The 103,279-nt window shown below is 37.7% G+C and overlaps 2 protein-coding genes across 5 annotated transcripts; both read left to right on the top strand.

Annotated features, from left to right (window-relative positions):
• Positions 1-2,182: 2,182 nt before the first annotated feature.
• On the top strand, positions 2,183-85,189 carry dock11 (dedicator of cytokinesis 11). Of its 2 annotated transcripts, XM_053628889.1 has the most exons (54): positions 2,183-2,441; positions 9,781-9,897; positions 10,338-10,427; positions 10,603-10,685; positions 14,987-15,047; positions 17,688-17,783; positions 17,904-18,038; positions 18,266-18,440; positions 25,420-25,499; positions 25,677-25,760; positions 25,856-25,996; positions 27,676-27,903; positions 32,197-32,319; positions 32,633-32,715; positions 33,088-33,210; positions 33,330-33,406; positions 34,701-34,885; positions 35,064-35,129; positions 36,651-36,743; positions 37,358-37,481; positions 37,572-37,693; positions 38,950-39,030; positions 39,159-39,248; positions 39,909-40,030; positions 40,196-40,265; positions 40,509-40,634; positions 41,217-41,288; positions 42,078-42,224; positions 43,854-43,937; positions 50,234-50,345; positions 51,026-51,064; positions 51,948-52,129; positions 54,770-54,880; positions 56,165-56,234; positions 56,373-56,461; positions 58,447-58,561; positions 58,807-58,873; positions 63,371-63,418; positions 63,588-63,730; positions 63,884-63,999; positions 64,090-64,227; positions 64,379-64,561; positions 67,338-67,451; positions 68,232-68,447; positions 72,352-72,409; positions 73,273-73,379; positions 73,890-74,012; positions 76,624-76,737; positions 77,871-78,017; positions 78,424-78,634; positions 79,708-79,898; positions 80,089-80,186; positions 80,560-80,698; positions 83,317-85,189. In XM_053628889.1, the coding sequence occupies exons 1-54, from the start codon at positions 2,340-2,342 to the stop codon at positions 83,404-83,406; spliced, it is 6,201 nt and encodes a 2,066-aa protein (XP_053484864.1). In that variant the 5' UTR covers positions 2,183-2,339; the 3' UTR covers positions 83,407-85,189. The 2 variants fall into 2 exon arrangements, with proteins under 2 accessions (XP_053484864.1, XP_053484865.1); XM_053628890.1 differs by lacking the exon at positions 51,026-51,064.
• Positions 85,190-85,976: 787 nt separating this feature from the next.
• On the top strand, positions 85,977-95,865 carry LOC128609945 (granulocyte-macrophage colony-stimulating factor receptor subunit alpha). Of its 3 annotated transcripts, none has more exons than XM_053628887.1 (10): positions 85,977-86,396; positions 88,022-88,155; positions 88,308-88,482; positions 88,800-88,899; positions 89,075-89,253; positions 89,584-89,714; positions 93,819-93,963; positions 94,218-94,317; positions 94,570-94,657; positions 94,766-95,865. In XM_053628887.1, the coding sequence occupies exons 1-10, from the start codon at positions 86,318-86,320 to the stop codon at positions 94,874-94,876; spliced, it is 1,242 nt and encodes a 413-aa protein (XP_053484862.1). In that variant the 5' UTR covers positions 85,977-86,317; the 3' UTR covers positions 94,877-95,865. The 3 variants fall into 3 exon arrangements, with proteins under 3 accessions (XP_053484862.1, XP_053484860.1, XP_053484861.1); XM_053628885.1 differs by having other exon boundaries at positions 85,978-86,396; positions 89,581-89,714; XM_053628886.1 differs by having other exon boundaries at positions 85,979-86,396; positions 88,311-88,482; positions 89,581-89,714.
• The last annotated feature ends 7,414 nt before the right edge of the window (positions 95,866-103,279 follow it).

Below are 103,279 nucleotides of genomic sequence, written 5' to 3'. Positions count from 1 at the left end.
GTTAGTTTTGCAGACATGGAATCCATGTTTTAACACAAATGCTGGTAAGGGAAACCCTCCTACTTAGCTATATTACTGAAATACACATTTATTTTAACAATAAGGCCCACACAATTATGTTTAATTACGTTTTACTTTTACTTTGAGTAACAAACATTGTAACAAGAAATCATCAAAATGTGCACACAAGGCACAATGCACATTACTGTAAAAAAGAAAAAACTTTGTAAATGTGTAACAGTGAAATTAATTTACAACTTGAAACGTTTAAGAAATAAAACCCGTTTTAAAAATTCAAAACATGAAAGATGGCGACATCGTCAGGACGAGAGGCGAACTACAGATAATATTCACATCGCAACAAATAAAGCGCATTTTAGCGCATTTAGCGCATTTAGCGCATTGTTTATTTATCTCCGAATCCCGAAGCGCATTCGGGATTTCCAGAATCGATATAGTTTCCTTATATTGAAGATCGATTAAATCTGAGAATCGATATTTTATATCGGTTATATCTATATATTTAGCAGCCGGAGTGATCATTGTGTAAAACAAGAATGAAAACTCTTGTATTACAACATACTTACCACAAGATGTCGCATTATGTTCGGGCAACCATCCAGGCTTCCCTGATCTGATCTCCTTCACTCTGCTAAGCTATTCTGCACAAACGTCTAAGAGATGTAGTTCAGTTAGTATGATGTTTGCAATAGTACAATAATAAACAATGGAACTGTATCGGTTCAGGAGGTTGTTTTTTACCAACAACAATCACCATGTACAACAATTCACCACTGTGCATTTGAGCCTATTCCTAGAATCAGCTCATTGGACCTATGTTATTAGGTTGCATTGCAGACCATTCTGCTTACTGCACTGATGCTTCTCATATTGATGCACTGTAGAAGTGTAGAACTGTGGTCGCTCTGTAGATCACACCTACTCTGCTGCACATCCGTGGTTCCATACCTGCTGTTTTGCACCATTTTCACAATACATTACACAAATTATTCCCTGGGGTTAATTCCCTAATATTGCACTGACCCTTTCATATTTACCCAAATACTGTGTATACACTTGAGGTCATAAGTTTACATATGCCTTGCAGAATCTGCTAATAGTAATAAACAATTATATATTATGTAAATAACAACAACAATAATAACAGGGATCATAAAATTAGCATTTTTCTTTTTTTTTTTTTAGCACTGCCCTGAACAGTCCAAGAGACACAATAATAACTGAATTTACACAAATGAGCCAGTTCAAAAGTTTACATACGCTTGATTCTTATTACTGTGTGTTGTTACCTGGATGATCTACTGTTGTTATGTTTTGTGATAGTTCATGAGTGCCTTGTTTGTCCTGAATTCTTCACTGTTTTTCAGAAAATTCCTCCATGTCCGGCACATTCTTTGCTTTTCCAGCATCTTCTGCATATTTGATCTCTTTCCAACAGTGGCTATATGATTTTGCGATCCATCTTTTTACACTGAGGCCAACTGAGAGACTTGTACATGGCTATGACTATTACAAAAGGTGCAAACATTCACTGATGCTCAAGAAGGCAACACGATATATTAAGAGGGGGGTGGGGGTGTACATTTTTGAAGAGGATGCCTGGTATAAATTGTTATTATTTTGTCTTTTGGGAAACATGTAAATATCTTATGCTTCTGAAGGACAGTACTAAATGGAAATAAAAGAAATTTAAACACATCATTTTTTTATGTAAACAAAATAATAACTTACCCCAATCATCCTGTTTAAACAATTATACTCCTTGTATCATGTTGCCTTCTTAAGCATCAGTGAATGTTTGCACCTTTTGTAATAGTAAAAACTTGTGAACTTGTTCATTTGTGTAAATTTAGTTATTATTGTGTCTCGCGTCTTACTGTCCTAATAAAGTGATCTATCTATTTATCTATCTATCTATCTGATAGGCGAACTGCGCTTCAGATGGTTTCAGGTTAGTCTTCTTCCTATATTTGTTAATAAATAAAAAAAATAATCTGTGCAATAAAATGCAATCTAAGGACTATATCTACAAAAGTTGTAGATATTATTTTATTTAATATTAGTTTAATTTAGTTAATTTTTATGTGTTTCTTTTGTGCTCCATTTTAAAAAAGATATATATATTATTTTATTTTATTTTTTAGGAGTTTATACATCAATCTGGCAACCCTTCTGTGGGCGGTGCAGCGTCGCTGAGCAGCTTTACTTCTTGGTCGCGCCACATCTGTCTCTGTCTCAATCACACCTGGATTTAAGGTAATGTCTCGGATTTCACAGGGAAAGTTGATGGAACTGTTAAACGTCTAAAGTCAAAAGCCATGTCCGAAGTGCGGAAATTCACCAAAAGGCTGAGTAAACCCGGGACAGCGGCGGAACTCAGGCAGAGCGTGTCGGAAGCTGTCAGGACGTCTATTGCTGTGGTTAGTAACCTCTAGTTTATATCCACTCTAAAGGAACAGTGTCCTGTTGGTGGTCATACTCTAACTCTCACCTTCATCTCTCATGCGTGCACAAATGCATAACGCTTTTATTTCCACAGGTATAAGCTCATATCTCGTTTCATTCGCGACCCAAATGTAAAGCGGTCTCAGACACTATTTCCCGTTTGCCACCCGGTAGTTGCAGTGAACTGATGCTGCGGTGTAACACACAAGCAAAGGCTCTTACTTACTCACTCATGTGATTTGTGTGTTTCAATGCATTGGTTGAAGATTTTTTGAGGGGTGTTGTTTGAATGTAATGACCCAGTATTCCCCTGATAATGGCTGTCCCACTAGCCTGATGTTCCTGGTGTACAGACCACATGCACATGGACTGTTTGTTGTCTCTCCTTTGTGTTCAGAAAAAGCGGCCCATGTGCTTGTTCAGTCTTATTTTAATTGCTTACTTCATTTTTTCTTCTTCTTCACTATATTATGTTTGCGCTTATGTGTGTCCTTTGGAGACTATTGTTTGAAGAGTGAATGTAAGCTGTGTCCTTGTTCAGAAAGGATGAATGGATTCACATGCTGAAGAAGGGGTTATTAAGATGTTGGCTGATGATGCTGCAGTAAATGATGCAGGAGGGGAAAAAATGGCTGCAGTCTGTATGTCGAACCTGACAAGTTTTCATGGGCCGCACAACGAATTCAGTCTCTCGTTGTGCCCTGACTGGAGAGGATGAACGGTCGCCAGGCAGTGCTGTATGGAGGTCATAGTGATGCTGAGGGAACCCTTCGAGGGTTTCTTTTCAGCTGTGCTTTCTGTACTTTCTTGCTTTTATTCTACATGCTGCTGAAGCCTGTCCTCTTGACCGTCACCTCTTCACCATCTTTGTACTGGGACTTTACTTTGATCCAACAGTAAGCCAGGTTGTCATGGCGTGCCTTGGGATTACAAACACTTGGGTATGTTGTGTCTACGCCTGGTGTCAAATGTCATGGGTTCAAAACTTAACTAACTTTGATCATTTTGTTCAAATGAACATAGTTCATGTTTAAAAATGATATTACCCGGCAAGGTCTTTGTACCTTAACAAAATATGTTCTTCAGTCTGTGTCTGTTCCTGGAACTGAAAATAATTTAGGCCTACAGATTTAAATGAAAACAATTCACACGCATAGCTTAGGTTCAGAAAAGGGCCATGATGGATTCAGGGTATTGTGTTTATACACAGAGTCCACCAGCTGCCTTTTACATTTGTGTTATTCTAAGTGAAAGTTATCTGGAAAAGCAATTAGCCCTTCAGACCTCTGAAAAAGACCTCAGTTAGTCTAGGACACTGTTGTTGTTGAAATTTCTGCAACTGAGATTTTGTCATAAAGATTGGTTGTAAATATTTCAGCGCAGCGTCTTTCTTCGGATACGGAAGTAAGAACTTCACCATAGCTAACCCAAGCGCCAACGCCCTGCAAATACAAAGTGGTCTGCTGCTAGCAAACACTTCCTTTTCCCTCCTGCTTGTGGTTTGACGATCTGTAATTCGTCTATTACACTTTGTGCCTCTTTATATTATACAGTAGCAGTACAGAGTGAAGGGTTTTGCAGTTACGATACCCACTTTGGTTAATCTCAGGCCAGAGTACTGATTTCTTCTATAAGGAGATGGGTGTACTGTTTATTATGAAACAGTTCCTTGTTCAGAGTACAATGATGAAAGTTTGTTTGGGGTAGAACTGAGAGGGTTCAACAGTGCAGGCAGAAGGCAGTAAGACGCTGTAATTCGACCAGTGTTGGAAGCCTGGATTGTGGTTTCAAAATCCTTCATGCACATGCCTTGACGCATGACAGGAAGCTGTTAAGCTTGCGGGTATGCAGATGTTACAAAGTGGATATAAACTTGTGTTGTTACTTTTGAGTGACATGCGGCGTCTTTTTATATTATCGTATGATTAACATAGAAAATCAGCATGCACTGGTATGATATCTATATGAAGTAGTTCCAAGGGATTCTTACGGAATTTCCTTTGAGCACCAAATCCTGTTAACTCGGCTGCAGAAACAATGAGCAGATTGTAAAAGACACTGACTCGAGTTAAAATAGTGCTGAACGTGGTGCTTCTTATCATTTGCGCTAGCTTGTAAACACCGATTGGTCAGCTTTAGGGCTAAAATTCAGAAAACGCAGAACATCACTTACTAACGTCTTACTCCTTACTTTCTCATTTCCTGCAAAATATAAGGCCCTAAAAGCAGTGAGCACATTTACATTCTAGGTATGAGGATTAAGGTTTACATTCTCAGTTCAAACAGGTATGTCAAGTTTTTTTTTTTTTTTTTTTAGTTTTTATTATAAAATTTTCCAGTGATTTCCACAGAAGTACCCAGGTTGATATTAATAGTACTTTCGGTTGCCACACAGCCTCCACTGATAAGTAGATCAAGAGGTCATGACAGTGTCATATTAAGAGGCTTTGTAAGTTCTAAGCAATACATAATTTGCATTGGTACTCTGATACATAATCACATATCCAGAGATGAAAGGAATTTCCCAATATAATTCTGTTCTTTTAAAGGATTTTTAGACCAAATAATGAACACTTTGCTTTAAATATTATTTTAGAACGACAGAAAAAAATTGACATTGTAGTAAATACTTGAGGTAACTTACTTAACTTAATAATACCAGTATGTTAATAGTAGTTAAATTCAATTCAGTTTTACTTGTGTAGTGCTTTTAACAATGGACATTGTCTTGAAGCAGCATTGCAGAAACATATAAACACAGGATACAGATTTTAAGTGTGTGAATTTATCCCAAATGAGCAAGCCAGAGGACATGATGGCAAGGAAAAACTCCCTAAGATGATATGAGGAAGAAACCTTGAGAGGAACCAGACTCAGAAGGGAACCCATTCTCATCTGGGTAACAACGGACAGTGTGAAAGGAAAAGAAAGTTCATTATGGTTTTTATACGAATTCTGTTTGTTGAACTAGTCCACTGTTCACTAAAAGAGACCTGAGTGCAAAACTGCATGTGGTAATTGCAGTCCTAAGGCCATAGCAGCAACCGTAGTCCCAGCAACCACAGTGAGAATGTCCATGTGGAATTGAGGTCCAAAACCATTTCCATGGTACTTCAAGCGACACCATCCTCAGCAATCTCCAGACTGTAGCCTCCAGTTCATGAGAGCTCCATCCAGAGGTAGGGCATCAGGATGGAATAGGCAGGTCCGGAGAGCAGAAAGGGTCAGGATCACTGGCAGTGTATTCCAACTAATGGTGGTGGGGAAATTGTATAAAATAAAAACTTTCAAAATGGCAGATTGTTGGGATCCATTTGGAGCAGAACATATTATTATAGCCAAACTTTTTCAAAGAAAATTTGTGTGCCATGTAATGAAAAAAAAATTATAGAAAATTGAAAGTAAAACTGCAGTGAAGAATGAGCTGGTCTATCAGGAATTCATAACGCCCAAGGACACATGGTGTTGAGTTGCTCCTCACTGCATTAAGAATTTTTTCCTTTGTGTGATCAGAAATTGTCTGTGGTTGTTTATGTAAAGCATTTTAACAATCCTTTGGACTAAAATGAGATCTACAAGAGTTTACATTTTGCAATAAAAAAAAAAATGTTTGTATCTGTTGTGATTTGGCAGTTTTTGATTACATGTGATTATCTACAGGCCTGAATATAAAAGTTGCAGAACCATAATCAGGTCTGATTAACTGGATTCTGGTCCAGTGTAATTAATAATGTCACAAACATATGGATAATTCTGTGTGACATTATGATTATGATTAGAGGATGTAGTGCATGTTTAAAATGATTACATGATGTACATGTTTTAAAGTGCTAAAAATTGGTTCTTTATGCAGCATTCTTAGATATTTTCATAGCACGTTGTTTGAAGGCTTCATGACACTTCCACCGCAAAAATTGACCTCTTAACAAGTGGAAATATCTTGAATGTAGTCAAATCTATCTAGTATTTCCTATTATAAGATTACAATAAACTAAATATCCATCCATATCGCTTATCCTAGACAGGGTTGCGGGGAGCCTGGAGCCTATCCCAGGGGACTCAGGGTACAAGGTCAGGGACACCCTGGATGGGGTGCCAACCCATCACAGGGCACAGTTGCACACGCAGTCTCACACCCATTCACACACTTCTGACAATTTGGAAATGCCATTCAGCCTACAGCACATGTCTTTTTGGACTGGGGGAGTAAACCAAGGTACCTGAAGCACAGGGCAAACATACCATGCACTCCATTCCACACACACAGGGTGGAGGCGGGAATCAAACCCCACAGCCTCGGAGGTACAAGACAAACGTGCTAACCACTAAGCCACCGTGCCCCCCAATAAACCAAATAAAAGATTATTAAACCTATTTCAAGCCATTTGTACTCATTTCAAGCTTGAAATAATCTTGTTCTATTGGCAGATAATTTTGCTCATTTTATTCACGCATTTATTTCTAGAAAGAAGCAGAATTATCTGCCAATAGAATAAGAAAACTACAAGCGTATACTTAGAAATACTAGATAAATTTGACTATATTCAAGATATTTTCACTTGCTTAGATGACATTTTTTGCAGTTTACATAAGTCCTTAATGGCAATTGATGTGAACCTACACAAACAGTGCTTATTTATTCTTTTATCTTTAGCAGAAAAAAAGAGTAGTTTCTTTGTTTATAGTGACACCTGAGAGACAATGTTTTGTGTTGACATAGGTTGTGTTGGTGGCACAGTGCTGTAGAGGGTAGCGTTGCCATCTAACCACTCCAGAGTCCCCTGAGCTCAGGTTAATGTCTGTGTGGAGTTTGGCATGTTCTCTCCATGTCCTCATGAATCTCCTTTGGGTTCTCTGGTTTCCTCCCATCTCCCAAAAGCAAGTCTGTTGGTTTGATTGGCTACCGTTATTCACCATGACCCTGTCCAGGATAAAGCAATTACTGAATGAATGAATAAAGAATAAATGAAAGAATGAATGAACAACTGTAGGTTGTAGCTCAGTGTATGTCTGGTATATCAGAATCATAGCTGTCCAAGTAAGATTACTCATCTAACCATTCAGTGAGCCTTCGTGCACTGTCGATGTTTCATCCTAGGATAAAGGTGATCAGTCAGAATGATTTACAGTGACCCTTCACTCGAAGCGGACAAATGGAGACAATCCACAGTGTCAATATCCCCCTGTCAGCATAAGAAAACTACTGGACCCCCTCACTGTAGCTGTGAAGCATTCAGTCATGTACCGTTTTGGTGTACGCCCACTTGTTTGAGAATATGGTAAAAAGTGAAACAAAGGGTCCATATCACTTTTCTTTTCCCCCACATCTATATTGACCAGTGCCTGAAGTTTCTGAACCAGATTTGCAACTCTCAAATGTGAATTCATATTTGTAATAAGGGGTTTATGTACCGTAACCATACTATAACATCCCTCTCTATGTAGTTTTTGCTGATAGTCTGGGCATGTCCTGCATGGACATTCCCTCGAAGAACAGTTGCTCTTCTGTTTTTCCCTTACTCATCGCACTAATTCATGAGCATCACCACCATTGAATTTCCAGCTCCATTTACTGATGTCTTTCCCTTAAATCTTAAAGCAGTTGCCACTTTAGTCACTGTTCTTATTGAAACACAGCCAGTTAAGCAGTCTTTGTTACTCAAGCGACTGCTCCAATAATAAACCTTCTGTCAACGTTAATTAGGCATTTTTCTTTTGCCATCTTGAGCCAAAATTGAGGCCAACTCGGCCTGCTCAGCTTTTTTAAAAGTACTTGCTGCAGAATTGCATTAATTGTATCGTACCGTACATTTGTCTTTAAGCACTTGTAATTTTATGTTCCTCATTTGTAAGTCGCTTTGGATGAAAGAGTCTGCTAAATGAATAAATGTAAATCTCCACCTCAGGTTTTCCCTTTCATTTGCTACATAGTTCTGTATGTTATGTACATTTTCACTAGGCTTGCTGCGATAGTCGGTGTTCCCGGTGTTACACAGTGTTCGGGCCGCACACCGATTACATCACTCGCCCACCACAGCACCACCCCCACTGTCGTTTTCCTTTTTTTTTAGTAATAAAAATCATTTAGTTTAGATAGAGAACAGATGCTACAATTAAAAACTGAACATGTCTGCTCACTTCAGCATGAGGCGAATGAGTCAGAGTCGCAGCACAGATTTCATTTCATCACATCACATGACGAGAGTGAGGCGAGCTGACTGACAAGATGATGGCGGAAGATTTGGTTTCAAAAGTTCTATGTTTAATATAAGCGAGTTTGTCATTGTACCGTTTTGTTGTTGTTGTTGTTTTTCATTAAGAATAATAATCAACCCACCACTCAAGCAATTGCTGCCCCCGAGTTGCTGCTAAAACGTGCGGGCATTCATAAGCGATTTAAAAGTGAGGGGGAAAAGAGGGAATCTATCTCACGTGACCTGACCACAACCATATGTGCTTTTTGAACATCCCAGTCGTCCACCTCTTTTTTGCTGTTTTAATAACCTCAACCATTCTGGGAAGGCTTTTTACTGCATTTTGGCGCGTGGCTGTCAGGATTTGTTCTCATTCAGCCACTAGAGCATTTGTGAGATCAGACACTGATGTTGGGTGAGGAGGCCTGGTGTGCAGTCAGCGTTCCAGTTCATCCCAGAGGTGTTCAATGGGGTTGAGGTCACGGAGTTCTTCCATATCAACCTTGGTAAACCATGTCTTCATGGAACTTGCTTTGTGCACAGGGGCATTTTCATGCTGGAACATGTTTTGGCCTCTTAGTTCCAGGGAAGGGAAATTTTAATGCTACAGCATACAAAGACATTCTAGACAATTATGTGCTCCAACATTGTTGCAAAAGTTTGAGGAAGAAGTAAATGGGTCTGATGGTCAGGTGTCCACATACTTTTGGGCATCGAGTATAGCTTTTGCAGGTATCCTATGAAAAATATCTTTAAGTAAGTGTTAACATAGGTGTAAAATATAGCGGCAAGGGTGATCAAAACAGAGTTTTGTTGATTTCTATAGACTGAAATCCCTTCACCCAAAGTAGTGTCACATGTTTTTGGAGGTGTTATTGTTGCAACATGCTGTCATACACCTAAAATTAACTATTATGTCAGTATGATGCTGTATATCTGCTGTTTTCTGTTTTCTGCTTTGAACAAGCAGCAGCATTTATGACTTCGAAAGAACTGAACTTTGGTTCAATTTTGGTTGAGTAGAGCAGAGTTATGGTAAGATATCCCATCGTTTGAGTAGTTCAGTCATCTTATTAATATATGTTCTTATTTCTGTTTCTGTGTGTGTGTGTGTGTGCAGGAACAAGCAAAGATCATCGAGCCACTAGACTATGAAAATGTGGTGTTCCAAAGGAAAGCGCAGATCCACAGTGATCCTCAGAGAGACCTGCTGCTGTGGCCAGCTGATGACGTCTCAGTGAGTCCACCAAAATTAACTCTCATTATGATACAGTAGAGCTCAGTGCAGGCGGCTTTAAGAACACACCGCCAGTTTGGAGTATATTTAACCCAACACCATGACGAGTACTTTTAACCCAAGATCTTACTCTAACATAAAGTAAACAAAACAGTAGAAGGTTATGTAGTATCAAATAGAAGGCGCTGACTATCAAATAGATGGCGCGCTGTCAAAAGATATCTATAATTTTATATCTGTATCTTTGCTGTGTGATGGAGAAACGTGCTTACTTTTATTTAAAATAGTACAGATCCATTTTTGGTTTTTCTGTATGTTTGTTGATTAGGATCTGCAACAATACTGGATGTTTCATCGATAAGCTTCTGAATTTGGGTTCAGTCATACAGGATGCTTTTTAAACAGCCAGTTAATGCTTGCTTTAAACTGCTTTTTTTCAGGAGTTACGAATCGAGCGTCAGAGAAGAACGACTGTCTCATCTGTACCTCAGAATGCTGAGCAAGAAGCGAAAAGCCTATTTGCAAAAGAGGTACTTAGCAGAGCATCTGATTCTGATTTAAAAAAGCTTGACTAATACGTATTCCCGGACTAAGCACAATGGTTTTGTCACACTTTCCTACCTTACTCACTTTCCTACCTCACTCATGTTTTTCTGAGCACATCTGGTGCTGTGATGTAGTAACTGGTGAATGTTCTTTTGGCAGTGCATCAAAATGTACAACACTGACTGGCACATGATCAGTTACAATTATGAGGCTTACTCAGGATGTTTCCGCGCTCTTCCCAGGTAGGATGCTCCAGGTTTTTATTATTATTATTATTATTATTATTATTATTATTATAATTATTAATCGATTGTCATGTGTCAGTGTATGAAAAGCTGGGTCTTCAATGTTTGACATATTTGACAGTTATGTAAATAGCTCACTGTTAAATAACTTACTGATTATCTTAAAACTGAAGTGTTACTGTATTTGTTTAGAAACCCTATACCTAAAGCTTTTGTTATAGCACAGTGAATATAAACCCAGTTGTTTCCCCAGCAGTTAAACTTCACTGATCTTATTTAAGAAATTTTAATATTATTAACTTAGTGAAAATACACAGTAGTGCCATATGGTTAGTGGAGATGCACCGATGTATCGGCCGATAAAGGCAAATTTTCACGTTATTGGCTGATAGTTTAAAAACATCTGATGATCAGGGCCGATTATATCCTGTCAATCAAAAGAGGGCGGGAAAACACATCGATTTCGTGGTGTGTCTGTAAAGATGATGTCTCTTGTGTGGAATGTCAACAAAACTGCAGTTTGTAAACTCTATAAGCTCTGCACTGCTAAAATTTTACACCGGACGCTGCAGCAGTGAAACGGGAGTTTCGGCGTCGAGTGTAATTATTTTTTTGCCGCGCTGCTCATCCTGAATTAAAGCACCAGTACACTGTTGAAAGATTTAAATGAAGATGAGTTGACAAAAAACTATATATTGCACAGAAAAATATATTTGTACCGTAGTATATTTCATATCCAGTTAGTGTTAATGTATAAAAAAGTTGATATTATATATTACCAGTTTGATGTTCAGTGATGAAGTAGAAATGCTTTTGTTTGTGGTGAGTGAATGTGAGACTAACAGGAGGTTTTTTAGATTCCAGTCAATGTTAATGTGAATGTATAACATTCAATAAGTTAAGAAATCTTACTTTAATCTTCAAAATTTAGTTTATGTGTTAATGTTAGAGTAATGTTTTCTGTTTATGAGACCAGTTTACTGTGAAACAACTTTTTGTGGAATTGTGGAATTAATTATTATTAATTTAAAAGAAGGCATAAAAGGCAGAACTATTGGTATCGGCCGATAACACTCTGAATAATCGGTTATCGGTATTGGCTGAGAAATTTAGTATTGGTGCATCTCTAATAGTTAGTGAATCCTTTACAGTCATCTGAATTTCAGCATAAATCTTCTCTAAATGGTCTTCTAAGTCATGAAACCAGATCCCAGTATTACAAATAATGCGTAAAATTACACTCATCGGCCACTTTCGGAGGAACATCATACCACTGGGTAGAACCTCCCTTTGCTCTCAGTTTGCTCAATTTGCTCGAGAACCAAAAAAACTTTCTCCACACCATTACACCACCACCAGCCTGAAGTGTTGACACAAGGCAGGTTGGCTCTATGGATTCATGCTATTGGCACCAAATTCTAACCCTACCGTTTGAATGTTGCAGCAAAAACCATGATTCATCAGACGTTTTTCCCATTTTGAACAGTCCAATTTTCCTGAGCCTCTGCCCAGTGTAGCCTCAAATTCCTGCTCTCAGCTGGCTGGAGTGGAACCCGATGTGGTCTTCTGCTGTTGTAGCCCATCCTCCTCAAGGTTTGACATGCTGGTCATTCTGAGCTTTTCTGCTCACCACAAATATCAAGAGTGGTTCTTTTATTTATCGTAGCCTTTCAGTTAGCTCAAATCAGTCTCCCCATTCACCTCTGACCTGTCTAATCAAAAAGACATTTCTGCCAACAGAACTGCTGTCCATTAGATGTTTCAGCAGTTTCGGAAATACTCAAACCAACCTGCAACCAGCAACCTCTCACAACATGTCAAAGTCACTGAGTTTTTTTTTTCTCATTTCGATGTGAACTTTAACGGGGCATCTGAGGCTCTCTTTTATTAACCGTTCTTTTATGCATGACTGGCTGATTAATAATTGCATGACTGTAAAAGATGGTTTGGCTTGCCGGTTTAACATCTGCGAAAAAAATGCTGGATATTTACAAGTAGTTGACACAACTCCGGGACATTATAAAGCTGGAATTATCCACTGCACGGGTGAATTTTGAACAAACTTCTACAATGAAGATTTGGACTGTAGCTGCTGAGATGGTTTTCAAGTGTATTGCACTAAACAGTGATCTGGACTCAGAGTGAATACAGTTGATTTCTACCCCCCTTTTTCCCCCGTGATGTGTACTTCTGACATTTATGTATCATAATACCTGTTTTTTCTGAATAGTATGAGCCCTATTGTAAAGAGACTGTAGGATTAAGTGGGGTGAGAGAGGGAGGGTAGGTGGGGTGTGATGTTGAACTATCAAGTATGTTTATGTTCACATTGTTTTTCAAATTTATAATTATAATAATAGGGGTGCACAGTGGCTTAGTGGTTAGCATGTTCGCCTCACACCTCCAGGGTCAGGGGTTCAATTCCCACCGTGGCCCTGTGTGTGCGGAGTTTGCATGTTTCCTCCCCCAGTCCGAAGATATGCATGGTAGGTGGATTGGCATGTCCAAAAGTGTCCGTAGTGTATGTCCAAAAGCCCTGCGATGGATTGGCACCCTGTCCAGGGTGTACCCTGCCTTGTGCCCGATGCTCCCTGGGATAGGCTCCAGGTTTCCCATGACCCTGAAAAGGATAAAGCGGTATAGAAGATGGATGGATGGACATTACTGTGCAGATGTACAGCTGTTCCTAATGATGTGGCCAGTATTTACTTTCCATTCCTTGTTGCAAAGAATGATCTGAAATCTTTAGGAAAAACCTATGTGAACCTATAATTCCAGTTACAGGTGTGAAAACCTTCATCAGAAAGGACTTTATCCAAACAGCCTACCTGCCACACCACCACACTGACAAAAACCCATTCGGAATTTTGCAGTCAGTATTGTAGTCAGTAAGCAGTATTGCTTTGTAGCTTTTGTAGATATCATCAGAATACGTAGGACTAATCTCTTTGACATGGGAATCTCACTAACACATAGATGGTGGGCATTGTGCATGGCATGACATACATGTTGGGCCATCAGGAGCCACTGGAACAGTTTTGCATAGATTCTGCAAGTCTCTGGATCTGTACTAGAGGGATGAACACCATTCTTTCCACAGATCTTCCCTCAGTCCCTCAGTTTGTCTTAGATGATGGTGGAGGAGAGCACTGTCTAAAACACTCCAACATCACTACAAAAATTCTCCCATATGTGCTCAACTGGGTTGAGATCTGGTGACTGCAAAGGCCTTTGCACATGATTTACATCAGTTTCCTACTCATCAAACTACCCATTGAGCCCACATACTCTGTAGATCATGTGTCACCAACCCTCTTACTTGAGATCTACCTTCCTGCAGGTTTCATCTCCAACCAAAATCTCACACGCCTGTTTTAGTTGATCAAGAACTTCTTAAGGCAGTAATTAGATGGTCAGATGGGCACGATTATGGTTGGAGTTACAGTCTTCAGGAAGGTCAATCTCCAGAAACACGGTTGGTGACCACTGCTGTAGATGGAAGCCATGCTAGTGGACCCAAACCCTGCCGGCAGAATTTCCCTCACAGCGTAACAGATTCACTGTTTTTGCCTTTAATTTGTCCGTATACCAATACTACTAATTTGTCTGTATAAATACACGTACCAGAATTCTGCACAGAATAGTGATCACTAAAACAACAAATTTAAACCTATCCACATGTTACTGTGAATTGAGCAAAGCATTGAATCTGTTCTGTGTGTGGGTTCTCCACATTGTGGGAATTACAGAACCATATTTGGCCATTTTTAAAACTCAAAATTCCTGAAAAAAGAAACATTGAAGACCTGATTTGTGAGTTTAGGCTCTTGGTCTTGCTACGAGACTCAACTTTGGTTAAGCTTTAATTCCTAGATAGATAGCTGATATGTTCCTGTAGAATTTCCTGTTAGGAATCTAGAATTGTGCAAAACTGAGACGCACTGTTTTTGTGCAACTCCTACACAATTAGTCTTAGTACTGGATAAGTGTAGTTGTATCTGAGGTCTGAATACCAATGTGTGCAGGTTTGGTATTAACTCCTCATTATGTGTGGTCAAGTCAACTCTGAAAATATGGCCCTTAATGAATAAAAAAAAAGTACATTATGTGTGATATTTAGTTTTATTGGGTTCTTTTAATCTATTTTTGATCAAATTTGAATTTACTCTAAAATACAGAAATTCTTAAAGGTTCACAAGCTTGCTAGTGCCAATATAAATTCACAATGTTTTCAGTGTAGTCGATTGTTCCAGTGCTCTGCTCACAGTCTAGCTGTACTGCTTTGTTTTCTGTTCCAGTAAAGGGACTAAGACTGAGAAACTCCCATACCACGTGTTTGAAACTGATGAGGGAGAGGAGGTAAGAGGACTTCAGTGTATGTCTGTGATTCTGAATTCCTGATCAGTGTGTTAAATGTGCTCTCAAGCTAGAATCAGTGAAACTGCAGTGTGACTTTTGACCATACGTGTTACAAGACCCATGAGCAGTCATGGTTTGTTGGTTCCAGGTCTACAGAAGCTGCAAAGCTGCTAATCTAATGCATGTTAAAAATGATGGTCTTGTGTTTTTTTTTTTTAGTCATGATGTGTGATTTGATTGCTAAGAGGAAAATCAGTCACATGTCTAGAGTCAGCACAGAGGCCTTTTCAGTGGCCTGAAGCGCTCACACTATAAATAGCCACAAATGAAATGTCTGGTCGATCTGGCTGATACAAGATGGAGAGTATGAGTGACTATTAAAGGAGAAAGTATTGCCTTTCTCTGTGTTTTGTGTGTCTGTAATGCATCAATGCCATTCAGAGGTTGTTCTAATTTTAAACGGCTTCGTATTTTTCTCTGTGGGGTTGCTGAGTGCGTGATATCATGATCATGATCCAGAAGTCTTATAGCCCTGAAGCTAATTTCCAATACTGTTTCCTTGTGTTAGCCAATTCGAGGACATTAGTGTAGCCCTGTACATGCCTGCTGAAATGAATAACTGATGGAAAATAATGGCTTTTAATCCATAGAGCGGTCAGGGGAAGAGAGGAAGCGGGAGAGTGATTGATCCTTTAGTCTCAGAGGAGCAGTGAGCGAGAGAGGGAAAGAGAGACAGCAAGAGAGGGGAGGGAGTGCACTTGGACAATCACATTACAGTAGAGAGCTAGAGAAAAGCGCATTGATATAGGGCGCCAGGCCACTTCAATTACATTAGAGAGATATATGCGCTGACACACACACACACACACACACACACACACACACACACACACACACACTGAGAAATTGTGTTTCTGAAAGCTCACTGCATGAAAAGCTCACTGCATGAATTAGGACTGATTATCATTAGTACCAAAACTATAGAGAACCAGAAATAACAGTTATATGGCTTACAGGTATTTTATTTCCCATGGGAACATGACAGAACACATGTTAAATAACTTCTGTTTTTCATATTAAATTTACTAGGTTACTGTTGCTAAAAGATCATTTGACTGTAGAAACCCTACACAACATGTGATATGTAGAATGGTTGTTTACAAGTCTGTTTACATGACTGTAAGATGAAAAAATAAGAAGTTGTTTTTAACTTATGTGGTAGCAGGGGTTTAAAAATTACTGAGAAAGTACAGTAGATCTATGTGTCAAAATCATATTCTGTTAAAAGTCTTTGTATCCAGGCAGCTGTATTCAAGTGAAAGTAAAAATGTCTTTACCTGAAGCAATTAGGTAATGTCATGTTTTCATGTGAAATGTAGACATTATTACTCATCTAAAACGGCTAGGAGATGGTTTTTGTTTTAAGCAACCATGCTGTTTTGCCTGAAACATCAAGTAAGTTTGCTGGTAATATGCATGAATAATGCTCCATGGTTCTCTAATGAATGAATTGGAAGTAAATAACTAATATTTACCCTTTTAAATGATATTTTATTGGACATATGAGACAGGAATATGCATGTATTAGGCATTAACTTACATTAAATGTCCCCATTTTTAAACAATAATAATCCAGACAAAAGTTAAATAAATAACCCTTAGCTAGAATCTAACTTGTTTCCTAGCCAATTACATTAGCTTCAGGAATCAATGTTAATCTAACCTGGCATTAGCAAAGAAAACAAGAAAATTTAGTTAAATATAGCCAGTTAATGATAGCAAGTTAGCAAAACTTATATCAACATGCTTTTATTGTTGCTCAAGGGGGTCACACCAAATACTGAAAGCAAAGGTTCACATACTTTTGCCACTCACAGATATGTAATACTGGATCATTTTCCTCAATAAATAAATTACCAAGTATAATATTTTTGTCTCATTTGTTTAATTGAGTTCTCTCTCTACTTTTAGGACTTGTGTGAAAATCTGATGATGTTTTAGGTCATATTTAATGCAGATACATAGAAAATTCTTTTAAGCACCACTGTAGTGACACTGGGTTTTGTGAATATACAGTACTATGCAGAAGTCTAAGGCACATGTCAAACTCTGACAAGTGGAGATACATTCAAAAATAATGAAATAAAGAGTCTCTAAATGTCCAACTGTATAAGCAGTAAAATGTAATAAATAAATAAATAAAAGAATAAATAAAGTGTGTCCACCATTTGCCTTTGATTAGGAGGTTGTTTCGAGTACCTTGGAGAACCTCTCACTTGCTTCAGTTTTCTGCAGAAAAAAAATCCCAGACATCCTTGATGATGCAGTGTATTATTACACATATAGTATATGTGTATTATTATATAGTGTATATACAGTGTGTAAAATGTCTTTTAGTGACATTTAAAAAAACATTTAATATTCTTTTTACTTATATACATTCACATAAAATCAGCATCAAAAATACTTTTTCTAAAAAAAAAAACCTAGAGTGCATAAGACTTTTGCATATATATATATATATATATGTTATATATGTTTAACTGTAATTTTAGTTATGGTAACATATGCCATAGTTTGAGTAGTTCAGTCATCTTATTAATATATGTTCTTATTTCTGTTTCTGTGTGTGTGAATCAGGACTCCTTATCGCTGTGCTCTCAGAAAGGAGGTGTGATGAAACAGGGATGGCTCCATAAAGCCAATATCAACAGCAGCCTTTCTGTGTCAATGAAGGTAACTGAAACCTTATTAACCGCATTCATTTGAAATCATATGGTCTGTATTTTGTCTTAACCGTGATTCCTTTGTTTATACGTCAGCCTCATTTACTTAAGCAGGCTTTTCTAATCCTAGGTATTCAAGCGGCGGTATTTCTACTTGTCTCAGCTCCCTGATGGTTCCTACATTCTCAACTCCTACAAAGATGAGAAGAACTTTAAAGAGACCAAAGGCTCCATCTACTTGGACTCTTGTATCGACGTAGTGACGGTACTCGTTATCAGTACACTTAACCAGGGAAAATATTTACAAGTCGTATAGTCAGAACTTTCCTAACTCCTTGGCTCAGGCTTGGGTTTGGGTTAGTGGCCAGGCCTGTGGTAAGACATGGGGTTTATCTGTAGTATTTTTTAAGGATTTGGAGTTCAAAGGCTAAGCACTCAAATGGAAATGCTGACTGAGAAAAAAGGTGTAAATGGTCTCTGCCTGCTCCATAGTGTCCTAAGATGCGTCGGAATGGCTTTGAGCTGAAGATGCAAGAGCGCTACAGTCACTATTTGGCAGCAGAAAGCGAAGCTGAAATGGAGGACTGGGTGAACACACTGAAGCTTGCGCTCCAGAGTTCATCAGATGACAGGAGGAACGGAACTGACTCCTCAGACTGTGCATTAGGTGTGTTTATCTGTCTTTTACTCCCTCTGTCTCTGTCTTAGAACTTGAGATGTTTTCCTGAACCCGATGGGAACTGGATATTCACACTGCTTTTCTGTTTCTCACATATTTGACCAGCTCTGGTATGGTTTAGACCAGTGGTTCCCAAACTTTTCCAGGGCAAGGCCCCCCAAATGGCATTAACATTTGACCGAGGCCCCCCTTTTGCAAGATGTCTTTAAAACACATTAAAAATACAGAATATATCCCCCCCTTTTTTATTAATAACTACATCTTGCATCTTTACATTACATTAGATTAGGAATTGATTGTGTGTGTGTGTGTGTGTGTGTGTGTGTGTGTGTGTGTGTGGTTGTCTGAGAGTGAGAAAGAGAAAATCATGTATTTATTTATTTTTCACACCAAATTGTTGAGGCCCCCCGGGTGCCCCCTGGCGGCCCCCACTTTGAAAACCACTGGTTTAGACTTCACATTTAGGTTCTTCGTAGTCTAGATGACATGGCCAAAAGTATGTGGACACCTGACCTTCTCACACACCCCCATATGTGGGCCTTCTCCAAACTGTTGCCACAAAGTTGGAAACATAAAGGATGTCTTTATGTGCTATAACACTTTAATTTCCCGTCTCTGGAACAGACCTAGCCAAAACCTGTTCCAGTATGACAGTAATGCCCCTGTGCACAAAGTGAATCCATGAAGACATGGATTGACAAGGTTGATGTGGAAGAACTTGAATGGCCTACACAGAGCCTTGACTTCAACCCTACTGAACACCTTTGGGGTGAATTAGAATGCTGACTGTTTGTCCAATCTCAGTGCCTGACATCATTCATGCTTTTGTGGCTAAATGGGCAAATTCCATTTTCCATTTTAAATCATTTCTCTACTTTAGTTTTCATCCCTAATTTTATTCCATTCTTCAGTTATAACATGTGAAGTGTTGCACTGAGCAATGAATGCATTGAACAGTGCATTATTGGGTCGTGTAAAGTGTACTGAAAGTTACATTAGAAGGCACTGACAGATTGGTACATTTGTATTTGACTGCATGTACCTTTTTTTTATTGTCAAGTATTCATTCTGAATTTGTTTAATGCTCTACTGAATGCTGAATACAAGATAACGGCCAGGATTTTGTCTTTTTATTTGGTGGTAAATAGGTTCTGCCAGAATTTTGTCTAGCTATGTCTGGTTCAGATTCTCTGTTGGGGTTGAGACGATCTTAGACTGTATGCTCTTGGGCTGTGGTATGGTCGCGGCTGAAACTTCCGGCTTGTCTACCTCTCTCACATGCACATGTAGTACATACACTGTGTTCTATAATGCAGGCAGTCATTCACACTCATACTCATGCTCAGTTGCTACAAACATTAATGCCACAGATGCACATAGCTCACATGCAATACAGAGCAAGGTCAGACACCACACCTGCTGATGATGTGCTCTTTAGGTATGCGCTTTGCACATTTGTTGTGTATTATTTTTATATTTTTAGGAATAAAACATGATGGGGCAGGTCCTAAAATGTTTTATTCCCTTTGTACCACAGCAGGTTTTTCCAATACAATTTTTTATCTATTTATTAAAGAACAAGATTTTATACTTTTTATCCATTTACAGTTGCATTTACTGTTTTGGAACGTCCATGAAACAAATTCCTGTTATCGTTTACGTTATAGCAGCTATAAACAGCTGTTCCCTCAGCTGCCTCTCCTTTTCTCTCTTTTGAAGTTAATAACACCAAAAATGCAGATTGTCATGTTACTGAGAAGTCAGAAAACTTAATGAAACAGCCTTACCTTTGACTTTTACAAAGACTCATTCCAAAATTGCTAAACTAATATATCATTCTGCATATGAAAGCTTCACCATATCAAAATTGCCCATACAAATCCTTGCACAAGTTGATACTATGAAAACAAGAACATATCTATGCATCAGTACCAACAAGTGCTTTAATATAAACCTGCAGACCATTCTGAATTGAGAATTCAACAGCACTGTGGTATAATTGCATTTGAGACTCAGGGTGTACCTTGGTCTTACTAGTAATTCTACTGGCTCACCCACAATCTGTACAGTAAATACATATAATTAATAACTTGCATAATGCATATTATTAAGAATGTTTAGTAGGTAAAATGAAACTTTGCCAATCTGGTTTCGTTCAGCTTGTTGTTCATCATTGTGTCACCTTTACTTCCCTTTCCTAGTTTCATACTTTATTTTCATTGAGGAAGTTATTTAAGAGCATTTTGCCTTCAGACTTTCCTGTATGTCAGTAAAGCAGAACAACTGTGCAACAAATGCAGCCTGCTTGTGTGTGTGTTTGTGTGTGTGTGTGGATGTACGTTTGAGTCTGGGTGATGCCTTTCATTAGAGCAGAGATCATCCCACTGTCCTGCCCTGTGTGTAAATATTTTTCCATGCGTTGGCAGTCTGCGACTTGGCCGTGACTGGATTCTGCTGTTCTGTGGGAGTTTTGTTGGACAGAGCGCAAACTCATACGGTTGACTGAGATTCGTTAGAAGCTCGGTATATACAGGGAGAAATGAAAAAGTTTCATTTTTACCCAGAAAATTGCTGGTGGTAGGTAGTAGCCAATGATGTACAAAATTTTTATATATATATATATATATAATATACACAAACAGTTGTGTCCAAAAGTTTGCATACCCCTTGCAGAACCTGCTAAATCTTAATTCTGTTAACAAAATAAGAGGGATCATAAAAATCCCATGTTGTTTTTTATTTTTTTTTATTTAGTACTGTCCTGAATAAGCTATTTCACATAACAGATGTTTACATATAGTCCACAAGACAAGATAGTAGCTGAATTTATAAAAAATTACCCTGTTCAAAAGTTTACATACACTTCATTCTTAATACTTTTTGTTGTTACCTGGATGCTCAACGAATGTTTTTTATGTTTTGTGATAGTTGTTCACGAGTCCCTTGTTTGTCCTGAGCAGTTAAACTACCCACTGTTCTTCAAAAAAAATCCTTCAGGTCCTGCAAATTCTTTTCTTTTCCAGCATATTCTGCATATTTGACCCCTTTTCAACAGCAGATAAAGATGCTGTTATATGATGCTGACATCCATCTTTTCACACTGAGGACAACTGAGGGACTTGTACACTATTACACTATTAAATGTAATAGTATTACATAAGGGATGTAAACTATTATATAAGGTGCAAACATTCACTAATGCTAAATAAGGCAACATGATACATTAAGAGCCAGGGGGATGTAAACTTTTGAACAGGATAATCAGTGTAAATTGTTATTATTTTGTTTAAAGATCTCTTTTTTTCATTTAGTACTGCCTTTCAGACGCTAAATAAGATACTTACTTAGATATAAGATAGTTACGTCTCTCAGAAGACAAAATACTAACAGTTTATATTGTTAACAGTATTAAGATTTAGCAGATTCTGTAAGGGGTATGCAAACTTTTGGGCACAACTGTATGTGAACCTTGGCAATCATGATAAATATTATTAAATGACCACAGCATAATCCGCAGCAGTTTCAGCATATCCCACATGTGACTGTTTGTCATCTTTCTGCCCCTGTTCTGTTTCCTTTTCTGGGAGTGTGTGTTACCTGCACTCTATCAGCTGAGGCCACATTTTAGTTTTTGTTGAGCAAATATTTAAAGGCATTTTACATAGGACTAAACAATGCTGACTATATTGCAACTCATTTCTGGGGAGCTTAATACGTCCTTTCATTATCTGCAACACCTGGCTACGGTAACCTCATAACGTGAAAATGACTGCAGCAGTAAAAGTAGTTGTAATTGGCTGTAGTGTGCTTAAGTTATGTTCCAGGTGTTGGATCACATAATTCTCAATGTGATTCCCGGAGAACGTTGAAGTACAGATTAGCAACATGCTGCTTTATGGAAGATGTGGTTTATTTGCAGTAATACGCCAGCCGATGGAGCGATGTTGAAGTGTTAGGTGCACGTCTGGTCTATCACTGCGAACTAATCTAAACGGAAAAGATTATATATTGGGTACAGCTGAAAAGCTTTCGGTGTGAAGTAAGCAGGTTGGTAGGTTTAGTGTTATATGCTGATTCATTTCAGATGGTTGGGGAATGCCTTCGCCGAAAGGATGAATGTCATGGACTATGTTTACATGGACAGCAGTAATCTAATTACTGACCTTATTCAGAATAAGACTATATTGTGATCAAGGTGTTTACATGAGTTGCTTTTAGAATATTAATTTCATGTTCAGGTTTTACATGTTATTGAACATAGATTGATTAACAGCACACGTCATTACGTCCCCACGCCACGCCGTCCGACGTTCCCTCCAGAATTTCACGTATCAACATACATAACATATTCGTTATGGTACCGTATACAGTTTTGGGTGTTTCATTTTGAATGTTAAGAAAGCTTCAAGTTAATTATTTGTCATGCTGTACGTGCAAATAGATGACTGCTTAGCTGGATTTATGTCTTTAGTCAGATTAAGGTAATCAATAATCAGTGTTTACATGGTAATTTCTTAATCAGAGTATTGTCTTAATCGGGTTAATATCGGATTATTGTCGTTCATGTAAACGTACTGATGGTTGTGCTGAATACAGCGCAGGACTACGATTCCCATCAGCCATTTCACCTTACCCAATCACCAGATTCACGTCACATGACTGTTTGCACCTGATTCATGTTCTGGTTTAACGAGCACTAGTATTTAAGTCACATTTGTATAACACTCTTTATCTAGCATCTGTGTGAGTAAAGTCATCGTACTGTATGTTGTTATACAGTGGCAAGAAAAAGTATGTGAACCTTTTTGGAATTTCATGGTTTTCTGCATAAATTTGTTATAAAATGTGATTTGATCTTCATCTAAGTCAAGGGTATTGACAAAAATAAAGTGTCTAAAATAATAACACAAAAAAAATTCTTATCTTTCATGTCTTTATTGAGAACAAACAAAAAAAAACCTCATAGTGATTGTGGAAAAAGTATGTGAATCCTTGAGTTAATGACCTGAAAAAAGCTAATTGGAGTCAGATTTTAGCACACCTGGAGTCTCGTTAAGAAAATGAGTTTGGAGGTGTGGACTACAGCTACTTTGACTGATAAAAACCCCTCAAACTTTTGGAGTTGCTCTGCACAAGTAGCACATGCTTATGTGAGCCATGCCTTGCCAAAAAGAGCTTTCAGAGGATCCACGATCAAGAATTGTTGATTTACATAAAGTTGGCAAGGGTTACAAAGTGATTTCAAAGACTTTAGAAATTCACCAGTCTACAGTTAGGCAAACATTTTACAAATGGAGACACTTTGGGACTGTTGCTACTCTACCATGAAGTGGGCGCTCAGTCAAAGTGATACCAAGAGCACAATGAAGACTCATCAGTGAGGTAAAGAAACAACCCCAAATGACAGCCAAAGATTTGAAGGCATCATTGGAACTGGTTAACATCTCTGTTCATGAGTCTACAATACGTAAAACATTGAACAAGCAGGGTATCTACGCAGGACACCACGAAGGAAGCCACTGCTTACTAAAAAGAACATTGCTGCATGCCTGAAGTTTGCAAAAGAGCACATTGACACTCCACAGCGGTATTGGCAAAATGTTTTGTGGACTGATGAAACTAAGATTGAACTATTTGGAAAAACCACACAGCACTACATCTGGTGTAGAAAGGGCACGGCATATCATCATGAAAACATCATCCCAACCGTAAAGTATGGTGGAGGAAACGTCATGATTTGGGCCTGCTTTGCTGCATCAGGGCCTGGCCAGCTTGCAATCATTGAGGGGAAGATGAATTCCCAAGTATATCAGACAATTCCTCAGGATAATGTGAGAATGTCTGTATGTCAGCTGAAACTGTGTAGAAGTTGGGTGATGCAACAGGACAACGACCCAAAACACCGGAGCAAGTCCACAACAGAATGGCTTCAGAAAAACAAAATCCGCCTTTTGGAGTGGTCAAGTCAGAGCCCAGACCTCAACCCAATAGAGATGCTATGGAATGACTTGAAGAGAGCCATACACATGAGACGTCCAAAGAATATGACAGAGCTAAAGCAGTTCTGCCAGGAGGAATGGGCTAAAATTCCTCCTGAACGATGTGCAGGTCTGATCCACATCTACAGGAAGTGCCTGGTTGAGGTTATTGCTGCCGGGGGTGTCAACCATTTATTAATTCTAAGCGTTCACTTACTTTTTCCACTGCCATTTTGAATGTTGAATGAGGGTGTTCAATAAAGACATGAGGGATCAGAATTTATTTTGTGTTATTATTATAGGCACATTATATTTGTCAATACCCTTGACTTAGATGAAGATCAGATCACATTTTATGACAAATTTATTCAGAAAACCATGAAATTCCAAAAGCTTCACATACTTTTTCTTGCTACTGTATCCGTGCCATGCGCATCTGTATTTCTTGCCTGACAAGTTTGTGTGTGTGTGTTTGTTACATAGTCTTAATCCTTGTTCACGTGTGTTGCACTTTAAAATACTCCGCACTGGCATCCGTCTCCAACCCATCTATGACGGTGAATTGTTTGCCATCAACAAATACAGGTTACACTTAGTCAGATAACATCAACTATTAAAACTCCTGCTTCAAAATGACACTAGGATAAAATGGTGAGTGAATTGACAGGTTACATTTATTAATTTGGTTGTTTTTAATCCAAGTAAGGCCAAACACAGTCTGAGTGTTCTCATGTGTTTTCATGTTTAACCGCCCATTTTTACAGTAGCATATTAGGCTACGATGGGACTGGTGTGAAACCAATAGAAAATCATATATACTCACAATGTGCTTCAGAAATGTAAAGCTTTCTGCTGTGTTCATATTTTGTGTTACATTTGTGTTTTAGATAATTTGTATTGCCCTGAATAGCAGCAGTCCCACAAACTCCATGTTACTCTATCATATATGTGTATATATATGTGTATATATGTATATCTCCTTTACTTAGATGAAGAAACCTGCAGCCAGGGGAAACCAGAGAGCATTACCGATGGCTTTGGACGGAGTCTTCATCCAGAGCTTATGAAGGTATAGCAAATTCTCAATAATAACTCAATCCACTTATCATATTTTGATCTGCTCTAATTTCTTATCAAACTGTCTACTACACATTAAGTTGTTCAGAGAGCTTTTTTCACACTCTCTCTGTCTCTCTGCCCATTTCTCTTTCTCTCTCTATCCCTTATATCCAATATCTATCTCCAGTATGCCAGAGAAACCGACCAGTTCAATAAAATCAACAGGAATGAATGTAGGCAGAAGATCATTTCCCTAGATCCAGAGACTCAGGTTGGTAGTCTTTTACTTTTACTGGTGTGGCTCTTTCTGTCTTAAATGCTTCCTATGTCTATAGTCTAATTTATATGGTGTTATTCTCTTCTCAGAGACTGGATTTCTCAGGCATTGAGCCAGAGGTCAAGCCATTTGAAGAGCGCTTTGGTCGCCGTATTATGGTCAGCTGCCATGACCTGACTTTCAGCCTGCAGGGTTCTGTCAGTGAGAAAAACGATGGTGTTCTGACCAATGTAAGAGAAATTTAACTATCTATCATTCTACATATACAACCCGGTGACAAATGAAAGGAAAAAATCGTCACTAAGCGTCTTAGTGGTGTAATGTAGATATTCCCTTACTTGATGTTTTGATAATGTTGGGGAGTGCTGTCTAACACATTACTCCAAAATCATCCATGTGTTCAGTGACTGCTAAGGTCGCAGCATAAGAGTTATGATTTATACTCGTAGCAAAGTACACCAGCAAAATGCCCACACCACAGAGCCACACTTTTCTCTTTAATTTGTCACTCATCTGTATTTGAAATTTGGGATTATTGGTTAGAATGTGTGTGCTGCATTTGCCAAGTTTGTAGTCAAAATTATTTTCAGCAGCTGTAAGGTAAAAGAACCATTTCAGCTATCAAAACCATCACAATACGCCTAGTGGCATACATGAACCACTCAGTGATCAACACTGAAATAAAACCAGCTGCCAGAATGCACTTTTAGTCTTTATATTCAGACATTTCTGCATAACTCACTCCACTGAAATCAATAAGAAAAGGCACCAGGCAAGTCAGTCTGAATGAGACTTGAATGAGGAAGGCTGTCATTTTGGCATCAGTACTGCTTTTGCACAGACAGGGCTATAAACCACAGTAACGAACATAATCCTCAGCAGAGCACTCTGGATGGCATATGGACAAGAATGCTGACAGACACTAGTGTGGTTGGAAAATCTGTGGCACTCCTCCCAATAGTAAGCACGAGAGTCTTCGAAATATTTATAAGCAATGGCGTAGACTTTCATAAGTCATGCAGGCTGTTTGTGTTTTAATCCCAGGCAGCACCAGATGGAAATAATTTTTTTTGACTGTTCAAAATGCTATGATGTTTTGCATAAAATCTGAAAAAGCACAATTCCTTGATGTGGCTTTGTTGTATGTGCATCAATATGGTTAAACATCTTTAGTAATACTTTATTGGACCTTCATAACACATTCAGAAAGCACTTTATGAAGCAGTGTTTGAGCACTTATTCAAAACTTACATAAGCTGTCAATATGTATACTAGTGCGATTACTTTACCTCAATTATCATCGAGGGTAGACGGTTCAAGATATTCTTTTCTTTAATGTTTTTATAATTAATTTGTGTGTTTTCATATCTTCCATGAAGTATGCATTTTCCCTGTTATTCAGTGGAAATATGGGCTTTTTGAATAAGACAAGCTATAGAATGTTTACACTAGTACATCACAACAGGCTTATAAATACAAAATTGATCACCACTTTTAGTTTAAGGGCATGCAACCATCCATTCAGTTGATGTATGGGCTTCTTGATTAAATGAAGCTGGAAATGGAATGGTGCTTCATAATAGTTTACAGGGCAAATGGACCACCATAAATGTGCTCTTAGTGAAGAAAATTTCTAACTTGCAACAGAGTAATGATAAGTAAAGGTCCAACAGTTATGTGAATTCTCCAGCATTGCAATGTAATATTTAAGAATAGTGTTTTGAAGGCCAATGTAGGCACCCTTCATATAAAGTGTACTATATTGTCTTATTAGAACAGGCCAAACCATATATATAGAGAGAGTATTGACAAATTAGTTTCTTAAACTGTGCTAGGTTTAACAAGTTAATCATTTTTCAGATGTCACTGTTTGCTTCAATTGTATTCATTCTCCTTCTTCTTACTCCAGCTGGAGCCATTCTTCATCAGTTTAGCCTTGTTTGATGTAGCCAAAGGCTGCAAGATCTCCGAAGATTTCCATGTGGATCTCAACCCTGCATGTGTGAGAGAGATGCTTTCTGAGGCCCCTCACACACCCACTGAGACAGAAGGAAAAGAAATGGCAGATGCGGTCAGAGTCAATGGCCTACCTGTTATTCAGAGAGTGTCCGAGTCTCTTCTACGCTTTCCAACTCAGGTAGGCTGCAGGTAGTGCAGGGTTTTTTTTTTTTTTTTTTTTTTTTTTTAAAGATTTTAAGCATGTGTGAATGGCTTTAAGTAGGATAGAGGGGTTCTTTTATCTTTACAAGAGATTTTACAATTTACTTGTAAACTGGCCCCCGTGCTGCAGGAGTTTCCTCCGGGTACTCCAGTTTCCTCCCCCAGTCCAAAGACATGCATGGTAGGCTGATCGGTGTGTCTAAAGTGTCTGTAGTGTATGAATGGGTGTGTGAATGTGTAAGTGATTGTGCCCTGCGATGGACTGGCACCCTGTCCAGGGTGTACCCCGCTTGATGCTCCCTGGGATAGGCTCCAGGTTTTCCCGTGACCCTGAAAAGGATAAAGCGGTATAGAAGATGGATGGATGGCCCAAAGTGTTTCATGAATTTAATACCACAGCAATTTGTAAAATAAAAATGCAGAATGTCATAGGCTGTAAATAAGGCTACAGAGAATACAGCGACTTTACACGTTTCGAAAATACCCGTGTTACTGTGCCTTAATTCATGAGCCCAGATCGTTTAATAATGTATATCATGAAAAGCACAAACTTTATGCACGAGGTGGTTTATAAAAGATTTGTAAAATGGCTTATTACATATCGATGTTGTTGAAATAGCATAGGTGAGCTTGGTTACGTTATGTTGGTGCAGAATGTAGCATACAGTTCATTCAGTGATAGTTTGATACATTGCTATGTACAGACACTACAACATTGACATTTCATTGTGCTGCAAGTAAGTTGCATGCAAACATTTTTTTTCTGTGAGCTTGGGTTGATTTTAACAGCTATAAACAACTAAACCCTGACCAACCTCACTATTTCGCTCTAGTGAAGTTAAGACAAAAAACAAAACCAAACATGCAGTTTGACATGTTACTGAGAAACCTGATAACTCTGTCGTGAGGACTCTCCTATGGTGGAAAACCTGACTGTTGCAAAGAGCTGACAGCCGAGATTCCTTCTATAAATGTTAAATAGACGTCTCCTTACAGAAAGCTTCAACGTATTAATGATTATATTGCATTTCTTCCTTTTGTTAAATAAAAGCTTACATTTTAAGCAGTTCATTGTTTGTGTATCATCGGGGACTAAGAGGCAGAGTGAGGATCCATGTACAGATGTTTTAATAAAAGTTGTAAACACAGCTGTAATAATAATAATAATAGCACAATAAAAAAAAAAAATCCAGGTCAGTATAACAGGCAAAAAGTCAAAACAGATCCAGAGCGTAATCAAAAAAGCAAGGCAGATATCAAACACAGCAAGGCAAACAGAAACTGACACAATATTAAATATCAGCAAGGCTTCGCAATAAATGAATGTCCATGATCTGCTTATTAAGTGGTAACTCGGTAAGTGACCGAGACTTGAGAAATGGCAGAGGTTGCACTACAATTCTCAAGACCATGAGCTCCGCTGGCCGGCGCGGGGGAAATGTCACTTACAAATAATAATGTAAGCCTTGCAGCTGGCATTACTATCAGAGCCGTGTTGTTAGAAATTAACCAACACCTTCTGACCAATCAGATTAGAGTATTCAGTAATGACGTGATACAGTATAAAGTATTTTAACTACATAAACTGTCTGAATGTCACATGATGTAGGTGCAGGACAGAAGCGAGTGCAGGTATGGCAGTTTAATAAAACAATAAGGAGTACAAAGGATAAGGTAGAAAACAAAGTCCAAGGCAGGCTAGGATCCAACAGTCAGGCAGGCAGGCTAAACAAGGCAGAGCAGAGAATCAAGGTCAACAGGGTAAACAAAGTCTATAACCAGAAAAGCAAACTGAGCGTAATACTTAGCAAAGTCATAGTGTTCGAAAAGACTCTTATATAGCATGGTTGTGAGTGCTGTGAATAGGATGTTCGCTCTCCTAGACGAGGAAGCTGCCCTTTACTGGATCTTACCGGATGGATTGCAGGCAAAACAGAAGTGGAGATTTATATGGGTTAGAATACCTCTAGATTTAAAATGCACATAGCTGCTACACAACACGAACATATTTATAGCCTGAATGTTTTTTTATATATATTTTTGGATCATGCTGATAAGTATTTGTACCATATACTTACTGTATATCAGTGTCCATGTAATGGCAATATAAGCCAGGTCAAGTGAAGAATTTATTGTCATTCCTCTCGTTACATACGGATATAGAACAAAATATAGTTCCCTAGAATCACAGTGCTACTCTCGTAAAACTGTGCAAAGTCAGGCAGACATCGTAAAATCAAACATTTCAATAAATACTGACGAGACTAAACAATAAATTATAAATTGTACCATAAACAGTACAGCAAACACTAAAATCTAGTATTATTATGTGTATTGGTATAAACATTATTTGTATTATTAGTGACTGTAGTAGTATTTTGATAATGTAAATGCTCAGTCCCTGCAGGATTTTGTGATTTTGCGATCACAGAAATGAACGAAATATCAAGCAAACTGTGCAATGTTCAGAGGAGCTTGCGATTTTTCAAAATTACCGCAGATTTTTCGCAGATTTGGGCCAAGACGCATCATGTAACACCATCACAACGCATATTCAGTCAAAGCCCTCTTCGATTCACATGTGTTGAACATGAGCACAGCTAAAAGGTCTCATTTACCAGCAAACATCACTGCAAAAGACAATTTCATGCAGTTTGCGATTTTACCAATTCATGTAGTTTTCCACAAAAAAATCTGAAAAAAAACTCTGCAAGTTGCATTGCAAATTTAGAAAAAAAATCAGGCATTGTGGCCGGTGAACTCCTGTACAGACTGAATTTTGTTAATACCCCTGAACAGCAGTATGAACATGTAAAGTGATTTGTGTGTGGATTTGGTAAATACCATATCTCCGTTGTAAAGTGACTAAATGCATGAAATGAAGTGAAATGAAATGATCCGGGTGGAACTGTTGATGAAACTGGTAGATTTGGCCTGGATGCGCAGAAGCTTTCTTGTACACACTATACTGCACCTTAATCATTCAGTTATGCATTAGTAATCAAGCATGTAAGTAAAAAATGCCATTTAGACCAAAGGCCTTCACTTATTTGCTCTCGAAGTTTGGATCAAAAATGTCTATATTGCGTTTGAGACCCTGCTGGGGCATTTTGCATTCTTAACACTCAGTAATACCGTCTCTGATCCATTAGAGCCGTTTCTTCAACTGTGCTAGTGCTGCGTAGTACTGTAAATCATAGCCTGTACCCAGACCGCCCTGTGCTTTCACTGCCAGGGTGGGAACTATGACGTGGCTTACTGGAACTGACACAAACCAGAGGCTAACTCAGCAGACCAGAGAATAACATCTGTGACATGAAAGGGGCTTGACTTGTTGGATCAGATTTTTTGATGGAAGGAGATGGGAGAAGAATCTAATACCAGATCATGAAACATGTACTGTAACTAGATAGGAACATCATAACACTTTATAACCCACTAACGTGTAAGAATTCACAAAACACACATACACACAAACCGCTACAGTCTAAAATGCCTCGAGTCTGAATAAAAATTTGGTTTGTTGGAAACAACAATTTCCTCATAAACAGAGAAACATCCAGGTATAAGTGGAATAGAGTATCCCATGTCTGCAGCCGTTTTTCAATTTCTAGCCGTGTAAAACATCTCTTTAGAATAGATAAGCGACCTTTCAAATATCATCATTGCATCATATTCGACTTTTTTTTCTGATCTGATATATAAGACTGTAGCCTCTTCTGTAGTCTCTTCTGTAGCCTCTTCTGTAGTCTCTTCTTCAGAGGTATCAATAAACTCTTCTCTCTTATGTTTCTCTTTTTTCTGCTTTTGGTCATCACTCTGTTTCTGATCAGATCAGCAGGACTTTCCATTGATGCATTATTAATAATATACATTATTAACCATAAAGTATAGTCATTCATGAGATACTGGTATTTATTTATTATATTATAGATGGCATTCTCATTCACTATGAGAAATATTGGCTTTAAAAAAAAGACCTCGATTAAACATCTTCGATTTCTGTATCTGCAGTCACACATAACTCTAGATTTTATTCACAGTCTAAAATAACCAGCCAAATTCTTTCAGTAATCCTGGTTTCTGTGTCTAGTGAAGTATGTGAGGTGTCTCGTTGTAATTGTGTAAGTTCTACCAGTGCTAATTGCACTCCTCTACAGGCAAAAAAAAAGTGTGCAGGAGCATCTGTTTCCATCTGAACCGTGTAGAGTTTACATACAGTGTGTTTGAAATGTTTTTATAGCACAATAAATGTCTTTGTGTTCTACAGGGCATCTTCTCTGTGACCAACCCCCATGCGGATGTCTTCCTAGTAGCTCGGGTGGAGAAGGTCCTTCAGAATGGGATCACTCACTGCGCTGAACCCTACATTAAGACGTCTGATATGAGCAAGGTGCTAATGCTCCACTTGTAATAAATAAATAAATAAATAAAGATCCACTTAAAGAGGCATACACAACGACGAGGGATAAATGGTTTGCGGTGATGCTGAAACATGTGTTTTCATTTCATTAGAATGGGATTTCTATTATCTGTCCTTTTTGGACATATACTCAGAATACAGACGTATTTGTTTTTATGAGCCGTGTCATAATCTGTAAAATTGTTTAATATATATTTTAAGGCTTTGCTTCATTATGTATAGATGTAGTTTTATTGTTATCTTGCTTTTCTTGCTTTTTTTCTTTTGTGTGCGTGATCCACAGACGGTTCAGAAAGTGCTAAAGACAGCTAAGCAGACGTGCCAGCGGCTCGGCCAATACAAGATGCCCTTTGCCTGGGCTGCCAAGTAAGGCATCTATTAAATAGTAAATAATAAATGAATTAACTGAGGCGGCAGACAACGATTGACGTAAAGAAAAAAAGGAGAAAAGGTTTAATTCCTTCTAAGCAAACTAGTTGTAGGACTTCTATTTTGACATTTAGTAAATACATTTCAGTGTTTGCATCATATATGTTTTAATTAAGGCTCTAATCAAAAATTGTTGAAAGAGTTTCATAACACTGGAAGAATTGTTGTTCCAAAGATTCTCGAGTTGTGTGTTTTATAGCAGTATATAATTAATTACCCGCTTCTTCATTGCTTGCTGTTGTGTTTTTTTTTCTCTTTAAAATCCTCTGCAATTCAATCAAACTACACATTGTTGTCGTGCCATTCCAGGCAGGTATTTAAAGATGCCCAGGGTACTTTGGACACGGGAGGAAAGTTCTCACCCCTGTATCGCCAGGACAGCAGTAAGATCTCTACAGAAGATCTTATCAAACTCCTGATTGACATCAGGAAGTGAGTGTGTATGCAGTATATGTGTTTTTAGGGTTTTTTGTTGTTGTTTTTTTGCACGAGACATGTGTCTCGTGTTTTGTTCAGAAATTTGAACAATCTTTTTTTTTTTTTTGCTGTAGACCAGAAAAAAATAAGCTGCAAATCATCCCAGGACAAATGAATGTCACCATCGAATGTGTGTCTCCGGACTTGCCAAGTAAGTCTCTAGATCACACCTTCAGAAGTTTCATAGGCAATATCTGTCTGTGATTGTCAATGCAAATCCTTGTAGTGATTTAGTTTGCCTGATCTATAAATTAGCAGGCAGACATATATTTTATGATCTTGACTAGATCTGAGCATAAGGCACTTCTCTCAGAGGCAAGTACATTTGTATAAGGCCATAGGCCCACATCAGTTTGTTGGACCTTTGGGTTAAGAGATATTATTTCTTTTTAAAAAAAACATTGAATATATCTGAACTTGTGATTCTATGGCACGTACAGTATTTTAGCTCATATTGTACATTACTGAAGTGACAGAACTGTGATATAATGACTGCTTACAACAATGATAATGACCAAACTCCATCTACAGAACTTTCTCTCTCGCCATGGGTCAGTTACTGTGCTTGACTATTCAGAACCTTTCTGAGCATTTTGTTTTATTGCGTAATTACACCGTCTTCCCAAAGTGACAGCTCTAGGGCTGGCCTGAAAAGCGTTTAATGGGTTTTGGTGTTTCCATAACGAGTACACAAATACTCATTCTCAAAACCATCATTAAAAAACAATAATATTTCTATTAGTGCTGATAGCACAAATGAACTGAAATCAACCATGTTGTTTTTGTGACTATTTTTAAAAATTATTATTCTGTACAAACACAATGTCAGTAACGTATGTATCTAAGTAAATAGTAAGCCAAGATATTGCGTTTAATAGTGCAATATAGTATAATAATATAAGAGTATAATCTCAACCTTAAAAGTTGCCTAATGTGTAAGAGAGGTATCCGTTTGAGTAGCTGTGCATCACTGACAGTAAAATAATGTCAGTGAAAGTAAAATAAGGTAAAAAAAAAAAAAAAAACAAATAAGGGCTGTAGATGTTAACCATGTGAATCTGAATTCAGTCCAAAATGATACCTTTTGTGTTTTCCGTTCTGCCCGTCAATTACTGTTTTAAGTAGTAATGCATCCATACTTGGTATAAAAACACATTTTGTACAACAGATTTTTTTGGTATTGATTATGATTCAAGCATACACATACATAACAGATTCATGTCTGACATTGTCTTTGATCAATAGTTGTCGTTGTAAAGCAGCACGTGATTTATTTCATCTGTCTTCCTGGAAGTTATCTGCATCTGGCTGAATCCCAAATCACTTGCAGTAGTGCACTCCATAGGGTGGAGAAACAGTTAAAGAAACAGTTGTCTACATTGTGTGCTTATAAGGAGTAGAAAAGTAAAGTAAATATTAACATAATACATTTTTTCTTATCTTAGATTCAGTGACCCCCTCCTACATCCCAGTGAAGCCGTTCGATGAGCAGTGTGAGAAAGTCTGTGTGGAACTAGAAGAGTTTGTCTCTGAAGAAGCCAAGTACAATCACCCTTTCACCATCTATAAGAATCACCTCTATATCTATCCCCAGCAGCTCAAATATGAAAGTCAAAAGACCTTTGCGAAGGTAAATAGCTGCAAACGCATTGTGTGACTTTTAGTGACTAGTGACTCCTAAACCCAGAGTTTCCGATGCAGTGACTTGAGGTTGATTTATTGAAAATAAGGGAAAAAGAATTGATGAAACTGCATGAAATTTTGGTGCAAATGTTGTTTTGTGACTGTTTTACGTGTCTGTCCTTCAGGCGAGGAACATTGCGGTGTCCATTCAGTTCAAAGACTCAGATGAAGAGGGGGCAGGCCCACTTAAGGTAATGTCCACATCTGCCTCATTTTGCCTCGCACCTCCTGGGTTGGGGGTTTGAATCCCGCCTCTGCCCTGTGTGAGCAGAGTTTGCGTGTTCTCCCGGTGCTTCGGGGGTTTCCTCTGGGTACTCCGGTTTTCTCCGCCAGTCTAATTACATGCGTTGTAGGTTGATTAGCATTTCCAAATGATCCGTCATGTTTGAATGTGTGTGATTGTGCTCTGTGATGAGTTGGCAGCCCATCCAGGGTGTCCCCTGCTTTGTGCCCGGAGTTCCCTGGGATGGACTCCAGGCTCCCCGTGACCCTCTGTAGGATAAGCTGCATGGAAAATTTATGGATGGATGGATGGATGGATTTGGGTTAGGTGACCTGGTCAATGTAAAAGGGCGCATTTTGACACTCTAATATAACAATAATGACTGAAAAGCACATTTCTTAGTCAGCAAATGACATTCAGTAATAGAGGAGTTATTGACTGTTCTGAGGACTATTCTGAGACATTCAATAAACTAGCTATTTAGTCAATTTGCCTAAATATGCAAACATGTCCTTATGAAGAAAACCAGTTACATATGAAGTCATTAAAAATGCGCGTAGAAGGAAACGGGAACCTACGATTTCATGCGGAATCACGTGCATGCTGCTGGCACAGGAAGTACAAGCCCATTAGGGGGCAGTCATGTTTCATTTGAATAAACACGGCTTCCTAGTAGATACAGTAGTTTTGCCTGGACATATACTATATACACATATATTCTTTTACCAACCAAACGGTGCTGTTTGTTGTACTGAAGCCCATGACCTGCTTGTGCTTGGCCCACGGATCTGTGAACCTCTCTCAGAACCATTTTGCAACAAGCAGCAGAGCACATTTATATTTTACATAATCGTGTACTTAGAAACTTGTTTAAATTAGGTTAATCATAAGTTTTGATGAGAAACGTAATATTTTTATGTGAACAATTCCATTTTTATTGTACTGTGTTCAGGTGCACTATGTTGTTCCATGCGCCACCTGGTGGTTATTATGTGAAGCACAACAAATGAATTTCAATACTTAGTGCCTGCAGGATACTGCGTGATCGCACGGGACAAATCCCGTGATACTGCGTGGAAAAACGTGCATTTTTAAAGTCATCACATAATTGGTAATCTTCTACAGAGAGAATTAAGATTAAAAATCTCAGTGAAGTATTAAACATTCTCGTGTGTGTGTGTGTGTGTGTGTGTGTGTGTGTTACGGGAGCCACTGAAAGCACAAAGAAACACAAATAAGTAGACTATCATTAATGAGACACTGGTGAGAATCATCACAGGTTACCTGCCAGTTCGACCCGCCTCCTCTCCGTCCATAGCTGATGCTTGACCATGCCCCCACCGGCACATCATGATTTATAGTTCTTACCCTAGCAAGGTGAAGAAGAAAAAAGTGAAATCCTGTTTGGGAAATCCTCTATGGCTGGACAGAATAAGGAAAGAGTGAACCATGTAGCATAACGTTAATAGTTATCCAATATCCATTCCAGTGTATCTACGGCAAGCCAGGGGAGCCACTGTTCACAACTAGTGCTTTTGCTGCAGTGCTGCATCACAACCAAAGCCCAGACTTTTACAATGAGGTAATCTTCATTATTTTATAAATATTGTCATAAAAGCATCCATTTTAAAGTGCATTGAAACGTGAAGAATTGTTGCTTTGTGTCTGTGTAGATGATTACTTGTGGAATAGGTGAAATGACGCCAGACTTTTCCTTTTATTCTTCCTTTTTATTAAAACAAGTTCCTCTTAACATTATAAAACAAAGCTGAATTGTGAACTTAACACGAACTCGTATTAAGGAAATAGAGAAGCATCGAGGCATTTTATCAGCGTGTAAAATCAAATGTATTCAAATTTCATGCACAGTGAATAAAATACAAAGGTCATTTTTGTTTATTCTGGTTACAAGTCACAAGACTTCCATTCTGAAAAAAGGCATGCCTTTTAGAAACAGAGCTACTACATTATTGATGATATCAGGAAGTGAGAGTTATTCTCTATTAGGCAGCAGAATAGGATTTTACCCATTGGTGTTATAGGACAATGATAGCTTGTTGTAGTTAGCACTATAATATGGCTTACACTGTATAATAAATGAAAGAGAATGGTTTATAAGAATATTTATTCTTTTCCTGGTTGCAGTGGTAATCAGGTAAATCTCTTCATAAATGACCTTCATTTCTTTTTGTGTAGATTAAAATTGAGCTGCCAATCCATGTTCATGAGAAGCATCACATTCTCTTCACCTTCTACCACATCAGTTGTGAGCTCAGTAACAAAGCCAGCTCCAAGAAGAGAGAGGGAGTAGAGACACTGGGTAAGAGTGGGTGTATGCACATGTTTGTATGTGCACGTATCAACCTTCATTATTAAAGCAGTCCATCAATCACCTAATATTGCATTGCAGTGGGATATGCCTGGGCACCATTGCTAAAGGACGGGAGGATACAGTCTTCAGAACTACAGCTTCCTGTTTCTGCTAATTTACCATCTGGTTACCTTTGTGATAAGAACCAGGACTCTAAGAAGGTAGGTTCATCTCCTCTAACTAAGGATTTTTTTTTACTGATCCTGTGCTACCAGAACTAAAAATTACAAATTCCTCTTTAAATCAATATTTAATGGCTTTCTTGTTCTAACTAGACCTTCACTGTACTGTGGGAAATCACGAACGCCCCCTTGTCCCCGACAAATTAGTCAGTGGACTCTTGGTACATCTGTCTTTCGGATGAGACGTTAAACCGAGATCCTGACTCTCTGTGGTCATTAAAAATGGCGAAATTACCCCATTGGCCCTTCTCTATCATGGTCCCGTAATAATCTCCATCCCTGAATTGGCTACATCACTCTCCTTTCCTCTCCACTAATAGCCATCCATCATCCAGGTGGATGCTACGCACTGATGGTTATTGAGGAGATTTTCCCCCTATATAATGTAAAGGGCTTTGAGTGCCTAGAAAAGCACTTTATAAATATAAGGAATTGTTAATTATTCAGTAGACTGTTAGTGTGTTTATGCACCAGTTCATTCAGTCAGCATCTCGTTCTGACATGTCCATCAATACTTTTATCATCAATACTACCTCCTAAACTGAAAAACAGCTTATATAAACTGATTTTAATTATACAGATCGGTGTTTGGATCAATGCTGCCATATTTTTCATTTTAAAACTGATTTATAGTGAGTTATGAGTTAAATTAGTGATGAGTTGGAATGTTCGAAAGACCAATTATTAGAGGATGACCTAATACCTGGAAACTTTTTAACCACAAAGCCTGAATGCTAAAATGGCTAGCTAGCGAACTAATTAAGCCAATGGATATCTAAATTAGCCTGTGAGCCTGTTTACTAGCAGTTTGCTAGCTGGCTAGGTATTACAGCTAGCAGGAGGACATGAAGTTGTTTGTCCATTGTATATTCATAGATCCTGTCATTTGTGAAGATGTAGAGATGCCAGTTCAGATTATTTTTGGTTTCAAATTCCATATTTAGTGTTGCTTTAAAAAATAGTGGGAGAAATAATGGAATCACTTTATATGAAAACAGTGGTCACCTTTTATGAAAAAGAATGATCATGCGTTTATAGAATAATTTAAACTAACTTAATCTGTTGAATATATACTAATGAGGCATAATCAGACATCATGAATAAGGCTTTTAGAAACAAACGCTTATTGCGGAATGTTTTATAAACCTGACCATGCATCTCCTTAATTAGTATCCAAATGAATTCTGCTTGAATTTGGTGAGTTGTTAATCCGTTCTTTTCATTTCTGCCACAAGTCACCAGACATCAAATGGGTGGAGAATGCCAAGCCCCTGTTTAAAGTGAAGACCTATGCAGCATCAACAATTTATACTCAGGTGAGCTTTATTCACTGTAGTAAGTGAAAAACATCAGTTTCATTCCTGCCTGTTAAAAAATAAAAAGGTATAAATACTGACTGTTAAAAAAAACACACGCACACACATTTGTCTTTGGCCCCATCTAGGATTTGCACCTCCACAATTTCTTCCAATATTGTCAGCTGAGGTGGTCTACATCAGAAGTTAACCTGACAGAGCTCATCAAATATTTAAAGGTGAGAGCATTCACTGTAGGGATATATTTGGATATTTGGATTAAACAGATAATGTGTTCTAAATGGATGTAAATGCAGGTTCAAATATGAGATAAGCTCAATTAAAGAAAATGTTTATTAACATGAATGTGCAGTGGTCCTTAGTAACTGCTCAGGGCTACTCGTTTGTTTATTTTGGAGGGGAAATAGAATCAGCTAAATCCATTAGGAAATATTGCAGGTATTGCAAGTGCAATTGAAAATAATAACTGCTATGTAGGATTAAAATCAGTCCTGCGCACATTCCTCAGTGATATAGCTGAGGCAGATGAGCTGTCAGAGCCTGAATTCACAAACCATACCTACCATATGGTATACATTCTTATACATTTTTTTTCTTTGGTAACAAATAATTCATACAGACTTGGTAAGGCTCACTTATATCACAAGGGAGGTTACAAGGTGCAATTATTACTCTGATAATGAACTTCTGTGAGACACAGTACCTTAAATATTTCATTATTTTAAATGAAATGTCTTTGTCTGTAGGGTGTACAAATTTTTGCCTCAAGTGTACATTTGCATAAATGAAGCAAGTGATATAGCCATGAGGTTGTGACCAACGTCTAAAAGAAATATTGATTTTAAAAAGAAATCTTACTCGTTCTCGTCCTGTGGCAGTGCCTGCACGCTGTGGAGACTCAGGTCATCATAAAGTTCTTGCCCACCGTGCTTGTGCAGCTCTTCCAGGTCCTAGTTGCGACAAAGAAAGAGCTTCAAGAGATTGCCGTCAACGCCACACGGTAAATTGGGTGCTCTTTGGGTTGGGCTGCAACAGATCTATTAAATGTGCATTAAAGCTGCCATTTCCCTAAAATGGACAGCCATTCTTTAATTCAGATGTTTCATTTATACATGGTGTATAGACTGAGGACAGGAGTAGTAATAGATAGTAATGTTCCCCACAGTGTGATCATTCACATTGTGTCCCAGTGTCATGAAGAAGGGTTGGAGCACTACCTGCGCTCTTTCCTTAAGGTAGATATATATATATTTTATTGTCTATGATTCCTTGTCTTATATACTCATGTTGTTCCAGTTTTTTCTTCAGTTTGAGGACTATTATGCCGGTTATTGCTATTTGTAACATGAAAGGGTTCATGTGTTTAATAGGTTTTATATATTTAATTGGCTATATATTTGGTGTAACGATAAATAGCTTTTGAATCTGAATCGTTTTATATGAATAGGTTTTAACTAAAATGTCTCTTCTGTCCATAGTATGTATTTCTCACAAACAGTGCAGCATCGGGGAACTCGGTGACCACACATGAAGTTTTAGCCACAACTGTGACTGCAATTCTCAAGCAGACTGCCGACTTCAACACCTGCAACAAGCTACTGAAGGTATTATTGTTGTTGTTGTTGTTGTTATTATTACTCATGTTTTTGGTCCTCCCACCTCACAAAAACATGTCAGTAAATGGCCTGGTGACTGTAAATAGTCTCTTGGCGTGTGTGTGTATGTATGTGTATGTATGTGTGTGTATGTGTGTGTATGTGTGTGTATGTGTGTGTATGTGTGTATGTGCATGTATGTGCGTGTATGTGTATGGTGCCCTGTGCCCTTCAAAGTACTGGAGTGCCATTCAAGGTGTGTCCCTGCCTTGCACCCAGTGTTCCCAGGATATACTCCAGATCCATCAACTCTTAGACATGCAATACTTTCTCTGAGCAGCAGGGAGCACTGTGGGGGTTTCCCCCTACAGCATTTCCGTTTTCTTCACAAGCCAGCCAGCCGCGAACCTGAATTTTATGTCAAGGTTTTATTTAGCTCTGACTAGCACCAAACAAGCAGGGATGGCATCAGTCACAGCTTCTTTTGAAGAATTCAGCTCATTCACTTAATCCTTTGAACCTAAAGATTAATTTGCTTTCTTTACTAAAAGTAGTGAACATGTCTCATGCCTTATTTGTCTCATATTGCAGTACTCATGGTTCTTCTTTGACGCAATGGCCAAGTCAATGGCACATTACCTCTTAGAAGGCAACAGAATGAAGGTTGGTGTGTTTCACCTCATTTACAGCCCTCTGTTATAAACCTGTTAGAATTTGAACAGCAAGAGGAAAGATACAAATGTAATGTGTCTTTATTTTAAAAAGTTACTGATCATGGTATGTAGTAACTCATCTTTAACACTAGACCTTATAAGACTTCATATATATTAGTCTCTGCCTCAAATGCTACATTTGTACTATCATTTGTACACTTTTTTTTCAGCACACACTCCATAATCATTAAGGTTGCAATCTGACTCTTTTCCACACTTCTGTGTTTTTCAGCATGAAAACAAACTTCTGAGCACTATCTGCTTTTTGGTGCAATGTATACAGCATTTACTGTATTTAAAGAAGTTAATGTAATACTGTATTTAAAATGAATTACAATGTTTTGTTTATAGCTGTTCATTATGAGCAATTGAGATCATTCAGAAGGCTATTAGAAATGACAGGAAAACATGGTTTCCAAATAGCATATTTAAAGGTCCTGGCATTTTTAACTAGGCATAGAGATGTTCCTCAGCATAGTTGGTATTTTATTTGGCTACAAAAAGAACAAAGTTAACAGTTTACTATTTTCTTCATCGGTTATACTGTATGAATGGCTAAACATGACCTATTGGCATGTCTTTGCTCTTATTTTCTATATCATGACTTCATGATCTCCCACTAAAGTTGGGAATTAAAGGGCTTAGTAATGGAGTAATGAGAAAATGCAAAAAGCCGCTCAGAACATTTCTCAAAGTACAAGTAAGAAATCCAACCGAAAGCTTTATTTGCCTCTCATAGATGCCTAGAGCGCAGAGGTTCCCAGATTCATTCCAGCAGGTGCTGCAGTCTCTGCTGCTCTCCATCATGCCTCACATCACCATACGCTATGTAGAGATCCCTGAAGAGGCTCGCTGCGTCAACATCAGCCTGGCCAACTTCATTAAGGTATGTGTATCTACTTACTCAGGCATGTAACCCACATGCACACAGAGAGGGTGTTATCAGTAGATATCATATAAAGCACTCTCATGTTAGAAGAAAAAAAAAATCAAAAGCATATTGTGTTTCAGAACACATCCTGTTTGCAAAAGTTTTATCCACTTGAACCTAATCAATAATAGAAATCAATGCAGAAATTACTGTAGGACATTTATATCTTGAGTTTATATCTTGAGCTAGATGCATACATAACTATAATTAAATAAATATTTGTGAACTTAGTATTGTAAGATTCTATCTGGGGGAAGAAGCAAAGTTTGAGATATGGAGCATTAAACTTTAGCCATTCCACCAATTATAAACTTAATCAATATTAAAAGCTTAACTACAGTTACACTTTAATCTTAATTCAAATTTACATTTTCAAAATTCTGAGATAGCTAGAAGGTGGCTTTCTCAACACCGGCCAAACACCGCTAAAAAAAAAACCCAAAATGAGTCTGTTTCTTAATAAGCAGTCCATCAAACCTAATAGGTGACAAATACAAAAAAAAGTGTAACCTTTAAGCCTGTTAACACTAGATATTAGATATGCTTTCCAGTAGGGGTGTAAACCTCAGGCTTCCACATGATATGATACAATTCTTAAGGCAACAATGTGATCATTTTAATACTACTGAATCTACTACAATACAATATGATATGATTTTGATTTAGGTATCGTTATGTGACCAACTTTCAGAATCTGGGGTAATACTACCATTAATTTTGAATGATGATGACTTATAGAAGGACAATTAAAAGTATCAGAGTTACAGGCAAACAATGCTATTTATTATTAATGATTTATTATCAGTGCCTTGATTTATTTAAATCATTGCTTTAGTACTTGCATCAATCCAAATCGTCCGATTATTCCAACCCCTTCCTTCCAGTCATATCTTTAGACCTAAAATTACTTTTGAAAATTTGACATTGTAAACAAAATATTTTTACTTTAAAATTGTATTTAAGTTGTTTATTTGTATGTTATTTTATAACAATGTCGTTATATTATAATACATTACAAAAACCACACACACGCGTGCATACACACACACACCCACAGATACACACACCAAATCTGATAGCTGACATTAAGTCCTGGTGACACTGTAAAGTTCTGTTTATTAACCATGTAGGTTTTGAGTATGCTGTTTTTCGTCAGCACATATACAATATCGATTGAACACGGCATCTGTTGTGCGTTTATCCTGGATAATGATTGGCTAGTAGAATTTCATAAACCTAAGTTTATCTGTGTGTTTGGAGATATAACTTATTACTTGAATTATCACACCAAAAACTTTTCGAAATGAAACAATAACACCAGAGGAGAATAAAGTATTCCCCAATGATGAAGTTTATGCGGTTATTTTCTATTATTTACTCATTTTTAACCACAATGCCAGACAGAACCTTATATTACTGACTTCATGTGTTTTCTAGTAGCTCTCAGCTTTGCAGCGTTATATACCTTGTACTGTACAGTGTACAGTTTAGTTGTGCTTCAAAATAACAAAATATTTACTTGCTTTGAACTGTCCTTATAGTGTTTTAGTTAAAATATGAAAATGCTTCTACTTCTCCTTACAGCGCTGCCTGACCTTCATGAACAGAGGATTTGCATTTAGTCTTGTGAATGACTACATGTGTGGATTCAGCCAGAAAGATCCCAAGGTAAGAAGTACAATATGTATTGGGTTTAAGGTACTGTAAAAGCAGTACTTTCCAGGAAAAGTTGGTGATAGGTCATTTTAGGGTTATTTGTTATAGCACTGCTAAAACAATTTTCACAAATACCTATGGCAGGGATCATCAACTAGCGGATCACAATCCAGATGCAGACCCAGCAAAGTATTTCAGAGGATCGAACCGAGTACTAGAAAAAATACTGTAGCAGAGCCGATCGATGTATGGCTCCAATTTTCTAAACAATAACCATATTGATTTCTGTAGAAGATCCTCGATCTGACATTTATGTATTTTGTTATCTGAAGGCAGCTCAATGAGTAAGGAAAGAGTTTTCACAGATTATTCATTTTATTCACCATGTTCTGTTTAATTAGGGGAGTGGCAATGGCTTCAGGGAAAAAACCGACAGTGAAAACAGGAAATTTAAAAGTGACTGACACAGAAGTATGTGTTTATTCTCTGCTTCAGAATCTGTGGGATTAGTCAAAAGTCTTAACGTGAAGCACCATTATGAAGCAAAACATAACCACATCAAATTGTCCTGTCTTTTTATTATTGGGCCAAAGTGTGCTTCTTTTTTTTCTTTCTGTGATTACACAGTGTCTACTGGAAATTTTGATGTATAAAGCATCACAGTTTTGCTAAATTTACAACCTGCATGTTTAATTTGCTTGGTGCCAATCCGTAAAGTTGAAGCATATTTTCTACAAATTTGCATTATTTCATAGTCTACATTCACACTTGAGTATACTAATGCACCAATACCTCTCTCAAATGTTTAGGTACATGTATAAATGTCAGTTTGAATGAATAAAATGAATATAAATAAATAAATAAATAAATATATATATATATATATATATATATATATATATATATATATATATATATTTAAATTCACAATTCTATACATTTATGGATCGTGACCAAAAACTGCAGGATATTTTGCAGAGAACTTTTAACATAAAGTCCATAATGGTGTTGTCTTTTGCAAAAATGCGTTTAAAAAGTAGTGCCAAGGTGTGGGAATGAAAATCACTTTCTAGCCACTTTTTCCTTGTTCACCTTGTGGCCTATATATAGGCATGAACTAATCATCAATGGTTAAGCTTTCAAAAGTAGTCATGTTAGTTGCTTATCCAGACTTTTGTAAACAAGGAATTATATGTAGCTGGACCTTCACTTTTTTCTTTGAATACCCCTGACCTATGGTATATAAATATTGTATTTAATATTATTATATAATTATATAGTTATTAGTATATAAGTATTATTGATTTCAGGTATTTGAAATGTACTGTATACCTCTTAACTTGTTAGTCACAATTCACATCTAAGTTCTCTTAATAAGCCCAAATAAATAATAAGCCCAAAGCACTTTTGCACACAGTCTCCATTAATATCAAACAACCATGGACAGATTAATACTGTGTGAAAGAAATCTGCCCATATGTTGATGCTTATGAGAGAGTGTATAGTTACCATAAATATGTATTTACAGCTTATCTTAAGATCAAAAATGTAGTTATAACAGTTCAAGAGACACCTTGCCCTTGAGCAAGTATCACATTGGATTTGCAGAATTAGAGTATCTGGCACTGTTACGCCACGGCCAGCAGAGGGCACTGGCTCGGCTCCTGACGAGTCACGTGACATTGTTTTCGTTCACTCGCTTCCCGATTGAGCATTTTGTGTTAAGTGACTTTAATTTGCCCCAGGTGTCCATGCTTTGAGTTAACGATGTTCTTTATTTAAATGCAGGGGTGACTGAGCACTTCGCTCAGTATTATACCGTGTCTTTGGTTGATCCTTGTTAGTATTGTTTGGATCAGTAGTTGCGTTTGTTTTCTATGCCTCTTATGTTCTCGTTTCCCGGTGAAGACCGCGTTTACTTTAATCCTGAATTTTGTGTCTAATAAAGACTGTGACCTGCACCTGCATCCGCCTCCAGTCTACGTTTCGTAACAGGCATAGCCAAGTGGTAAAACGCAAGATTCTTATCATAGTTAAAACTGTTGAAATTTAACTCTGTAAGGAACTTCGTTAAGTCTTAGTGTCCTCAAAGGCCTAATTACCCAAGCTATTATATAACTAACTACCTTTTCCAGTAGTAGGATGGTAGTGTCACTACTTTTTAAACTCGGACAAATAATTCTTTTTTTAAACTCAGCTAGATAATTAAGTATAGTAAACTATAATGCACCAATTTTTATACAAAGTCACTATGAGGTACCAAAATTAGCTTAAAACTAATACTTCTGTTTCAAGCCTTTAATCAGTTCACAGTGCCTTAAGGTATAGTTCATTATTGAATACAGATGGAAGAGTAACTGTGCTTGATGTTATCTGAAAATATTTGACTTGCAAACATAATTACATCCTCATTCCATTGTGGTTTCTGACAAACAATACGGTGGATATAAAAAATTCCGCTGTTAAACTGGCAGGTTTGTGTGGTGTCAAATGTTTAATATTTTTGAGTAAGCGTCTATCAGCATGGCACATCTTGACTCGCAATATTTTCCCACTTTGTCTTGCAAAAACATTCTAGAGCCATCAGATCGTGAGAGCATCTCCAGGGTGCAGCCCTCTTTAGGTCACCCCACAGATTTTAGTTAGATTCAAGTATAGACTCTAGTTTATGGCTGGTCATTCAAAACTTCTTTGAGTTAAGCTGTTCCTTTGTTGATTTGGATTTATGCTTTGGGTCATGGTCTTGCTGAAAGGTGAAATTCCATTCCATCGTAAGCTTACTAGTAGACGCCTGAATGTTTTGTACTAAAATTGAGTACTGATATTTGTAGCTATTCATGATTGCCTCCACCTTGATAAAAACCCACAGTTCTGGCTGAAGAAAAGCAGCTGTAAAGTGTGATGTTGCCACCACCATGCTTCACCGTGGGTGTGGTGTTCTTGTGGTGGTGTTTTTTTGCACCAAACATACCTTTTGGAATTATAAAATAAATTGGTCTCATAAGACTATAACACATTTTGCCACATGGTTTGGGGTGATTTAGTTGGGCTTGGATGAAAGGGTTTCTGTCTATTCACCCTACCCCATAGCCCAGTCATGTGAAGAATATGAGAGATTGTTGTCACATGCAGAGAGTAATAAGTCCTAGTCAGATATTCCTGCAGCTCCTTTAATGATGCTGTACAGTAGGTCTCCTGGCAGCCTACCAGGTAAATATAGGGTTTGTCCTTTTATAAATTTGGGAGGGACACCCTGTTCCTGGTGATGTCACTATGGTACCCCATTTTCTCCACCTGTTGTCGATGGTCTTCAGTGTTCCATGGTACATCTAATGTTTTGGAAATTCTTTTAATACTCCTCTCCTGATTGATAACTTTCAACTAGTGAGATACTGTACATGCTTTGTAAACTCTTTGTAGACTGTGTCTTTAGCAGTCAGATGAAACCAAGAAAAGAGCATGAAAATCCCACAGACACAGCTGGTCTTTATTTGGGGTTAATCAAAACAATTTCATTGTTGTTAGCTGTATGATGATTACTTTTGAACATGAGATGTTAATTTTGAACACAGCCAAATCCCTAAATAGCCAGGCTATTGTAACTTTTTTCCTAAAATGTTTCTGATTTGTTTTTACATTTTTATATGTTGTATCTTGGTTTAATTTTTTTCTGCATTACAAAAATATGCCCTTTTAATCGGGGTGTGTAGACTTTTTATATAAATTGTACATACACTCATCTTAACAGACATACCTGATAACTTGCTACTTGTGCCAGCAGCTTAGAGAGCTCAGCTCATTTCAGAGGCTTCGTTTTGTTGCGTTCTGGTGATTTTGAGAAAAAAAAGAGATCTTTTTTTTTTTAAAAAAGCCATCAGTATATGTATTTTAATACTTGAAATAATTTTTTATGGGGTCCTAAATGTCTTTAGCAGGATGTGTCCTGTTGTACTAAAACAAAATTTTCTTAAAATTGGAATATTTTATTAAAGCTGAGGTTTAATATTACCAGAAAAAAACTGCACTAGAGTCAGGGTTTCTCTAATAATGGATATTATTGATTTTGTATTATCTCAATCATTTAGAGATTTAAAATTTTCATGCAGGAATCACTACACCTGAAACTATATTACAAACCTAATTACCCAGGCCAAAACCCCTTATTAATCTCAACTATATTTATATTGTTTCATTGACAAAACACTATTTTAATTTACCTGACAGAGAAGAGGGGTATGTACACTATCATCCAACCTTTTGGACACAGCTGCATATAGTAGTGTAGAAATATAGAAGTTTTCTAAATTTTTAATATGATTTTAGAATACTAATTACGTTAACAGACATTAAAGCTATGAAATAACAGATATGCAATTATGCAGCATTCAAGTGAAAAGTGTTAAATCAAAACTTTCATATTGCATTCTTAACAATACTCCTGATGAATCTCATGAAGTCTTCTCAACCAGCTTTTCTTCCAAAATAATCTCAGCTCCTGATCAGTCTGTACAGGATTTTGCGTTGTTTTTGCGTGATTGTTTCGGCGAAAAATACTTGATTTTGCCACAGATTTTTATTTTTTTTTAAATTTGCAATACAACTTGCAGAGTTTTTTGTGCTTTTTTGCATAAAACTACTTGAAATTGCAATTGCACTTTCAATTGTCTTTTTTTTTTTGCAATTGTGCAATTGTCTTTCGTGGTGATGTTTGTTAGTAAATGAGACCTTTTAGCTGTACTCGTTCGACGCACGTGAATTGAAAAGGGCTTCGGCTGAATGCGCGTTTTGATGATGTCACATTGGCCCAAATCTGCAGAAAATCTGCAGTAATCTAGAAAAACTCCTCAGAATATTGCCGAGTTTGCGTGATTTTGCGTTCATTTCTGCGGCCGCAGAATCTCAAAATCCTGGAGGGACCGCCTGATCTGCTTAGTGCTACAATCTAAAACAAAACAACTTGTTTAGGGAACCAGTTGAATTTTAAGTAAGGACTATTTCTTTTATTAAAAGTAAATTCTGATGCTGATATAAATGGGCATACATGGGCATTAACCTCACTAGTTCTCAAATAGAAACGAAGGAAGCAATGAAAAATACAAATTAAAGCAATGAAAACTACAAATTCATCTGTCCAAACATTTGACTGGTAGTGTATGTAAAAAGAAAGAAAGAAAATAAATAAAGGAGTTGCTGAAATCTGACAGAAATAATATAAAATGAGATTTTGATAATGTTTTCCTAAAAAATAATTATTTACCACAACAAAGATTTGTTTATTTGTTTAATTGTCCAAGTCCAATGTTATAACATACCCATCCAAAGATTGGATTTAACTCATGTGTCCATTTTGTTGTAATTAAATTTTTTGGGGTAAAGTATGTCCTCATATTGCACAGGATATAACAAATGTGCTCATGATTATGTCCGATTAATGTGGTTGTTTCAGCTGAGAAAATATGCTCTGAGTCAGAGTCCTCTATTGAGTCATAAAGGATATGACTTTTCAATAAATCTGTTGTGCAGGTTGTAATAAAAAAACACATATTGAGCAATTTAATAGTCGTTTGCATTCCCATGAATTGTGTCTTTATCTAGAAACCCACACTGTAACACAATTATCAGATATATTTTGGTCGCCATCAAGATAAAAAAAAAAAGCCTACACACAGACGCATGCGCACACAAACACACACACACCTCTTAATCTGACATAAAAATAAATAAATATATATATATATATATATATATATATATATATATATTATAAATATAATAATTTATTTATTATAAATAATTTAATATAAATAATATAAAATATAAAATTTAGAATACTAATGTATTTATAAAATATAAATAATTTAATAATTTATAATTTATATATTATAAATATAATATAAATATTATATATATATATATATATATATATATATATATATATATATATATATATATATATATATATATATATTTAGAAAGAGACGTCTGTGATGTTTTGTATGAGCCCTGGCTGAACATTAAACTTGTACAGTAATCATTTTGATTCATAGCTATAAAAGCAATTCAGCTTATATACAAATGTAAAAAAGGTTTTTTGTTTTTTTAAACACCTTATTTAAAAGTAAACCATCTTTCATAGCATTAGCCAACATTAATCTTGTCTGGCTATTAACATGTTAACCCTATGCATTATACATTTATAAATATATTCAGACGTATTTATTTGTTTAGTAAGCTCAATATGTATGGTTTATACATTAGAGAGGAGCTGATACGTAACATAGCTCTCACATGACTTTCTGCATTTACAGGTTTTGACAGAAATGAAGTTCTACTTCCTCATGGCAGTGTGCAATCATGAGCACTACATTCCACTGAACCTGCCGATGGCATTTGGCCGTACCAGATTACAGAGAGTCCAGGGTATGTTTAGCAATGTTCTTACGTGTATTGTTACCATACTTCACTCCTCCATCCCTCCCTTCCTCTCCCTCCGCTCCCATCTCCTCCCCTCTCCTATTCTTACACATTGATATCACTGTAACTACAAGCACTGACCTTCACAGCTTTATACCCATATGTAAATATTGACATATCTAACTGTAATATTTGTGTAGATTTTGCATAACATCTGTTACATTTTAACTTTATTTTCGTACATTGATATTATGTCCCTTTTCATTGTGGTCATGGTAATAATATCTATATTCATGGCCTTAAAGTGTAGCCCTGAAAAAAATAAATAAAAATTTTCACTTTTAATAGCACCACTTTTACTACAATTCCTGCACTTCACAACGGAGACATTTAAAAAACAAATACAGGCATTGGATTGTCTGTCAGACGTTTCCAAGATGAATAGATACATTTGAACATATTTTCATAGATGTACAGGTGTAGATAGCAGAGCAAGTGACATTCTCTGCACTACCTAGGATGATTTTATCAACCAATGTTTTTATATAACCAAGCTGAATTCGCATTCCCAGCCAGTGAAGCACTAAATTAATGTTGCTTTTGACCACTTTGAACACAAACACCTCCCTCCCTGCACGATTTTTCATTCTGTTTTTTCTGTTTGTTTTTTTTTTGCTCATGATCAGATTTTATTTCATACGCGGCGGAGTGTTTTGGCGTCATAGGTAGGTGGTGCCGGCGAATGTCAATGCAAAACAATTCCGGGCTGCCATTTTAACCACACTAACTAGCTAGCCATTATCATGCTTGAACACATAACTGTCATCGCATTTGACATTTCAGGCCTGGGCCTGTGCTTTTTCTGTCTGCTTTATTAAGCTGAAATCCAATAGTGCATTATGGCTTTCTTTTTGTTTGTTTTTTTTTGTTTGTTTTTTTTGAATGAACAATTTTTAAATGGATGTTTTGAAGTGCTTTTGAATATGTTATTGCCACAAATAAATGTACTTCCTCACAGGTATTTCGTCACACTCCTATCTCCATCATGCCCTCTGCAGCATATGACTAAGTTTCAGTGCCCAGAAGGATCTTGTGTGAATCAATGGTTTCTCTTAGTGGTGTGCTGGAGAAAGTAAATATAGCGCTAACTGAGGAATTTTAGAATACAAAAAAAAAAACCAGCACAGAGATGCTCCCAGAAAGACTGCTGTGTGCTCGGGGAGATCCTGCTGCCTAAAACACAAGTTCTTTCTCAAACTCATGGTTTCACCAGTATGGTGAACAGTTGGACCATCTTCCAAAGAGACACAAATCAATTGTGTTTGTTTGAAACTGTGTTATTGTATCAGAAACACCATGTTTTCATAAGATGCATCTCACAATCACACTCAGACGCTCTGTGTCTTGATGGCTGAGGGAAGATCTATTGTACTTCTCATTTGTACATATTTGAGCCATGTAGACAGACAAAGCTTGAAATTGAATTGCTTGTCCAACAGCTTGAAGGGTGCTACTGTACAGTATTAATTTTTTTAGTAAGACATGAACTTGGTTGTTAATACTGTCTGTAACAGTGATAATACATATAAAACTAATAACACTTTGCAGACCAGAGTCTGGAGTACAGCCTTACTGAGGACTACTGCAGGAACCATTTCCTGGTGGGTCTGCTACTGCGAGAGGTAGCCGAGGGCTTGCAGGGAAATCCAGACATCAGGCAACTGGCTGTAGCTGTTCTGAAGAACTTGATCATTAAACATGCCATGGATGACAGATACACATCTTACAAGGCAAGTAATAGCTGTTAGTGTTGGCTGTTTCCTTGTGGAAATAAAGACTGCTGGGGCTGTATTCAGAGTTGGTGACTTAATCCAGCAATTTAAGTACAAATGGTTTGTCAATATTTACAAGAGAGAAATTTCAGATTATGTAGTTCACACCTTCAAGATTAATAAACTGTCTTTTACTAAGATGCAGTCTCTCCTGATGTCCTCTTGTTAAAAAAAAACAGCTTTTTGTGGACAACATCACTGATTAACTAGTGTTGTATTTGTTATTCTTTTAAATATTATCCTCAAATGTCAATGTTTTTGTGTGTATTTACAGCCCAAAATATGACTTTTAGCTTGACATGTAGTACAATACATCAAACTGTCAACACTAAACTTAACACTGCTCCTTGCTTGAGCCAATATCATACGAATTGGGCTTACGTCTGAACATTTTCAGTATTAATTTCAGTATTAATGCCTCACTGCGCATGCTTATCTCAACTCTGAATAAAGCCCTTGGCGTATTTTTGTTTTTTACGTGTGAAGCGGTAACAGACATCTGTCGCCAGTATTCTGCATTCAGAAAGCCATCTCATTGCTGTCGCCTTTCATATTTGCATATATACCTCATTGTAGCGTGCAGTTGTTGGAGAGATCTACAAGGCGCAAGGGCGTAGTCTGAAAACGTTTATTAGGGTAAATCCAATAATCTAATTCAAGGTCTATGGAGTCAAAAACAGGCAGATGGAAACAGAACATTTAAATAAACAAAAAGAAAAACAGACTGAACAATGTTAACAATCAGAGGACTACCATGATAATGGGCAAAGGAACCTTAGATCATACCATATAAGGCCAAAGGACTGCCAGAAAGAACAAAGCAGGACAGAATGCAAAAAATAAATACTGGAATATAAACAGGGACAGACACAGGGCTGATATGACCCTCACATGCTGCCTTATTTGACAGAATTTTGACGTTTGCAAAATGAGTAATGAATATTAAGAATTAAACCAGGCTTTACTTTTCATAAAGTGCCCAGTCCTTTTATGACATGTTTTTGGCTTATTTTCTCCCCCTTAAATGCTACTGACATGATGTCAACATATTTTCCTTTACTGCATCCAATCTGGACAGCATAAAGACACATTTATGATGGTAGAACTACAGGAGCACAAGGTCTCTTGTGCTCCTGTAGCTGTAACATACTGTAACATACTGAAGCAGAGCATGATCAGTATGCAGTATTCCAGCATGATAACGACCCCAAACACACCTCCAAGATGACCACTGCCTTGCTAAAGAAGCTGAGGGTGAAGGTGATGGACTGGCCAAGCATGTCTCCAGACCTAAACCCTATTGAGCATCTGTGGGGCATCCTCAAACAGAAGGTGGAGGAGCACAAGGTCTCTAACATCCACCAACTGATGTCGTCATGGAGGAGTGGAACAGGACTCCAGTGGCAACCTGTGTAGCTCTGGTGAACTCCATGCCCAAGAGAGTTAAGGCAGTGCTGGAAAATAATGGTGGCCACACAAAATATTGACACTTTGGGCCCAATTTGGACATTTTCACTTAGGGGTGTACTCACTTTTGTTGCCAGCGGTGTAGACATTAATGGCTGTGTGTTGAGTTATTTTGAGGGGACAGCAAATTTACACTGTTACACAAGCTGTACACTCACTACTTTACATTGTAGCAAAGTGTCATTTCTTTAGTGTTGTCACATGAAAAGATATAATCAAATATTGACAAAAATGTGAGGGGTGTACTCACTTTTGTGAGATACTGTATATACCTATAAGCAAGGCTAATCATAAAATCAAATCAAAAAGAAAAAAAAGAGAGAATGGATATTAATAGGACAGGGAACTTTCAAAAAAAAAAAAAGTCGAAGAACAATATTTCATTATATGTATTTGCAACATCAATATTTTAGATTTTGATACCTAATGCTTAACTTTTAGATCGTGAAATTGTGACCAATAATGCAGTTTTTACTGCTTTTCAAACTAAGGATTTCAAATGTATATCTCTAAAGGGTGTGTAATATTATACCACAGACAAAGAAACCTCAAACTCTGCTTATGCCGTTGTGCAGATGACAGTCGAGCAAAATCGTAACCAGGACACTGATAAGCAACTGTCTGTTATGCAAATATTTCATGCAGTCTATTGTACATAAACTTCTAAAGCTCTGGAACTGGAGACAGAGCTGATCAGATGATCCGAACAGTGTGCTTAATTCACCTGTTGTAGATGTCCGCTTTAAATTAGACCGCGCAAAAGTAAACTGCCTGTTATGAACATCTAAATTACATATCACAGAACGTAAAAAGCTTTCATAGTCATAGCCAGATGGTCTTCGACAATAAAATTTAATTCCATCATTGAGTCTGCATTTGTTAGTCTCCTAAGATATTGAATTGACCCACTGTCAGTTACAGCTCAAGGATCTAGAGTTCCTCATGTTATCCACACATCTGTGGTCTGTGTGGGTTTCCTCTGTGTTCTCTAGTCTCTCTAAGGACTTCATGATTAGGCTGTCAAATGTTCTGCATTTTATCATCAGCGGTTTCTTCTTATTGTGTTTTTCTGATTCTTTAAAAATGTTTTTTTTTAAATCTATTTATTTATTTCGGTTCAACCCTAAACAGCATCACCAGGCCCGTATTTGTGTGCTCTACCTGCCACTCTTCGAGCTGCTGTACCAAAACCTGAATCGGCTGAATGCCAAGCAACCTTCAAGATCTGGCTTTGGTATCATGGTAAGCTTCTTCTGTTCATCCAAGGATATATATAGTCATGGAAAATGTCAAACAAACAATGCACAGTAGACATTTAGTGCTGAAATATCTAGTAGAACGTCATGGTTGTTGCCATAGTAGAGGGTTTGCTCTGACAGACATGTGAGGAATCACTTAGACTTGACTAGAACTGTTCCAGATTGACACAAGAGGTTTTTGAAAGTAATGTGCACCTGGTGTTTTTACATTAAAAACAAACAAGCGAACATGATTCCCAATTAACTGTAAAGAATGCATCAGTATATACACTCACAGCTCTTTCGGATTATAGACATTTCCTGTGAGCAGGTCACACTTGTTTTTCTTGTGTAGTGTTTTTAGGGCACAAGTCAAGGCCACACCATTAAAAAAATATAAAAAAAATTTAAATAAAGGTGTGCCTTTTAAAACGAAAATGAAAACTAACGAGGCAGTTTGTATATAATAGAGATTTGCTTTCAATTTCAATACATTATAGCACACACACTGTCGCGTCCATCAATATTTGGACACTGGCAAAGTTCATGTTATTTTTGCTGTCGATTACAATATATTGAAGTTGAAAATATATAATGAATAGTGCAGGCTTTCGGTTTTAATACGTCTAAATCAGGTGAACATTGTAGGAATTTCAAGCAATTTTGTCTGTGTCCCCCACCAAAATTTTGTCTTATTTAGCATTTTCCTGCTCTCCTCCGTTGGCCGTATTTTTGTGGGCATTTATATTTCCTATAAAATGTGTTTTGGCTACATGAAATTGTCAGACAGTTGTGCCCATCCGAGTCGATATTGTGCAAGAGAAAAACACTGTCTGAATATTAGATAACAGGTACCTGGAATGTCAGGAGAATTCTACCCTCTACCCATCTTAGGATATGAGGTCTGAATATAGATGTGCACAATTTCTTTATTGACTCTTCAATATGTGCATGTAAAGGAATAATACTGAGTAATACCCAATACGATTATGGCAACTAGAGGTATTAATTAAGCAGAGAACGTGAGAAATCGGCGAGGAATAATAACAGTCTCAGCCGTAGTCAATCATTAAAGTATTGTTTTCGGAGGTGTTTCCTCACTGTTTGAATCAGTGTGTGCATTTAAATGGAACTTCATGTTTTGCGTGACTTCACATACTGTTGGTGTGTTACTTCACCTGGAAAAGTTACATGTTTGCTGTTTTGCATGCTTAGAGCAGATTTTAATCTGCACATTTTATTTACTCAAATGAAAAGGATTTTTTTTGTCTCTGAAATGCCACCTCAGTGCAGAGATGATGTATCAATGACTAGCTTAGACCCTCGGCGTGCCAGTACTGTCATCGAAAAGGAACCAAGTGAGTAGAACTACAAGTTAAAAAACAGAACGAGAGATTTTTTAAAAAAATTTATTATTTATATTTTTATTTAATTTATATAGCATATTTCTAAAAAGCATTGAAAACATAATGTGATGTGATGTGTTTGTCTCATAGCTGGGCTGGCCACAATGAACGGACATTTAAGGAAAGAAGACTCGCGAAGCTCCATGTACGGAGACCCTGGAACACCAGATATTAATGAGGTTAGAGGGAGTCTTTTAAAGTTCTGGAGTGGCATAGGATGGGTTGCCATGGCAATGCAAAAAGAAGTACAATAAGAGGGGGAAAACAGTGGGACTCCTGAACAACACAACTGTCTAAGATTTTTGCCTATCATCAAGGGAGTTCAAGAGAGCCTAATTGTTCCAGAAAGACAACCTATTAAGCAATTAACTTAAACCTAGCACCAACAGCACAATAGCAATGGTGAATTATATTGATATACTGTATAGAGATCAACCACAGTCATGCTGATTAAATTCAGCACCGTAATGTAGTCAGTGGAGCAGAACACAACAGAAACGTTTCATTAAATACCATTCAAGAAGGCTAAAATCTAAGTTGAAAGTTCACTTCAGAAATCAATCTTCATTTCTTTAAAGCCTTGAAGCACCATTCTCAAGCTCCTGCCCATTGGAGCACATCAGAACTGTCAAACTCCAGTGTAACTACTCTACAGTTTCTGATTATCCACAGTACCATATTTAAGATGTTTATAAATAAAATTAGTTAAAAATGTTTTCACATTCAGTTGTCACAGTGACTTGGTGGTTAGCATGTTTGCTTCACACCTCTAGGGTTGGGGTTTGAATCCTTGCTCCACCCTGTGTGCATGGAGTTTGTATATTCTCCCTGTGCATCGGGGGTTTCCTCCAGGTACTCTGGTTTCCTCCCCCAGTTTAAGGACACGCATTGTAGGCTGATTAGCATTTCCAAAATTGACCGTAGTGTGTGAATGGGTGTGTGATTGTGCCCTGTGTTGGGTTGGCATGCTGTCCAGGGTCGCCGTCTACATTCCTGTCATGGTTAATGTTACAGTGTTATGCAGTGGGCCCTCTGTGGGGTGTGGCCCTGGAATATAACCCTGGAGCCCTTTGGCTTAACTCGGAGGCAATAGGTAGGAAATGTACAGTATATGACTAAATTAGGGGAGAAATCCAAAAAGTGTGTCCTACCAAACATATTGGCTATGTTTACAATCAGAATGAATTCGAGTCAAATATTCATTTATATGTGTGTTATATGTATTCCGAACAAACCTTCTGCACAAGCGCACAGCATCTGTCATCATGCCAACCATACAATATTGGAGAACAAAAGCCATGGATGTGACACCAAATGATTTAATAAGCTTTTTTTGTGCTTTGTTGACACATATAAACACAAATCTTACTCACTTTACTCGACCAACGAAGAAAACTGCAAGCAGTGTTACAACATCCTGTTTGACTTCACCGCAATGCACTTATGCCTGTTCCATCTCTGATAACCCGCCAATTCTGGATGAAATTACAAAGTCAAGATTGGTGGGAGAGATTTGTTCTTAAGGAGTTTACAGATGTGGAATGGAAACAGAATTTTCGAATTACGTGACATTCTTTTTTTTTATGTAGTGTTATGTAAGAACACATAAGCCCTGCAGAATGTACAGTGCGTGCCCCTGTTCCCTTAATAATGTGTGTTGCCATAAATTAGGTTCTTGCACTGAGTATCGAATGATTGGCAATTTGGAGTTCACAAAAGCACTGTTAAAAAGTCTGTGTATCTGTTCTGCAAGGGAATGGTCAAATCGGCAATAAAAAAATCTCATTAAAGTACGTAAGATGTGAACATAGGTATTTTTGAATCTGATTGAGAAAATAATAGGATTCAAGCCTGTACATGGACAATATTTTTCCTCTCCATCGGATTAGAAAAGGAATAAACCACCCCTTCCAATCCAATCCAAATTTCATTCAGCTCGAGCTCAGTCGGATTGATAAAGGTGTTTACATGAAGGCTTTTCATTCTGATTGAGCCGTCAATCGGATTACTATTGGATTATTTGGTTGCGTATAAACGTAGCCATTGTAGCTTATTCAGATTTAATAAATCGTCAATCCTTTACAGATCCAAGCAAGCACAAGCAAATCATGAATTATCTCAAACCTGTTTTCACTCCATGTGTAACACAGTGTTTTTGTTACAGTTACAGAGACGTGGCTCCAGAATGAGCACCCTTTCGTCCATAGGACGCCTTGGACATTACGAGGTCAGAGGACTGCTGCTGTGTTTCCTGCACATTGCAAAGAATTTATCAGAGGGTCAGTACCAGCTATTCTATTTGTGTGCATAATGCCAAATATTCGTCATGCACTTCTGCAGTATTTTTTATACAATCTATGTTTATTAAGCATGATTTCTTTAACTGTATTTTGTATGTACTAAGCCTATTTATGAAAACAGGGACAAGCATAGTTGGTTCTGAGAATCAATTGAACAGACGTGAACAAACCATTAAACTTTAACTCAACCTTTAACTTCTTATGCATTCGTTCTTTTCTCCCAGATACCCTGCTGGCCTATTGGAACAAAGTTAATCCACAGGACATCATGAACTTCCTCAGTCTCCTAGAGTGAGTTGCTTAAACAGTAAAAGTATTTTTAAATTGCTCAGTCAGGGGGGGGGGGTTAGAGGGGGTGAATTTACACAATATTCTGTTTCACACTTTCATTTTTGGTATGATATGATAATCCTAGATGCTTGAATGGCAATAAAAGGAGGTGCTTTCTGTGGAAATGAGAGTTTTGGCGTATAAGCAGAGTTTATTCTTGAGGAATAATTAATATTCCCTAAGTCTTGCCTCAAGCACAAAAGCCTTTTAAGCATATTGAAATGTTTTGTTTAACATGGGCAGGGTTCATCTCATTCTACCCTAACAATAACTCTTTTTTACTATGTACACTTGTGGTGAAAACTAATTGAGCCCTGTGGAACTGTCTGGATTTCCACTGTAAAGGATATTATATTGCAACCTGGTCTTCAATAGGTCTTAATAGACATTCAGTAGTATTTCTTACTAGTACAAATAACAGGAAATATGTAGAACATGATAAAAACATAGTTTAAGCCATGGCCTTAGAGAAAGTGTATTATGTGGCTGCTGAGTGTATTACGTGGCTCGTAAGTGGTCATAATTGCCTCATTGTTTGTGTTTACATGGGGCTCTTTAGGTAGACACGCCCTCAGCACCGCTTCTTTCTGCCCCCATATCAGTATGTTCGGAAAGAAGAACTAAAACGGGTAGCTATACCCAGTGCAGCCATATATGTTTACAGTGTGCAAAAATATATGCCTTGAAAATAACAATAGCAAGAAACCTATTAAAACTAGATTCAATTTGGTAGTACTTTTCCTTGGTGGGAGTCATTTATTGCTGGTGAAGCAGATAAAGCAGTATGCAGAATTAGTGACTTTGCTCCCAGACAAATTTGTAAACACAATCTGTATAAAGCGTTCAATTGTCTGAGTGGCAGCTTCATATGATGAATCAAATAGATACATGTACATCACTTCGAGAGCCATATTAGACAATGCTTTGGATAAACCAACTTCATAGAAATCTTTGTAATGCTAGCTAAGTCTGGTGCAGCTAACGATGCTAAGGACGCTAACACCCGCCTGTGTAACAAGAAGAGTACTTGTGTAATTTGGTTTGATCGGGCACTCTGGATAAGAGAAATTTAATGTGAAATGTAATGTCAACTTGTGAAATTGTTATTTTAGCTATTAAAGAGGACTGCGTATGTCGACTCCACTAAAAAAAAAAAAGAAGACAATTACTGCAACATGATCAGGCATTTGTTTGTTTGTTTTGGTTTCTTATCAAGCAATGTTAGCATCATGTTAACTAGGTATTTATCTACTTGTGAGGAAATATCTTCCCTAATGAGGTACAACAAACGTTATGTACTTTTATCACCTATCTAAATGACAAAGTAAGGAAATGCTCTTTATTTATTAATCATTTTAAAACTGTAATATTAATAAATAGACAGCCTGCCTCATCACATGAAAGTGATGTCGTGACAGTCTTTGCTAATGTTAGTTAGCATACTAACTGTATTTGAACTCTACGAGGTACAGAGATCCCGGGACGGAGCTTTGTGTTCATGGGCGGAAATGAGGGGCGGGCTCAAGGTGTAAAAAAAAAAATAAAAATCTGAACTTGTTGAACTCCACCTGCTTAACTGCTAGAGACATAATCTTCACTAATCTTGCCTTTGTGTTACTTTAAACAAATAACGTGCTGAACAGTTTTATCAAAATATCTTTTGAGTCCTTGTGTAGAATAAAAACTGCTTGACGAGAAAGTAATATTAAACCAGGTATTACAATGAATGCAGTACTGGTTTTGACCTGCTGTTCACAACAGTACGCTGTTGCGTTATGTGCAATATGGTGGAGTATAGTCTGATAACAGGCCTGTCTAGGGGGCAAAGTCCTGTTATATCTTGTGACTGATTTTTGTGTGATTCATCATTAGTTCATACTGTGATTTAATAAAGGTCTACTGTGAGACGATGGCTTATAACTAAGGTATGGCTGTGTAACATTAAACCATGTTATACAAATGATATAATTTGTACTTTGAAACAATGCAACAGGCTTTACTGGTATACCGTCAGCTCTGGAGTTATTGGAAAATGGGTAAAAAAAAAAAAAAAAAACGTTTTTGAGGAGTTTTCCCATTTGCTCATTTCCTTGCTTAATACTAATAGCAAAGTCCTTGCTTTGGGTCTGTGACCTCATGTGTGCTGTTTATAATAGTCATAGAACCACCGTAATTTTCAAGTCTACTTCCTTTTGTTCCATTCAGAACTAGAGGAGGCCATAACGTCTTGATGGGGCACTTTGTCACAGAATAACAGAAAACACTCGTACATAGTGTAGATACCAGTGGTGGCTCATCCATACGGGCAGGTGAAGCAGAGCCTCACTGTTTCATGACGATCCTCAATCACAACTCCATACATTAAAAATTCCATTGAAATACTAATCACCTCTTTTGCTTGACCAATGATAAATGTGTGTGTGTGTGTGTGTGTGTGTGTATATATATATATATATATATATATATATATATATATATATATATATATATATATATATATATATATATGAAAACAAAGGTTGCTATAAGCAATGAAGCAGTATGCATACTGTCCCACTTCCATAGAGTTATTATTTCACCAAAAAATGGGAACTGCAGCTAATGGAGGCACATTGGGGCTGGAATCCCACTGCCCCATGCTCAGTGGAGGAGCAGAGGACTGGACAGTTAATGACAGGGTTGCCAAGATCTAGTTTAGTAAGCAATAGATATTGACAGTGTGTCTATAATATACATAGGCATAGGAAAGGAAAACGGGGATTATGGGTTAGTGAGGTGGATAAGGTCCGTACATTAGAAATGCATCTGATGTGTGCATAATGTTGACCTTGTTTCCCATGCTAAGGCTAAGAAAAATAATAATAATATCTTCTCTGATGTATGTTTTTTTGGGGGGGGTTAGTTTCAGGATTTTTGTGTGGTTTTAGAGATGTAATTGTGCTGGAAATTTCACTCGAACCTGGCAACCCTGGTAATTATAGCTCTTTTGAGTACACCGGACTTTCCATTAGTTGAGATGTCAAGTTGCACTAGCTGCTTAGTAACAATTTTAGATCCCACTGTGGGATCACTGTATTGCATGAGCGTCGGATATATTCTGCACGTTCAAGAAAAGGCTTGATTACTTTATCTGTCCTTTGTGCACAGTCAATGCGGCCACATATACGTATAGAGTAGGCCCAAAAAGAAACACTTCTAGTCAACTCTGCAGAAATTCTAAAACATGACGCAACCATGGTTTCTCTTTTCACATATATGTGGGGAAAAAAAACTTTCCACTAGCTTTCATACAACCTGACATCTTATCGTCTCATGTGGCTAGTGTGTTGTTTTATGTAGCACCATGGTCCTGGAGGAATGTTGTTTCGTTTCATTGTGTACTATACCAGCTGTATATGGTTGAAATGACAATAAAAGCCACTTGGTGTGACTTGACTTAACTCAAACAGTGGTTGCAATATGTTGCAGTCTCATCCCTAACACTGACAGTGACATTGACATGACATAGTCATATGGCAACCGGTTTGGTCAGTTGTGTGCCAACGCATACTGTTTCTGTCTCTGCCCTTTCTGTGAACTCTTGTCTGTTTGCAAACAGATCAACACACTTTGCCGTAGGTGTTCCAACTTATGTGGAATTGCCAATCTCCAGTTATAGGCTTGCTGTGAGACACATCTGCTGTCTGGTTGTATCAGGGTGTCTCTGATGATCTGCCCACTTCCAGAGTTTGTTCGTCCACTTCAGCATTGCTTGCGTTTTTGTGTCTTCCAGTTGATGCAAAGTACCACTGCAGAGGTGTTGGTCCAAACTAGTACTAGTTTTATGGTGTCATAAAAATGCTGCAGTTATCAGTCGTACAGCTTTTGAGGACGTTGATATTCTGACCCCAAACCTTGTTTCTCTAAAAAGTAGTGTGTTGGCTGCAAGGTGAGCTTGTATTTCTACATGCTTCATTTCTGTGGAGTACTTCGTCTATGCAGGTATCATATGTCTTGTCTCATACTGTACTGTACATGATGTTAAATCCTTGAGCTTCCACGTGTTAGATCAAGAAATGTCTGGTTGTCACTTGTTTTTGGCTATCCACACAGCATCTAGGTGTCCAGATAGTGGAGTACATAAAGACCCTGCTTGCTGGAGCTTAGGGTACTGGGTGCTAAAGTTAACCCAATAGGAACGACCCTGAACAGATATGTCACTCCACCGATAAGTCACTCTGCAGATATGTTACTCCAGCAATTAGAATGTATAAATATATCATTCTATGTTTACAGATCAGTTTTCTTAGAATAAAAATATACTTCAGTTTATTGCAGTGCTAATTAACCACAAATAATGTTTTTAATAACCTCTTTTATCTCTACCAAAATGCAGAAAGTTCCTCAGTTTGCTACAATTCTGATTCATAACTTTCTATTGTTAAAATTCTGATGACGTGCATGTTATGTTTTGGGCAGGATTTCTCTGGTTCAGTTTCATTATGCTGGTAAGAGGAACATAAATAGGTAAGAACAATAATGTACTGTTGGATTTTGTCACTTAATAATGTATGATAAATGATTTTCAAAAATACAAGCTATACCATCCCATGTTATGTAATAGAATCACAGTTTGTGTGTATGTGTGTGTGTATGTGTGTGTGTGTGTGTGTGTGCACATTTGATGTCTGTGTAGGTGTCAGGAATCGTGGCTGTCAAGGGCCTTCTCTTCAGACAGGAAGTCTCAGACGATGCCTGTGATGCGTGGCCGCTCCAGCCTCATGCAGACCAGCCTGCAGCAGTTTAACACCCTGGAGGCCTCTCATACACTCAACACAGGTACTGAGCATCTGTACAGTATAAAGCTCTGTACAGTATAAGTCACATGTATAATGTAGCTCTTATCAAAATTATATTCTAGGCAACATTCTTTCTTTTTCATCCATCTTTTCCTTTTGTTACTTTTTAAAAAATAAACTGCATGATTTTTAGGTGGCAACTCCACAGAGGCAGACATGAACCATCAGGCCCTGTTAGAAGGTAACATCTCTACAGAGACTTGCCTCATTGTGCTGGACACACTCTCTCTCTTCATTCAGAGCTTTAAGGTAACGACAACTTGCTAGTTTCTCAGGATTTGTTTTTGCTGATTATTGGGCAGTGTGTGTAATTGTTTATTTTTTAATTGGTGCCCACAGAACCAGCTTCTAGAGAGTGATGGCCACAACACTCTGATGAAGAAAGTGTTCGATATTTATCTAACCTTCCTAAAAGTTGGGCAGTCAGAAGTGGGATTCAGACATGTCTTTGCATCTCTAAGAGCCTTTATTTCCAAGGTACACACAATGATGTCTCTTGGGTATATGTAGAAATTACACATATATCTTTCTATTTTTTACTCTGCATTTTGTCACAAAAGTAATGATTATGGGATTCCTTATTAAAATGGAGAATTAATATTTTGTTTGGATGGTTTACCTGCCTCAGTTTCAGGTGACTCTCTTTAAGGGCCGTGTGACTGTGTGTGGCTTGTTGTGTTACGAGGTGCTAAAGTGCTGCATGTCCAAACTGGCGAGTGTACGTGGGGAAGCAGCAGGCCTGCTCTACCTTCTCATGAAGAACAACTTTGAGTACACCAAGAGGAAGACCTTTTTGCGCATGCACTTACAGGTACATTTACATTACATTTATGGCATTTTGGCAGACGCCCTTATCCAGAGCGACTTACATTTGTCTCATTTATACAACTGAACAATTGAGGGTTAAGGGCCTCACCCAAGGGCCCAACAGTGGTAGCTTGGCAGTGCTGGGGCTTGAACTCCTGACCTTCTGATCAGTAACCCAGAGCCTTTAACCGCTGAGCCACCACTGCCCCCAGGTACAGTAGGAAGTGGGTTTTTTTTGTTGTTGTTGTTTTTTGTTTGTTTTTTTTTGTGTGTGTGTGTTTGTGTGTGTGTGTGTCTGTAAAGTATCTCCACAATCCCAACAACAAGGTACTTTTTAGGTTATCAGTTCTAAGTGAGTAATTCTACATGCAGTTTTCATTATTTAAGGCAAGTAATTAGCATTTGTTTACCAGATCACTCTTTTGAAGGCAAAGTCTTCAGCAGGTCATCACAGTATTTAGTTTTTATGTCAGCCTTCTCTTTTTAAAAAAAATATATCTTAGTGCTGTATCTGATAGGAAAATAGCATAGTGCTAGGTGGACATATGTGGGCAGTGGTGACTTGGTGGTTAAGGCTCTGGGTTACTAATTGGTAGGTCAGGGGTTCAAGCCCCAGCATTGCCAAGCTGCCACTGTTGGGCCCTTGAGCAAGGCCCTTAACCCTCTCTGCTTCAGGGGCGCTATATCATGGCTGACCCTGCACTCTGACCCCAACTTCCTGACATGCTGTGGTATGTGAAGAAAAGAATTTCACTGTGCTGTAATGTATATGTGATCAATAAAGATATGACCCTCACAGCCATATATATGCCCCAAACTGTTAAGATGGAAGCACAAAATTGTCTAGAATGTCTTTGTATGCTGTAGCATTATGATGGTTTCCCAAGGTTGGTGTGGAAGAACTTGTCTCAACTGCAATGAACACATTTGGGATGAATTGGAATAACAGCTGCTCCTTGCCAAACATCAAGGCCCAGCCTCTTGCACAATCCTCACAGCATCATTCTAAAATATAGTGGAAAGCCTTGTTAGAAAAGTATAGTTTGTTAGAGCATCAAAGGGGGAACAACTCAATATTAATGCCCATGGTTTTGGAGTGGGGTGTGCAAAAATCAGGGTATCCACATACTGTACTTATCACCATATAGTTTGTTATATTGAAAATATAGTTACATGAAAACACAAAAACATTTTGAAAACGCAATATTGGCACACCAGCCAGTTAGGTGACAATAGTATTTCATCAAAGGATACAAAAAAAGTCCAAGCATATCCTGCCTGGATACGGGTTATTGAAACCCAGCCCTGCAGCCAGGCCTGGGGGTGGTTTCCATAGGCAAGGGTGTGTTGGCCGGGCCACCCTTGTAACACTGTCAGGTTCAGCCCGAAATGGCAACATGAAATCATCTTGTGGGTTCACTGCCTGCAAGATGAAGGGTGGGGGTCAGCAGCGGTGAGGAAAGTTGAAGAAGTAGGCCTTCTGAGTAATGCTCATGGAGGTCTCTCCTGGTTCAGCCTCAGGAGGGGAAGTCAAGACCATGCATAAGCTCTGCTAAGCAAGTTTGGGGGATTGTTGACCTCTACTGGAGATATTGTTGAGCACTTGGAGGCACTCTCTCTTCCCTACCCTTTCTTCAGGAGGCAGTGCTAGACACCTCTCTGTACCTGAGGTTATTATGGTGGTTAGAAACCTTCATAGTGGCAAGGATGCATGGGTAGATGAGATTCGGACAGAGATGTTGAAGACACTGGACATGGTTGAGGATGTGTGGTTAGGATGCTGCATGGAAATCTGGGGCAGTGCTTTGGATAGACAAAATGGGATGGTGGTCACTATTTAAAATAAAAGTGTTCTAATAAAGGGAATCACACTCTTGAGCCTTCCAGGAAAGGTCTCTGCCAGGGTTCTGGAAGGAGATTCCATTTGCTTGTTTAACCTAGATTTCAGGAGAACCATTGTGGGTTCCACCCAGGACAGGGAAGATTGTATTTGGAATAGTTAGGTCTGTGAGCATTTGTGAACTTTGTTGTGGAAGGGGCTGCAGGAGTATGTGGTATCTGGGCTGCTACTTTGTGTGATCCAGTCTCTGTATGAGCATAATCAGAATTGTTTGCTTTCTTGTTCAAACCATTTAAGGTGGGTGTTGGACTTTGTCAAGGGTGTGTCACCACTCCTGTTTGTGGATTTCATGGATAGGATATTAAAACAGCCAAGGTTGAAGAGGCATCCAGTATGCAAGACTTAAAGTAACATCCATGTTATTTACAAATGATGTTCTTTTGCCACCATCCAACCAGACCCCGACATGGAAATGAATGTTTCCTGCTCTCACACTGCTCAGTGTGAAGGTGCTTGGAAGCCTCCAAGTCCGATATTACAGACTACAAACTAACAGCCTGGAGAGAAGCCATGATAAACAGAGTCCTAGCACATTTATACCAGATACAGAACTGCAATAGGCATGCAAAGGCTGAAGCTTTGACATCAGCATTTCCAAAAACATACGTTTTTTCTCATCCACGTGAAAACAGCAGAAATGTTTTAACATTTCTCCAGCTTGAAGGGTGTTTCCAAAATGTTTTGTTTTCAGTGACTCAGCAATTTTTTCTGTGGTGGGGGGAAGGGGGAGGTTAAGGGGTCAAAACTCAGAAGGAAAAAACTGTGTTTTCAGAAATGTCCATAATTGGTTAGAGAGGGCCTTAATTGGTTAATTATGTAAGTATATTTATATTTATATTCATATTTGTTTTTGTTTATTTTGGTGGTTCTTCCTGTGAAGATTATCATTGCTGTGAGTCAGCTAATTGCAGACGTGGCCTTGACAGGAAGTTCACGCTTCCAGGAGTCATTATCCATTATCAACAACTTTGCCAACAGTGACAAGGCCATGAAGGTATATCAGAACTATAATATGGTTTTATAGTAACCACTTATTTACAGGGTGTTGTATGGCAGACAAATCAAAATGTATATTAGTTGATATGGTTACGTTTTCTGTAAGGGGATGTTTATTTAACATTTATGGAAGGAGGATCCAGTGTCAGCACTTTCTAACAGTCAGCAAGTTTTCTGCTATGGAAGAGATATCAGGAAAAAGGACTTTCCGGTTTCTCTGAAAAGCTGTGCTTTTTTTAGCCTTATTAATTTGAACCATAATTTGAAGAGAGTGATAAGTAGACTGTTTAGTGAATGAGTATTAATAGCTTACATTAGCTAACATTAAATGTAACTAGAAATTGTTTAAAAATATAAATGTATGGCGTATGATAATCAATATTTTCATATATATATATATATATATATATATATATATATATATATATATATATATATTTCTAATTTATTTTTTCATATATATTCATATGCATATTTTAATATGCATATATATTTATATGCATATATATTTATATTTATATGCATGTATATGTATATATATATATATATATGTATATGTATATATATATATATATGTATATATATATATATATGTATATGTATATATATATATATATATATATATATATATATATATATATATATAATATTTTAATATGCATATATACATATGTACATATCCTTCTTTAATGTGACCCTACAATTATGTACATGAGAGTGTACTTGTGCATGTTTTCATATCTAACAATCTTTTTGAAATCTGCTTGTGTTTGTTTAGTCTACATCATTTCCAACAGAAGTGAAGGGCCTTACAAAGCGCATCCGTACCGTGCTGATGGCCACAGCTCAAATGCGTGAGCATGAGAAGGACCCAGAAATGCTGCTGGATCTGCAGTACAGTCTGGCCCGCTCGTACGCCAGCACACCCGAACTCAGACGCACCTGGTTGGACAGTATGGCACGAGCTCACCTCAAAAACGGAGACAACTCAGAGGTGTGTACATACAGTGCCCTGCACTAATATTGGCACCCTTGGTAAATATGAGCAAAGAAGGCTGCGAAAAAGTGTCTTTATTGTTTAAACTTTTGATCTTTTATTAAAAAAAATTCACAAAAATATCCTGCTGTCATGGATATCAAACTATTTCAAACACAACACAGGTTTATCAAAAAAAAAAAAAAAACTTTTATTTTTTTATTTAGATTAAATTTTTATTTATTTATTTATTTATTTTATAAAGGAACACAAGTGTGAAAACAAGCGTAGTTTCCAGAGAAACTTCATATTCAAACAAAAGTCAGTCAGCTATGCAAGCCAATGTTAGATTGATATAATGGTTGTTTCTCTGGAAACTGTGTATACTACACTGCAAATCTTTTTAACTTACATAGAAACTTTATACACAGTATTGTGCAAAGATCAGAGAACACCTTTTTGTTTTCAATCAAATGGCGATTCAGTATTGTTAATTATTTGGTGACAAACAATAATGATGGGAAAATGTACAGTTCCATATTTTCATTTTCAGCCAAACAGCCATGAAGAACTTGTTCAATTATTTGTAATACAGAACTTGTATATTGATCTGCATTGAATAAAGTACTGCATGGCTTTTTGACTGAAATGGAATTAATGTGCAATATTTTCAATATTAAATATTTATTGTTTGCCAACAAATAATTACCAATAAGGACTGAGTGGCCATTTAATTAAAATAAAAAAAAAAACTTAAAAAGAGTCTCTAATTTTTGCACAATACCGTATATAATGCACATGTACTGTGGCGTGATTTGAAATTTGTCTTGTACACAACTGTAATATTTCTATGCATTCCAGTCATTGCACAAAGAGCATGCCCAAACTAGTTTCATATGTTAACTGAAGAAAAAACAACATTCTTTCTGTTCTACCCCTCTAGGTTTTTTTTTAATCTCATTTGTGTTTTGTGTTATTAAAAATATGTTGTAATGTGTATATATTTTTTATATTTATATATGCACACATAGTCATTTGAAAAAATAAGTACTCCCCATGGAAATTTTTGGCTTTTTTTTTTTTTTGACATATTTGGACAAGCAAACATTTGATCATCTTGTGGTTTTGTTCATGTATATCAACTGTATTAATAGGCACTCTATTAATAAAGTTGATATACTTGAACAAAACCACAAGGAAAATTAGCTTCTTTTTTTTTAGCAATTCTTTATTCAACAGAAATATCAATAGATGTGATATTTTTCTGTGGAAAAAGTAAGTACACCCTTGGCCTCAGAAGCTAGTATTGAACCCTTTAGCAGAAATAACTTCTTGTAGGTGTTTTGCATAATTGTCCACCAGGCTTGCTGGAATTTTTGGCCACTCTTCCATGCAATATTGTTTCAGTTGCAAGATATTTGAGGGTTTTCTTGCATGTACTGCCCGTTTCAAACACCTCTCACAATATTTCAATGGGATTTAAATCCGGGCTTTGACTATGCCATTCCATAACCCTCCATTTCTTCTTCTTCAGCTATTCCGGGATCATTATCCCATTGAAAGGTCCACTTTTGGTTCAACTTTAACTTGCAGACAGATGGCCTCACATTATCTACAAGCGCTCTTTGATATGATGCAGAATTCATAGTTGAATCAATGAATGTAAGCTGTCCAGTCCCTGAGGCAGCAAAGCAACCCCAAACCATAACATTTCCACCACCATGATTCGTGTTCCTCCTGAAAAGATGTCTTTGGTCAGTGCCAAACATGTCTGCTGTTACTGTGGCCAAACAACTCTATCTTTAATTCGTCTGTCCAGAGCACATTATTCCAGAAGGCCTGGTCTTTGCCTATATGCAAGCCTCCCATGCAGGTCAAATTAGGGCAATCTCTTTCTGATAATAGAAGCATGCACAATGACACCAACAGTTGCAAGACTTACTAGCAGATCCTGTGATGAAATTTTGCAGTTTTTGGAAACTTCTTTTTGCATCATACGGTCTGCTCTTGGGGTGAATTTTTTGTGACGGCCAGTCCTGGAAAACTGTTAGTCGTTTGTAATCTGCATCACTTGTACATTATTTTCCTTACAGTGGAATGATGTGTTTCAAATAATTTGGAGATCTTTTTAAATCCCTTGCCAAAAAGAAAGTACACCCTGCTTCAATTTTATGTTTTTATTTTTCTGGGACTAAATAACGATTGTGTGGTCCTCAACGTCTATAAACAAACAAATAACCTAAGGTGACAAAAAAAACAACAGATTTCAATATGTAGTAATTTTTTGCTCAAAACATAAACCAACGATCAGAAACCAGGTGGAAAAAAATAAATATACACTATAATTCAGTAACATGTATAATTACCTTTAGCAAAAATAACTTGAAGTAAATGTTTTCTGTAACTCTCACAATTTGGTGAAATTTTGGCTCCCTCGTCTTTATCACAGTGCTTCAGTTCAATGATGTTTGAGGGCATTTGTTTATGTACAGCTCTCTTAGGATCCCGCCACAACATGTCAACAGGATTGAGGTCTCGACTTTGTCTTGGCCATCCCAGCACCTTCATTTTTTTTTTCTTCTTTAGCTATTTAGATGTCGATTTGCTGGTGTGTTTGGGATCATTGTTCTGATACATGACCTAATTTTGGCCCAGCTGAAGCTGCTGGACAGAAGGCCTCATATTTGTATGTGGTGATATGTTATGCTTGTTTTTTGTCAAACATGGTGCTGTGCATGATGACCAAACCTCTCCACTTTGGTCTCATCAGTCCAAAGGATATTGTTCAAGAACTTTTGTGGTCTGTTCATATGCCATTTTGCAAACCTAAGCCATGCTGCTGTATTCTTTTTGGAGAGAAGAGTCTTTTTCCTAGCCAGGCTTTAATGAAAGCCATAATTGTTCAGTCTTTTTCTGATTGTGCTTTCATGAACATAAACATTTAATGTGCTTACAGGGGCCTGTAGATCACATGATGGCTCTGAGTAATGATGTAGTAGCTCTTGGGTTTTTCTTTGTGTCTGAGCATTCAACAGTCTGACCTTGGACCGAATTTGCTGGGACACCCACTCCTAGGAGGATAGGCAACCGTCTTGAAGGCTTTCCATTCGTAAATAATCCTTCTGACTGTAGAAAGTTTCAGATTGTTTGGAGATGGCCTTATAACCCTTCCCAGATTGATCAGCAGCAACAATTGCTTCTCTGAGGTCATGGTGGAAGTCCTTTCTTCTTGGCACATTGAAGACACACACCAGCATGCTTCAGAACACCAAACTGCCAAAAGTCCTGCTTTTATAGTGGTAGTCACACTACTTGATGATGAACTAATCCTGTGCATCTGGTTGCTGATTACTCTCTTAATGACTGTGGCTGTATGAAAGGTGTACTTATTTTTTCCCCATCAGCTTTCTGAATGTTGGTTTACTTGTTGAGAAAAAATGACTACTAAATGTTGTGGGGGAATTTTTGTTGTTACCTGAGGTTATTTGTTTGTTTATAGAAGTTGGTGGGGACCACATCATATGCTGAGCTTATTTTGTTGAGTAAAAGTTTATCTGTGTAACACAAAAGAGCATTTACTTTAGAAAAAAATAAAGTTAAGTTTTGTTTGCACCTATAGCTTTTAAAGTTGCACAAAAGTCATGCTAGGCATGAAAGGCATGCTATTTCAGTTAATACCGTTAGTTTGGAGTGTAAACCAAACATTAATAAACGAACACAACAACCAGTTGAGATTAATCATTTTTGGCAAGTCTTCTTGTCTTTCATTGCTAACACACACACATACACGCTTGTGTAGGAGTTCATATAGTCATTCTAAGACATTAATTATATTTTGCACAGAATAAACCTCAAATGGTTGCTTTGTAACAGACACCATCCTTTTGATTAACTCTAGTTGTGTAATCTTTTGTGTCCACAGGCAGCTATGTGTTATGTCCACATTGCAGCTTTAGTTGCAGAGTATTTGTTCAGGAAAAGTAAGTTCTCTTTTCTTCCATTCATTAAAAGTAATTAATTTTTTAATTGAGCGTACGGCAAGTACGCACAAATATTTACATATAACTGTTGGAATTTAGGGGTTGACAGTTAAATATCATTGCACAATCTTTATAATTAATATATACATAATTATATATTTATAATTATTATATATTATTGCACAAAAATACTCAAAATTTGCTATATTAACATGTCCCTACACATTGGTGTGTCCACCAGCATAATTAATGTATATCCTTTCATCAACACACTGTACAGTAGTTAATTGGATTTGCAATTTGGTGATGGAGCACACAAAAAGTGAACAAGACATTCAGATCAATTGGTTAACACCATTTCCTGCAAGCAAGTTTGCATGTCCTTTCCAAACTGGAAGTACAAATGCAAATTCTTACACAAAGGCTTGCAACACTCGACATTTGTTGTGAAACAAAATGCTATACATAGTCATCTGGCTAAATTCTTTTTTTTTTCTTCTTCTTTTTTTTTTTAAATATGTAAAATGTAATAATGTAATTATCTGTAGTGTGGTTTATAAGTACAGTATATATGCTATTCTATGGGATATTTTGTTTTGCAGTGCAAAAATTATATACTCACTGCCACAGGTTTTGCAGAGCTAGAAAGCAGATTGAGTTCACATAGCAGAATACAAAAGGCCTTTTGTATTATACATGATACAACATATATAGGAAACTAGACCAGCTGTATTTTTACCTGGAGACATTTTTATTCAAACATACACACTGCACTACTCAGGCTATGTACAAATGTACAAAACTCAGCTGTCTGTTTTTTTTGTACAATTGTTTACTATAAGCACGTTGTTGTCTGGTTTTAGAACTGTTCCCGAGTGGACTGGCAGCTTTTAAGAAGATCACTTTTAACATAGAGGAGGAGGCTGCCATGAAAGAAGACTCAGGCATGCAAGATGTATACTACAGTGAGGTAAAGCATATTGAATGTTAATAGAAAACCATAGTGATGCACTGAAATGGAACCAGATTATATACGGATATGCTTCTGATGAAGGAGAAAGTTAAAGTAGAACAAGTTGGACAAGTTGATTTTTTCATTCATTGTTCTGGAGATATTTAGAAAAGATAAAAGCACAATTAATCTGGGGTGTGTGTGTGTGTGTGTGTGCATGTGTGTGTGTGCATGTGTGTGTGTGCATGTGTGTGTGTGCGCATGTGTGTGTGCGCATGTGTGTGTGCGCATGTGTGTGTGCGCATGTGTGTGTGCGCATGTGTGTGTGCGCATGTGTGTGTGCGCATGTGTGTGTGCATGTGTGTGTGCATGTGTGTGTGCATGTGTGTGTGCATGTGTGTGTGTGCATGTGTGTGTGTGCATGTGTGTGTGTGCATGTGTGTGTGTGCATGTGTGTGTGTGCATGTGTGCATGTGTGTGTGCGTGTGTGTGTGTGTGTGTGTGTGTGTGTGTGTGTGTGTAAAACAGGATGTTTTGGTAGAGCAGCTGGAGGTATGTGTGGAAGGCCTCTGGAAAGCTGAACGATTTGAGCTTATCACGTACATTGCCCGGCTCATTATTCCAGTCTATGAAAAGCGGCATGAGTTCGAGGTAAGAGAAAGTACAAGTAGTTTACTTCTAGTGTAAATGTATTTACAACTTACACCTTCACATGCTAGTGTCTAAAAGAGAATATTATTACTGCTTTGTCCCTTAGGTTTATTTGAATATAGCTGTAACACACCGTTAGTGCAGAACAGGGTTATGTCAGCAAGTCATAAAATAATTTCTAGACGGTAAGGCGCCTAAAAGAGCTATAGTCATCATTCTATAAGAGGTTTTGTTCTTTAAACACACTGGAGGAACATTTGGAAGAATTTGTAGCTTTATCTCTCTAGTTTTATGAGAAGCTTTCTGTACGCACACTTTTTAACGTGAGCCGTAGTTTCACCTGAGCTAACTGCATATGCAGTTTTTTGCAGCTGCATAAACACATTTCTCAGAATTATACAACCGTATTGCAAAATTGTTAACATCATTGCCATTACAACATACTGTTTCTGCAAAATGTTACACACAGGAAAATGAGTGAGAAGCTCTATGTGTTTCCTCAAAAACAAAGACTGATTCATTTTGCACACTTTTTTTCTTTTATAGATTTAGTTGTATGAAAAATGTAATTTATTACATTTACTTGTTGTCTATTAATCTACACAGTAATCAATAATCAGTTCTGACAAAGTAACAATTATGCAGGACCTTGGCTAAGGTACTTGAAATTGAGCTCAGGTACATCCTGTTTGCTATAATTATCCTGACTGGGGTCCACCTGTGGCAAATTCAGTTCATTGGACATGATTTAGAAAGGCACAAGTGAAAGTGAAAAAAAAAAATGTGAAAAAAAAAACCAACAACAACAAAAAAAGAGAAAGGCACAGAGAACTGTGTTTATAATTGTACATTGTCTATGGTTTATCTAAAATGCTATACCACGTTTTAAATTTGTCCACATATTTTAAAAATCTTTTTATATAAACACTGATACAATTGAGAACACAGCTGTCACACAGAGTGTATGCTTATTTTATGGCTGTATAGGTTACTCAGCCTAACATTTTATATGGCTGTATTCAGGGTGAAGGGTTACATTCAGGTTACATCAGTAGTTACACCAGGAAAGTTATTCATATTTAGATGACGGTTAAACAGCTGTTTAAGTCGAATTTCTGAGCTACCCATTCCGATTATTCAAATCACATGCATGTAGTTCCAGACTTGATCTAAATTTAGGTCCAAAACAAGTTTTCTATAGCATCAGAGGCCTTGCCTGCCTTTAATTTTTGTGTTTCTCAATCCCTGCATATCCTTGTTTACCATTGGCAGTGGTCTCCTTTGATTAGCCACCATGTGGAAAACTCTACCTCTCTATGGATTAGAGTTCCTTCATGTCCTGTTTTAAAGCACAACTGTTTTGCATTGGTCCAGGGATAACAGCATTTAAATCATAAATAGACCTAGACTAACCTGATATAATAATAATAATAATAATAATAATAATAATAATAATAATAATAATTAATAAAACTCCTAATTTGTGGTTGTGTGGATATAAATGTCAAAGAAGTTCCAAGTAGAATATTTTGCGTTGACCTTTCAGAAACTTGTTAGCCGATTCTTTAAAAAAAATATATAACTCTGACCCTGTTAGCATTTTCAGTTAAGTGTCAGTCACAAAAAAAAAACCAAAAAGTAACACACATTTTCTCATGATTAATCCTGGACATGTAACCAGCACTGCCTCTTAACATGTTTATAAAAAGCGGTCGTAAACAAGGCCTGGGTTTCCATATATGGATGCTTTCTACGGTGTCATAAATATAGTTGTGTCACGTTTATGTCAACTTGACCTGTGTCCTCTTAATCCATTTTATTTCACTCACTGTAGTAGATTATACTTAATGCTTCGGCTAAATTAAATAAAGCATGTGAAAAAATGCTTTCAAGCTGACACTGTTGTAAGTGTAATATTTATCTGGTGAACAAAAGGAACAAAATATCGTTAGGTCGTAATCAACTATAAATACAGACAGAGGAAGCTTGCCCTGGACATTACACAACAATTTTTGGGGAAAAAGATATTTTCAGGGCATAATCATTGCGACTCATTCATATTCACTAAGCAATTTATGGTGCTGGATCCAGAGCCTCTCCTGGGAACACCAGCCAAGGAATACACCCTGAATGACCATGCACGTAACCGTTGTCACATAGGGGTGATTTAGTGCAGGCAGTTGACTTACTGACTAGTTTTTGGAAGGTGAGAGGAAACAGGAAAACCTAGAGGAAACTCAGACTGACACGGAAGAACATGCAAAACTCTGCCCAGACAGTAACTTGAACTCACGATTAAAAGCAGGGAGCTGTGAGGCAGCAACAGTAATCACTGTGGCACCGTGCACTGTGTCCAAACCAACTAAAACTGAGGCTGTAAAGACAGGAACAGGGGATGATAACAATGTGACCACCAGTACCATGCCTAAGGCTTAAAGAGGCTATTACAATTGGAAGGGACTGAGATAAAACTCTATTAGGTTTGAAGTGTATATAGATTTGAATTGCAAACAATTACTTGTTGGAGCAATTGCTAATAAGTCATTTCTTTTTTGTATACACTTGCAGACACTCATTATATTATTATTTCACTGTATTTTCTGTTTTGTAGAAGCTGAGACGGTTGTATGACACCCTACAGAGAGCATATTCTAAGATCTTAGAGGTTATGCAGACGGGTCGCCGCCTGCTGGGTACATACTTTAGAGTGGCCTTCTATGGGCAGGTGGGTCAAGTGGACATATGAAGAGTGAATATTCCCACTCTATATGTTTATATAGGAAACAAATCTGTATTATCTTCCATTCAATCCTCCTTTCCACAGTTATCCACAATTCTAACAGCAAAACTAGTTCATAGTAGCTACATATACAAAGCCACCAAGTTCAAATGAACACACAATGACTTTGTACACTGTAGATGACTTGTAGAGCCACAGCATTAGAACAAGCATGCTTTCTGCACCTATCTTTACATTATATCGTAGAAGGTTTCATATTACAACGTCTATTTCTGCAGCTTTGCTATTGAATCTCTGAGGAACTAAATGCACTTTGTTCTCCAGTTGCAAGTTTGGTTAATACTCAAGTATAAAATTCTGTTTAAAAAAAAGTTGTCACTGGCACAGTGTGTATTACACACCATTTTTGGTTTGTGCTCATGTAGGAGACAGACACTGTATTTCCATACTGTACATGCAGTCTTGTTTTATTGTGAATATTCAAAACTGCATTTACTTATCGTTTAGGGTTATCATGTGGTCAAACAATTCAGTTACGATGAATCATACAGTGGATGTTTATTTGTCTCATACCATGGATGCTTTCTTCCCTAGCTTTCTTCCCTTCCCCCCACCCCACCCACACACACACTTTTGCATGCCACTGCAGTCATCTGTCTGTACATGCCTTTTTTTTTTCCGCATGCAGTACCAAACAGGACTGTGATGCATAATATGCACCAATGACACATAGAGTCAGTGGCAATTTTATTAGGTACACCTAATCAGCCAATCATGTGGCAGCAGCACAGTGCATAAATGATTATAAGTGAGCAGGTGTACAGGTAGTCCTAATAAAGTGGCTGGTGAGTGTATGTTATTAATAAAAAATGTCCATTTCTAAACTGTTAATTTCTGTTCTTTGTGGAAGGATATCCGTAATATAATTAGTCCCAGTATGTGTCACTTTTGCACGACATTTCCAATTCTCTCTTGCCCATAAATATGTAATGGACTACCCCTTTGACTATATTAATTGCCAGTGATATATGCCATTGTCATGTACCATTAAATATGTAGGACGGTGTTCTATAATATGGTTTCAGTTATATTTGACACGCAGTTGTTGTTTTCATTAGGGCTTCTTTGAAGAGGAGGATGGAAAAGAATACATATACAAAGAGCCAAAGCTCACAGGCCTATCAGAAATTTCTCAGCGGTTGCTCAGCCTGTATGCAGACAAGTTTGGAACAGAGAATGTCAAGATCATCCAGGACTCCAATAAGGTACTCTTAGGCATGAGAAGGCCAATGCAGGAAACTGGTGCATGTTGAACCATGTTACTGGGCAAAACCTTGAAAGACCATTGAAGCATTTTATTTTGTAATACTCTCAATGCTTCTATTGTAACATTTCACCAAGACTAGAATAAATTATTCCCCATGAAGCCTTTTTATATTTTATTAACCCCTAAATACCTAGAACCTCTAAACTAGAACCTTACACACTCTCATAACTACATACATTTCTTTCTTATTATTTTCACTGTAATTACTGATCCATTGTAGTTACTGAATAATATGCGTTGGATAAGCTGGAAAACAATACTAATTGAAGAATTTAAATGGACCAATTTTCAACGTTTATATTGTACATTTTATATAATTGATTCTCTTTGCCTTTACTCAACAGGTAAATCAGAAAGACTTGGACCCGAAGTTCGCTTACATACAGGTCACATTTGTCAAGCCTTACTTTGATGAGAAAGAGCTGGCTGAGAGAACAACAGACTTTGAGAAGTGTCACAACATGAACCGCTTTGTTTTCGAAACGCCCTACACACTTACTGGGAAGAAACATGGAGGTGTTGAAGAGCAGTGCAAAAGACGAACAATTCTTACGAGTGAGTACAGCAGCTCTACCAGATCTGTCGCTGGGATATCCCAGAATGAGGGTTTATGTGGGAAAGAACACATTATTCACGTAATCCATGCCAGAGACTGTAAACAAAATCTTTCAGAAACCAAATATCAGCTCAGGAAGACGATATTGTGGTTAAATAGATAAAAAATAAAAATGACATTTTCCTTGTGATATTCTTTGCTTTTATGTAATATAACTGCATAATGTAGCACTAATCCTAATGTTAGCTATGTCTGTGGCAGTATAAAAATGTCAACTTTGGCCAGTTAATTTCTAAATGCGTTCAAATATTAAACATATGTAATTACAATTCCAATGTAATTTTACAGGACACTGAGTCCTATGTATAGTGGGGGTTTTTTTGTTATCAGAAATATTCTCTAATATTGACATTTTTCTGATTACATAACCATTCATGTATTTGTAAGCCTGTGTAGAAGTCTGATTATGATATTGTACATCTTTTTATCTTTCAATGTATCAAAAATTCTTTGTTTTACCATCGCTAGTATTTGTTTACTTTACTTTTTATGCTATACCATATAATCTATGAGTCCTAGTCATCTATAATGTTATAAAATACTACATATAGATGATTGTACTGTTATATTAATTAATAATATTTATTTATGTTTTTAGTGACTCCTAAACACTCTTAGACTCAATATGTCACGGTTATATTCCTTTTTCATGCCATTTATTTACAGTGACAAGTCATTTAGAACGTAGCTTTTGTTCGTATCTTTCAGTTAAGGCTGAGTGGCATTGTCTCAACTGTAATTAAAAGAACAGGTGTGCAGCATGCTTTGATAAATAGAAGAAATGAACTTTTTATAACTGACTCCTCTGTGTTAATGTGTTGTTTGGGCTGTGTTTGCCTGCTGTCTGTCAGGTTTACTCCTGTACGCTAATTAGATGACAAAGTAGAGGATTTATTATGGTGTTATAAGCTCAACTTGGGGCGTAACATTGTTTTGTTTTTAGTTTTGTTTTTTAAAATTCCCACAAATAGCCTGTGTCTAACTTGTATCGATTGTGTGCACCCATCCACAGCGACAAACACTTTCCCCTATGTAAAGAAGAGGATAGAGGTGGTTGGGGAGAAGCACTTGGAGCTGAAACCCATTGATGTGGCCATAGATGAGATGCGGGATCGCAGCACTGAGCTCAACAAGCTCTGCTCCAACCAGGAAGTGGACATGATCCAGCTGCAGCTCAAACTCCAGGGCTGCGTCAGTGTGCAGGTCCTGACTCCCAACACTTAAATATTGTGTAATTTATCATCATTGAAGAATCATAACGAGTAAACTTTTAGCCATCTACTGTTTGGCAAGAACTTGAGTGATGATGAGGTGGACTACAGCTACCTGAAAGTCGTATAGGCATTACAGTATAGCACAAATAGATTTATGGTTGTTGTTGTTTTTTATGTAGGTCAATGCTGGTCCCATGGCATATGCTAGAGCTTTCCTGGATGATTCCAAGTCTGGCCAGTCCAATAAGAAAGTCAAAGAGCTCAAAGAAATATTCAGGTGTGTAATCTGTTGATTAAACAAGCTGCTTTTTTTGTTATTGTGTCTTGTAGTGCTACAAATGCCGTTTCACCTATAATAAATTAGTTTTTCATTAACGAGAAGAAACAGAGGTGGACTCTTGCCTGTTAAATGCAGCTCTATCTATTAGCATTACAAATTCATTATTATGCATTAATAACATAATTTCATGATCTCACACAAGACTGATTTTGTTCTGTGGCTGGATTTTTTTGCATCAAATGACATTTTGGTTTTCACATACTGTAAGACCGCCTTGTAATTATAGACGAACTATATTTGCCAGATACTCCTCAATCTTATTGTGTTTGTTACTTGTTAATACTTGTCATGATTGCTGTGCTTCTTACAGGAGCTTTGTTCAGGCATGCAGTATGGCTTTAGATATTAATGAGCGGCTTATTAAAGAGGACCAGTATGAATATCACGAGGGACTGAAGGCCAACTTTAAAAGCATGGTCAAGGAGCTGTCTGATATTATTCATGAACAGGTAGGACACATAGACAAAATCATTTATTATATGTAGTATTAGATTTATTATAACCATATTATATTATATTTATTAATATCAAGAATATAAAACATCGTGCACATTTTAAATTAGCTTGTAGTTATTTAGCTACTGGCAAATCTCCAAACAATTGAAAACAAAACTTATAGAATGATTTGTTCTGTCTGTGATTGGGCTCAGCTTGTTGGCTTAAAGACCATTGAATCCTAATGGTCTCTTGTTTGTCTGAGTGGACTGATGAAAGTTATAACATCCTACATCATTAGGTTCAAGAGTATTTTATATTTGTAATATAATGTGCATCAAAAACAACTTGGAATATTAAGAATTGCACACGGCATTTTCTGTAAAAGAAGGAAAAGCATTCCTTGAAGAAAACATACCTTTTTTGCATGGCCATTCAAGAGTGCACAACCTAATTTATAGCACTGTAATAATAAATAAACGAGTGTTTCTAAATCTAGTCCACAGGGACACCAAACTTCTCTGAGACTCCCCAGAGACAGATTTGCTCTCTAGTTTCCAACACTTCTGAATCTAGCACCCAAGAACACCTAGTACAGTTGTGCTAGAATCTAGCGAAGAGCAGAGCTGTAAACTTTCTTAGGAATGTATGGGAAATGGCCTGGGGAAACATTGGGATAAACATCAGTTACTGATAATGATCTTTGCTGCTCGTGTTTTTTCATATCTTGTTATTCATTCTTGATTTATTCTTGATTGCATCATCATGTAGGTTTAATAAAAAAAGAAGTCATTGTCTAATGTTCAGGCTTTGTCAGTGAGTATTAATTTAACGATCTGTATTATGCCTGTGAATTAAGGAGGGGCTTGTTCAGACTTACAATCTAAAGTATGCAGTTTGTTGGCACTGAAGTTGATATGTTTTGTCTGGAATTTGAAAGTTAATAGTGATCATTTTCATTTAGAAGGTCCTAGAAAAAAACTGTAGCCTTTTAAAATAACATAGGCATCTACAAATGTGTTTGGGCATCTAATACAGGCGGGCATTAATAAACTGGATGTTCATTAAGAAGTTGGATGTGCATATTGTATTTAAGAAAGCAGAGAAGTCACTCATCACATACACAGCCATTTGAGAATGGTTCAAATGGGTTCACAAACATGCAAATGCTACATTATGCATCCGGAATCCACATTATACCTTTTAGAAGTGCAGTATCATGTCTGACCTTTTCTCTCTTCCTGTTGTTTTTAACATTTTTTATGTTATCTGTTGTGAAACTCATTGGTGATTCAGAAACCTGGCAGTTAGTTTTCTCGAGAATTAAGACATCACCTGACATTAGAGGAGATATCAAGTATAGACATGTCGCCATTTATCAGTAAAGATAGAACAAAATAATGAGGCAGCACTAATGCCATGTGTGAAAATGCTCTGGGTTGTGTTTTCAGGCAGGCAATACCAACCACGATGAACCACAATCGAGCTGCTCTGCACATCTGAGTCCTGATATTTATGCAAATTCTTCTTGGCCAAATCGATTAAGCTCTGTCAGATTGGATTGAGACCATAAATTCTCAGTCGGATTGAAGTTTGGGCTGACTGGGTCATTCTAACAGATTCAGGTTCTTGGTTCTGACTTTACCTTTGTGTAGAGGTGATGATTGATACTTTTGCAGAACATTGTCCCAGACTTGTTCTCATAGCACACTTTGTCTCTGTAATGCTATTTAGGTATGAGCTCTAACAAAATCTGTGGCCTTCCAGGAATATGTGGATTTTACTTGAGATCATGTGATCCTTTAATTGCACACGTGCATGTGGTCTCCATATAACTCTAATATGTGACTTCTGATGGCAACTGGTTGCGCCAGAACTAATTTGGGCTTTCACAATAATGTGGTTGAGTATTTATGCAGTCACAAATCTTTCAAATTTGTGATTTTCCCATAAATACCTCATAATAGACCATAATAATATCTCATGCACTGTAGCTACCATTAAAATAAACAAAAATTCAGTACAGTTAATCTGGCTCTAATTAAAACATAGTCAAACGTTACACTAGAGAAAATGGGCTACCAGCCCATACAGCTAGCTTAAATGTTAAGAGCTATAAATCTCAGTCCTCCCAGCTTTGTGCTTTACAAGGTTTGAAGGATGGGATATTGCCAAAATACATATTCCAAGGGCATAAACATACCGGTATGTTGTAGCACTGTGGTCTAAATTCTCCAACAAAGACAGCCGATGATCTTCACAATTCTGTGGTTGTTTGTTTGTACACATTTGTGATGCACATTTGTTTATCTATTGCCCTGAACAGTGGAAAAATGTTTTCTCTTCACCTGCTGTTTGCTAACATATCTCTGCTTTCCCTCTCTGTGCTGCCATGCTCTGTAGATTGAGTGCTAGGTAACCTTTGTTTCAAATACAAACACAATTTGATCCTTTGAAGCATGCACACAGATTTGTACATCATATATACAGCACATCTGAGTACATTTTCACATACTATAGTGACTGGAGTCCTTGTTTTGTGTATTCTTTGCACTGTATAAAAGTTATAGTTTCTAAATAACTTATTAATTCTTTAAATGCTTATTACGTTATCCTGTCTTTTAACCTGTAGATCTTTGAGGAGGATGAGATGCGGTCCCTCTTGCAGAACTCCATCCATGTGTTCAGTGCCATCAGTGGAACGTCCACTGGTTTCAGCTAAAATCTGATGTCTCTTAAATTTAAGACTAATCAAACCTCTGTACACCTAAACTTTCAGCATCCTGCTCCACGCTCTTCTGGATTAAAACATTGCTTAAATGTCAGCCTCTAAGAAAGTGCCATGTTATTGCAAGTGCATCTGTTCATCATGTTTCCCCCAAAATGAATAGATATTCAACAATATCACATGTAGCAGCAGCCAACATCTGAACTTCCCAGTGTATTTCATATGAAATGGTCAGTAGTTGTTTTTGCATTGTTGTTTTTGTGAACTATAGTATCATTGTTAATAATAATAATAATAATAATAATAATAATAAACACAGTGGAGAGATGAATTTAGACAGGGGAAGGGGAAGACTTTTTTAAACTATATTGAAGAATGTATTAAAACACCTTCATTTTAATAAGATACTTTTGTGGCCTTCTTGATGTTCCTTTTAACGCTCACTCCCTTTAGAAATGTGTTCATTATTATTATTATTATTATTATTATTATTATTATTATTATTATTATGCATAGTCAATAATATTTTCATTTAGTGGTGCCTGGTAGCTTGGAATCTCTACAATCTTGACAATCCTTATTAAGTTTTTTAAATTTAACACCTTCAAGTCCTCTCCATCTATCTGTTTTCCTCTTTGCATTGAAGTCTTAATTAGGAGAGCACCACTATCACTGTGTTCACTGACATAGGTGACAAACAACACAGTAAATGTATTATGACCTTATGCTTTATTGGGGGGTGTTATTTAAAAGCTTCTGTTGGAGCAATGAACAACTGTGGTGATGTCTGGTGTGGTGAAGTGCTTAAACATGAGCAAATTGACCTGCACAGATGATTACATGCTAATAATCTGACTACTGTGTCTGAATTCTTAAACGCACAGCCTGGAGAAGCATTAATATGGATAGTTTCAAGATATTCAGTTCAATTTTATTTGTAAAGCACTTTTAACAAAGCAGTGTCACAAAGCAGTTTTACAGATATCAGGATATAAGATTTTAATTTCAATTTGAATTAAGATATCTTTTTCATGTTTACCAAAATGTATGGTCCATGGAAGAAAACTTGTATGCATTGCCTGTCGGTAATCAGTACAAGTCTTGTTAAATTGATAATCAAATTGGCTGATTGTTTCCACTGATTTCATTATTGTGGGAAATAATCCTTCATATGAGGCCAACAGCAGTGTAACGGTTTCGCCAGTGCTAGGCTATGTAGCAGGTTGGATTGAGCAGGATTTACTAGTTTAAGTCTTCATCTTACTCTATTCAGGAACAACATCCTCTCAAAGACTGGATTATTTCTCTAAGTGCTGCTGTTATATGTCACCCAGGACTGTAAGTGAATGTACGACTGTTCATTGAGAACAAAGCAACAGCTGCAAGCAGTTATCTTGGTTTTACTCAATTTTGTTTCGTTTCTGGTATTTGCAGACGAATTCAAAGTACTTTATTGTTTGTTATTTGCTATCTGAAGAATAAATTTTTTTTAAGAAACAATGGCTGTCGTTGGCATGTATATTTGAAAGGAAAATCTTGAGAGGAAACCTTTAACCTACAAAAAAACAAATTATGTATTTCCTTATTGTCTGTCTGTTTAACCTCTTCAAATGTGTTTTTCCACTGGATCCTCAGGTGGCTATTCAAGTTCAAGTTTCTTTGTCAGGGAAAATTGTACATTAAAATGCATGTTGTGAGGCCCAGGTTCTTTACACTACAAAAGCATAGGCCTACACTATACATAAGATAAGGAGGAAGGAGAATTATGTAGAAATTGTGTGTGTGTGTGTGTGTGTGTGTGTGTGTGTGTGTATATATATATATATATATATACACACACACATACATACACACACACACACATAGTATCTTATAAAAGTGAGTACACCCCTCACATTTTTGTAAATATTTGCTTATATCTTTTCATGTGACAACACTGAAGAAATGACACTTTGCTACAATGTAATGTAGTGAGTATACAGCTTGTGCAACAGTGTAAATTTGCTGTCCCCTCAAAATAACTCAACACACAGCCACACAAACTATATTACGCAAACTGGTATGTATGCTTAATAAGTACAGATCCTAACTGTAGACACTGGAATATGTGCTGTAAAGAGTGTACTGTATGTATCACACATGGCAGGCATTTGGATTGATAGGTCCTTTACATTCACACTTTATCAGTACTGTTTTCTTGCCAATTGAAAGATATGTAAGCCTTTATAAGATTTAAATGGGAAGTATTCCGTGTTCTGTCCTATACATGTGATAATGTGGATATGATAAGCCAGTAAAGACGTCTCAGATAATCTAATGGTCCATAATAAATACATAAATTCCCGTAATCCTGTGTGTCATGGCTTTAACGCATCCTACAAATCTGTGACACAACATGCGTGTCCAAAATATATATATATATATATATATATATATATATATATATATATATATATATATATATATATATATAAACTATTTCGCAGTCCAATATTTCGTTCAGCATAAAAAGAGTTTCCCAATTTCCCCGTGTTAGAAACCTTCACAGCGCTGTGGACATGGGAAGTGGGAGGCATTTGGTATTGCGCCATAGACCTCTCTCTCGCTCTCTGTGTGTGTCTGTAATACAGTCCTTCCCCAGTAGCAGGAAGCCCCGCCCACTTATCTTGACAAACCAAGAGACGATTAGAGCTGCTTGCATTACAAACGCGACGTGCTGGCTGGATGTTTCTATCGCATCAAACCGCATTTAAACCGTAATCTCGGTTTGTTTTGAATGCGGTTATATCGGATTAAGCGTGTCTCTGAGTTCACTTCATCTCACAGGAAAAGAGATTGTTTTTAAAGGCACATGAAGTGCTTTTGAGGAAAATACCGGAGGATTTCCTTCCCTCAGAGAGCTGATATGGTGCTCCTCGGCTCGGAGGGCTCTGTGGTGCTGATCTGCTTGTCCTTCACCCTCGTTGGAGTGGACAGTATTTCAGGTAATTTCTTCAGCATGTTTAGCTGCTGGTGAATTTACAGTCCGGTTCAGAGGTTTGGTTTTCCGTGAAACAGGGAATGGGAGGAGTGCAGCCGAGCTCCTTGTGGAAATCTGCATATCCTGTATGGACTTCCCGAAAATCCGACACGACCACCCGTTCATCTGGCATCTGGCCTCTGGCCTCGCTGGCATTAACACAACTTCGATTGAGAATAATAATAATAATAATAATAATAAAGATAAAAAGAAATGAATGTATTTTTAAAAAGGATATTGTTCTAGGCTACTGTATCTGAGATTAATTAAAACGTAATTCTCTGCTGGAAATACAAAACCAACAACAACAGAAACCCTCATAGGATTTGTAATGGTTTTAATAGTTATAAAAGGATTTGTAATGGTTTTAATAGTTATAAAAGGATTTGTAATGGTTTTAATAGTTATAAAAGGATTTGTAATGGTTTTAATAGTTATAAAAGGATTTGTAAGGGTTTAAATAGTTATAAAAGGATTTGTAAGGGTTTTAATAGTTATAAAAGGATTTGTAAGGGTATTAATAGTTATAAAAGGATTTGTAAGGGTTTTAATAGTTATAAAAGGATTTGTAAGGGTATTAATAGTTATAAAAGGATTTGTAAGGGTTTTAATAGTTATAAAAGGATTTGTAATGGTTTTAATGGTCCCTGTGGGTCTCTACTGGTAATTTGTTGACTTCTATTGGTGGCATGTTATGTCTAGTGGATACCATTAAGGACCGGTAATGGTGAATGGTTTGTAATGGTTTTAACTGTTAGAATTTCTGTACTGGTTTCTACTGTTTTTTTTTCTCCCCCCCCCCCCCCCAGCAGAGTAATCTAAGTCAATGCTGAAGAAAATAATTAAAATTTAATAGGCTAATCTAATGTAAATCATCTAATTAATTCTAATCTAATTGTCTAATCATTAATCTAACTCGTATATGCAAATACACTCTTTAAAGTTTACATTTGTAACCCTAATGTACATCTTGGAGAACTCTTAAAGAACCTTTTTTAAAACTTTTTTTTTTTAAACCTTTTTTCTTAGACGTGAATACATAACGCTCCCCAGCAGTGTTAAACAATCTGGAATATCAACTTGTCACTTCAGCTTCAGGAGAAAGGGGGAGAAACTTAAGAAAAATTGTGAGCTTGAAGAAAGAAAAAAAAAAAAAAAAAAGATCATTAGATAATGATGTAGAATATGAGTAAAAAATAATTTACCGAATAGGACAGGAGACAACAATAATAAGAACTGTGTATAATTTCATGTACCTCAGTTTTTGTCACATGACCTATTTTGTTTCGTTCACTTTAGTCTACAGTTCAACAGGCTTTTCTCGTTCTTGAGCGGTGTTTTTCTTTTCTTTATACCTTGCATGTCATGTAATCATTAATTACAATCAGGAACAAGGTGTTTTTCTCCATCATAAACACAAGGGGAATTTCATAATGCCATAGGTTGCAAAGTTCAGGTCAATGTGTTAAACCCGTGTTGCACATGTAAGACATGCATCTCCCAATGAAACCTTTTAAAAACATTTATTATAATTCATATGTGCTTTATTATCTTTCTAATACATGTGGGGGGGTTTTCTTCTTGTTGAAGGCAATTTACCTCCACCAGAAAACTTCAGCCTGTCATGGCACCCAAGAAGTTTGTCTGTGAGTGTAAACTGGAGGGAACCAGCTGGCTTGGATGCAAAATGTAAAGTGAACTATACTTTAGCAATATATTATGAGGTGAGCCATTACTCCATTGCCGTCCTTTCCTGATCCATTCTGATAGGAATTTAAAGCTAACTTGTAAGAACACGTTTTACATGGATATGTTTTCTGTGTACCTTCCACTTCCACTGTTTCGCCCAAACCCCAAAACTATTTTGTCTTCTCAGCAGAAATGTCCTCCCAGACAAAATGCTTCATATAAATTGCGAACAGAGAATTTGATCTGTGAATATCCAATTTCTAAAGAGTGTGAAATATGCATGGGCATAACAACAAACCCTATGGTCTGTGAAGAAAAAAAAGCCAGCAAAGAAATATACAAAGAGCTATCTCCACCTCTAGGTAACCAACCAACAGAGTGTACCCTGCATAGTGTTTAATGCTAATATATTATCATTATGTGTTTTAGTTTTATGTCTTATGTATTAGGGTCCATTAATAGCACGTTCTGCTACTTGTAGACTTTATAATGTATCTATTTCACCTTTTCTAAAGCCTATAATGCAAAATGTTCCAAACAAATTTTAATTATGAGTCATTAAAGATTTAAGAACATTATTAAACCTATTGAGGCCTTAAGAATAATTACATGATTCAGTTAGATAATGGTCATTTCTTGTGGGCAAAGACACTGTACTCACTGCCTTCTTGTATTGCAGCCTTAGTGAAGAATTTTAGTTGTGCTTATTATGCTAATAATAAGATGAACTGCACATGGACTATAGTCAGATATACCCCTGACCTTCAGCTCTTTTACAGGTGAGACCTGGCTTAAAGAATGGCTTGGTGTCTTTCATTCCTGTTATTTATTTTAGTTATTATTTTAAAGTCTTTAATTGAGCCTTTTTGGTATTTGCAGCAGCATATATTTCTTGTTTTTTGGGGGATTTTTTTGCCTGAACACTAATGGACTAATACACGTATTATCCCATAGGCAAGAGAAAAAACCCCTAAAGCACTGTAAGTCATATCTAACGTCTGGAATCCTGAAGACAGGTTGCCATCTGGATGACAAAGACCTTACGCCTCATGAAAGGGTTTACTTTGTAATCAATGGAACTGGAGAAAATCACCTGATTTCCAACAAGTTTATGATAGACATACATGTCTCAGGTGGGGATTTTCCTTCTTCATTTTTTTCTCTTTCTTTCAAGTTTGCCAACTTATATTTTTAATTTGTACTACTGACTTATTTGTACTACTGACTTATTTTTATAAAATATTGTGTAAGTGATGTTTGCCTATATATTGAAAATTACTCTAAACCTAGTAGGGACTAAAACTGTGTTAAAACCATACTGGACATTTTTGAAACTTTTTTTTTGTATTTTATATATGCATAAACCAATACAAATTTTTGTTTTATACTTTGATTTTTGTCGAATATTAAAATTGTCACATAAAATTTTCCATTGGGTATTCTCTGTCTCTTTTATTTAGCAGTGAAGCCGCCTAAGCCCAAGGTCTACATCACACAGGAAGCTGAACGTCTCCATTTTCAAGCAAGCACTCCAAATTTCCTAGCACCACAATGTTGGAAATACAAGTATATATACAACAAATGCAGTGAAAAGGTGAGACATCGGTGTTGTATGTGCTTTGCTGTTTATTAATGTGAATTATAAATAGCCCATATAAAACCAATAAACATATTCACTACTACATACATAAATTCGACACACACTTGACACACTGTATTTTAGAGACCTTTCTCTGGGATTGCATTGAAATTGTCTTACGCTAAATGCTTATGAGATTTATGAATTTATATATGTTTAATTTAGCAGCATGCAATGGATATACACACACCTGTTACTTTGAAAGGAACACCTATACACCTGCTCATTTATGCAATTATACAATTATCTAATCATGTGGCAGCAGCACGGGGCATAAAAGCATGCAGATACAGGTCAGAGCTTCAGTTAATGTTCACAACAAACATCAGAATGAGGAAAAAGTGTGATCTCTGTGACTGTAACCGTGGCATGGTTGTTGTTGCTAGATGGGCTGGTTTGCGTATTTCAGATACTGCTGTTCTCCTTGAATTTTCACCCACAACGGTTGCTAGAGTTTCAGAGTACAATGACCAGATTGGTTTGAGCTGACAGGAAGTCGACAGTAACTCAAATAAGCACTCTTTATAACTGTGGTGAGCAGAAAAGCATCTCAGAACTCACAACACATCAAAGCTTGATGTGGATGGGCTACAACAGCCGAATGTCACGAATCAAGGATGGGCTCGGAAGCAATCGCAGATGAAAACATTTATTATATAAACAAACAACAAAACATAGACACTAAGACAACTAGGCAAAATACTGTGGCATGAAACAAAACACGGAAACATAGTCTAAGACAATGAAAGACAGAGAAACAGTGCAGACAATGGCTATATAAACACAAGAGTGCTCATTAACAGAAACGTGAATCAGGTGCAGGTGGTTATGTGACATGTAGTGCAGTGCAGTGGCTGATGGGAACTGGACTCCAGAGTTTCCTGATACATGACAAACCCCCCCCCCCCACCCCCCACCCCCAAGGGCGCTACTCCCGGAGTGAACAAACATGCACCCCCTCCATCTGGCGGTCCAGGCCCCCTGGGCAAAATGTGCCCAGAAGAACCAGGAGACTGAGTGGCCTCCTCAGCAGAGCAAAAAAAAGGTGCAACGCCCCCAGCGAGCCTGGAGCTCAGAGCAAAGTCTGCATGGCAGGACAGCGGGACAACTTCCTCCGCAGGACAGGAGAGGGGAGCGAAGTTCTCCGCCAGGCCCGAGGGAAGCTCAAAGATTTCCGCAAGGCCATAGAGGGGACCGAGGTTCTCCACGAGGCCAGGGAGAGGAGCGAGGTTCTCCGCGAGGCAAAAGGGAGGAACGATGCTCTCCGCGGAGCATGAGGGGGGAACGATGTCCTCCGTGGAGCAGGAAGGGGGGGTGATATACGGCACGCAGCAAAGAAGAGGAATGACGTCTTCAGCGGAACATGGAGGCAGAGCGACGTCCTCCACAAAGCAGGATGGCAGAGCGATATCCTCTGCAAAGCAGGATGGCGGAGCGATGACCTCAGCCGAGCAGGAAGGTGAAGCGACGTCCACAGCCGAGCAGGAAAGCGGAGCGACGTCCACAGCCGAGCAGGAAAGCGGAGCGACGTCCACAGCCGAGCAGGAAGGCAGAGAGACGACCTCAGCCGAGCAGGACGGCAGAGCGACGACCTCAGCCGAGCAGGAAGGCAGAGCGATGTCCTCCGCAAAGCAGGACGGTAGAGAGACGACCTCAGCCGAGCAGGACGGCAGAGAGACGACCTCAGCCGAGCAGGACGGCAGAGAGACGTCCACAGCCGAGCAGGAAGGCGGAGCGACGTCCACAGCCGAGCAGGAAGGCGGAGCGCTGTACTCGGCGGTGCAGGAAAGCGGAACGACGTCCTCGGCGGAACAGGAAAGCGGAGCGACGTCCTCGGCGGAACAGGAAAGCGAAGCGGCGTCCTCGGCGGAACAGGAAAGTGAAGCGGCGTCCTCGGCGGAACAGGAAAGGGAGCGGCATCCTCAGCAGAGCGGGCAGGCTGAACGAGACCCATAATAGGGGAGGGAGGGTCGGAGATGGTATTAGCCCCGACCACAGACTCCCCCTCCTGTTGGCGTGGCATGGCGTAGTCCTTCATGAACATGGGAGGTGAGTTGAAGGCCAGGTAATTCCTGGCGACCTGCTGCTTTCGTAGCGCAGCTTGGTAATCCACCGCCTCTTGGCGTAGCGCGGCGAAGTACTCCACGAACATCGGTGGCATCCTGACGCCCCAGTCATCCATCCTGGTGAACTGCTGCTTCCGATTGAAGGTCTTTCGTTCTGTCACGAATCAAGGATGGGCTCGGAAGCAATCGCAGATGAAAACATTTATTATATAAACAAACAACAAAACATAGACACTAAGACAACTAGGCAAAATACTGTGGCATGAAACAAAACACGGAAACATGGAACATGGTAGTCTAGGACAACGAAAGACAGGGAAACAGTGCAGACAATGGCTATATATAGAAGAGTGCCCATTAACAGAAACATGAATCAAGTGCAGGTGGTCATGTGACATGTAGTGCAGTGCAGTGGCTGTTGGGAACTGAGTTTCCTGTTACATGACACTGAAGACCACATCAGGTTCTACTCCTGTCAGCCAAGAACAGGAATCTGAGGCTATCTTGGGCACAGACTCACCCAAATCTGGATTTAAAAAAATAAAATAAAATGAGCTATTTTTCCAGTCTTTAACTGTCCAGTTTGGTGAGACAGGAGTGGAACCTGATGTGGACCTGTGCTGTTGTAGCCCATCCACCGCAAGGTTCGATATTTTGTGCATGCTTTGATGCTTTTCTGTTCATCACGGTGCCAGTGAGTAATTATATATATGCTACATCCTTCTTGGCAGCTTGAAACAATCTAGCCATTTTTCTTTGACCTCTCTTATCAACAAGGTGTTTCCACCTACAGAACTGTTTCTCACTCAATGTTTTTTAGTTTTACGCATTCATTCTGTGTAAACTCTACAGACTAGAGATGCACCAATGTATCGCCTGATAAAGGCTATGTTTCCCGCTATGGGCCATTGGCCGATAATTTAAAAACATCCGATGATCCTGGCCGATTATATCCTGTCAATCAAAAGAGGGCGGGAAAACACATCAAATTCGTGCTGTGTGTAAAAATGATGTCTCTTTTTCCCGCAATTTAAATTGAATAAAATTTAAATCCTGAATTAAAGCACCAGTACACTGTTGAAAGATTTAAATGAAGATTAGTTGTCCAAAAAGTATATATTGCACAGAAAAATATATTTGTATATAATATATCATCAAAAAAAAAGTTGATATTATATATTACCAGTTTGATGTTCAGTGATAAAGTAGAAATGCTTGTTTGTGGTGAGTGAATGTGAGACTAACAGGAGGTTTTTTAGATTCCAGTCAATGTTAATATGAATTAATAACATTCAATAAGTTAAGAAATCTTACTTTAATCTTCAGAATTTAGTTCATGTGTTAATGTTGATTAGAGTAATGTGTTTTCTGTTTATGAGACCATTTACTGTGAAACAACTTGTTGAAATGGAGAGAATAAAGTTAGCATTTTCTTCAGAATTGTTGAATTAATTATTATTAATTTAAAAGAAGGCATAAAAGGCAGAACTATCACTATCGGCTGATAACACTCTGAATAATTGGTTATCGGTATCGGCTGAGAAATTTAGTATGGTGCATCTCTAGTAGAGACTAGTTGTTTGTGAAATCTGAGGAGATAAGCAGTTTCTGAAATACTCAAACCAGCCCATCTTCTACCAACATCCATACCACAACCAAAGTCAGAGAGATCACACTAGTATAGTGTTTTTCTTCATTCCGATGTTTGATGTGAACATTAACTGAAGCTCTTGACCTGCATCTGCATGATTTTATACAGGTGTACAGTTGTTCCTAATAAAGTGGGTGCTGAGTGTACTTTAATACTCTTGTAACCACATGCCTTTCCAGATTGCTCTCCTGAACAATGTGTGTAGTTACTGAATAATATACTTTACAATGAATAGCAGAATAATAAGCTGTGACTTGTAGATATCAAAATTAGTAGTAACAAATTCTACAAACCAAACCTTTTCAGTTATTTGCATGACGATTTTTGTGTGTGGATGTGTAGAATGAAGTGTTCATAGAAAATAGCTCCACACGTGTGGAATACGACCCAGCCTGCAAGTACACTGTTCGAGGGCAGGTCGTATACACTAACTACTGTGGGGGGGACCAGAACATTGAGAGTGAGATGAGCGAACCTGAGTATTATGGTAATATATCACCTTTCTAGACTTCTACACTTCTCAATACATTAAATCACTACAATTTGGACCACAGTTAACATTCTACTTAAGACTCTGATCTGTTCATCAAAGCCAAAATCCAGTCTGACATGTACAGTATATTTTTAGACGTGCTATGGTTTTGGCTGTAGGTTAAGACGTATGTACTGTGTCTCTAAACAGGTAATATATTCTGATTACACGGATTAATTAACTGATAAGCAAATTCCTTTCTTCTGTAGGTGAAGATGGTGACCCAAATTTGGCATTTAAGGTGGCTATGATTGTCACCCCTTTAATAGTGTGCTGCTGTCTCATTGCAGCTATAGTGCTGTTTAGGAGGTAATTATCATTATTCATTCTTCAGCTGTTTACTTTGTGTGTTAAGTCAGCATTTTTAATAGTTTAATTAAAATGAGTGGTACTTCACTGTCATTTACTGCCCTGTCCTTTTAAAATATTGTTTAGACATTATTTTAATTACTTATGAGTATTTCTGTTTTTCAAGGACCTTCACTTTTTCTAGACTGGACTGATATCAACGGTTCTTATTGTTTAATGCAAGCATTTATTATTTTATCAATGCTTCCACAGGAACAAGGATATCATTCTCCCAAAGATTCCTGAACCATCCCTGTTTTTCAAGGATATGCTTAACAGTACTTCTGATGGACTTTCAAAGGTAACCAAACTGAAACAGATAGACAGATAAACACCTGACAGAGGTGAAGAAAGACATGACAACTTATTGTTGAACTACTAATATGCCTGTGTCTCTCTTGCACCACAGAGCCTAGGTGGAGGAAAACTCTATGTGCCCGTTAAAGAGGTTGTGGCAAGTGGCGTGAGCCTGGAACCAAAATCTAGCCTTTTACACCCAAACTATGATGCCTGCATCTAAATTACATAATGCTGTACTCTGAAAATGGCCAGTAGTGGACTGACAGTGACAACGTCTGGCTCTGATTTCTAGCAGCTTAGTCTTAAATCTTTGCACAACACTGTTGCGTTTTTAAGAACTACTTCATTAAAGGACTGTCTTGCATTCATAATTGTATTGGATAGATTGTCAGTCCCTCCAGGATTTTGCAATTTTGCGATCGCAGAAATGAACGCAAAATCAAGGAACCTAGGAGCTTGCAATTTTTCTAAATGACTGCTGATTTTCCACAGATTTGGGCCAAGATGCATCATGTCATGTCATCACAAGGCGCCATGTGATGTCATCATAATGTGCACTCAGCCAAAGCCCTCTTCAATTCACGTGCGTTGAACACAAGTACAACTAAAAGGTCTCATTTACCAACAAACATCACTGCAAAAGACTGCGCAAAACAATTTTGTGCAATTGTAATTTCACAAATTCTAGTAGTTTTCCTAGAAAAAGCCCAAAAATGTTTTGAAAAAAGCCGCGGCAAAATCAAGCATTTTTGGCCGCAATGGTCATAAAAAAAAATCAGCGAAGTCCTGTATTGGATGGATTGTGATTTACTAAGTAACCCTCTGAGTTAATGTATGAATGAGGAAGTCATGGTGACAACAAGCTCAGCAATGACAGGCACTGGGTTCTGAAAAAGTCGTGAAAATATTCAGTAAAGAAAGAGACTGATGACGTGCCTGTAAACAGCATTACTCAGGAGTATAGGAGTATTGTATTTCTCCACTTGGATAATAATGGAAATGGAAACGGGTAACTTTGTAAATAAATGGACACTGAACATAGATACATAGCCATCTTCCATCATCTGTATCTCATCTGTACATAAGTGGCAATTTCAATCTAATATTATATGGATGTATAGTGTTCATAGGAATATCTGTAAATATTGACATACAGAATGGTTTTCTAGATAGTTCCCTCTGTAAATAAAAAGAATATGGTTAACAATTTTGATGAGTTTATGGTGTTGTTGTTTTTTTGTTTTTTTTATCCATTACTGTTTTTTGACCAGGCATGATCTGTTTAACCCCACAAGCTCCTGGTTATTATTAAGTTACTCACCATAAAGCATATTACTCAGTAACTACCATTATTTTTTCATTAACTACTGTGAAAATAGTAGCAAAAGCATGTTGCTACAATAGTAGACAGAACTACACCAACAGAACGGGGTGAAGCCATGAGGAAGTAGACAGTTTTCAAGTGCAATTTGAATGTATCAGTTCCACATCATTATAAACAAACCGTTTTGCACATAATACCCAACAGCAGATAATCAGTTCCATGAGATGGTACTTAGTGTACTCTTCGTCTCGATTAGAAGGCAGAAATATTCTTATCTCTCCAAGAGATCTTTGATAGCAGGATACTGGTAGATATAGGTGAGCATTTATTCACAAGCATTCAGCCATTGTGTACATGTATGGGTTAAATCACTTTATAAGTGTTTAGGAATCTATGACAGCTGGTCACAAATAAATCTAATGGACAACTTTTACCAGTGAAGACTTGAAGGGGTGTACTTGGTTTTGCAACAATGTTTAGGTAGGTGGATCGTGTCAAAGTAACATCCACATGAATGCCAGGACCTAAGGTTTCCCAGCAGAACATTGCCCAGAGCATCACACTGCTTCTGCAAGCTTGCCTTCTTCCCATAGTGCATCCTGGTGCCGCCTGTTTTTAAGGTAAGCGATGCACACACACCCAGCTGTACATATGATGTAAAAGAAAATGTGATGCATCAGACTAGGCCACCTTTTTCCATTGCTCCATGGTAAAGTTCTGAAGCTCACGTACCCATTGTAGGTGCTCTCTGTGGTGGACCGGGGTCAGCATGGGCACTCTGACCGGTCTGCAGCTACGCAGCACCATACACATCAAGCTGCCATGCACTGTGTGTTCTGACACCTTTCTATCATTGCCAGCATTGACCTTTTCAGCGATTTGTTTTACAGTAGCTCTTGTGTGATTTACCATCAACAAGCCTTGGATGCCCATGACATTGTCGCCAGTTCACTGGTTGTCCTTCCTTGGACCACTTTTGTCCGGTACTAACCACTGCATACCGGGAACACCCCACAACACCTGCTGTTTTGGAGATGCTCTGACCCAACCGTCTACCCATGACAATTTGTCCCTTGTCAAAGTTGCTCAGATTTTTCCTGCCCATTTTTCCTGCTTCCAACACATCACTTTGAGAACTGAAGGTTCACTTGCTGCCTAATATATCCCATACCTTGACATGTGCCATTGTAACAAGATAATCAATGTTCTTCATGTCGCCTGTCAGTGGTTTTAATGTTATGGCTGATTGGTGTATATTACGTTTCTGTCATAGCCAGACAAATATAACTTCTAGCTTTTCAATCAAAATAGTTGAAAGGAAAAACAGCTCATCACAAATGTTACAGGTTTCAGTCTGATTCCTTCAATCACTCTCTCCAGACTGGGCATCACCGGAACGGTTCTGCGCTGGGTGGAATCTTATCTCTCATACAGATCCTTCAAGGTATCATGGAGGGGAGGTATTTCTGAAACTCAGCAACTCACAACTGTCATTCCAAAGGGGTCAGTTCTGGGTCCACTGCTCTTTTCTATCTACACTACATCTCTGGGGCAGGTGATTGAGTCTCATGGCTTCTCATATCATTGCTATGCTGATGACACCCAGCTCTATTTGTCCTTTCAGCCTGACGATCCATCCGTCTCTGCACGTGTCTCTGCTTGCCTGTCGGACATCTCGGTCTGGATGAGGGAACACCACCTTAAGCTCAACCTGTCAAAATCTGAGCTTCTCGTCATCCCAGCCTGTCCCTCAATCAACCACAACCTCACTGTACAGCTCGGCTCAACCACACTCAAGACAGCCAGGACGACCAGGAACCTTGGGGTGATTCTCGATAACAGCTTAACCTTTACAGACCACATCTCAACAACTGCACGGTCCTGTAGGTTTATCCTGTACAACATCAAGAAAATCAGACCCTACCTCACCGAACATATTACACAGATACTAGTCCAGGTTCTTGTTATCTCTAAACTGGACTACTGCAACTCACTACTCTCGGGTCTCCTGGCCAGCTCCATCAAACCCCTTCAAATGATTCAGAATTCAGCAGTACGCCTCGTCTTCAACCAGCCCAAGAGAACCCATGTCACACCCCTCTTCATCTCCCTCCACTGGCTTCCTGCAGCCGCCCGCATCAAATTCAAGGCCTTGATGCTCACCTACAAGACCTTGTCTGGAACAGCACCCCCCTACCTCAACTCTCTCCTGAAGGCTTACATTCCCTCAAGCAGTCTGTGATCAATCAACGACCGATGCTTAGTAGTACCTACTCAGCGTGGCTCAAGGTCCCTTTCAAGAACATTCAAACTAACTGTTCCTCAGTGGTGGAATGAACTTCCAACCTCAATCCGGACCACAGAATCTCTCACCATCTTCAAAAAACAGCTAAAGACTTACTTCTTCCCTGAACACCTAACCAACCATTAAAAAAAAAAGAAAAATTTACTCTGGCACTTACACCTCTACTCTGTGCACTTTGCTTCTTCTGGAACTCAATTAACAGATCTTGTATGGTAGCACTACTTGTATTGTTCTCTGCTTGATATATCGCTTTGCTTGTATTTTCTCATTTGTAAGTCGCTTTGGATAAAAGCGTCAGCTAAATGAATAAATGTAAATGTAAACCACGGCTGCTACAGGAAACAGAGTTACTACCAAAGAGTATCAGGTCTTATGAAGTTTATACTGTACAGCATGCTAGTTATCTAGCTAGAGCTTTTTCAAAATATGCAGATGCAGTAAATAAAGTATTTATAACAGATTCTACAGAAAATATTTTTTGAATAGTAAATTTCTTGAATAGTAAAATATGGGCTTGTATAATGTTGAAAGGAATCTGAAAGCTAAACCTAATTCTTCATCCAACAGGAACTCCCATATTTGCACTTAATGTTTCAACTTCCTGCTTCTACTCTGTCATGAAACATAGAGAAAATATCTCTAAGCTTATAATGAACTGATAGTGTGTGGCTTATGCAATGTATGGGATAGATCCATTCTGTGGTCAAAGAAATGGATGTTTTCCATCCTGAATGAAGCTATTACTAGTGTAATCAGTCTCCAAAGTGGCTATTTCCTTAGCTGGCTTCCTTAATGACTACGTTCTCATGATTTACTGAACCCCTCCTTTTTGTTGTGCATTTTCCATGTTTCTCAGCATGTTAGTTTGTGAATGCCAAAAATCTGAATCAGCCCTGAGTTTGTTGCTGTGTATGTCTTGTGGTTAAAAAAAGAAAAATCAACAGCAATGGTAAGTATGGAGGGACAAAAATCAAGAGTGATCAAGACTATGCCCTTCTCAGAGCTATCTATGTCTAAGACATCCCAGAGAGTATAAGTGAACCATCTCAAGAGTGAAATAAGAAGGGACAGCTTTGTTTCCCTCTACATGCCCAGTGGGCGGTACAGTGGCACAGCAAGTAGAGTTGCAGCCTTACATCTATCCATCATACCCATGTACTCAGCAGGTGTACAGAGGGGATCATAAATTGCTGGTTTGAAATAAAATGATTTATAAATGACTACATGGTTTTTAAGTCTTAAATATAGACAAAAATAAATTTCAGATATTGTAATATGACATAGCAGTTATCCAAAATGGGATGAAAATGGATTTTACAAGGGGTGATCTTTGCTTTGTTTGTTTGTTTGTTTGTTTAAGGGGAGGCATTCTCGACTGCCCCCTTTCAAATAAAGTTCTGGAACTGCAGTGTAAAATCAGTTACTCAAAGCCTGTACCATTACAGATAATTTCAATTAGTTTTGAGTTCAGCCTCGAATCAGATTTTGTTGAACAGTGCTTTACTTTATGGACTTCATTGCACAGACATGCATTGTGCCAATTTTGCAGTCGTATCCCTTTAGAGAACCACCAGAACCACAGTTTATAAAAATAAAAATAAAAAAAGCTTATAAGAAGCAGAAGGCTTAGTATTGAATATTACTTGCTACATTATAAATGAAATACAATTTCAGGTCTATTTTAGCAAACATTTTAAATTAAAGCTGAATGTGAGATAATATCCCATATTAGTGTGATAGTAGAAAAGAGTATACCTGATCCCAGAATCTCACACAGTAAGTATGTTGTGTAAGATTGTCAGAGATTATTGGTGAATTGCCGCTAATAAAAAAAAAAATAAATAAAAAAACTTTTCTCGCATACCTATACCTTGCAATAAAATTAAAAAAGTTTAAAAATGAACCAGGTATTTTACCTTGCTCACAAATAATAATTCAAGAAGGTTACAGGCCACAGCATACAGTTTAAAGTCTAGCAGTTCCACTTCTTCTTATTACATGAGAATTAGCCAACTGACTGTGCAACAAGCAAAGTCAGTGGCATTTCTGAGAATGTCAAGGACATAAATAGGCCACTGTGTGCAATATGAGTCCTGACATGGTCCTCTAAACAGAGTGATAAATAGGTAGATATATCCATTCATCCATTTTCTGTACCACTTATCCTACACAGGGTCGCAGGGAGCCTGGAGTCTATCCCAGGGGACTTGGGGCATCAGGTGGGGGACACCCTGGACGAGGTGCCAACCCATCACAGGGCACAATTGCACACACACAAACACACACACACACGTTCCCATGCTACGGACAATATTGAAAACCCCTGAAGCATAGGGAGAACATGCAAGCTCCATGCACGCAGGGCGGAGGCGGGAATCGAATCCCCAAACCCGGTGGTGCGAGGCAAACCTGCTGATCACTAAGTCACCATGCCCCCCCAGGTAGGAACAGGAAATTGTTCAACCATGACTTCCTGTTTCACAGCGGTATAAAATATGAGGTAACACATAGGCCAAATTTCCTTAGTCATACATAACAATGAGTAAGACCAAGGAATATAGCTGTGATGTGCAGCAAAAGGTTGTCGAACTTCACAAAATGGGAAGTGGCTATAAGAAAATAGCACAAGCATTGAAAATGCCCATTTCCACCATCAGGGCAATAATTAAGAAGTTCCAGTCAATTGGAAATGTTATGAATCAACCTGGAATCGGACGCATCATACATCAAAATCAACACAAAATATGTTTTACTGGCCACAAAATCAAGGTCCTGCCATGACCATCCCAGTCCCCTGACTTGAAACCCATAGAAAACCTCTGAGGTGAACTGAAGAGGAGAGTCCACCAGTGTGGACCTCGAACTTTGAATGATCTGGAAAGATTCTGTATGGATTAATGGTCTCAGATCCCTTGCCATGTATTCTCCCACCTCATCAGGCATTATAGGAGAAGTCTCAGAGATGTTATCTTGGCAAAGGGAGGTAGCACAAAGTATTGACTAAAAGGTTGCCAATAATTGATGCACACATATATTTAACAGAGATATTTTTTTTTATAAACCTGTATTGTGTTTGTAATTGTTTGATATCCATGAGAGCAGAGTATTTTTGTGATTTTTTTTTTTTAACAAAAGATCAAAAGGTTAAAAAATAAAGACAATTTTTCACAGCCTTCTTTGCTCATATTTACCAAGGGTGCCAATATTAGTGGAGGGCACCATATCACTGTTGTGAAAATGTTGCTATAGCAAGAATAAAGAAAAATACTAGGATGATTAATGACTTAGACAAGACAATGGAACATGCATCTAAAATGAGTAAGCTTTCTCGGGGCAATTTCTAGTCTCTTTAACATAACTTTAAGTAGAAAAGTGACAATGATTTGTGGATACTGGAATGTCGACTTAATATGCCTAAATGTGTTTCTCTGTCACGTTAGCTGGAGTTGCCACCAAACCAAGTAAAAAATTTTAATCACTGTTTGATTTACAGTGTGAAAACAGTATGTCTAATATTATTTAGACATAATACAGTACATGCCTAATAGTACATAGTACAATACTGAGGCAGTATAGCGCAGTATAGACATTGATGTAGCCTTTAGTGTTCCTGAAAGAGCTTGACGATTTGCCTATTAGTCATTTTTTTTCTTAGGAAGCACCAACACATGTGACACACCTAAAAACTGAGAACAGTAGAGCATTTATAATAATCGAAGGGTGAATTACTCATAGTTACTGTATAAAGTATATTTGCATAAAATGTGGCGATTACATGAGAGATTAGAGAGCTTTATTTATGAGTAGTCAGTAGAACAAAATAGCATTCTCCATTCTAATAGGACTTAGTGCAAAGTTACAGAAAGTGACAACAATGAAACACCAACATGTATTGACAAATAGTACAAAACACTAAATACAGTGCTGTGAAAAGTATGATTTCTTCGGTTTTTGTGTACATCTCATACTAACTAGTTTTAGCTCTTCAAACAAAATACAACAAAAAACAAAGGCAACCTGAGCAAAAAAGTCCACAATCATCTCCTTTTTCCTGTTAATATTAAAAGCTGGTCAATATGATTCTAATATTAATATTGTAATCAATGATGTCACAATACACTTTTTTCCTTTTTATAAATTACAAACTCTACATACAGATTTGATAAAGTTTTCTAATATCTGAATCTTTTAAATTTGTAAATTTTTTAAATGTATTTTTTTCAGTGTTCATTTATTTTGTGTGCACTTTAGTCAGGAAGTCCTAATGTTATGTGCATTAAATGTTTTAATGAAGAATTGTCCTAAGCAGGGGAATAAGGAAGACTGGGAAATAAAGCACATTACATGGGTCTATGCTCCAAAATCTAATGGAAAGCCTTCCCAGAAGAGTGAATGTTTTTATAACAGCAAAGGGCGACTAAATCTGGAATGTGGTGTTCAAAAAGCATATATGGGTGTGATGGTCAGGTGTGATGGTCAAGAAAATGGTCATTTCCACTTGCTTTCAAATAAGTATTCAGGAAGTCATGTTGCAAGCCATAGTATGTAGACAAAAAAAACCTACCAGTTCCACTTCCTGGTTTCATTATATGGGAAAAAAATAGTGACTGTGTAACAGGCACAAAAAACAAACAAACAAATAGTTGCAATTCTAGAAATGCAAAAAGCAAAAGTATGCTACTATACCCATATGGACAATGTGAGTCTCTAAACTCTAAAGGATGGATGGATGGATGGATGGATGGATAGATAGATAGACAGACAGACAGACAGACTGACTGACTGACTGACTGACTATAAGTCCAAAGGAGTGTACACATCTGACCATCAAATGCATACTGTATGTGGGCCTTCCCCAAAGTGTTGCAACAAAGTTGGAAGCAAACAATTGTCTAGGATGACGATGTATGGTGTAGCATTACAATTTCCCTTCACTGGAACTAATAGACCCAAACATGCTCCAGCATGACAATGCTCCTGTGCAGAAAGCGAGC

The sequence above is a fragment of the Ictalurus furcatus genome, chromosome 7 (genome assembly GCF_023375685.1).
Source record: "Ictalurus furcatus strain D&B chromosome 7, Billie_1.0, whole genome shotgun sequence".
Lineage (NCBI taxonomy): Eukaryota > Metazoa > Chordata > Actinopteri > Siluriformes > Ictaluridae > Ictalurus > Ictalurus furcatus.
The sequence above is the reverse complement of the archived record's forward strand: the minus strand, read 5'-3'. Positions and strand labels throughout refer to the sequence as shown.

Coding starts and splice junctions, on each gene's coding strand:
- LOC128609945 (XM_053628885.1), top strand. CDS start 86,318: ATGGTGCTCCTCGGCTCGGAGGGCTCTGTGGTGCTGATCTGCTTGTCC. Junction 89,715..93,818: donor ACAACAAATGCAGTGAAAAG/GTGAGACATCGG, acceptor GTGGATGTGTAG/AATGAAGTGTTCATAGAAAA. Junction 94,658..94,765: donor CTTCTGATGGACTTTCAAAG/GTAACCAAACTG, acceptor CTTGCACCACAG/AGCCTAGGTGGAGGAAAACT.
- dock11 (XM_053628889.1), top strand. CDS start 2,340: ATGTCCGAAGTGCGGAAATTCACCAAAAGGCTGAGTAAACCCGGGACA. Junction 36,744..37,357: donor GCCCAGACTTTTACAATGAG/GTAATCTTCATT, acceptor CTTTTTGTGTAG/ATTAAAATTGAGCTGCCAAT. Junction 39,249..39,908: donor AGCTCATCAAATATTTAAAG/GTGAGAGCATTC, acceptor GTCCTGTGGCAG/TGCCTGCACGCTGTGGAGAC.